At 50.1% G+C, this 137,274-nt stretch overlaps 10 protein-coding genes, 1 non-coding gene and 1 pseudogene across 24 annotated transcripts in view; 4 read left to right on the forward strand and 8 right to left on the reverse strand.

The window, feature by feature from the left end:
* The first annotated feature begins 15,683 nt into the window (after positions 1-15,683).
* Positions 15,684-18,900, forward strand: LOC119040768 (40S ribosomal protein S2-like; annotated as a pseudogene).
* Positions 18,901-23,489: 4,589 nt separating this feature from the next.
* On the reverse strand, positions 23,490-26,422 carry SELENOV (selenoprotein V). Its single transcript, XM_037133859.2, has 5 exons — positions 25,518-26,422; positions 24,051-24,075; positions 23,854-23,907; positions 23,668-23,742; positions 23,490-23,567 (listed from the first exon to the last, which is right to left on the reverse strand). The coding sequence occupies exons 1-5, from the start codon at positions 26,420-26,422 to the stop codon at positions 23,490-23,492; spliced, it is 1,137 nt and encodes a 378-aa protein (XP_036989754.2).
* Positions 26,423-31,922: 5,500 nt separating this feature from the next.
* On the reverse strand, positions 31,923-39,993 carry DLL3 (delta like canonical Notch ligand 3). The gene is made up of 9 exons (XM_037132812.2): positions 39,853-39,993; positions 39,431-39,712; positions 38,527-38,584; positions 37,004-37,246; positions 35,770-35,987; positions 34,626-34,848; positions 32,750-33,332; positions 32,412-32,496; positions 31,923-32,094 (listed from the first exon to the last, which is right to left on the reverse strand). The coding sequence occupies exons 1-9, from the start codon at positions 39,919-39,921 to the stop codon at positions 32,089-32,091; spliced, it is 1,767 nt and encodes a 588-aa protein (XP_036988707.2). The 5' UTR covers positions 39,922-39,993; the 3' UTR covers positions 31,923-32,088.
* Positions 39,994-44,569: 4,576 nt separating this feature from the next.
* Positions 44,570-51,583, reverse strand: TIMM50 (translocase of inner mitochondrial membrane 50). The gene is made up of 11 exons (XM_037133382.2): positions 51,446-51,583; positions 50,368-50,524; positions 49,796-49,827; positions 49,557-49,578; positions 48,070-48,128; positions 47,866-47,985; positions 47,337-47,441; positions 47,134-47,232; positions 46,080-46,236; positions 45,645-45,751; positions 44,570-44,782 (listed from the first exon to the last, which is right to left on the reverse strand). Exons 1-11 carry the CDS (start codon positions 51,581-51,583, stop codon positions 44,681-44,683), a joined length of 1,098 nt encoding a protein of 365 aa, XP_036989277.2. The 3' UTR covers positions 44,570-44,680.
* Positions 51,584-52,801: 1,218 nt separating this feature from the next.
* Positions 52,802-79,385, reverse strand: SUPT5H (SPT5 homolog, DSIF elongation factor subunit). Of its 3 annotated transcripts, none has more exons than XM_037133352.2 (30): positions 79,320-79,385; positions 78,979-79,056; positions 77,420-77,582; positions 73,026-73,091; positions 72,467-72,478; positions 71,893-71,962; positions 71,703-71,771; positions 71,530-71,595; positions 71,201-71,231; positions 70,801-70,869; positions 64,923-65,174; positions 63,520-63,609; positions 63,349-63,419; positions 61,663-61,768; positions 61,340-61,433; positions 61,113-61,249; positions 60,452-60,607; positions 60,199-60,345; positions 59,230-59,376; positions 59,018-59,143; positions 57,556-57,640; positions 56,903-57,022; positions 56,716-56,818; positions 56,502-56,629; positions 56,295-56,400; positions 55,701-55,859; positions 55,425-55,593; positions 55,106-55,309; positions 53,292-53,387; positions 52,802-53,218 (listed from the first exon to the last, which is right to left on the reverse strand). In XM_037133352.2, exons 2-30 carry the CDS (start codon positions 79,051-79,053, stop codon positions 53,075-53,077), a joined length of 3,261 nt encoding a protein of 1,086 aa, XP_036989247.1. In that variant the 5' UTR covers positions 79,054-79,056; positions 79,320-79,385; the 3' UTR covers positions 52,802-53,074. The 3 variants fall into 3 exon arrangements, with proteins under 3 accessions (XP_036989247.1, XP_036989256.1, XP_036989264.1); XM_037133361.2 differs by having other exon boundaries at positions 79,334-79,370; XM_037133369.2 differs by lacking the exon at positions 72,467-72,478.
* A 6,163-nt stretch (positions 79,386-85,548) lies between these two features.
* RPS16 (ribosomal protein S16) lies at positions 85,549-88,781 on the forward strand. The gene is made up of 5 exons (XM_037133341.2): positions 85,549-85,662; positions 85,801-85,902; positions 88,183-88,279; positions 88,400-88,447; positions 88,589-88,781. Exons 1-5 carry the CDS (start codon positions 85,615-85,617, stop codon positions 88,732-88,734), a joined length of 441 nt encoding a protein of 146 aa, XP_036989236.1. The 5' UTR covers positions 85,549-85,614; the 3' UTR covers positions 88,735-88,781.
* Positions 88,782-93,212: 4,431 nt separating this feature from the next.
* On the reverse strand, positions 93,213-103,559 carry PLEKHG2 (pleckstrin homology and RhoGEF domain containing G2). 9 transcript variants are annotated; one of them, XM_037133294.2, is made up of 19 exons: positions 102,670-103,559; positions 101,897-102,026; positions 100,546-100,814; positions 100,367-100,467; positions 99,518-99,584; positions 99,360-99,406; positions 99,009-99,159; positions 98,569-98,706; positions 98,176-98,376; positions 97,659-97,751; positions 97,490-97,576; positions 97,092-97,125; positions 96,900-97,001; positions 96,722-96,769; positions 96,604-96,642; positions 96,427-96,443; positions 96,085-96,261; positions 95,060-95,978; positions 93,213-94,980 (listed from the first exon to the last, which is right to left on the reverse strand). In XM_037133294.2, exons 2-19 carry the CDS (start codon positions 102,003-102,005, stop codon positions 93,425-93,427), a joined length of 4,155 nt encoding a protein of 1,384 aa, XP_036989189.2. In that variant the 5' UTR covers positions 102,006-102,026; positions 102,670-103,559; the 3' UTR covers positions 93,213-93,424. The 9 variants fall into 9 exon arrangements, with proteins under 9 accessions (XP_036989189.2, XP_036989186.2, XP_053523515.1 ...); XM_037133291.2 differs by having other exon boundaries at positions 100,546-100,817; XM_053667540.1 differs by lacking the exon at positions 102,670-103,559 and adding an exon at positions 100,936-101,026 and having other exon boundaries at positions 100,546-100,817; positions 101,257-101,989.
* Positions 103,560-103,806: 247 nt separating this feature from the next.
* TRNAI-UAU (transfer RNA isoleucine (anticodon UAU)) lies at positions 103,807-103,900 on the forward strand. The gene is made up of 2 exons: positions 103,807-103,844; positions 103,865-103,900. It is a non-coding gene; the product is annotated as a tRNA-Ile (tRNA).
* Positions 103,901-107,582: 3,682 nt separating this feature from the next.
* On the reverse strand, positions 107,583-110,090 carry ZFP36 (ZFP36 ring finger protein). Its single transcript, XM_037133220.2, has 2 exons — positions 109,983-110,090; positions 107,583-109,199 (listed from the first exon to the last, which is right to left on the reverse strand). Exons 1-2 carry the CDS (start codon positions 110,004-110,006, stop codon positions 108,258-108,260), a joined length of 966 nt encoding a protein of 321 aa, XP_036989115.1. The 5' UTR covers positions 110,007-110,090; the 3' UTR covers positions 107,583-108,257.
* Positions 110,091-116,603: 6,513 nt separating this feature from the next.
* Positions 116,604-120,230, reverse strand: MED29 (mediator complex subunit 29). Its single transcript, XM_037133233.2, has 4 exons — positions 119,977-120,230; positions 119,216-119,274; positions 118,850-118,934; positions 116,604-116,906 (listed from the first exon to the last, which is right to left on the reverse strand). Exons 1-4 carry the CDS (start codon positions 120,190-120,192, stop codon positions 116,664-116,666), a joined length of 603 nt encoding a protein of 200 aa, XP_036989128.1. The 5' UTR covers positions 120,193-120,230; the 3' UTR covers positions 116,604-116,663.
* Positions 120,231-120,495: 265 nt separating this feature from the next.
* PAF1 (PAF1 homolog, Paf1/RNA polymerase II complex component) lies at positions 120,496-128,233 on the forward strand. Of its 2 annotated transcripts, XM_037133213.2 has the most exons (15): positions 120,496-120,518; positions 120,693-120,783; positions 121,331-121,360; positions 124,539-124,631; positions 124,933-125,054; positions 125,148-125,214; positions 125,294-125,395; positions 125,475-125,580; positions 125,670-125,738; positions 125,824-125,927; positions 126,013-126,129; positions 126,230-126,358; positions 127,271-127,376; positions 127,489-127,579; positions 127,660-128,233. In XM_037133213.2, exons 2-15 carry the CDS (start codon positions 120,737-120,739, stop codon positions 128,094-128,096), a joined length of 1,620 nt encoding a protein of 539 aa, XP_036989108.2. In that variant the 5' UTR covers positions 120,496-120,518; positions 120,693-120,736; the 3' UTR covers positions 128,097-128,233. The 2 variants fall into 2 exon arrangements, with proteins under 2 accessions (XP_036989108.2, XP_053523521.1); XM_053667546.1 differs by lacking the exons at positions 120,496-120,518; positions 127,271-127,376.
* The window catches only part of SAMD4B (sterile alpha motif domain containing 4B), a 41,678-nt gene continuing 29,065 nt past the window's right edge, over positions 124,662-137,274 (reverse strand). For 2 of the 3 annotated variants that reach the window (XM_037133194.2, XM_037133204.2), the window contains 10 exons: positions 137,020-137,259; positions 136,614-136,723; positions 136,367-136,453; positions 135,255-135,600; positions 134,479-134,564; positions 133,711-133,829; positions 132,971-133,166; positions 132,659-132,782; positions 130,789-130,872; positions 128,378-130,578 (listed from right to left, as the gene is read on the reverse strand). In XM_037133194.2, coding sequence (XP_036989089.2) covers positions 130,550-130,578; positions 130,789-130,872; positions 132,659-132,782; positions 132,971-133,166; positions 133,711-133,829; positions 134,479-134,564; positions 135,255-135,600; positions 136,367-136,453; positions 136,614-136,723; positions 137,020-137,259 — 1,421 coding nt within the window. In that variant the 3' untranslated portion in view covers positions 128,378-130,549. Of the gene's footprint in view, positions 124,863-128,377; positions 130,579-130,788; positions 130,873-132,658; positions 132,783-132,970; positions 133,167-133,710; positions 133,830-134,478; positions 134,565-135,254; positions 135,601-136,366; positions 136,454-136,613; positions 136,724-137,019; positions 137,260-137,274 lie in introns of those variants that run through there. The other variant, XM_037133197.2, reaches the window with a different exon arrangement.

The following is a 137,274-nucleotide window of genomic DNA, read 5'->3' on the forward strand; positions in this document are numbered from 1 at the left end:
GACAAAATGAGGAGAAAAAGAAACATGACCTATACTGACTGGTGTGGCTCAGTGGACTGAGCACCAGCCTGCAAACTAAACTATCACCAATTCAATTCCCAGTCAGGTCACATGCCCGGGTTGCAGCCCAGGTCACCAGTAGGGAGCATGTGACAGGCAACCACGCACTGATGTTTCTCCCCCCTTGCTTTCTCCTTCCCTTCACCCTCTCTAAAAATAAGTAAAATTGTTTTTTAAGAACCGTTAAAAAAAGAAAAAAGAAACATAGTTCAAAAGAAAGAACAGATCAAAACTCCAAAAAGAGCTAAACAAAATGGAGATAAGCAGTCTATCAGATGCAGAGAAGAAAATAGCAGTTATAAGGATGTTCAGGGAACTTACTGAAGACTCAACAGGATAAAAAAGGTCCATTTGGGCCCTGACTGATGTGGCTCAGTGGATTGAGTGCCAGTCTTCAAATCAAAGGAGATGCTGGTTAGATTCTCATTCAGACCGCATGCCTGAGTTGCAGACCAGATCTCCAGTAGGAGGCACGCAAGAGGCAACCACACACTGATGTTTCTCTCCCACTCTCTCTCCCTCCCTTGCCCTCTCTCTAAAAATAAATATTTTTAAATATTTTATTTATTTGTTTTTAGCGAGAGGGGAAGGAAAGGAGAAAGAGTGGGAGAGAAACATCAATGTGTAGTTGCCTCTCATGTGTCCTCCACTGGGGACCTGTCCCACAACCCAGGCATGTGCCCTGACGGGGAATTGAACCAGCAACCCCTTGCTTCACAGGCCCATGCTCAATCCACTGAGCTACACCAGCCAGGGCTATTTTTGTTAAAGATCCATTTAGAGGAATTCCAGCCAAGATGGAGGCATAGGTAGATACACTTTGCCTCCTCATACAACCAAAAGAAAGAAAATAACAAATTAAAAAAAAAACAAAAACAGAACTGCCAGAAATTCAAACTGTATGCATGTCCAACAACCAAGAAGTTAAAGAAGAAACATTCATCTAGACTGGTAGGAGGGGTGGAGATGGGCAGTGGGGCCAGAAAGGACTCTCAGCAGAGGCTGGCTGGAGGACTAGGGTGGACAAGGCAGCGGCTGGCAGACCAGGTGCATGCAAATAAACAGGGAGGAACAATGGGGAGCAAGACAGATGCTGAGACAGACAACCTAGGGTTGCAACATGGGGAAATAAAACCTCAAAACCTCTGACTGTAAAAACGTGTGCAGATTGCTGCAGTGGGAGAAACTCCCAGCCTCACAGGAAAGTTAGTGGAGAGACCCACAGGTCATAGAGCATACAGAAAACTACCCACCTAGGAATCAGCACCAGAAGGGCCCAACTTGCTTGTGAGTAGCAGAGGGAGTAACTGAAACCTAGCAGAGGGCTGAGCAAGCGGCAGTATTCCCTTTCTGACCCCTCCCCCACATATAGTGCCACAACGCAGCAACCAGAGTTGGTCTGCCCAGATGAATACCTAAGGCTCTGCCCCTTACTATGTAACAAGCACTCTAAGACAAAAAAAATATGGCCCAAATGAAAGAACAGATCAAAGCTCAAGAAAAAAATACAACTAACCAATGAAGAGCTAGCCAACCTATCAGATGCAGTGTTCAAAACACTGGTAATTAGGATGCTCACAGAAATGGTGAGTATGGTCACAAAATAGAGGAAGAAGTGAAGGCTATGAAAAGTGAAATAAAGAAAAATAGACAGGGAACCAACAGTGAAGGGAAGGAAACCAGGACTCAACAGTTTGGACCAAAAGGAAGAAATAAACATTGAACCAGAACAGAATGAAGAAACAAGAATTCAAAAAAATTAGGAGAGGCTTAGGAACCTCCAGGACAATTTTAAAAGTTCCAACATCTGAATCACATGGGGTAACAGAAGGAGAAGAAGAAGAGAAAGAAATGGAAAACTTATTTGAAAACATAATGAAGAACTTCCCCAACCTGGCAAAAAAAATAGACTTCCAGGAAGCTCAGAGTCCCAAAGAAGTTGGACCCAAGGAAGCACACACCAAGGCACATCATAATTACATTCCCCAAGATTAAAGATAAGGAGAGAATCTCAAGAGCAGCAAAAGAAAAAGAGATAGTTCCCTACAAAGGAGTTCCCATCAGACTATCAGCTGATTTCTCGAAAGAAACATTACAGGCAAGAAGGGGCTGAAAAGAATCATTCAGAGCCATGAAAGGCAAGGACATGCATCCAAAATTATCCAGCAAAGCTATCATTTAGAATGGGAGGGCAGATAAAGTTCTTCCCAGATAAGGTCAAGTTAAAGGAGTTCATCATCAGCAAGCCCTTATTATATGAAATGTTAAAAGGACGTATCTAAGAAAAAGAAGATCAAAACTATGAACAGTAAAATGACAACAAACTCACAAATATGAACAACCGAACCTAAAAAAACAACAAAAACAAAAATGAACTAAGCAAGCAACTAGAACAGGAACAGATTCACAGAAATAGAAATCACATGGAGGGTTATCAGCAGGGAGTAGAAGGAGGGAGAATGAGGGGAAAAGGTACAGGGAATATGAAGCATAAATGGTAGGTACAAAATAGACAGGAGGAGGTTAAGAGTAGTATAGGAAATGAAGAAGCCAAAGCACTTATAGGTATGACCCACAGACATGAACTAAAGTGGGGGAATAACGGTGAGAGGGGTGATACAGGGCAGAGTGGAATAAAGGGGAGAAAAAATGGGACAACTGTAATAGCATAATCAATAAAATATATATTTTTAAAGAAAATTGAATTAGCCCTGGCTGTTGTGACTCAGTGATTGAGTGCTGACCTGCAAACCAAAGGGTCACTGGTTCAATTCCAAGCCCAGTGCACATGCCTGGGTTGAGGGCCAAGTCCCCAGTAAGGAGAATGTGAGAGGCAACCACACATTGATGTTTCTCTCCCTCACTCCTTCCCTTCTCTTTTCTAAAAATAAATAAATAAAATATTTTTAAAAAAGAAAATTGAAATCATATCAAGCATTTTCTTGAACCACAATGGGTTGAAACTAGAAGCCAATCTAAAGTAAAAAACTCAAAAACAGTCAAATTTATGGAGACTGAATAACATGTTATTTAATAATGAATGGGTTAATGATGTAATTAAGGAAAAATCAAAAAGTTTCTGAAAACGAATGAAAATGAACACACAACAGTCTGAAATCTATGGGACACAGCAAAGGCAGTCCTGAGAAGGAAATTCATAACAATACAGTCCTACCTAAAAAAAGATAGAAATATTTCAAATAAACAACCTAACTGTAAACCTACAAAAACTGGAGGAACAACAACAAACAAGGCCCAGAGCAAGTAGAAGGAAGGAAAGAATCAAGATCAGAGCAGAATTAAATGACATAGAAACTAAATTCAAAGGATCAATAAATCCAGAGTTCTTTGGAAATATAATCAAAATCAACAAGCCTTTAACCAAACTTGTCAAGAAAAAAAAGAGAGGATCCAAATAAATAATATCAGAAATGAAAGAGGAGAAAATACAACTGATACCATAGAAACACAAAGGATTGAAAGAAATTACTATGAACAACTATATGCCAAGAAATTTGAAATCCTGGTTGAAAAGTACAAATTTCTAGAAACATATAATCTTCCAGAACTAAATCAAGAAGAAGCAGAAAGCCTGAACAGACCAATAACAGCTAGTGAAATAGAAGCAGTAATCAAAAAACTCCTGGCACACAAAAGCCCTGGACCAGAAGGTTTCACTGGAGAATTTTAAAAAACATTTAAGAGCTAACCCCTATTCTTTTCAAACTATTACAAAAAATCCATGAGGAAAGACTCCCAAACTCTTTTTATGAGGCCAGTATCAACCTAAACCCGAAACCAGATAAAGACACAAGAAAAACAGAAAACTACAGGCCAATATCACTGATGAAAGTAGATGCTAAAATCCTCAACAAAATATTGGCAAACTGGGGCTTGCGCCAAGATGGAGGCATAGGTGGAAAGGACGGAGCACTTTCCGTCCTCACACAACCAAATCTAAAAACAACAAAGTTTTAACAACAATAAATGCAATCAAACCACACAGAAAATCGACAACACGGAGTCCAAAAACAACAAAATGCTCAGTTAAACCAGTGAGAGGGGCGAAGCCAGCAGCAGAGTGGGTAGAGCAAAAAAGATCCCCGACCCAGTCGGTGAGCAGGCAGCTGAGGGCGTGGATCCCAGGTGCGGGGTAGCTATGGGCATAACCCAGGGAAGAGGCACGGCTGACTGTCTGCTGTCGGTCATGCATTTGCTCGCAGATAAACCAGTGAAGAGGCAAGCGTTGAGACTGAGAGGCACAGGGCGGCAGGCTCGCACATTTATGCTCAGATAAACAGGCGGGGGCCAGCGGTGAGGCAGACTGGGCAAGCGGAGAGGACCGCCATTGCTCCCTCTCTGACCCCACCCCACATAAAGCATCACAAACCAGCAACCTGGGTGGCCCCACCGGGGTAAACAAATAAGCCTCCACTCCTCATACATAACAGGTACAAACAGATAAAAACATGGCTCAAGAACAACTCAGAGTCCCAGAGCCAATAAATCTAGGTGATGAAGAAATAGCCAAACTTTCAGATGCACAGTTCAAAACACTAGTGATCAGGATGCTCACAGAACTGGTTTATTTTAGTCACAAATTAGAGGAATAAATGAAGGTGTTATATCCACCGGACACAAGAATAATTTTCGAAGATCTTTCAGGGTTTTGATCTTATTTTATTGGCCAAGCTTAACCTGCTCAGGGGCGAACTCTCGGGGTGTCCAGAGACACGGTGCCCAAAAGGGCTGCAGATGAGAGTCACGCCGAGCTCTTACAGCTAAGTCCTTATATAGGGATGAGCAAGCAAGCATTGAACAGAAGCAGACATGGCAGTTAGCTATTTGCTGACAGAGACCATGCGTGGGAACAGGGTGGGGTTTCAAAATTCAAAATTAAACAGATTAGAATCTGCCTATCTTGCTCTAAGTAGAGCACTCACATACTGCAGGATGTCTGCTCAGCCGTTGTTTGCATGTTGTTCCTTGTTCCTGTTTTGCTGTGGTCAGGCTATGTTCTCAATTTCCCAGACCTCAGCAAAGGCTAAACTAATTGAAATGAAGGGAAATGCACAGGAAACCAATAGTGATGGAAAGGAAACTGGGACTCAAATCAAGGGAGCAGACCAAAAGGAAGGAAAAAAAATGACTAAACAAAAAAATATGAACAATCAAGAATTCAAAAAAAATGAGGAGAGGCTTAGGAACCTCCAGGACATCTTTAAATGCTCCAACATCTGAATTATAGGGGTACCAGAAGGGGAAGAGGAACAGTCATGAGTGGAAACCTTATTTGAACAAATAATAAAAGAGAATTCCCCATTCTGGCAAAGGAAATAGACTTCCAGGAAATCCAGGAAGCTCAGAGAGTCCCAAAGAAGTTGGACCCAAGAAGGAACACACCAAGGCACATCATAATTATATTAGCCAAGATTAAAATGAAGGAGAGAATCCTAGAAGCAGCAAGAGATAAGGGGACTGTCACCTACAAAGGAGTTCCCATTAGACTGTCAGAGGATTTCTCAAAAGAGACCTTACAGGCAAGAAGGGGCTAGAAAGAAGTATTCCAAGTCATGAAAACCAAAGACCTACAACCAAGATTGCTCTATCCAGCAAAGTTTTCATTTAGAATGGAAGGACAAATAAAGCGCTTCTCAGATAAGACCAAATTCAAGGAGTTCATCATCACTAAGCCCTTATTATATAAAATGTTAAAGGGACTTACCTAAGAAAAAGAAGATAAAAAAGATGAACAGTGAAAGGACAGCAAACTCACAGTTATCAACAACCACACCTAAAACAAAAGCAAATTAAGAGGACAGCTAGATCAGGAGTGAACCATAGAAATGAAGATCACGTGGAGGGTTAGCAACAGGGGAGTGGGAGGAGGAGAAGGGGGGAGAAGGTACAGAAAATAAGTAGCATAGACAGTAGATAGAAAATAGATGGGGGGCCAAGAATAGCATGGGAAATATAGAATCTAAAGGACTTGAGACACATGGTCATAAACTAAAGGGGGTAATGGTGGGGACGGGGGGTAGGGTGGAGGGGAACGAAGGGGGGAATAGAACAACTGTAACAGCATAATCAATAAAAAAATTTTAAAAAAAAGAACTTACAAAACTCAACACCAAAAGACAATTTTTAAATAGGTAGAGGACCTGAATAAACACTTCTCTAAAGAGGACATATAGATGGCCAATAGACATATGAAAAGATCTCAATGTCACTAATCATCAGAGAAATGCAAATTAAAATCAAATTGAGATATCACCTCACACCTGTCAGAATGGCCTATCATTAACAAGTCAACAAACAAGTGTTGCTGAAGATGTGGAGAAAGGGGGACCCTTCTGCACTGTTGGTGGGAATGTAGATTGGTGCAGCCACTGAGGGGAATGCAGTCTGGAAAGAAGTATAGAGACACATCAAAAATTGAAGGTAGATCTGCCTTTTAACCCAGCAATCTTGCTTCTGGGAATATATCCAAAGGAACTCAAAACACTAATTTAAAAGAACGTAAGCACCTCTATGTTCATTGCAGCATTATTTATAATGGCCAAGATATGGAAGAAGCTCAACTGTCCACCAATAGCTGAGTGAATAAAACAACTATGGGACATTGATATAGTGGAATACTACCAGCCGTATAAAAGAAGAAAATTTTACCATTTTTCTGCAGTATGAATGGATCTGGAGAACGTATGCCAAGTGAAATAATCCAGTTGAAGAAAGACAAATACCATATCATATGATTTCACTCATATGTGGAATCTAACGAACAGACTGAACCAGCAAGCAAAATAGAGACAGACTCCTAAGTAGGATGACAGCTGAGGGTGAGGGGAATGGTATGAGCAGAGGGACTGAGCAAAAAGGAAAAAGGATTCATGGACATGGACAACAGTGTGGTGATTGGGCAGGGAGGGAGGTATAAGGAGACTAAATGGTAGTGGAAAAAATACAATACAAAATTGCAATATTTAAAACTATATAAATAAATAAAATAAAAAGAAAACCCAGCTGATGTCAATGCAGTAGTGTCCAGGACTATGGCCGGTGAGCTGTGCTGAAGTCTGCTGCTGCTCCTGGAGGTACTCCTGTGACTGGCTGCTTCTCTCCTGGGACTTCCACTAACCACATCCAGGCAGCCTTCTGGGAGCCATTGCAACAGGGTGCAGCCAACAGGGGGGCCCCAAATAGGTATTTGTAATGGGGCCCAGAAGAGCTCGGAGATGATTGGCTCCACACCACAAGGCCTCACGAGCCTGGAATGCTGGCAGCTGCGGCCAATTGTGGGAGGAGCCGGAAATGGGGAAGCAGAGGAAGACAGGTGCTGGGATATAAACCCAGGCATAGCAGCCGTTTGGTGTCTTTCGGGGACCATGTGGCATGGGTGAAAGTCAGGACCACGCGGCTTCAGAAGTGCTCCCTTTTTGCCTCACGGATGGTGCCGAGAGCCTGAATCATGGACTTGTACTTCTTTCCTGAGATACAGTCCCCCAGACTGGGCAGAGGGAGAAGAAAGGACTGTGTGTTTGTGGGTATTCTAAAGAACTTTAGTCTGCATAACTTTTACATAAATAATAATTCCTTTCCTTTTTACCAATCTCTGGCCTTGGGAAATGTCTTTCCTCTGGCAGCAGCCAAGCAAACCTAGTACGAACCCCTGGAGAAAAAGGGGGGTCTTTTATATCACTCAGCTCCTCCCCCCTCACCATCTGTTCTGTAACACCATGGGTTCTGGTGATTGCTGATCCCAGGGCTGACCATCAGCCTCTCACAAAGGCGTCTTATGTTAGTCTGCCTACCAGTGCTCTGTGTAACACAGACTGTCCTCTGCACTATGTGGACACTGCCTTCCCTTGCAACTGCAAGGAGGCTCACGCAGTGTCAGCTCTGACGTGGTGCATGCTGGCCCAGGAAGCATGTGTGTGCACAGCACCATCTCCTGTGAACATCTGTGGGAGGTCCTGCCTGATCTCCACTTCTACAGAGATCCTAAAGAGATTGAAAAGAAAGAGCTGAGAAGGCTGTGACTGAAATGAATTTCAGGGTGAATGGACTGCTCTGGCTCCCAAGTTCAATACTGCTCAGCCCTGGGTCACTGACTGGTCTGAAGGCGCAGGTGCCCTCTGTGTCTATTCAGCAGTTCCCCACTGAAGACTGGGGCACTCAGCTGCCACTGAGGACAGGTATGCAGCCCCCACTGTGCAGGCCACTAAATGGGTAGGAACAACCACTGAGTGGTCTTAAACTAGCCTTCCACAAATTCTTAACAGAATGGAAATAAAGTTAACAGAAAATAAACAGTTTCTTTAAAAATTTTAGTAAAAAATTTTTTCGTAATGCATAAGTAAATAACCAGCATTATGCCTAGAGCTCTCCTTAGCCAAATATCTGGAAATTTTTCCATCTTCTAAGTGGCCACAGGCAACAGTTTATGGGTTACTTCACTACATTATAATGTGGGTCACCATTTTTCTGCTCCAATAACAATTTCCTCACTATTTTCCCCACATGCTTTAATCCTTTGTTAGGGCAGTACCCAACATCTGGTAGCAATTTCTGGAGCCCTTTTCTATTGCCACAATAATGTTGTCTAACAAATCATAGGAAGAACTGTGACATAAAGCCATAAGCATTTAGTTAGCTCGTGAGTCAGCGGAGGACTGACTGATCTGGGACCGCCTTGTCTGAGACTGCGTTCCTCAGCTCCACCCTCCAGCAAGCTCATGGCAGAAACCAGGGTCTGAGAGAGAACACAAACGGGAAATGCCCCTTGAGGCTGTGTGAAAACTGACACACCGTCATTCCCCCATGTCCTACCGATCAAAGCAAGTCATAAGCAGCTCAGATTCAAGGGGTGAGGAAAAAAAATCTACCTCTTGATGAGAGGAGCAGCAAACTCATATCACAAGGGGCGTAGACACAGAGAGGGTGGAGATGTAGAGGCTCTTTGCACCACAGCATTAAATAAATTGGGAGAGGTTAGAAAAATCTGGAAAATCCCCCCAGTCAGATTTTAAAGGAAGAAGCACCTATGTCTACCAATGACACAAATCAGCTAATCCAGTGCACCAAGGACATAGTCCAAGGATAATCGGGGGGATAGAGATGCAGAATGATATCATGACTTACCCAGGTGTCCTAAGCCAGGTGCTGACTCTGAGTCATGGTTTTATCCCACACCCATAATTCAGAGGTTAACATGGGTTATTTACCCTTCAAGGAAGTCTGTTCACAGTAAGAACAAATTTTCCACCAGTGCTATTTATTACAGTCTTTGCATTCTCTGGGAGGAGTAGATCCAACCCATTTCCTTATAAACTCTCATCTCCTCTTTTAAAATGTTAATTGCATGGCCATGTGTTTAATTCTCTTCTCTATTATTTTTTCCTGTAAAAGAAAAAAAGTCATCCCTGACTGGTGTGGCTCAGTGGATTCAGCACCAGCCTGTAAACCAAAGGGTTGCCAGTTTGAGTCCTGGTCAGGGCACATGCCTGGGTTGCAGGCCAGGTCCCCAGTAGTGGGCGCACAAGAGGCAATTACACATTGATGTTTCTCTCTCTCTCTCTCTTTCTCCTTTCATTCCCCTCTGTCTAAAATAAATAATAGATCTTCAACTACTGGCCAAGATGGAGGTGTAGGTAGATACACTTTGCCTCCTCATACAACTAAAAGAAAGACAACGACAAATTTAAAAACACAAAATAACGAAGATTGCCAGAAAATCAAACTGTATGGAAGTCTGACAACCAAAGAGTTAAAGCAGAAATGTTCATTTAGACTGGTAGGATGGGCAGAAATAGGCAGCCAGGGCAGAGAGGACACTCAGCAAGGTGGTGGCTGGAGGACCACCATGTCCTACCTATGTGTGCAGATAAACCAGGAGGAACAACACAAGACAGATCATGCAACCCAGAATTCCAACGTGGGGAAATAAAGCCTCAAAACCTTTGGCTCCAAAATCCTGTGGGTGTTACAGCAGCGGGAGAAACTCCTAGCCTTAGGAAAGTTCATTGGAGAGACCCACAGGGTCCTAGAACATACACAAAATCACCCACCCAGGAATCAGCACCAGCAGGGCCCAATTTGCTTGTGGGTGGCAGAGGAAATGACTGAAAGCTGGCAGAGAACTGAACAAGCAGCATTGTTCCCTCTTGGACCCCTCCCCTACAGATAGCACCTCAACACAGTGATGATGTGTATTGCCCCACCCTGGAGAATACCTAAGGCTCTGCCGCTTACTATGCAACAGGTGTGCCACAACTGAAAAAATATATAGGCAAAATTAAAGAACAGATCAAAGCTCCAAAAATAAAACTAAATGATGAAGAGATAGCCAACCTACCAGATGCACAGTTCAAACACTGGTAATCAGGATGCTCACAGAATTGGGTGAGTATGATCACAAAATAGAGAAAAAAGTGAAGGCTATGAAAAGTGAAATAAAGAAAAATAAACAGGGAACCAACAGTAGAGGAAAGGAAACTGGGATTCAATTCAATGATTTGGAGTAGAAGGAAGAAATAAACATTGAACCAGAACAGAATGAAGAAACAAGAATTTTAAAAAATTAGGAGAGGCTTAGGAACCTCCAGGACAACTTTAAACATTCCCATATCCAAATCATAGGGATCCCAGAAGGAGAAGAGAAAGAGCAAAAAATTGAAAACTTATTTGAGCAAACAATAAAGGAGAACTTCCCCAATCTGGCAAAGGAAATAGACTTCCAGGGAGTCCAGGAAGCTCAGAGTCCCAGAGAAGTTGGACCCAAGGAAGCACACTCCAAGGCACATCATAATTGCATTATCCAAGATTAAAGATAAGGAGAGAATCTCAAAAGCAGCAAGAGAAAAGGAGACAGATACATACAAAGGAGCTCCCATAAGACTATCAAAAGTATTTCTCAAAAGCCCTGGCTGTTGTGGCTCAGTGGTTGAGTGCTGGCCTGTGAATCAAAGGGTCACTGGTTTGATACTCAGTCTAGGGCATATGCTTGGGTTTTAGGCCTGGTACTCATTGTGGGGCATGAGAGAAGCAACTACATATTAATGTTTCTTTCCCTCCTCTTTCTCCCTTCTCCTCTCTAAAAAATAAATAAATAAAATTATTTTTAAAAATAAAAAATATTTCTCGAAAGAAATGCATCAACTGATTTCTTAAAAGAAACCTTACAGGCAAGAAGGGGCTGGAAAGAAGCATTCAATGACATGAAAAGCAAGGACCTACATCCAAGATTGCTCTATCCAGCAAGGCTTTCATTTAGAATGGAAGGGCAGATAAAGTGCTCCCCAGATAAGGTCAAATTTAAAAAGTTGATCATCACCAAGCCCTTATTAGATGAAATGTTAAAGGGACTTATCTAAGAAAAAGAAAATCAAAACTATGAGCAGTAAAATGACAACAAAAAATCACAACTATCAACAACTAAACCTAAAAAAATAAAAACAAAAACAAACTAAGCAGAAAACTAGAACAGGAACAGAATCATAGAAATGGAGATCACATGGAGGGTTGTCAGTGGGGAGTGGGAGGGGAAGAATTGGAGGAAAGGTACAGGGAATAAGAAACAAATGGTAGGTACAAAATAGACAGGGGGAGGTTAAGAATAGTATAGGAAATGAAGAAGCCAAAGAATTTATATGTACAACCCATGGACATGAACGAAGCGGGGATGGAATGCTGGTAGGGAGTGGGGTCCAGGGCAGAGGGGAATAAAGGGGAGAAAAAGGGTACAACTTTAATAGCATAATTAATAAAATATATTTAAAAATGGCTTTTTACAGTTGGTTTTTAATCAGAATTCCAAGAAGATCCACACATTGCATTTGATTGATGTCTCATAAGACTCTTTAAATCTACAAGAGTTCCCCCTTCCATCCATTTTTGTGCCATTTATTTTAAGAAACTAGGTCAATATCCTGTAGTTACATTAACGAAATGACTTAATTCCATTTTGCTACAATGTACAGTTAAATACTGTATTTTAAAACCACATTTTCTGTTTGGTCATGTCATCAACTTGAAATACAGTTAGCTTTAGTGGTTTCAATTTGTTTTGTATTTGTAAAGATTGCTCTGTTATCTTCTTAATTTTAGATTTGTTAATACAACTCCACCAGGCAGAGCCTCTCTCCAAATCCTTCAGAGACCCTTGATTTGGAAGGGACCTAAAGATGGGACTAAGGTCAAGGGGACAAAGGAAGTCAGGGGGACTCCCTAGAACCCACTTTGAGGTGGGATCTCCAGGGAGTCCTTCGTGGCAGACACTGTCACAATGCAGCCGAGTCAGCAAGCCTCAGGAAGAGACCCAGGCTTGTCTGGACAGGGTGCACTCTGGAGTCTTCCCTTCCCTGGTGCCCAGAAGCAAAAGGACCAAGGAAAAGGCTAACGGTTGTGTGAGATGGTGTGAGCACCTGGGTCAGGGAGTGTGACTGGGTGAGTTTCCTCCTGCATCTGAGTGACCATGTAGACTCTGCCCTGCTGTGTGACAGTCGGGTGAGGGGAGCCTGTGTTTCTTGGCGTCATTCTGTAAGGTTTGGTGTGATTGAGAAGCTGCATAGAAAAGTAATAATAGTAACTGGTGTCCTGGGTTCAAAAGCAGGTTCCTTCCCATTTTTCTAATAAAGCCCACTCACACTACAAACCCCTTCACTTTGTAGACTTGAGCGAAGATCAAAACTTGAGGGGTCACAGGGCTGGGGTCACCCCATGGAGGACACAGCCTTCCCACCTGGCCAGCTTTCACCTCCTCTGCACCTCAACCTTTTCTCCCCTTCTCCTCTTCCCCTTTCATCTCAGGAGCGTTCTTATCTCACAAAGCATTTTCAGGAACGTGAACAACTTAAGGGGCCATATCAGCACGGGCAGTGACTTCCTATATCAACTCCCCAGAGTTAACCCAGACTCACAGGTTAAGGACAGAGTCCTCCACAAGACTGTCCTCACTGCAGACACTAGCTCCAGGTTCAGGGGTCCCCAGGCCACTCTCACTTTTGACCAGGTGGCTACAAGTTCGAGAATTCCCACCACCACCTCGGGTTCAATAACCTGATTCTCAGAACTCAGGGAAGCACTATAGTTATGAATATAGTTTCATTATAAAAAAGAATACAAATCATGGGCCGCTGAGGGGAAAGACGTGTAGAGCATGGTCTGGGGGAGCCCCAAATGGGACACTTCTGTCATCTTCAGGGACGCATCACTGTCCTGCCTCAACCATCTCTAAAAATACGCAGTGTTGTCAACCAGGCAAGTCCGCCGAGCCCTGCAGGCAGACTGACATCCCAGGGCTCAGAGCCTCAACCCTCTAAAACCACCAGGCAAATTCCTTACAGGCTCAGCGATTGTGAAAAAGCACTTAGCACAATGCTTTTACTTCTTAAAATTTATTTATTTATTTAATTTGGAAGAGAGGGAGAGAAATATTGATGTGTGAGAGATCTATCGAGCAGTTGCCTCCCTCGCACTCCTTCAACTGGGGACTTGGTCGGCAACCCAGGTGTGTTCCCTGCTCAGGAATTGAACTGGTGCCCCTTCCATTTGCAGGCCAGCGCTCAATCCACCGAGCCATGCCAGAGAGGGCACAATTTACTTACTTTTATAGACATTTATTAACAGAGCATAATTTGCATTAATGCTTACATGCTTGTTACTTGACTATGTCTATTTAATAAAATGTCCTGGTAACAATGACAAATAAGTACATAAATGAATGAATGAATGAACTATCAGGTGTGCTCCAAGGTGCACACCACGCATGAGAGACACCCCTGTCCCTGGAAATTCCAAAGATTTACAAGTTACCTCCTGGGAACCAGAGACAAAGACTAGCCAAATTAGTTATAACACTGTGATGCTTCTTCCAAACTAATACTGGCCTTGCCCTGACCAGTTGGTTGCGCATCACCCGAAAAGCAAAAAGTTGCTGGTTTGATTCCTGGTCAGGGCACATGACTGGGTCACTCATTCAGTCCCCTCCTTAGGCAGTTGATTGATGTTTCTCTCTCACAGCAATGTCTCTCTCCCTCTCTTTCTCTTTTACCCTCTCTCTACAATTAAATACAATCTTTTTTTAGAAAAAAAAAAAGAATTCTGATAGCACCCTGGCCAGTGTGGCTCAGTTGGTTTGGATATTGTCCTGTAAACCAGAAGGTCACAGGTTCAATTCCTGGTGAGGGCACATGCCTAGGCTGTGGGTTCAGTCACCAGCTAAAGTGTGTACAGGAGGCAACCCATCGATGTTTCTCCCTCACATTGATGTTTCTCCCTCTCCCTCCTTCTAAAATCAATAAGGATGTCCTCAGGTGAGGATTAAAAACAAAGAATTCTGCCCTGGCTGGAGTGGCTCAGGAGATTCAGTGCCAGCCTGCAACCAAAGGGTCACCGGTTTGATCCCTGGTCAGGACACATGCCTGGGTTGCGGGCCAGGTTCCCAGTAGGGGGCATGCGAGAGACAACCAGTCACTGTGTCTTCTCACACATCAGTGTTTCTCTCCCTTTCTTTCTCCCTCCCTTTCCCTCTTTCTAAATATAAATACAGTCTTTTAAAAAAGAATCTGACAAAAATGAGTCTCCATCTGGTAACAGTCATATTTCAGTCATCTATTGCTGTGTGACAAACAACTCTCAAACCTAGTGACTTTCAGTGACAACCGTTTTATTATCATGCACTGTCCTGAAGGTGGGTGGGGCTCAGCTGAGCAGTTCTGCTCCACACAATGGTGGCTGGAAGCTCAGCTGGACTGGGACACCCACGGGGGCTCATTCACGTGTCTGCCACCTTGGGGGGCATGGTGGACTGGAAGGCGGAGCCTCTTCTTTGTGTCTTTCCAAGGCCTCTGCCTCTCCACCTGGTGTCTCCAACAGGGTAGCCAGATTTTCTTTATGATGATCTCAGGCTCCCAAAAGCACAAAGGTGAAAGCTTCCAGCTCTTTTTAAGGCTCAGGCGCAGCGTGAGCGCCTCTGCCTCATTGTGTTGGTTCCATAGGCTCAGCCTGATTCAAGGGAAGGGCGTGACCTATGGGAGAGAGTCTGAGAGCCGTGACCCATTGGCCGCCATTTGAAAACCGACCACCACAAAAGACATTACCATCATTGCCATTTCTTAAGAGTTTATGGTGAGCCAGGCACAGATCTTGGTAATTTACATGGGGTATCTGAACGAGTTCTCACAATGCCATGAGGGAAAGAATGTTGGTATATCCATTTGTAGATGGGAAAAACTAAACTGAGGCTTATTTGCTATATTAGTCAGGATTCTCCCAAGAAACACTAACAGGAGAGGCCTTTCTCTTTCCCTGAATACATGTACACTGTGCATCTACCTCAGAGAAGTGCCTTATCAAAAATTACCCAGCCCTGGCCAGATAGCTCTGTTGGCTGGAACATCAACCTGCACATGAAAGGTTTCAGGTTTGACCCTCAGTCAGGGCACAGACCTAGGCTGCAAGTTCAATCACCAGTCAGGGCATGTGCAGGAGGCAACCAATAGATGTCTCTCTCTTCTCTTTCTCTCTCTCTCTCTCTCTCTCACCCCTGTCCTCTCTTTCTGAAATCAATAAACATATTGTCAGGTAAAGATAAAAATGTATCCAAAGCCTGTATAGTTTCAATAATGGGAGTCTTCAACCTTGACCAAGGAGACAAGTGAGGCGAAGGAGGCAAGGAACCGCCCCGCCCTGCTGGCAGATGTGGGTTGGCCATTCAGCCGTTTCAGAGAACCTGCCCTGCTGAGCCCTCAGTTCAAGCGAGAATGTCCACAAGCACATCGGTCCAGCTCTCTCAGTAAAACAGGACACGTGACCAGTCATAACTATGAGCGTCCTGCACTCCCTGTGAGGATAAAATCTGCCCCAGCAAGTATTGTTTGACCAAGGATTCTCTTCAGATTCCCACAACCTCAGACACCAGTGCCAAGTCCCAGGAAAACGCCCTCCAGGAGGAATGTGCGGTCCCACTTGGTGGCCAGGTTGAGGCTCAGTTGCCCTGGTGATGATGGTGGCGTGGGCATCTCTGCATTCCCAGTCAACACAAACGTGCAGAATTTTTGTCTGCCCCAGTCAGTGAGGCTCACAGTGTTTTCTCCTCTGCCACAGCGTGTCAGGGAAACACACAAACCCTTGCGCCTGGCAGAGTTCTTGTTTTCAAAAAACTATTAAGGGCTTGACTCAGTCCCTCACTTGCTGGAATGACACGCTTTGTTCGCCCCACAAAACTGCATGCGCACCAGGGCTTGTGGCCGCCTCGCTCGTCCCCTCCCTCACCTGCCCCACAGAACTCAGCACTTTCTATATTCAATTTCAGTCACTTACGTATGTTGTTCATTGATTCCCCCATGAGATGTGAGTTCCACGAGGGTGGGGATTTCTGTCCAGTTATGTCCCCAACGCTTAACAGTGCGTGGCTCACAGAAGGTGCTGAGTACCCGTGGATGGCATGAGCGAGTGGATGGCCGAATGAACAGATGGGTCTGAAAGTGTCACGTGTCTCACTGGGCATGTTGCCATGGGGCCCGGTGTGAGGACGTGTGTCTCCGTGAGCCCACCGATTCGCATGTGCATTTGTGTCTCCACGTCTCTGAACTCCTTATTCGGGTGGGGTGAGGAGCTCTGAAGCTGCATCCCTGTTCTGTGTCCTCCTGTCTGTCCTGGCATCTGAATGAGGAGGAGAAAGGAGACCTGGCCCTCTCTGAGTCCACTCCCGCCTGCCCCCTCCCCAACCCGTCCCCAAAGACTGGAGATAAGCCCAACTGTGGGTCACATAGTGACCTTCCGGGGAATCTCAAAACTCCCTTTTTGTAGGATCCCCAGCCAATGGGCGGTGAGGGGGCGAAGCCTACGGGGGTGGTAGCCAAGCTAGGGGGGCTTCAGAGAAGTCATCTCAGCCCCCTTTAAGGGTCCCAGTTGTCCAGCCTGAATGAGCTGAGGTGGCGGAAAAAAAGACTGCAGTTAAATTTCAGGCAGGACTTCCTGACCCTCGAAATGTGAGATCAGAGAGGGGTTGTGCAGGTTTACAGAAGTTAGGGTTTCACCCGTGAGAAAGGACTCCACAAACGCCGGGGAGAAGATGCCTGACGCCCTTCCGAGGCGGGATTCCTCAGTTGCTGGAGTACAGTATCTCCATCACTAAGGCGCACAGAAGGGCACCTTAGATACATGAGTCCACACTGATTAATTTTATCACAACAGAACAAGGGATTTCTCTTCACCAAAGGTTAGCACAGGACAGAGTCAATAAATGACAGGAAACCTTATCTGCAAACTCTAAAGAGGAGAAAAGTTAACATCTAGACAGGACAAAGAATTTACGCAGATCAACCACAAAAAAGACAGAAACCCGCGTAGAATAAAGAGCACGAGACGTGAACAACCTGCAGACGAATCACACCAGGCCACTTTCTTTCCCAAGGAAACGCCAGACGGCGGATGATGCCAGTGCTGCAGGAGGACCCGGGCCCGGGAATAGGAGGCCGAGGTCACGGCTGGGTGGGGGCAGGGGCAGGTTTGGGGTCCAGGCTGGCAGTGGAGCTCGCAGAGGCAAGGCTGAGGACAAGAAGTGGGTTCCTGTCCCCAAGTTGGGCCGCCTGGTCAAGGACATGAAGATCGAGTTCCTGGAGGAGATCTGTCTCTTCTCCCTGCCCCTCGGGAATCTGAGTCACTGACTTTTTCTTGGGGGCATCCATCAAGGCCGAGCTTTTGAAAATTATGCTCATGCAGGGGCAGCCACATGCTGGCCAGAAGACCCAGTTCAAGGTGTCTGTCGCCACTGGGGACTACAGTAAACATGCAGGCCTGGGTGCTGAGTGCTCACAGGAAGTAGCTGCTACTGTCCCTGGGGCCATCATCACGGCCAAGCTCTCTGTTGTCGCTGTGTGGTGAGGCTGCTAGGGGAACAAGAGCAGCAAGCGCCCTTGGAAGGTGACCGACCAGGTGCTGTGTCTCCCTGCTGGTGCGCCTCTTCCCCACCCCCAGGGGCGCTGAGACCACCTCAGCCCCTGGGCCCAAGAAGCTGCTGCAGATGGCCGGTATGAACGGCTGCTACACCACGGTCAGGGGCTGCACTGCCTGCCTGGGCAACTCTGCCAAGGCCATGTTCGACGTCATCTCTAAGACCTACAGCTGTCTCACCGCTGGCCTCTGGAAAGAAACTATGTTCACCAAGTCTCCCTTATCAGGAATTCATGGACCGTCTGGTAAAGCCCCACGCCAGAGGCTCTGTGCGGAGGACCCAGGCTGCACCTGTGCTACCACATGACTTTATACAAGAAAAATCAAGTGAATTAAGCTTGTTAATAAAAAGAGAGAAAAAGAAACACACAAGACTATTAGACATATGATGAGTAGTCAAATAAATGCAAATGAAAACAAGACGCTGTCATTTACACCTAGTAGACTGGCAACGAGCAGAGCGCTGGCTAATGCCACGTGGGCTGCGGACACAGGGCAGCCATTCTGGAGGCCAGTATGTTCCCTCCTTGAGTAAAGGCAGCCTGTGACCCAGCAATTCTGCTCCTGGGTGTCATCCTAAAGAAGAGGAGGGGCATGAGGGTGTGCACTGCAGCATTATTTACAGCAGTGGCCAGAGCTAGAGACGGCCTGGGTGTCCACCCCTCTGGGGAGAGTAACCGAGGCGGACACATAGCAGGGAGCCTGTCAGGGGTGGTGGGCTACACCTGCACTGAGAAACACAGGGGGGTGTTCGCACACAGTGCTTGCAGTGAGGAGCTGTGAGTCACTGGAAAACACAGAAAGTCCGGAGTCCATACCTGTGGTAAGTAAATAAATGCACGCCTTCGTGAAGAGGGTGATGATGTGCTCTTGCCTGCAGGATGAGACACTGGCTGGCAGATGGAATGAACTCTGAAGCCGGAAAGCCAGGTTGTGCACATCCTGGTAAAGACTGGGTCAGCCGAGGATCACGGATGGACACTGACTCTGTGGGAATTCGGTAATGAGGAACAGGATATTTGCACGTTCTTAACGCATCTGCCCCACAGACGGCCTGTTGGCTGCAAAGAGAGGCAGTGGTAACTGCACAGAGGGGAAGTGGACACCGCGGTGACTGAGTGAGCCCAGTGAGGGGCAATGGACAGGTCACCTTCAGACACCTCCGGGGACGAGGACATGCCACCTCGGCAGCATTCCATCTGAGGACAGATCATCTCAACCTAATCATGAGGCAACACCAAACAAGCGCTGAATGAAAACGTTCTATTAAGGGGGAGGCGCTGCGTCGTTCATACGTGCCAACGTCATTAAGAAAAAGCAGGCTGTGGGAACGTCCCAGATTCAGGAAAGATGAAGAGATGAGACAATTAAAGGAAATGCCCGACCTTAGGCTGGCTTTTGTAAGTAAGAGAGACACTACAAAGGACATTATTGTGCCACTAAAAATCATTGGAATAGGGACAGAATCTGACATGAAAGTGTGGTGTAATGTTGCAATGATGAGGTGATAACTCTTGTGGTTATAGCAGAGAACATGCTTACTCTTTGGAGAGATACTCCAACGTATTTAGGGGTGAAGAGCCAGGATGTAACTTACCCTCAAAAGGTTCAGGAAAAAAAATTGTGTGTGTGTGTGTGTGTGTGTGTGTGTGTGTGTGTGTGTGAGGGGGGGGACAGTATGTGAAGTAAAACATTAATACGCAAATCTAGATAAAGATTATACGAGTGTTTTTATTCTTGCAACTTTTTTGTTAGTTTGAATCACTCTTAAGTAAAATTTTTTTAAGTTGTAAAACAGCTCTTAGAAAAGTAAATGAAACAAAAATCTTATTATAATGCCCTTGGTAAAAATTAAAAACACAAACCTTCAAGACACCAAAACACATTTGTTAAGGACCCACAGAACAGAAATGGCCGATGGGCAAGGTAAAAAAAGGGAACTCACAGATCAGCCCGCTGCAGAAGGCAGTCCTCCGTGGGCCAGTGAGGATGCCGTGGGCTGCGTGGGTTTAGGGGAGGGTTGCACTTCACTTTCCGCACCTGGGCTGCCCCAGTTTCCCAGTTTCCTCCCACACCCGATCCTGGAGCTTCCCCATGGCCACCTCTCAGGGTTGTGCTCAGTGTGGGGCTGGAGATCTGCCAACCAGACACCCCAGGCAGGCCTGGCTCTCTGGAGGTTCCTGTCCTCACCCTCCACTGTCCTCTCCCCCTACGTACAGTTTCCAGACACCAAGCCCCGCCCACAGAGTCGTCCCCCCCACTCCCCTGCAAACGGCAGAAATCTGTAGAAAACCCTGTCCAACGTCTATCTAGCGAATGCACTGAGCCAGCCCCTGTGCGGAGCGCTGGGATACAGGACTGTGGGGGGAGTGGTCCCCCCAGAGTGGCCCAGAGGCAGCACGGTCAGCAGCAGTCAGGGGCGCAGGTGCAGTGCCTGTCTCAGCCCAGAGAGAGAGAATGGGGACTGTCCGGGAGCGGAAGGGTCACTAACTGGGGTCGGGAAGCTTCCTGATAAAGAATTAAAGAACACAAGAGGTTTGCCCTGGCCAGTGTGGCTCACTTGGTTGCAGCGTCATCCCATAACCAAAAGATTGTGGGGTTTGGTCCCTGGTCCCGGCCCATCTGATCCGGGCTTACACGGGAAGCAACCATTGATGTTTCTCTTTCTTCCTTCTTCTCCCACTAAAAGCAATGGGGAAAAAAATGTCCTCGGTGAGGATTAAAAAAAAGAAAGAAAGAAAACAAGAGAATTGGGCTGTGAAGCGTGGGTGTGGGTAGGAGTTTATGAACCCCCAAAGCGCAGGGCACGGTTGTCTGCAGGGACAGCGAAGGAAAGGGGCTCCAGGTGGCCTGGGTGTTCCTGCAGCCACCCGGCCCGGTGTTCACCCTGCCTCCCCTCCCCCACGGCGCAGCCCTAGGAGATGCTGGGAGCACCCACGTGACCGGCAACTTTCACAGACCTCACGACCGAGTGCAGGGACGCAGACGCAGTAAGACCAGGACCAAGGAGCCAGAATCTGTATGTATTTTCTCCTTCACTCCACCCGACATGGCCCCAGCCCCAGCCACCATCAAAAAAGGACCTGACCCTGACGGCAACATTTCAGCCCTTCTTGTCATCCTGCTGAGGCTCCTGAGGTGGGAAGAGAAGAGAGAAAAAATATTAATAACAATAATGATTAAAAACTCCATAAAATAATAGCGTTGCCCTGGCCAGTGTGGCTCAGTTGGTTGGAGGGTTGTCCTGTAACCAAATGGTTGCAGGTTCCATTCCCTGTGGGGGCACATACCTAGGTTGTGGGTTCCATCCCCAGGCCAGGCTCTTATGGGAGGCAACTGATTGGTGCTTCTTTCCCACATCGATGTTTCTCTCTCTTCCCCTCTTCCTTTCTCTTTCTCTAAAAGCAATGGGGAAAAAATGTCCTCAGGTGAGGAGAAAAAATAATATTAGCGCCTATTTCAGGCTTACTCTGTGTCAGGCACCATTCTACATTTTCGGTGGGTTACAGCGCCCACTTGTGTGTCCTTGCCATTTTCCAGACACACCTACCACAGGGCCTTTGCATGTGCTGCTCCCTCTGCCTGGAATACTCTGTGCCCACCTGCTTTGATTCCTTCTTTCAAGTGTGTAAGTATCACCTCCCCTATGAAGTCTCCCTGACCACTCAATTTAGAGTTGAAAAACCTCCCAGCACTCCCCACCCCCTTCCCTGCCGTGTCTTCCTCTCACCACTCATCTCCTTCTAAAACGCTTTCATTTGCCTGTGTCTTGTTCATGGTCTGCACCCCCCCCCCCCACACACACACACACAATGTCAGCTCCATGAGGCAGCGGTTTGTATCTCTTTTGTTCACTGCTGTATCATCCCCAGAGCTCAGGACAGCCTCCAGCACATTGTCTGTACTTAGTAAATAAAATGAAACCCATTGAGGTAAAAGCTATCATAAATAGTTTTTACTTTACAGAGGAAGAAACCCAGGTACAGAGGGGTTAAGGTGTTTGCCCCCAGTCACACAGCCAGTAAATGACAGCACTACCCCCAGATCTGTAACATGGGCATTATTGTTCTTGCCCACCCAACATTCCACCCCCATTATCCCTTCCCAGAAGGTTCAGTGGGACCAACTCCACCCCTAGCTCCCACAATGGGCATATGATGCAAGACTGGCCAATGACGGCACTACATTCCCTCAGACCTCAGTGATTGGTTCAGGGATGGACATGTGACCTAAACCAGGCCAATGGGAACCTCTGCAGGAGATGAAATAACATGAGGTCTGGAATATATTTTGAAATACTACCTACAAAAAAAAAAAATAGGGGAGAAAATAGGTAAAATGAGACAAGAGAAAGACAGTGATAGTTGACCTGGGCAATGGGTTCATGGACTTTATTATGCTACTGTACTCTCAACTAGTGTGTATATCTAAGTGTTTCCACCAAAAAATGTTTTTAAAATTATAGTCCTCATTTATATAAAATTCTAGAAAAAGCAAACTAATCTATGGTGACAGAAAGCAGATCAGTCATGCCCTGGGGTAGGAGAGAGGCTGGGAGAAATTACAGAAGTTCTGAGGAAACTTTGGGAGGTGATGGATACGTTCTTCATCATCTTCATTTTGGTGATCATTTCACAGGTGTATTCATATGTCAAAATTCATGTACTGCCTCTTATATATCACACCTCAATAAAACTGAAAACAAATGTAAACATAGATATACCACAGTTGAAGTATTAAATAAGCAACAGCTTAAAAATAAAATAAAAACTTTAAAATCAGTAGCAGCTTGCAAATATGTACAAATTAAGTGGCTTCAAAATTTAGTCCCCAGGCAAATCACCCTGCTGCGCATGTGCTTTGACGCTGTCAAACAATGACGTCAGCAAGAGCGCATCTGCCACGCTGGCTCCACCCCGTGCCTGTGCTGGCCAATCCTGTGGCTACAGAGCACTTGAAATGTGTGTGGTATGACTGTTAATCTGAGATTTTAATGTATTTCATTTTCATTAACTTAATTAACTTAACTTTAAATGGAAAAGCCACGTAGTGTTATTGGATAGCTCAGCTTTACAACTAAAAGTTTAAAAAATAAATCTAGAATTTAGGGGTGGGGGGCGAGGATGAGAAGTGGGAAGGGGAAAAGACAAACATATAAATAAATAAATAAATAAATAAGTCTAAAGCTATTATGAAAGTAAGTTTATAGCTGACATACCCTGAAACTTACTCTGAGCTCTGCACTATTTAGTGGTTTGTAGGAGGCACCTCACAGAATCATCTCAACACCCCCATTTTACAGATGAAAAATCCGAGGCTCAAAAATGGTGTGGATGGCTCGTCCTGATGTTAGCACCGAGGACTGGCTGAGCTAGGATTAGGGCTGGGCATCTTTGTCCAGCCCCCTGTCCGCCTCCTCCCCTACAGCCCAGCCCCGGCCCCTCCCTCCTCACCTCCAGCTCACCCGTTGCCTGCTACATCTTCCTGATCCCTTCACTGATAATGTTCACAATTTTCTTCAGCTTGGCCTCATCCACAAAGCCATCACCTTTCTGGACGCGGAGGGGAAAGAGCACAGACATGTGTGGCTCCCACAATCCAGGACCCCAGCACCACCCTCCTGCCCTATCTGGGACCCTCGTTCAGAATCACCTTCTTTGAATGAACCAATTTTCCATCCACAAACACTTCAAACTCCCCGGTAGCCTGTGAAGATATGTCCTCCTCCTGGGAAGGGAATGTTGGGGGTGAGAGAAAGCTAAGAGCTCCCCTCCAAGCTCCTCGGGGGGCTCTCGGACCCCTGACTACCCCCACTCCCCCGGCCACCATCGCACTCACAAAGAGCAGACAATTTGGGAACTGCTGCTCCAGACTCTTTTTCAGTAGAATGTACTGGGGGGGGAGATGAAATCATGTGATCACAGGGTCACAGGGTCACAGGGTCACAGGGTCACAGGTCTTACAGGGAGTAGAAACAGAAACTCCCAGATTTCATGCCCCACGCTCTTCCCACCTCCAAAGCCAAAACTACTCACCCGGAGGTTATAGCTTCAGAGGCCACTGTAGGCCAAGGACAAAAGAAGGGAGGCAGAAAGAGACAGAAGACACAGCATTAGTATTTCCCCAAGCCCAGAGGGACCCTGTGAGCACCTGAGTGAGGTCACATCCTTGCCCTGCTCGGAAGCCTCCCACAGTGCATCTTTCTCCTGGCAGAAAACCACAGCCAGCACTCCCCATGATCCACAAGCCCCCACAGGGTCTCCTCCCACTCTGCCCCTGGCCGACTCCACTCCCGCCACAGGGGCCCCCAGCCTCGCTCTCAGCGCTCAGGCGTGCCTTGCTCAGAGCCCTCACGCTGGCTCTTCCTTCCGCAAAATGCCATTTCTCTGGTATCTGCATGGCTCCTTCTCTCCCCTCCTTCAGGTCTCTGCTCATATGTTGCTTTCTCAGTGATGGCTTCCTGACCACCCAGTTAAAACTGCGATCCCTCCCAAGATGCCCTTGGTTCATAGCACTGATCACCTTCTAAGATGCTAGATGATTTACTATGTATCATACATATTCCACACCAAAATGTCAGTACCACAAGGACAATAATCTCTGTCTTATTCACTGTTGCGTCCCTACTAGGTCTGGCACATGGGAGGTGCTTAATAAATAGCTGTTGAATGAATGAAATAATGAATCCATGGAGTCGGAGAAAGAGATAGAATGGAGGAGATGGGCAGAGAGATGAGCAAATGAGCAGACAGGTAGGAAGAGACACACACAACGTGGGAAAAGGAGAGGAGATGAACTAGAGGCACAGACAGCCCCGGGCAGAGACGGGAGAGAGAAAAAGTGGGAGACGTAGGGGAAGAAAACCTTGTAGAGCAGGACAGAGGCGTGGGGACTGAGGGAGTGTCCCTCCTTCAGGGACATTTAGTCCTGCATCTCAGGGAGGTCAAGGAAGGCCATTTCTGACACTATCGTCCTTGACACAAAGAGACATTCTGAATCTGAGCCAGCCTTCACCTAGCAGATGCCTTCTCGTCACTGTGAAGGCCCATCTCAAGTGCCACCTCCTAAGAAAGACTGTCCTTAACCACCCGATGTGAAGTTCCCTGCCCCATGTCATCCTTCAGGGCACTCTGTCTTTGGGTCTGCCTTGTCTTGCTTCCCCTCAGGAGGAAAGCTGGTGGCTTTGCTCAGCACTTCACCCCCAGCTCAGGCCTGGCCCATGGAAGGCAGGCCACTCTGTAGTGAAGGGAGGAAGAGAGGGAGGTAGGAATTTGAGTCAACGAATGAAGCTTGGAGCTAGGACTCACTTCTGGCAGCAGAGCGGGAATTTGAACCCAGAGCTCTTTAGCCCCCAAGAAGCGATAGAGGGAGCCAAGTTTCCCACCTGGCAATTGGGACTTCCTCCCTCACCCTACCTTCAAATCCCCAAAGCCACAGCACCTACCCTTCCTGCCCTTTCCCCATGGGGAGGAAGGCACGTGTGAGTGGGGACGGCCCCTCACCAGTAGATCACTCTAATTAGGATCTTGTTGTCCACTTGAAAGTACTGGCTGGTGGAGGCAAATGTGTTGGCAGAAATAGGTAAGGAAGTGGCCAAGGGGATGGCCCCCAGGACGGGCGTGGAGATAGGTCCAGCCGTGGAATCTGTCAACTTCGTGGCCACTGGGTCTGCCCCCGGGGTGGACCCGAGACTGGGCCCCAGTAAATCAGTGGCCAATGGAGTGAGCTCAGGAAGGGGCTCTTGTGTGGTTCCGGATCCACTGGCAGCCGCCGGGACGTACCTCAGCCCCGGCGTAGGAGCCTTACCAGGCCACAAAGCGGGCTCTGGAGCGGGCTCTGGAGCGGGTTCTGGGGGTGGGCCCAGAGGTGGGGCGGAGCTCCGGAGGGACTCCAGGTCGGAGCCCGCGGGCGGGACCAGGACTGGGACCAGGATCTCAGACGAGATAGGCGTTAAGGCCGGAACCGCAGACGGGGTTCTGCCCCGGGGCACGGCCTGGAGTGGAATCAGGGTCCCGACCGGGGTCGGGGTTGGGGGCCGGACTGGGGTCGGAGTCAGGGGCCGGACCGGGGTCGAGGGCCTGGCCGGAGACAGGAACTGGACCGGGATCGAGGGCCTGGCCGGAGTCAGGGACTGGACCGGGTTCGAGGGCCTGGCTGGAGACAGGAACTGGACCGGGATCGATGGCCTGGCCGGAGACAGGGACTGGACCGGGGTCAAGGCCGGGGCTGGAGTCATGGACCGGACCCGGATCGAGGGCCTGGCCGGTGTCAGGGACCGGACCCGGATCGAGGGCCTGGCCGGTGTCGGAGCCTGGACCCGGACCGAGGGCCGGGCCGGTGTCGGAGCCCGGACCAAGGCGGAGGTCCGGGCCGGAAGGGGGGCTGAGGCCCTCGCCTGGTTGTTCATGGGGGCCTGCGGTGCCCGGGGAAACCGGGCAGGGACCTCAGCCTCCCTCCCTCCAGGGCAGAGCGCCTGGCCCGCACCAGGGTTCTAAAACGGGACGCGGCCACAAGGGGGCACTGTTACACCGAGTTCCACTCACCCGCGGGTTCTGTTGCCCCGGGGCGGGGATGTGGCAGGACGTCTACATTTTACCAAACGATTCCCATCACCTTAACCCCCACCACGACGGTAAGGAACGCACAGATTACGCCAGAGTTCCCTCATTGTCGTTACCGTTCAAGTGTTCATTGCGTGCCTGTCGTGTGCACGGTCCCGTGCTGGGTGATTCTGCAGACAGAGCAGCGATCAGGAAAGCCCTGGCCCGGGGATCAGGCTCCCTGTCCAGCGGGGGAGACATACCCTCACTAAGCAATGACCTACTGCGGTCAGGACTGAGGCGGCGGAGGCGCCGGCAGAGAGGGGTCAGAGATGTGGTGAGGGAAGCACCTGGACCCGTGGGATCCCAGGGGAGGCGCCAGAACCAGTTTGGGGCGGAGAGGGCCCCTAGAGGAGGGGACGACTGAGAAACCTGGAGAAAAGTAATAACAACAAGAGGTTTTACATTTCTGTAATGCTAAGTGCTGCACACACGCCCACGTGACAGAACCAGGATTCAAGTGGACGCAGGCCTCCAGAGTCCTGGGGCAGAGGAAGAACTCTTTTCACCCTGTGAGCGCCTTCAGGGAGGGATTTTTATCTTGTTCTCCGAGGAATCCCCAGCTCCTAGAATAAGGCCTAGCACACAGTAGGTGCCCAATAAATATTTCACTTTTTATTTTAACCTAGTTTAACTTAACACTTAGAAGAAGTGGGAAATGCCCTCCTGGCTGGTGTGGTTCAGTTGATTGGAGCATCCTCCCTTAGACCAAAAGGTTTTGATTCTCCGTCATGGTACACACCCAGGTTATGGGTTCAGTCCCCTCTCAGGGCAAGTACAACCCCTCATCCCCCTACTGATGTTTCTCTCTCTAGAAGGAATTAAAATATATGCCTGGGTGAAGATGAAAAAAAATTTTAAGAAGTGGGAAAAATAGCCCTGGCTGGTGTGGCTGGGTGGATTGAGTGCTGCCTGGGAACCAAGGGGTCAACGGTTCCATTCCCAGTCCAGGGCACGTGCCTGGGTTGCAGGCTGGGTCCCTGGTAGGGGGGCATGTGAGAGGCAACCACACATTGATGTTTCTCTCTTTCTCCCTCTCTTCCCCTCTCTAAAACAAATAAAGAAATAAAATCTTTTAAAAATATAGAAAGAAATGGGGAAAATAGCACAGAAAATTCCTATGTAACTTTCACATATAAATAAGTAATAATATCTTCTGTACCCCAGGATGTAAAGCCAGGATGATGAGATCTGTCCCATATTACAAAGCACAGCAGGCCTTATTCAGATTCAAGGCAGGTTTCAAACAGAAGAGTCCTGACCCACCACTGTGCTTCCCAGTCCTTGAGCCCTTCCTGTGTTAAATCTTGGACCAAGAAAGACACCCAATTTTTTGTGTGATGCTAAGCAAGTCTCTACCCCACCCCTCTCTGGACTTCAGAGAGGCATGGAGACATGGAATGGGTGGTGCCTCACCCACGTGCGGTAGATAAAAATTGGGGTGGATGCCTCGGGAGTGAGGGGTCCCAGCCCCGGACCAGACCATCCAGCCCAGGGAGATAAATTCCCATAACTTCTGGCTGTAAAAACCACTGGGAGTTGGGGCACCAGAAGAAACTGCAGCATACTCAGGAAACTCTTCTTAAATGGCCTGCAATGGACTTAGGACGTACACAGACTCACTCCCTCTGGGATTCAGCAGCAGGGCAATAGCTGTAAGGGCATCAGTGGCATAGAGGGAGAAAGTAAAGTGACTGGCAACAGAGTGAGTGCCAGGAGACACCTTCCACCTGAACAAAACTCCAGAGGCCAGGCAGTGGCACTGTCTCCTCCTGAGCTCTCCCCCCACACAGAGCCACCCCACCCTGGTGATTACCTAAGGCTCCACCCCATACAACTTACAGGTGTGCTTTTCTACAAGAGGCCATACTACTAAGGGAGTCAAAACAGCTCTATCTAATACACAGAAACAAACACAGGGAGGCTGCCAAATTGAGGACACAAAGAAATATGGCCCAAGGGAAAGACCAGAACTTTAGAAAAAGAACTAAAGAAATGGAGATGAGCAACCTATCAGATGCAGAGTTCAAAGCACTTGTTATCAGGATGCTCAAGGAACTCAGTGGGTACTTCAACAGCATAAAAAAGACCCAGGCAGAAATGAAGGTTACATTAAATGAAATAAAGAAAAATCTACAGGGAACCAATAGTGGAGTGAAGGAAGCTAAGAATCAAATCAATGATTTGAAACATAAGGAAGAAAAAAATTATTCAGTCAGAACAGCAAGAAGAAAGAAGAATTAAAAAAAAAAAAGGATAGGCTAAGGAGCCTCTGTAACATCTTCAAACATACCCACATCAGAATCTTAGGCGTGCCAGAAGAAGAGAAAGCAAGAAATTGAATACTATTTGAAAAAATAATGAAAGAAAACTTTCCTGACTTGGCCAAGGAAATAGACATACAAGTCCAGGAAGCACAGGGAGTCCCAAACAAGATAACCCCAAGGAGGACCACACCAAGAAACATCATAATTAAAATGCCAAAGGTTAAACATAAAGAGAGAATCTTAAAAGCAACAATAGAAAAGCAGATAGTTACTACAAAGGAGTTCCCATAAGACTGTCAGCTGATTATTAAAAAAAAAAACTTTGCAGGTGAGAAGGGACCAGCAAGAAGTATTCAAAGTGATGCAAAGATCTACAACCTAGATTACTCTATCTAGCAAAGCTATCATTCAGAAATGAATGATAAAGCACTCCCCAGAAAGAGTAAAACTAAAGAAGTTCATCATCACAAAGCCATTTTTATATGAAATGTTAAAGGGAATTATACAAGAAAAAGATAAAAACTATGAGCATTAAAATGGCAATACATTCACAACTATCACCAATTCAATCTAAAAAATAAAACAATTTAAGCAAACAAGCAAAACAGGAACAATTATACATATAGATATCTTGGAAGATTATCAGTTGGGAGGGGGTAGAGGAAAATGGGAGAAAAGGTGCAGTGATTAAGTATAAATTGGTAGGCACAAAACAGATAGGGGGGTGTTAAGAACAGTATATGAAATGGAGAAGCCAAATAACATATGCACGACACATGGACATGAACTAAGGGGTGGGGTACTGCTGAAGGGAATGCAGATACAGGTGGAGAAGGGCAAAAGGCAAAAATTGGGACAACTATAATAGTATAACCAATGAAATATTTTTAAAATACAACTTATATGACAACATATGGTGATACTATCATGCAACTATACCTGCAACCACCACATGTGAAGACAGTAGCTTCTCATAATCGCTCTGCATACCCCCTCCCAAACAATTTCCAGTGTTCCCCTACCATATCGATATTATGTTGGAGGCCTGGCCAGGAATCCCAGTGGTTAGAGCATTATCCCGATACGCCAAGGTTGTGGGTTTGTTCCCTGGTCGGGGCACATCGAAGAAGGAAACAATGAAATGCATAAGCGAGTGGAACAACAAATCAATGCTCATCTCTTTCCTTCTCCTTTCCTTTCTCTAAAACAAGTAAGTAAATAAGACATTATACTGATTTTTATGGTAATCATGTCATTGCTTCTTTTATATCTCTTCTGTTTCTTTTCATTTATAGGTTTACCCTTCATTCCTTTAACTCCCTTGATAATTATTTGCTTTTTTCTTTTGCTTTTTTTATAAAACAACTTTACTGAGGTATAATTTACAGATCATAAAATTCACCTGTTTTAAGTGTACAGCTCAAAGATTTTTAGTAAATTGGCCGAGTTGTGCACCACCGCCAGGATCACTTTTAGGACATTCCCTTCATCCCAGTCAGATCCCTCCCGCCCACTCTCGGTTAATCTCCAGTCCCTCCCCAGACCCACGCAACCACTAATCTCCTTTCTGTCCCTACAGATTTACTTCTTCTGCACATTTAGTATAAATGGAATCATAAGTGACCAGCTTCTTTCATTTGAGCAGGTTTTTATGGTTTATCCAGGTGGTGGCACCAAACTTCATTCCTTTTTACAGCTAAATGATATCCCACTGTAGGGAGACACTGTATTCTGTTTCACCTCTCACCAACTGATGGACACTTGGGTTGTGTTCACGTTTTGGCTATGCTAAATAATGCCTCTGTGAACATTTGCATGCAAGTTTTTTTATACATATGTTTTTCTCTTGGGTAGATACCTAAAAGTTGATGTGTTGGGTCATATACTATCTGTGTTTAACTTTAAAACATTTTTTATTTACTTATTTATTTTTAGAGAATGAGGAAGGGAGGAAGAAAGAGAGGGAGAGAAACATCAGTGTGTGGTTGCCTCCCACATGCTCCCCACTGGGGACCTGGCCTGCAACCCAGGCATGTGCCCTGACTGGGAATTGAACTGGTAACTCTTTGGTTCATAGGCTGGCACTCAATCCACTGAGCCATACCATCCAGGGTTCTATGTTTTTGTTTTTGTTTTTAACTGCCAAACTGTTTTCCGAGGAGCTTCCCCGTTTTACATTCTGCCAGCAGGGCATGACAGTCCCCATTTGTCCACATCCTTGCCAACACTTGTTTTTGTCTGTCATTGTGAGCACAGACATTCTTGTAGGTGGGAAGTGAAAGGCTAATTATTTCTCGTAGAAGCCAACCACGTATCCCACAGAATCCCCAGTCTGGGTTGTGCTCATCCCAAATGTGTTACATAACATTTCCTGTAAATTGCTAGTCCGTCGAACTATATCAAATTGCCAACATCCGACGTTTTTGACCTGAGCAGATGTTAGCGCACCTCCCTTTGGGACAACAGAAGGAATCGGCCTCCGATTGTACTTGCTACCAGTGAGGAAGAAAAAGTCGTTACCTGGTGATGTCATGGGGGACCTTCCTGAGGCTTTCCAAAACAATAATATGTACGCATGGGAAAATTTTTCAAATACAACAAAGGTGTGCACAGAGGAAAGACAGTCTCCCCAGGAATTCTTGTACAGCAGGGTGGGAGTGTGGCCTGAGGGAGCAATCTGTCAGTACTTGGTGAAATTGGGAGCTATGTCCTAAAATCAAGCAATTTCTCTCCTGAGTATATATCTGTGACAGACTCTGTTCTATTCAAAATATTCAGTCTCTCTCTCACAGGGGATTTACTTACTGGCCCACGGACACAAGACAGCCATGTGGCTTGCTTCCACCGATAAAATGTGAGCAGAAGTGTTAAGAGCCCCAGCACATGGTTCACTATTCCCTTTCCCATGCTGCCTGGAAGTGTGCCAGACAGAGGCTGCTCTTAGCCTCAGCCCCAGAGTGAAAACCACGGGAGCAGCCCCAACACCAGATACAAAGCACACAGCTGATAAGCCAAAACTATTCAAAATACGAGTCTTTACAGATGTCTCTGGACATGGTGAGAAAAAGATATGACATAATCATTATGTACTTCCAACGGTAAAATTCTCCCAGCCACCCCTTCCGGCTTGAACTCCCAAGTGCCTGAGGCAAAGATTGGATGGGCACCATCAAGGAAACACAAACTATCCAGGCTCTGTCTCCAGATCAGGCCTGGAAAGGAAATGAGGAAGAGGCACTAGAAAGGGCTGCCCCCCCCCGCCCCTCCCCCGTGGGGGCAGACCAATGGCGGTCCGCTCCCCGCTCGGACTGGGCCACTGGTCTTCCAAAGAGAAGGTAGCAAGCAGCTCAAAAGGGCAGCAAGGGGGCTAGTGACAGAATTAAATTGAGTCAGAACTGAAAAGTAGGCTACGGACCTTCCGAAGCCCCTGTCCTCCAGACTTTACAGATACAGTAAAGGAAGGGCACAGGGGAAGCAGGGGCCGCCTCCGCCCAGCGCGCGCGCGATGTTGGGGGGGGGGGGTAGCTACCTCCCGAGTATAGACTGAAGGAGCTGATATCACGTAAATCTCAGGAGAGTCTCCATCTTCGGGGTGGTTCCAATCTACAGACGGGCTGCGAGAAAAAAAAGAAGTGTAGGACCAAGGCTCTTTTAAATTTTCAGATCTTGTTTTTCTCACCAACCACAGAGGGGAACCCAAAGCCAACTCGGGGAACTGTGGAACGCCCCCACCAGAAAGGGGCTGGGTCAGGGATAACAGGAGGGGACGATCAGGGAAGCCCGTCAAGGAGCCGGGCCTACCGCACAATGGAGATTGACAGCAAGCCCCCAGAGGAGCGAGGCCTGCCTCTGCGCCCGGCCCCTCACCTCGGGCCATCCCCGGAACCCTCCTGCGACCTCCTGTTGTTGAGGGCATCCGGGAGAGCATGGACGAATGGCTCCGGAGTCCCCGGTAGCAGGCGAGACCCAGTATGTCGGCCAGGGCCACCGCATCGCACGTGAACCAGCAAAAGCGCAGTGCCGGCTAAGCCTGCAGCCACCAGCAACCCCAAAGCTGGTGGCAAAAGGAAGCGCTGTGGGTCACTCTGCCGCAGGCCGGGTGGCGCCGCAGGCAATGCACCTGCGCTGTCGTCGGAGTGAACCGAAAACTCGCAGCGTGCGCCCATGTAGCCGGGAGCGCAGGCGCACACAAGGCCAGAGAAGTGGGCGTAGCAGCGGCCACCGTGGGCGCAGGGCCGAGCGGCACAAGGATCGGCGCGTTCGCTGCAGTCACGGCCGCCGAAGCCCAGCGCACAGGAGCAGCGGCGCGAGCCAGCGCCCTCCAGGCACGTGCCACCGTTGGCACAGGCACGGCCTGCACAGTCGTCCAAGTCGTGCTCGCAGCGAGGCCCCGCGAAGCCGGCGCGGCAGCTGCAGCGCAGGGCGTGGCCTAGGTCCAGGCAGAGCCCACCTGTGGGGTAGCGGCGTCAGGGGCGGGCCATCCCCGCAACCCGCCCAGGCTAGTTCCTCGGCTCTGCAAACCCCTTTTCTCCAGTTCCCATCCCTCTGCCTCCATCTAACTCGAGGGCCAGCCTCTGGGAGTGTGCCTAGAGCTTCTTGCCCGCTGGCGAAGTCTTGGATTAACTCAGCCTCACCTGGTTGGCTGTTTTCCTCTAGACTTCAACCGTACTTAAATAATTAATGATTTCAGAACGGTGGGTCTGAACTACCAGGCCTTTGCCCATGACTTCTCCCTCGTCCCTTCCTTCTTTTCAATCTTCAGGTCTCTGCTCAGATGTCCCCTCCTCCAGGAAGCCCCCTGGGAGTCCTCCGCCACTCTCCCCTCACAACCCTGACTACCCCGGACTCTAGCTGAGGAAGACTGTCTTCTTCTATGGGCTGGTAGCCCCAATGAAGGCTGGAACCAGAGCTGTCCTGGTCACTGTTGTGTCCCTAGTACCACTCAGTGCAGAATGCATATTCAGTGAGTGTTTTGGTGAGAATTCGAAGAATGCACCAAGCCCTTTACATCATATTTAAACTTTTAACACCCAGTTCAAATCAGGTCTCTTCACCACTCAGACACCTCCTATGGCTCTGTCTTGGGGTAAAACCAAAACTCTCCCTACAGACCACGAAGTCCCAAAAGAGCTGCCCTGGCCACCTCCCTGACCTCATCTCTCACCATTCTCCCCTCCTCCCCTCACTCACTGCTCCAACCACGTGGGCTTCCCTGTGATCCTCAACACGCCGCCACTCACGTTCCTACCTCGGGCCGTAACGTGCCCAGAGGTCCGCCCATTGCTCCCTCCCTCGCTACCATCAGCAAGGTCTTCCCTAACCGTTCTAGCTAAAATGCCCACCCGCCCCTCCACCCACTTCTGGCTTTATTTGTCTTAGATTTTATCACCATCTAACCTCCCACATCATTTACTTACTTATCTTGTTTGTTCTCTATCTGCCCTATCAGTTCTATTAGGGCAGGGGTTTGGGTTTCATTCCCTGCTGTATCCTCAGGGCCTAGAATAAAGTCTGGTGCACAACAGATGCTCCATGAACATTTATGAGTTAGGAGTATCACCTCGCCCATCTGACAAAAGAATAAACTGGGGCTGGGAGGAGGAGCACTTCCCCAGGCCACGGGGCTAATGGAGCCAAAGCCAGGACTTCCACCCAGGACTGTCTGAACCAAGCCCTGCTCTTACCCACGGACCATGCAGGGCTCCCCACCCCCAACCCCGACCCTCTGGTCTCCCCGCCTCACCGTTCCGGCATGGCCGCAGGCTGCACCGGTCCACCCTCTTCTCACAGTTGGAGCCTTGGAACCCGGGCGGGCAGTGGCAGATGTAAGCAGAGTTGGGGTCTACACCTCCCACACACAAGCCGCCATTGAAACAAGGTCCATCCGCACATGTCACCCCGCTCACCTCACACAGCAACCCGTAAAACCCACGGGGACAGGCACATTCGAAGGACCCGAGTGTCTCCTGGGCAAGGGCAAGAGGACTTCAGACTGAGTCTTCCTCGGAGCAAGAATCCCTCCCCCTTCCTTGGTCTTGACTATGGGAGCTGCTCCTTGTCACATCCCACCTCCCGGCATGTGGCGCCTCACCTGGAAAGTCCTTCCAAGACAAACCCTCCCTCCACCCCACCCCCCCGTTTCTGGGTCTGCCTGTCCAACTTCACAGGGAGGAGGGTCTGGGTACCCACATTCCCACCTCTACTGCCTTGCCTACCAACCGCTGCCTGCTTAGTCTGCCCTCCCCAGTTCTGACTGCATAGCCAGTCCTACTCTGAACTCCCAGCTCTGAGCTCCCCTCTCTGTGGAGCCCTCCCTAGATCCCCCCTTTGCAGGCCCTACCCCTAACTCGAACCCTGAGTGCGTCTCCCTGTCCCATGCTGGCAGTGTCCAGGCCACCTACTCTGGGCTCTGCATTATCCCAGTGGGCACCAGGCTCACTCCAACAGCCACACCTTTGCTTAGCCCAGGACACTCTCCTGGTCCATCCTTGTCAGGCGCCTCCCCTCAGCCAGATTGGACTTCAGAAGCCCCAGCACCAGGCGCATCTCCAGGAAGCCCTCTCTGATGGGCCCCAGTCCCAAATCCCCATGCCACCTACCTTGAGTCCAGAGTTGCTCCCTGTCCCACAGGAAGGACAGTTTGTGGCCCCACAGCACTCAACAGTCCCACACCACACCTTTAGGTGCCACCCACTGGGCCTGCTCTCCCCAACCCCACTCCTAGAACCTCATCCTCGATGCAGGTTGGACACCTCCTGGAAGCCCGACCCGGACAGCTATCCCCAGCCACCCGCAGACTGTTATCTCCTGGAGCCCCAGTCAGGGGGTGGTGGGAGCTCCCAGGGTAAAACACTGATCAGGATGAGGTGGGAGGGCGGGATACTAACACTACAGCTGCCCCCGTTGGCACACGGATTCCCATCACAGGGCCCAGGACCAGGTACGAGGCACCCAGCAGCAGCAGAGGATGGGCTGCGGGAACTCAGGCAGGTGCTGGTGGAGACTGGGACTGTGCAGAGGGGCCCCGTCCAGCCCTCCAGGCATCGACATTCATCAGGCTGCTCACAGAAGCCGTGCTCTGGGCTGCAACCAGCTCGACAGGCCGCTGTGGTGGACAAAGAGGCAGAGGGAAGAGGAATGCTGATGAGGGCCGAGTCGGGAGGACAGAAATCAGAGGCGTTTCCGAGCACTTTCTGTGCACCGACTCGTTTCTTCCATACGACAGACAACCCTCTGGGCTGGATGGTATGGCAACCCCCAGTTAACAGAGAGCGAAACTGAGGCCCAGAGAGGTGGGATGACTCGCCTAGCCAGAAAGTGAAGTAGTGAGGAGCTGAACCCAGGCCACTGGCTCCAGACCAAGAATGGAGTGGGGACTCACAGGTCTGAGCTTAGACAAGGGAGAATGAGGGAAGGGTGTCTGGAAATTGGGGAGGGGTCCCTGGCTTTTCAGGGGAGATAGGAGAACCTCGGATTAGGGCAGGCCTGGGAGATTCTGGATAAGCCTGGGAGTCCTAGGAGCTTTGCAGGGCTCAGAAACTTGGGGAGCAGTCTGAGGGTAGCCGGATGGAGGTCGGGGATCCCAAGCTTTAGAAAGCAATGAGGTCTGGTTTGCATTTGCAGGTAGGGTGAAGGATCTTTTTTTCGGGGGAGGAGGATCCAAAGGATTTCCATAGCACCTGGGTGGGTGTAGAGAAGGCTCCAGAATTAGAAGAGCTTTGGGGGGTCCTAGCATCTGGAAAGGGGAGGAAGGGGCGCATCAGCATGGGGAATGGGCGTGGGGTTTCTAGTTGGGGCAGCAAGAGTGCTGGGGAGAGGGAAGGGTGCTGGAGTGCCCAGGTAAGGCTGGAGAAAAGTCTAGCCTCAGTGTACCCGTAGTGGGTAGCTGGACCCTGGGAGGGAGCTAAGGCTTGTGAATGAAACTAGAGCAGAGCCTGGGGGTACATAGGCAGCAGTCAACGGCATGCCCTAGTTTCCTGGAGTGGGGTGTCTGTGGTACCTGGAGAAGGTTCTCGAGTCCCCAGTTCCCTGAAAAGGGTAACCGGGTTCCAAAATGGGCTCAGAGACGGTGAGTGGAGCTAAAGAAGGGCTGGGAATGGGTTGGGGCTACTCAGGACTCACGCTCTGCCTCGCATTCATCCTCGACGGGTGTGCAGGGGCGCAGTCCTGGGCCGCACTGCGAGGAGGCGCCTCGGGAGCCGCAGAGGCGTGCACAGGTGGCCCCAACCCCGGGCGGCTCGCAGCGCGCTCGGTAAGAGAAGCGCAGCTCCCAGGCGCCTGCGCGCTGCACGTCCCGAGCCCACGGGCCCCCGGCCGCCAGGCGGCGCCGGCCGGCCACACGCGCCAACAGGCTCCAGGCGGCTCCTGCAGGGAGAAGAGACAGACACTGGGTTGAGCCCGGCAGGATCCCAGCCACATTCAGTCTCCCGACGGAGCCGAGCATACCCACTCGCACTCTTCCCCGTTTGCGAAGCCAAAACATCCCTTCTCAGCTCAGACAATGGCACTTACCCCTTAGCCGGGCGGTCAACTCCCCTATTGCATCCTGGGACCTTCGATGTTGCAATTATCACAGTTCTTCCTTAGAAGCCGAAATACCCCAATGTTTTGCCCCACAATGTTTGTATATTAGTGAGGAGACTTCTAACACCCTGTGACATTTAATATCTTTTATATGGTCAAGAGACAGTAACCGGTCCTTTTGAAGTGATGTCATAATACCCCCAAATTGTGCCTGGGGATCTTTCTAAATCAAAATGGTGACAGAGACCCCAATGACTAAATCATAAATTACCTTTGCTGCTTGAGATCTTGGGTGACCAGGAGAGGAGCAGTTCCCCCTACCAAGGCTGTCCCACCCCAACACTGGGCCACAGCTTTTCTCTACCAAAATGATGACACAACCCCCACTGTGGGCCTGACGTGACACCAAAGTCCCCTCAAATTAAGGATAAGATTACCCCATATCTGCCCTGGCTAATGTGGCTCAGGGGATTGAGTGCTGGCCTGTGAAGCAAAAGGTCACCAGTTTGATTCCCAGTCTGGGCACATGCCTGGGTTGCAGGCCTGATCCCCGGAAGGGGCCTTTGAGAGGCAACCACACATTGATGTTTCTCTCCCTCCCTTCCCCTCTCTCTAAAAATAAGTAAAATAAATTTTAAAAAGATTATCCCATATCTCTCCCTGAAACCTTTGCTCAATATTTTGATAAAACTGCAACATCCCAGGCTCCCTGGGACCTCTCCGTGGACACAGTGATAGAGCTCCATGTAAGAACCAGAAGTAACTCATATTATACCCTCGGTTGTCAAAACCAAATGGTGACAGAGCAGGACTGTTGCTGTGAGATGCTCTATCATGTCCTGGCAGCTTCAACTGTAAGACAGTAAGAGCTTCCTCCGCTTTACCTGGTATTGGAACTACAGACTCCTACATCCAGTGCCAGGACACTTAGATATCAACATGCCAAGAGCCCCGAAGCTGTCGAGACCCAGCACCGCTCTCCAGGAGCTGGGATGACATCACGGGTCTAGAAACCCACCCTACCAACAGCCCCATGTCACTCTCCTGGACCCCACATCAGACCCCAACTCCCGGCTCCCACAGTCAGTCTACACAGTCGTCCTGAGACTAAAGACACTCACCTCCCATCTGCTCTCCTAGCTGCTCTCTCCAGGTTTCGATGACGAGAGAGAAGGTGCCCTGGAAGGGCGAGAGAAAAGAATGAAAAACCGTGGTCAGGGTGAGTACTCGCTGAGGGCCAGAGTTTAGGGGTGACCATTCCAAGCACCAGGCAGGCAAGGGACAATTTCCAGATGGGCTGGCCCAGGGAAGGAATGGCAAGTTTGGCTTTCTTTATTGAGTGCTTTGTAAGTGGGAAGGACTATACTCAAGATAACCTGGCTGAATTCCTCCAAAGAGACCCTTGTGAAGTACCATGATGACCCCCATTTTACAGATGAGGAAACTGAAGCTAGAAAAGGACCTCACCTGCCCCAAAGAACAAGGATCTAGAATTCAAATACAGGTCTGTTCACTTCTGGGCTTTTGGGGTTATGGGATATCAGATAGGATTTTTGAGGTGAGTCATGAATACAGGCTCCAATTGGAAGATCTGAGAAGGGATAAGGTGAGAGGAGATTGCGGGTCCCCAAGACAAGGATGTAGGAGGGTCCCTAGGCACAAGGAGACTTGGAGATAAAGATAAGGATCCCAGTAGTTAGAGATCCCCAAGGAATAGAGGTAAGGTTCTGTGAATTTATGAATTTTCAGAGGGTGAGTTGGGAGGTTCCGGGAATTTGGGGTCCCAAGCATGCAGGGCTGAGGTAACATTTTGGATAATTAGTGGGCAAGTGGAGTCAGAAATTTTGGGGTCCACAGTAAGTAGGGTTTGTGGGTCTCAGAAAGAGGGATTCCAGGTGGTAGTTACTGGTCTAGGAATTTCAAATTAGGGGGACAAGGTTGGGAACTTGGAAGTTGGAGGGCAGAAAGGGGTCAAGGTTTGGGTAAGGACTCCATCACGGGAGTGCCCCCGGCGCTGGGTCTCACCGGCCAGGCTTCCCGGAAGGGTACGCGCATGAGGCCGTCGGGCAGTGGCAGGTCAAGCGCTGGAGCCCGGGACTGCTCTGTGTAGACTGGTCCACGCGCACTCAGCGCCGCGCCCAGGGCGCACGGAGATTCCGCAGCCTCCTCAGAGACCCCTGGTTTCAAGCAGACCCTGAAGAAGAGGCGACAGGGGGGCCTGGTGCTGCAGGGAGACCTGGGGCCCCCCGGGTCTGGTCCCGGCCCGAAAGAGTGGATCTGAAGCTCAAAAACACCGGCCAGCCGTGCCTGGAGCGGAAGGAGCAAAGGGTGAGGCGACCGCGCATACCCAGGAGTTCCACCCTCCCCCCGGGGGGGGGGCGGGGGGGGCTTCCCAAGACCTCCAGCTCACACCCCCTCCCATCCATTCCTTTCTACTCTGCTCTGACCTGGGGAAGGAAAAAGAGCGCCAGGACCGCCGTCCGGGACAGCAGTTGGGGCATCCCAGGGCAGACCATGGCCTTCCTTTGGGAGATCTGAGGAGCTGCAGCTGCTTACTCCCAAGCCTTATATCTGAGAGGGCGGCTCCGCCCCTTCAAGCAGCCGCGGGACTTGGGGGAACCCTAGAGGAGGAGGTTGAAGAAACCGTGATTGAGTCGTGGGTACAGGCAATATAGTGAGCATGTATGATCTTGTGTGTGGTTGTGCGCACGACTGTATGTGGCTAAGGATGGGGTGGGGTGGGGGGTTGTATATAATCTGTGTGCGTGGCGGGAACAAGAGCTATTGGAGGGTGTTCATGGCTTTGATAGTGTCTAGGTGAGATTACGTGACTCCACGTATGTCTCAAATTTTACATGGTTATGCCTGTTTGTGAGGCTGTAATTCTAAGACTGTATATCACATGCCAACCCGCACCTGCCTGAGAGAATGGAGGTGTACGTGACTTCATGTTTATGTGACTGAGATTGGCCGTGGCTGCTTCTCTGCTCATGTATAAAATATATGGGAGACGCTGGACCTGTGACTTCGTGGTCTGTACAGGTGGCTCTTAGGTTGACCTGTGGAGGGGGTGAGGGAAGGTCTGTGCAACGTTGTGAAAGACCGAGTGCGGCAGGTCCATGGGCGTAGCCACGTGTGAATACAATGAAGATTCGGGTTCTTTGTGGCCCTGAGAATGTTTCCCTACCCCAAGACAAAGCCGTACTCCCAGACCCGAGTCACGGATGCACCAGTCGTCAAGGCAAGGAGCTCCGGTCTCCGCGGGGGTCTCCCAGCTGTATGTAAATGCCGCCATCTGTCGGGCGGCGGCGCCCCTCCCCCTTACAGCTGCAGCTGGGCAACCCATTTGGCCTCCAGAAGGTGTGAGGGGCAAATGGGCAGGAAATTCCATCTTCACATATCAAGGGCCCGCTCCCTCACTCCAGGGTGAATGGAGGGGGTGGAAGGGAACTCCAGGGGCCCGCCAGAAATCCCTCAGTATCTCAGGACCAGGGAAGGAAAGCCAGTTAGGAGCAAATGTCCAGCCCACTCACTGTGACAGGTGCTGAACAAAACTCTTGAGTTATAGTCAACTTTTTACCACCACCCCCAGCATAAAAACTTTAATACTTAGAACCTAATAGTCATAGAAAAAAAAAAAACAGGTTCAACTTGTATATATATTTTGCTTTTAGTGAAGTATGACACAGTGAACAATAAACCATAGCCCAGCAGAGCCAGGCATACAGTAAGTGCTTAGTAGTTTTTAATGAAAGAATTCAACCCAAAGCGTTTTCTGAAGTTGGTAGTCATGGAGTTTTGAGCAGAAGACCATGGTCAAATTTTGCAGAACACCCCAGGTTCCTTTGCACAGATTTTCCCTCTACTCGTTCCCGCTGTTCAGACTTCACCTCCTGTGGGAGGCCTTGCCCGCCACTCCCAGGCCAGGCATCTCCCAGGTTCCCAGTCCCCCGTGAGTCCTCCAACCCAACCCTGACCACTGACCTATGGTGTCTAAGCACACATCCGACCATGTCACTTCCCTGCAGCCTCCCATGGCTCCCCAGTGCCTTTGAAATACATTTCGATTCTAAGGTTGACATTGAGGCCCTTCTTCCACATCACCCTTACTCAAACAGGTCTGTGGCCCCGAAAGTGTAGTGCCAGACCTCATGGGCCAGTTACTGGGAGGCAAATTAGGCCCTGTACTGGGGTAAGTAGAAGGAGCTTCCCACCATGAGCCATGCAAATACAATTTGGACAGCCATTAGAACCAGCAGTGGAAAAGGCAAATCCCCACTCTGGATAGTAACTTGGGAGGTTAACATTCCAGGTCTTGAATTTTAAGGATCATAAAAATAGCCAGCTTTTATCAAGGGCCTATGTCAGGCGCCACAGCATCTCACATCTGTGTGTGAAGTACTTTAAAGGATTTCTAAGCTGCTTTTTGGCTAATCAGGAGTTTTCCTCATGTGTCCACAGGCAGTGCTTAAGTGAGCAAAGACCTAAAGGAGGGGAGTAAGCCACGTGGACCCTGGGGGAAAATATTTATGGCAGAGTATCCAATGCAAAGGTTTTGGAGATGGCCGTGCCTGGCACACCGACATCCCCATGGCTTTCCTCATTTCCTTTTGGCCTCAGCTGAAATACACCATCCAAAGTCTTTTCCCGACTGTTCCATCCCACCTAAAACAGTACCTCAAATGCCCAAACCACTCCGTATCCTTCTATACTTTTCTTTAAGAACTTATTATCCAAAGAAATATGTGGCCATTGTCTAGCTCCTCTATGAGACTATCAGCTCCATCAGGGCAGTTTTTAATCCAACCTGTGCGCTGACGCACCCTAGTGCCAGGACCACAGGTGTCCAACAGAGGCCCGGGGCCCCTTGTTTTGTCCAGCCCGGCACCTTGTTTCTATCCAGCGGCAGTGCCCAGCTTTTGCTTAACTGTTAAGGAGCAGTTACATTTATACAGACATAAAATTACATTCGGCCCTTTGAAGGCAACCGTGAGGCTGATGTGGCTCCTAGTGAAAATGAGTTTGACACTCCCGACCTAAATCAAGGCCTGGCAATTGGAGCTTAGAAAATAATGAATGAATGTGGAAGGCATTATTAACCTCTTATGAGGAAAATGAGAAGCTGGAGGCCTCCTCCAGGGTCACAGGGCTTGCGAATGGTATGTGACATGGGAATGCAGACCCCGTTGGGGTGGGCCTTCACGCCGGCCTGATCCTGCCTTATGGGTGATGCCACGATGCAGCCCTAGAGCATTTCAGGAAAATACCGGAGGCCGTACAACTTCACCAGTGTCTCAGAAGCCACCTGTGCACAACTCAAACCCCCTCCTGCCCTCTGGCCCCGAGTAGGTGTGGCCTGACAGCACCACCCTTGAGCCAGCACCAGGGCTGGAGAGGCCTGGGGAGCCCACTGGGCACTGATGCATGGGCCACCGAGAGTGCCAGAGCCTGAACCCCCAGTGGCCACTCCTGACCACTGGAGGACAGGGGCCAAGGGGCAAACACACTTCCTCCTTTCATGCCTTGTGCAGACAGGTCTGAGTTCCATTCCAACAGGCTCCTCGGGTTCTGTGGGACAGTGTGTCACCCATGAGGTAGCCAGCACACACTTGTGGTGGCTCTACCTCCAGACACACACATTCTTCCCAGGGTCACACGGCCTAAACACATATAAGCCTTCTGTTAAGACAGCCTCCAATTCTTACACATGATGTGAAAAAAAGCAAAACAAAAAAAGTCACAGTCCCCTCCCTCGATTCCACGGAAGTGCTCAAGCCAGGGAAACCTGAGGAGGTGACACGGCTTCCCCGTGTTACAGGCAGTACAACTCGGAAGGGCTGCCCAACTGTACGTGTTACTTTAATCCGTGGACGAGCAGCATGACCTGCTAACAAGCTCCGCGCGAGTCCACACAGCCAATCTACTAAGACAGGTGCTACCATCACCTCCGTTTCAGAGGTGAGGAAACTAAGGTGGCAAGGTATTGCCCAAAGTTCACACAGCTACCGGGTGAGTGCCTTCCTGGAGTGCCTCACTCAGCCCTCAAGCCTGTACTGCTGGGCAATAATACCAGCACGTGCCTCTCCAGCGTGGGGCATCTACTGTTATTATTGTTTTATAAATGTGGAAACTGAGGAGGCACTGAGAAGTGCAGTAATTGCCTAACATCACAGAATCAGAAAGTGGTAGAGCTTGGATTTGAACTCAGACAGTCTGCAACCCATACTCTTTAATTAGTGTTATCCAATGCAAGACTCAGAAGCCACATGTGGCTATTTAAATTAAAATAGAACAAATTTTTAAATTCCGTTTTTCAGTTACCCTAGCCACATTTCAAGTACTTAATAACCCTCTGCGGCCACTGCACAGTGCAGACTTAGAACAGTACCAACATTGGCAGAAAGTTCCATTGACAGTGCTGCTATAATCTGCCTATTTTAACTAGAAGCCAACATTTAAAAAATTGGAACACTTAATATAAAAATCCCAACTTCTGATTTCCATTAAAAACCAGAAGATTGCCCCAGTTAGTGTGGCTCAGTGGACTGAGTGTCTGGCCTATGAACCAACCAGTCGCTGGTTCGATTCCCAGTGGGGGCACGTGCCTGGGTTGTGGGACAGGTCCCCAGTAGGGGGTGCATGACAGGCAACCACACATTGATGGTTCTCTCCCTCTTCCTCCCTCCCTTCCCCTCTAAAAATAAATAAATAAAGTCTCCCAAAAGAAGAAATGTAAAAAAAATCATAAGATAACACAACTCTTTACCCACCTTTCCATGGGGCCACAGTTGGCAGAGCTGAGCAGCAGCTGCCCTCTGGGGCCAGCTGGTCTCTGTCACCAGAGCCCACCGAGCCCCTGCTTCGCATATTTACACAGCAACCTGGCAGCTACCTGCTTTTAAACCCCCAGGGCAGTCCTTTCTTCTCTTTTCCACAGATGGCCACAGATGGGGAATCTGAGGCCAGAAAAGGGAGATCAAGTTTTTGCAGATCACGCAGTACATCGGGAAAATGGCCAGAGCAGGGACCCGGGTTTTCAGATTCCCAGGCCTGGGTTAAAAACCAGCCCTGATCCACCAAATCACCCACTCCGTGCTTGGCAGCTGATCAGCCACTCGAACCTCACCCTGATGCCCCCATCTGGAGACCCTCCGGACACAGGAGTATGGCATCTGTGATGGACTTTATTGGACATGTGGCTGCCCAAGCTGTGGTCTGGGAGCACTGCAGCCTGGGGTCCGGGACCCAGGCACCAAGTTTGAGGAGGCGCAGAGGTCAAGGCTGTTTGGAGCGAGGCCACAAGCGGCTGGTGAGAGAGCTGAAGAAGAGGTTCTGCTTGCTGGATTTGGAGAGCTCGGCTAGGCGCTGCTGCTCTTCCTGGTATTGGGGCATAGATGAGGGAGGGTCAGCCGGGATGGGCAGAACCTCTTCCCAGACTCCCAGGTCCCCAGCACTCAGCCCAGGGGCCACCTTCTTTAAAGCTCTGCCTAGCCCAGACCCCCTTTCCCAAGCTCCCCAAACCCAGCCCAGACACTAGCTGGAGCAAGCTCTGAGTCACAGGGGCCCGGACTCAAATCCCAGGACCCCCACGATCCCCTTCCCCAGGTCCCACAGGGCCCCTCTCCTCAATCCTGGGAACCTATTTGCCCCAATGTGAACGCTGGTGAGACTCTATGCCCTTTACCACATTGCACTGTTCTGCTCCCCGGGCCTCCAGTGCCTAGCCCTAGGCCCTGTGACCTGTCTTGGATGCAGGGGGATCTCAGGCCCCAATCTCCAGGGACTCCTCCTTTGGGCACCAGGAACTCTGGCCCTACTCCCAGGAACCCCACTCAGGATCTAGTCAACCTCAGCCTAGATCTTTCCCAGACTCAAACCACACTGTCTGCCCCACTTCCACGTCACCAGGATCACGTTAGATCATGGAACTTTGCCCAGACTTTTGGGCCAGTGTCCATGGATCCCACTTCCTAGACTTGAACCAATCCACGGTCCACAGTAAACCAGGGCTCCCACACCAGCTCAAGACCACCAAAGACAGCCTCTCCCCCAGACCTATGTCAAAGGCTTGGTGTTTCCTGCCTCCTTTTCTCAGAGCAGGCGCAGAATCAATTTGTCTGTCATTACAAGAGCCCTACGGGACAGGTGGTGTGGGAAAGAAGGTATTGGCTCAAGGCTACACAGTCCAAAGGGAAACTGCTATAACGCCCCCCACCTGGGGTGGGATCCAAATACCCACCTGCTCTAGCCGGCTCTGCCGCTGTTTGAAAGCCTCCAGTGGGTCATCCTCGAGGGCGTAGTGCTCCAGCACGGTCCGGACATCCTCCACACCGTTCAGTGCGATGGCTGTGGGGAAAGCAGGTGGGGGTCAGCCAGGCAGGCCAGAGGCAGGCAGGGCCCATGAGGGTACAGGTTAGAGGTCAGATATGGGGGGGGGGGCATGCAGTTGGTGCTACCTGGAATGCTTCTCAACACTTTAAAGGGCTCCTCTAAACATTCCCGAGAACTACTCCAAACATTCTAAGAAGCTTCTAAAGACTATAAAATGTTCATAGACCTCCCACATCTCAAGTACTCAGTTTTACATGAAAAACAAGCCAGAATCAAATGGCTATCATTTCCCTTGAGTGTCAAAGGTCCTGGGGTCAGAGGCCAGGTCAGGGGTCAGCCTCACTCTTGAGAAAGGCAGAGAGATCCAACAAGACCCGGTCATCGGAGTTGCCATCCCAGGGCCGCAGGGCAACACCATTGTAGGGCTGTAGGCGAAAGGCTTCCTTCTTGCAGTCCACAACTACCACACGGGCCGGGTCCCGATTCAGACAGGAAATATCCTAGAAGGGGTGACAGATCAGATCAAGGCCTATGCTCCTCCCCTTCCCACCAGGAACCACAGAGAAACAGACAGACACAAACGCACACTCACACACATACACACAGCACTGCCGTCTGTGATCATCACAACTGAGCCTCCCAAAGACCAGGCTGGAATGATGACATCAAATCCCCCATGGAGCAGGTCACATCGATCCCCGGACCCAAGGCCTGGCGCAAAGATTTAGAGTCTCCCTGGGGAGGGAGTGAGGCACTTGTGTGTTCAACCACTGCCCCAAACGACTGCAAGTTCAAGGTCTGTGAACCTCTCAAGGAGATAAAGAGATGCAGACAAATCTATGGCCAGAGTCACTCCAAGACAGGTACCTAGAAGCAGACTCTTCAAAATCCTCAATCACAGTCCATGTCCTTCTGAACCTTGCACGACTATGTAAACCCACCAACACACAGTGAAAAAAACAGCACACACCCGAACACATGGGAACTTGAACGCAGACCCACAAAGAGACCCATTCACAGACCCATAAATTCCTGGACCCATGCAGATGCTGCTGCTAACAGGTCAAACCAACCCCAACATGGTCTCAGATAAAACACTCTCAGTACACAGGCCAGACTACAGATAAACAAAAATGGTTTCTAAACTTCATGCCCTACCCTGCCCCCTCTTTGGGGAGAACCCAATTTCCCCCCACTCCCATTGCCAGATTCTGGGGAACAGAGAAGGGCCTAGAAGCCCAGCCCAACTTGGGGGCAGGCTGGTGTCCTGACAGAATCAGACCTGGGAAGAACCAGAAGCAGGGATGACACTGAGGTCAGAGCTGGGTCCTCCTTCCCTCAGGAAGTGCCAGCCCTCCACGAATCCCAGAGATCTACCCACGGCCCCCACATGGCACCTTAACATGGTGCCCATCCATATATCGCGTGGCGTCCCGGAAGAGGCGGTAGGAGATGAAGCCGTGGGGGTCCACACTGTCGATGAGTGGAAATGCAGTCTGGGGTACGATGGAAGGAGAACAAGGTCAGGCCGGGCCCTAGCCCTGCAGTTCTCTCATACCTCCCCCATGTCAGCCATCCCTCCCCTACACCAGGGCCTCACCATGCCAGTCTCTGACGTAAAGATGACAATTTCATACAAAGGGGCAAGCTGCTGGAATAAGGTCTCGATGCCCGGACGCTTCTTAAACCTCCAGCCAGTGGCCAGCTGGGGAGGCAGTAAGAACAGTGAAACACTGAGACCCAGAGGGCCCCAAATCCCCCAAGAGAACAAAGACCCAGCCTGAGGGGCTCCCAGAACCAGAATGTTCTCCCTCTCTTTATGGCTCTTGGGGGTTCAAAGTATATGGCTGTGACTGGGAGTCTGAAGGGTCTGGGTCCCAGAACAACAGCTGGCTCTTCCGTAGCACTTACTATGTGCCGAGGCACACATGTGACAACCTACGGGGTGGGGGTATCACAGCTGAAGAAAACGAGGCAATGATAGTAACACCGCTGCCCCACGACCACAGAGCGGAGCATGGGCTAAACCCCAGCCTCGCTGCAGAGTCTATGCTCCTAGCCACATCACCATGTTCTGGCCACCCAGGTCGATCCAGTGTCCCCAACCCGCTGTCTTCCCCAGGACACACCGACCACTCAGGGTGCAAGAGGACACCAGTGAGCTCCAAGACCAGCGTGTAGGGCGGCTGGTAGTATGGCTCCCGAAGAGGGTCTGGGAGAAGGCAGGGGCTGGTGGGCTCGATGATCATCTGTGGTACAGGAGCAGAACGGGGGCATCAGACAAAGGGGTTGAGGATGGAGGGACAGGGACTGGGCCCAGGGCTCCTACTCACCTGTCTATAATCTTTGAAATATTTGTATGTCCGGCGCAACTGCTGTACCAGAATTGGATCTAGGAGAACACCAGGGCACAAAAGTATTCCAAGATAAACCACTGTTCTACCTCTGGAAAAACCAGGGCTTTATTTATCTATTAGATACAAACAGTATATATATCCACCTGGTTCGAACCAGCACATTTTTAAGTCCAAAGGTAGAAGGTAATGACATAATCCTCAGACAGGAACAAATACCTTTACTCACCTGTTCAGCTTTAACTTAAACACTTCTATCCGCATACTACCCCAGATATAAAATAAAATGTTTATGCATCTGCCCGCTTAAAACCCACTTATAACTCTGCTGACACGATCACTATATTTAGTCCATTTGGAACTACTAGGCTTCCCGATCTAACTGCTTTACGCCACTATGCTGAACCTAGTTAAAAATACTAACAATATACCCACATCTGTGTACTTTAAACCAGTGGCTCTCAATTAGGAGCAATTTTGTCTCCTCCTCTTCCCAGGAAATTTGGCAATGTCTGGAGACATTTCTGATTGCCAGGATACTGGCATCTAGTGGGGTCGAGGCCCAGGATGCTGCTAAACACCCTATAATGCACAGGACACTCCCTTCCAACAAAGAAGTATCTGGTCCAAAGTATTAAGAGGGCCAAGACTGAAAAACCCTGGTTTAAGTGAATTTACTAAATCCAGTTTAAAGCAGGAAACTTATAACTGCCTATTTCAATGCAGTATTTTTTAGTCTTAGAAACCAAAACACTGAAACCAGTTAAGCAAGTGAACACATTTTAAACCAGTTTCTTTACCTAATCAGTTTATATCAGTATACTGATTTGTTTAAACCAGTATGATTCAGTTTCTGCCCAGTTAAAATTTACCCACCTGCCCAGTTTAAAACAATCAATGAATCAACATGCCAGTTTACAAATATCCCCAGCACAAACAGGTAGCTTTCTGGGCCCATCAATTGTTATTTTTCTCCTGGGAAGGGCCAGGTGTAACACAACTGACAACTACTTTCTACTCTACAATTGTCAGAAATTCCCCACCAAAAGCTGGTTAACTAAAGGAGGGGGGGCAGCATTGTTTTGGAAATGAGCTGGATGGGGTAAGGGTTGGGGGGAGCGGCAGCCATAAAGAGGAGGGGGTTAGGGACTGCATATGCTCAGATCTAAGACACAGGAAGCCATGTGTCTGGCACAGTTAGTGCCTTATCCCCAAACACTTCCATCCCAGACTCCCCTCCCCCATCTGTCCCTGACCATCTGCTTTTGGGCTGAGGGGCCAGGAAAGGGGACTGGGGCTTTGTAGTGCCCCTCTGCCTAAAGCCATCCAGCTGCTGACTCCCCTACCCCCCCAGTAGAAGAGGGAGGGGCTAGGGCCACCAGATGGCCAGGGCAACATCCCTACAAATAGCAAAGCAAAGCAGGGGGCGGGTCTGGGGACCCTAGAATTCGTGCTTGTTTACTCACCATTGTCGAATTCATCAGGAATCTATGAGGTAGAGAGAAAAATGGAGGGTTTGGGATGGCAGAGGCAAAACACCATCACACCCACACACAGTATTCTCTGGGGCCCTGGAAGGAGCAGGCAAAGATGCCTGAGAGGGTGAGACTCACCCCAGACCAGAAATGAGTCTCAACAGACCAAAGGGGAGGGTACCCACAGGATGGGACCCCTGGCAAGGCCTCTGTGTCTCTTTCCCTCTCACCTTGGCACCACTTTCATCCACAGAGTTGTTTCCTGCAAGAAAGACAGGGATGAATGAGAAGAATTGAGACCCAGTGTTGTGGGAGGAAGAAAGCAGGGGACCTGAACTCCTGGATGTAAGGGAAGAGCATTAAACCATGTTCTCCTAAGATTTAGAGAGGAGGGAGTTGGTAGCCAGGATCCCTGAGTCCATGAGAAAACAGGGGATGGGGCTGAATCTCCTGGGTCTCTGAGGGAAATAGAGACTAGGGGAAGAATGAAGTTTTAGGTGCAGAGGAAAGAAGAAGCTTAGGAGACTGGTCCAGGCCTATCCTTCCCCTCTTCCCCTCTTCCAAGTGATTCTCTATAGCCTAATGCAGGAGCCAACTAGAAACAGTGAAACCTTGCACACAGAGAGTAGAAGGGAGAATGATACTTCTCCCTTTCCAAGGCAGATGTTCTACATGGCTGCTGTACTGCGGGAGGAGCCAGGGAGTGATACGGGTAAAGCCTTTAGGGTAAACATGGAAACGTTCTTCGCTAAAACAAAAACAAAACAAAACCGCGTAGGACAGACAGGGATATGTCCCTCACCGAAGATATAGACGACACTCACGGTTCCTCCGGCCCCAAGCAGCCCAGCAAGCCAAAGTGCAACTTTTTTGGCGTAGCTGGGACCCTCCTTGCCCCGCTGCTGCTGTGACCCCTGTGCCTGGGCCTTAGTGCTGGGTTGGCTCCCAATCTCCTTGGCCTACAGTTGAGAAAGGGTAGGTTAGCCAAAACAGGAGAGAAGGTCAGGATAGCCTGGGCATCCTGGTCAGATTAAAATCAAGGTCGCACAAGGAAGCAGTCACCCACATGGCCTCTAGGGTTGTGTCACTGGTGGGGCAGCCAACCAGGAGATTGATTGGGTCTCTCAGAAAGGTCAAGAAATACTGTCCGGCTCCAGGATCCCAAGGATTCAAAAGATGATAGACCAGGTGCCCAGGATCCTGGAGGCAAAGGCCTGGAGAACCTGGAGCCCAGAAAAGCAGGGCAGGGAGATGAAATCAGGGAGCCTGGCGGTACATTGGGATGCTGAGAATAAGGCAATGGAGGCCACACAAGGGGATAGAACGGGGAGTTAATGTATTCAGATGTTTGGGACTCAAGATACAGCGGGGAAGGGATTGGGAGTGGAGCAGAGGGGCAATCATTTGTCTAGGGCTTAGGAAAGTAGGGCACGGAAGTGATGGATCTGGAGGTCAGAAAGGCTAGTTCTCAGTCAGCATGCGGCAGGTCAAATCAAGGGCCCGAACATCTACTTCACCACCACCACGGGGAAAAAAAAATACCCTCAAGGCCAGGCTGGGACCCCAGCGTCCCGAGTCTCTTTCCTTCAAGTTATTATCTGAGCGGTCACTGAGACGAGGAGCAGGTGACCCCTTTCCCCCGGCACCCACGTGGTGTCCAAAACGGTTGGGAGTCCAGAGGACGTACTTGAGCCCCCAACATCTAGCCCTGGGGAGCAAGTGTCGGCCACCACGGGAGGCTGGGAAGGGCCCCCGAAATGCGGACGGCGTTCCATTCAGCACCCTGAAGTGCTACATGCCAGAACCCTGAGGCGGCGAAGGTCTCCCAGGAACTCCAGGAAGGGACCTCCACAGCCGGAGCCCACCACTGTCCGGCTTACCTGGTCCGAAGCCCGGGGGGGCGGTGTCACCAGCCTCGCGCACAACCCCCGCGCGCCTAGCCGGAGCCCGCTCCACAAGCGCAGGGCCAGCGCCGCTGAGGCCGCCATCTTGTGCTGACGCCACATGGCCCCGCCCATTCACCTCCTTCACGTTAGTCCCGTTCCAGGGCTTCGACAAATGGAGATGCAGGGGCGGGGCAGGTGGATGGCGGCCGGAAGGAGTCAAAGGACTTCGGACGGACAGCTGCGGGCGTGCTCCTCCGAGGCGATCCTCTCGCGGGCCCCCGCGCGCCTACAGAGCGGGAGTCTGCCTGCGCCACGCCCCACTCGGCCCTGGCGCACGCTACCTCCACGGACACCAGACCGGCCTGACACCCATTGCTCGGAGGTAAAGCTGAGGCCATAAGGAAGGAATCCTAGGGCTGGCAGCCCTCACAATCTCGCTTCCTCAACGCGGAGCCGGGAAGCCCACGTATCCGCTTTCCTGTTCTCAGAGCCCTTTCTTGTCCTTGCGCCCATGAGCGTCTCCTTAAGGGTGTGAGACGCCAGTCATTTCATGGCGACGGCCAAAGGAACAGGGCTGTGTCGGGCCAGGTCGGGAGTGTTCACAATCAATGAATTAGAGGCCACAGGTAGCCACGATGGAGCTCCTTCAAATTATTTTGAGGGGAAAAAAGGCTGACAGTGTTTACGTAAACTTTAAAAACATGTATCGTTTAGGGATACATACTATGGTACAAAGCATTAAAGCACCAAGTTGGTCAAAAGACAAGTGGAATTAAGGGTTGTGGACACCTCTGGAAGGGAATGGACTGGGAGTACCTCTAAAGTGGGCCCTATCTTGTACATTTGCTTCCTAAACCGGGTGGTGGGGACACGGGTCCTTACATTTTTTTTTTAAACATCAGAAATATATCTTTTGTTACATTTGTAAAAAGACGTGACTATGAGGAAGGTGAAGGAAGGTCAAGGTACTAAGTGCCATTCTCTACACTGTCCCCATCCTGTGAGACAAGCTACGGCAATGCTGGGGGTCAAGAGAAAGGACCATCAAATGCTCTACACTGCACCACAGGAGGGACTTGGGTTTCCTGGGGGACACTGACTGATTTTCACCCAACTCAAGCATGAGTTAAAATGTAAGTTCATCCATCACATGGCAGGCTCTGTTCCAACAAATTCTTTCCATGTCTTCTCACACATTCCTCTCAAGGGCCCTCTGGTGGAGGCAGTATCATTTTCTACACGGGGAAACTGAGGCTTAAGTAGGACCTAGTCCACAAGACCACACACAAGGAAGTGGGGTCTACAAAGTACCCCACTTACAAACCAGACCACACACACACAAAGGACTTTTTGATAGCTTTTTATTGAAAGACAAAAACATAAAAGCAAGCTGGTCAAGGGGAAATACAAGAATGTAGGGACCCTCCCCCAGACTCTACTCATTCCCATGAACATCAGGGAGAATGATAGGAACCCAGAAAGGAAAACAAAGGAAATCCTGAACAACCAGGATAGGGCCTACTCCACACCCAGATCCTCTGTCATGGCCAAGGGCCAGGGAAGGAAGGAGGGACACCCTCTTATCTGCCAGATATCTACTGAGGTCCACCTGCCTGGCCTGCCTCAGGCCTCCAGGAGCTTCCCCAGGAAGCGGAGGTTGAGGATCTTGAGCTGTTCATCAAGGTCCATGCGTACGATGCCATCCTCACCATCGATGCTTAGCAGTACACCTGTGGCTTCCCGATCCTCACCCAGAATCACCTTTACCTGGAGAGGGGGACGTGGAGTCAGGGTCCATGTCAATAGTCCAGCATTCCCACAACTCCTTGCCCCTCCTTACCTTGTTGTTCTTGGTGGGGGTGATGGGCTCCAGGTGCTCACTAGAGATGCTGACAACTTTCTCACTGTCCTTCAGGTACACGGAGCACATGCCTCCCTGAGGGTGGGGATAGCCTGGTCAGCCTGGCCTGCTCCCAACATAGGACTGATAGTCATACTTAAGACACAAGCTCGGGGCTCATTCTAAGAAGTCACTTTCCCAAGGTGACATAAAGCAGGAAAGGCCAAGACTGGGCCAGGTTCCAAGGCTGGATGGAGTCTATGGTGTATGGAGGCGGGGTGACCAGATCAGCAAGGGAAGCACCAGAATGAAGCTCAGGCCAGCCAAGAAGACGCTTCTCAGGCACTTAAATCTTCAGAACCCAAACTGGCTTCAGCTTCTTCCCTGCCCTTGTTCCTCCCGTCTCCAGTCAGCACTCTGCACCTTGTCTTGGTCAGCTCTTTCACTGACAATGTCCAGATGAGGCCTGTCCATACAGCCGCCTGAGAATCTCTCCCACCCCCCCACCCCCGTTTATTCCTCAGGCCCTGTAGTGCAGCCTGAGCTTCCCCCAGGCTTCCAGCCCCGAGTGTCACCACCTCAACCCATCCCTGATAAAGCAACATGATGAATTAATTCCAAACCATATATCTGATCCCTGCTTAGTTTTTTCCATGACCTCCCAGTGTCCTCAGGACACAGTCCACGTTCCCCAGCTGGCATGTGTGCTGGCCCCAGCCACTTCTCTGGCTTCATCACAGTCCACCTTGGTTCTTTATGTTCCAACCACAATGAACATATTTCAGCTCCCCCAGATGTGCCAGGCTTTCCCTCACCTCTAGGCCTCTGTGAGTCCCCTCTATCTGGAACACACTTAACCCCTACCCCAGCCACTTCTCTGGGCTTACTCCTATTATTCAGGTCTCAGTGCAGGTATCTCCAGAAGTCTTCCCTGATCCCCTGAAAAGTTGGTAAGATGCCTTCTCTGGGTTTACATATGTCCTCTTGCCCTCTGGGGCTTCCTGTATCCCAGGTCTGGCCACTCAGGCTGCCAGTGTCAGGGACATGTCTGGGGATACGTCCCACCGGAAAAGTGAGATCCTGAGGGCAGGGCCTGGAGCTCTCTTGGTCTCTGATGCTTAATTAATTCAACTAATATTTACTGGAGGGCCAATGAGATGCCAGTTTCTTGTCTAGGAACTGGGACTACTTAGGAATAAAACACAGGATTAGTAATCAAAGAATCACCAGGGCAAACTAAGCCTTTAGACAGAAGTGGATAACATGAAAAAGAATTACATGGACCTGTAAGAAACACACCTGAAATAAATAGCCTAGGTGCTTCCCTGAGGATGAACAGAAGTTAACTAGACAAAGAATGGAAGGAAGAGATTTCTAGACAGAGGAAAGTGATGAGCAAAGGTCCTCAGGCTAGAGGGAACTTGGTAACTGAAAATGGAGAGGCAGGTAGCGCTGCTGCAGGCAGAGCCTAGGGGCTGTGGGTACCCAGGAGAAGCCTGGCACAATGGAGCAATCAGTCTGTGTTACTGAATTGATCTCAGAGGAGTATGTCATGAAGTTACCATACTCATGGATGCCAATCACTGTCCCAGGCAGCTGTGACCCCAATCATGAGCACAACAGGCAGAAAGAAATCCCAGCCTTGTGGAACTTGCATGCCAAACCTTTCCCCATCTTTTTATATACAGCTATAAACGAGTACTGAAAGACGTGGTTAGACAATTTAAAAAAAAGAAAGACAAACAATAACCACAGAGATTGGGAACCCCAAAGGAGAGGGTGCCTGCCCATCCACCAGCCTGGGCCCCACTTACCGTGACACTGCGGATGACACCTGTCTGCCCCACCACCTGCGTATCCAGGTAGGTGTCCCGCACCTTCACCTGGATGTCAGTGGTTACCCAGTCACTAGAGTTCTGCTCAATGCCTGAGCCTGGTGTGTGCGGGTTGTAGCCACCAGGGGAGGGGGCTCCAGGTGTCATCGGACTGTAGCCAACAGGGCTTGGGCTTGGACTAGCCTGTAAAGGAATTAGGAGCAGCGTTGTTGGGAACAGATCACCTGGCATGGCTGTCATTAAAGGCCTGAGGCCCACCCTACCCCACCACCTCAAGGGTATGCCAGCTGACCAGCACCTGATAGGCCATGGGGGAAGGCGTGGGGTGGTAGCTGGCTGGAGAGTGGGTGTTCTGGTAGCCAGCTGGACTTGGTGCCACCTGGTGGTAGCTCTGGGGGCTGGGACTGGGCTGGTAGGAGCCTTGTGGAGAGGGAGCAGCATAGGGGGAAAACTGGTCCGTGTTGTACCTGCAGAGACAAGGCAAGAAGGGAGCATTTGTTGAGACTGGCGAAGAGGTGGTGGCAGAGAGGGGAATTTGGGCAGGGGTTATTAGGGCTAGCCCCATTGTACTCACATGGCTGGTGTTCCTGGCGTCTGCGGGTTATACTGTGGGTTAACCTGTGGGGATGAGGGGTCTGGATAGCCAGGTGTTTGGGGATTGGGAGTACCCCCATAGGCCTGTGGTGATGGGGTGGGCTCATCGTCAAAGGCGTACTCATATTCTTCCTCAGCCCTGTTGGGGAAGAAGTTTGTTGAGAATGGTGATCACAGCAATGTAGCAAATTCTTCCAGGACACCACTGTACCCAGTCAAACTGAGGCAGCTTCACCCTCACAGCAGCCTCATCCAAAGGCCTCCATTTCACAGATGAGGAGACTGGGAGTCAGAGATTAGGATGCCAGCCCACAGTCACACGCCTTGTCACATGACCAAGGTCACACACTCTGTCTCCAAAGCCAGGTTTTAACCACAGTGTGCTACTGTGGTTAGGCCAGAGAGACTATTTTACCACCAGCCATGCCTACTCCTCAGACCAGCCTGGAGCTGGGAGCAGAGAATTCGGGGTGGGTCATACAGACCCCTCTACTCCCCAGACACCCAGCATAACCACTCAGCATGTCCCCAGGAGCTCAGGAAAACTTGGCCCCCCCAAACTCCTGGTCCTCACCGTGATGGCGTGTTAGGGTTGTTGGGGTCCCAGGCCCCACTCTGGGCTGGAGTACGGCTGCCATCATGCAGGGGTGTCTGTGAGCCATAATGCGGGGTGCGGCTGCCTGTGACAGGAGAGATGCTGTATGCATCGGTTCTGTCCTGTCTCCAGTCACGGCCCCCCACCCCAATCACCCCTCCTCCCTGTCTCCCGGGGAGTGCTCACCATCTTGGAGAGGTGTCTGAGAGCCATACATGGGTGTGCGGGAGCCAGAACCATACATGGGCGTCTGAGAGCCATACATGGGCGTCCGCCCATAAGTTGAGGTCATGCCACCCGGGCGCCGTGAGCCCCTGTGCACACAGAGAACTAGAGAGGTGAGTAGGGCCTTCTCACCACCTGGTAACCCCCTCCGTGCCCTGCCATGGCCCAGCCTTACACTGTGGTGAGACGCTGACGGTCTACAGAGATGGTCTGGCAGGTGGAATGCAGCTCCACTCGGGCCGTGGACTCCGTGGCATCCTTCACCACACCGATGTAGCCTGGTAGGGAGCAGGAGGTCACGCCGAGTGGGGCTCTCCCTCACCATTCCCCTTCCCAGGCCTCCATATGCTATTGAAGATCACCTTTGTAGGGCCCCTGGGAGATGCGCACAGTCTGGCCAATGAGCTCATTGTCTCTCCGCCCCCGGCCCCTGCTCATGCCACCGCTGCTGCCACCTGGGCTACCAAAGCCACCACGCTGACCTGAGGAGGGAAGAGAACATCACCAGTCCCTAGAGCTGTGACTTCTTGTATTCTTTTTTTTTTTAAGATTTTATTTTTAGAGAGAGGAGAAGAAAGGGAAGAAAAGAGAAAAGAAACACTGATGTTCGAGAAAAACATTAATCAAATGCCTCTCACACTCCTTCAAGCCCCCAACCCGGAATCTGGCCCACAACCCAGGCATGTGCCCTGACCAGGAACTGAACCAGTAACTTTTCACTTTGTGGGATGACACCCAACCAAATGAGCCACGCAGCCAGGGCTCCTTGCCCATAGTCACAAAACTCTCTTCACCTGCTTGACTCTCCCCCTCCCCTGTTAGGTTAAGAGCCTCTTCTAGGCTTTCCCATTACGGCTCTTACTACCCTGGGCTGTCATGGTAGAGTGAGATCTGGTCTCCAGTGGGCTGTGGCCCCATCAGGGCTGAGCCAGCCCAGAGCAGGTGCTCAGTGACTGTGGGCTGAACAACCTTCCTCCCCCATCCCACACACAGCCCCAGCCCGACTCCCCCTCACCTCCAGCACTGGGGTGCATGGGGCTGCTGATCCGGGGGCTCATAGGGGCAAAGCCGCCCACAGTGAAGTTGGTCACATCTCGGGGCTAGAAGAGGGACAAGAAGTGAACTGGCAGGCAGGGTCTGGGTGACTGACTCACAGACTCTTGTGCCAAACTGCCTGCCTGCATTTGGGAACAGATCCTGTTTGAAGCTTCTGGCAGCCATCATTCTCTTTTTCCGGGGACAAGGCCTCAATTTCCTTTTGGTGAAACTGCCACAACCCCATGCCATTGTGGGCCTGTTTAACAAGAGGCTCTAGGCAAGGAGTGGGACTAAAATGTGGTAGTTAGGAATGTAAATCCCCTAGTGCAGGAGTGTCAAACTCATTCTTGCTGGGGGCCGTATCAGCCTCATGGTTGCCTTCAAAGGGCCAAATGTAATTTTAGAACTGTATAAAGGTAACTACCCCTTAACATTTTTAGCGAGAGTTCAGCACTGCCACTGGGTAGAAACAAGGTGCCGGGCTGTATAAAACAAGGTAGAGGGCCAGATGCGGCCTGCGGGCCTTGTGTTTGCCACCTGTGCCCTAGTGACACAAAAGCTGCATACCATGATCTCATCACCCCACTTGCGAGGTCCTAAAGAAACCACCTCCTGGTCCCAACTACCCAGATCTCAGGCCTGATTTACTTTCTGATACCTGGTTCTACACAACCTTCCTACAAGTACTATCCCAAGGTCTTTGCACTTGCTGTTCCTGAGATATTCATGGCTCTCCACCCCTTCACTCAGGATCTGCTCCAATGTCACCACCTCAACGAAGCCTTTAACTTCTGTTTAGAGCAGCAGCCCCCATCATTCTCTCCTATCTCTACCCTTTATAGATCACAGTAGTTTAAAAAATGGGAGGGGTGTGTGGGCGGTAGAGGGTGAAGCTAGGAAAACTTTCAGTATAAATGCTAATTATACATATTTCTCTTCAATGCCAGCAAGATTCTTTGGGGTTTTCTCACAAATACAAAGAAAATAATGTAGAATGAAAGTGAAATATACCATATTAACAATGTATTTAAAAATAAATAAATAAAATACAGCAGCACCCCATCCCCACCATTCTCTACCTCCCTTTCCGGTTTTATTTTCCTTGTGTTTCTCATCGTCCCACACTGCATGGAGTACCATGTATGTACTTGTCTATCTGTTGACCTCCAAAGCAGCAGCTCTAGGAGGGCGGGCAGCTTTGCCTCCTGTTCACTACTGTATCTCCAGTGTCTGGCACCTAACAGGTAGGTGCTCAATAAAACCACATGAAAAAATAAATGATTTGGTAAACAGCTCAGAAACCCAATATGCCTTTTTTTACACTTTGCCAAGGACCTGACACTGACATCTGCCCATTTTTTGTCACTCCTGGGGTCAGGGAAGGCCAGAAAGCTGAGCCAGGTACCCATTAACACAGAGTGCCACCCTGCCCACCTCACCTTTGAGCCTCCGGCCAGCACCAGGTGACGTGTCTTGCAGACAAACATGCCCCCATTCTCCACCAGTTTCTTACAATGCAGAAAGGCAAAGCTACGGAAAAGATGGCGAATCTCGCCCTCCCGACCCTGGAGGAACAAAAACGGTCACTCTCGTGGCGACGTGCCACCCCTATTCTTTTGGACACAGCTGATAGGCAGGAGCTCATACTTACTGAGTGGGGGCCATCAATGACCTTGACGATGTCTTTCACATGGATGTTGTTCTGTTCCGAGTCCAGGGCCACGGCAAAGCGATTGTCCTTCTTCCGGGTCACAGCCTGGTGCCTAACAGTCACCACCTTCCCGTACATATTTAGCACCTATGGAGGGAGAGGGGAGATACTGAAGGGTTAAGAGTGGAAAGGATGACATGGAGTAGGGTTTCCCTAAAGTGAGATGGTCCTTCCTTTCGAGAGCCTGCAGGGAGCTCTTGGGCAGGTGAGGTCAGAGTGCCAACCCCAAGGCACTGGGTCAACCAAAAATGTTCCCCATCATTTGGGAGAAGACTCCACTCCGCTGATTAAACATTAGGGATTGGAGAGATGGGCAGAGGAGGAGATACTAACTAAGCTAATGTCTACCTATCACTCTGTACCAAGCAGGCCCCATGCTAAATTCTTCATTTAAGATTTCAAAACTTCCCTCTGAGATGGATGCTGTCATGATTCCCATCTTACACAGGAGGTGTCTCAGGCCCCGAAAAAGCAAGTCAGCAGCCCAGGGTAACACTGCACCAAAGTAATAGAGCTGAGATGTGAATCCAAAGTCCAGGTTCTAAGCACTATGTATGCTGTGTAGCTACCACATCCATGGGGAGGAGGTGAAGGGAAGAGGGTACCTGTGGCACCCCACCCTTCAGCAAGCACTGAATGTCAGGGTGCATATCTGACCTCAGAGATTCATTTACAACTACTCAAGTAAAGCTGCCATTACCTCTACTTTACAGGGTAAAGAACTGAAGCAGAGAAGGTAACTGACTTGCTACTTGCTTAATCTCACATAGCCAGTTGTGGGTGACAGAGGCAGGTCTGCAACCCAGAGCAATCTGGGCTCTTGGCCACCACGCTCTGCCGCCTCCCAGGATGAGGAGCTTGAGAAAGAGTGAAGCCCCTAAGCCCTGCCACTGAATGCAGCACACGCACCTGGAAGGTCTCCCGCTCCAGTCGCACAATGACACCCACGGTCTGGGGGTCCAGCTGCACCAGCTCTCCCCATTCATGCTGGCCCCCAACATCCACACCTGATGCCGTCTCCGAGCAGAGCTGCAGGTCCCGGGGGAGCACTTTCAGCTGCCAGGAAAGGGGGAAGGGTGAAACAGGACCCAAGTGGCTGGCCTGCCTTGCCTGAGCATTCTCCTTTGGGTATATATGCTCACCTTTTACTCTTCTGACCTACCTCATGCATGGTGAGGTCGGAGAAGAGGATGACAAAGTTTTCCTCTACTCGCACAATTAGGCCTGTGTCACCCTCAAATCGCCCAGCAATCACCTTCACGTGATCCCCCATCTTGAAGTACTTCCTAAGTTCCTGAGCTGGGAATTCCAGCATGTCCTAGAGATCAGGTGTGGGGATAACAAGCAGATGAGAAGAAGCTACCACAAATCACCTGCCCCATCCATCTTCAGAATCCACTTCAGTTCTCAGAAAAAGCCCTGGCCAAGACCTACTCCAGGCTCACACCACTGAACCAAAGACCACCTTAGGCCACCAGTACAATCCTCAGACTGCCCCAAAGACAGCTGACCTCAAACAGAACATCAGCCTAGACAACTCTTCACCCCACACAGAGCCAGTCTGTCCCGTAGACATGACACCAGACTAGACAGACACCACCTCAGACCCACTGGAGACAGTCTCACCTTAGACACACCACACTAGCCTAGACAAGCCCTCAGACTCACAGACACACACACACAGACACACACACACACACACCACCACCACCACCACCACCACCACCCCAGCAAACTAAACCCAGTAGCCACTTTGGATTACTCATGGTTACAATATCACCCCCTTAACCCAGTACATATGGGGAGGACAGTAGGGGACCCACCTTTAGGTCCTCGTGCTTGGGCATGATGGTGATTTTGTTGCCATCCACACTGAGAATCTTGCCCTGCAGGTTGATGAGCTCACCCTCACAAACCTCCACATTGTCCCCAGGTTGGAAGTTATGTTCCCGTTCCTTCCCTGTAGGGGCAGACATGGGGCTGATTGGGGGGCTGCCTGCCATGGGCCATCTGCTCCTCCTTGGCCTAAGTTACAGCTAAGAGCAAGTACCTGTGCTCTCAGTCACCACCTCCAGGTCAATGCCCTCTGGCTGGTCCTCAAACTTCTCCAGCTCAGAGAGTGTGGGCTTCACGCCCTCTGTGATCTAAGCCCCAAGAGACAAGGGGAAGAAGAAGTAGACAAAGGTCAGTGTCACAGCCCAGCTGAGTAGGCTAAAGAGACAGGGAGTATTACTGCCCTAGGGACACTAGTGACTTGAGGATTACCCAGTACAGACCCAGATAACCCACTGCTCTGGGCTCGGGGTACAAGAGGGAAAACCTGGCCTCCCCATTCCCCACTGCCATCAGCATGAACCCCTCCGAGACCCTCACCACAGCAGACATGGCAAAGCTCTTAAACAGAAAGCCCTTCCGGCTGTAGCGGTTCCCTTCGAAGATGAGGAAGTCACCATCAGAGGCAACATCGCCCCCCAGGGACCTGGGGTTTTGTGAGGGAGAGAAAATTGGAAGGGTATGTTAAGAAGAGGATCTGCTTTTTAATTAAAAATAATTTTTTGGAAAAAAAAAAAGAGAGAGAATCTGCTGCACCTCCCTCCTCGCTGGCAAGGGGGGCAGAAGACCTCAGGTGACTGATCCATCCCATCCTAACACACACCCTCTTGGCAGAGGGACCTCTCACAGAGCCCAAAGGAGGGGTCCACCGACCCCACCTCTCTGCACGCCCATGCCCTTTCCCTGCTTTATTTTCAACACAGTACACGTCGCCCTCCGATGGACTACTGTTTGATTCACCTCCCTAACCAGGATGGCAGTCCAGAGGGGCAGGGACTTATCTTTTCTCACGCTTTCCCCTGTAAGTGTCTGCACAGTCAATAACAACTGGACCATCATAGACAGTCAATACGAACTGGACAAAGTATCAGAGTTAACATTCACAGAGCACTCAGCCCCTGCCTGGCTTACACACGTACCACCTGAATGACTCTTCCCCAAAGCCTGTGACATCAGTAATATGAGGAAATGACGCTCGAAGAGGGCATACCACATAGCCCAACTACGAGTCTGAGAGTCAGATTCAAACACAGGCAGAGGGACTCCCAAGCCTGTGCCTCAACTCTTCTGGCCCTGCATGTGGGGTGGGGTGGGACCACTTAGTTGCTGCCCCATGCTTTTACAATGGGGAGGAAAAGCCTCCCCTATTTCCCAAAAGGAAAATGCAAGGAAGAGCTGCTCATTCAAATGTTTTCTCATTCACATGGTGAATCTGGGAAACAGACTGGCATACTCTGCTGGGCATGTTTGAGTACTGTTGCCTCAGCTCGCTTGGGGGTAGGGAGGGGTCACTCTGGTTTGTTCTCTGCCTCACAGTAAAGGGAAGTCCAGTCGGGTGGAGACCAGTGGTGTAAATGGGCCCAATTTGGGCATAGCAGGTGTCAGTCGAAAGGCACATTCTGCAATCTAGACAATGCAAAATTGTCTGGCTGACTCCCAGCTGGTACCAGAGTAAGACCAGAGGGAAAGTGTCACTGACAAATCTTGTTCCTCTACCTCCTCTTCTCCTGCCCCTCTTGCCCCTGTTGGAAGTCCTGGTATGCCTGGAATACTGGAATCCCTGAGCTGCTCTGCTTTCTATCCAGCTGGGGAAATTAAGGGAGACATCCTGAGGAAAAGGAGCTCTATACCCCCATCTTGGTTGCCCAGGCATCAGGAGATCAGGGAGAGACTTTATAAAGCCTGACACATTGATAAATCCCTTTTCAATATATGATACCATTAATCACACTTACTACATGAAATGTGATACTCTGGGCACACATGCAGATTAATTTATTCAATTCTCTCTACCATCTGAGGAAGCAGGGCTGTCATTATCAATCTTTGTAAGCAGAGGAAACTGAGGCATGATAATGTTAAGTAACGTAGTTGAGGCTATACTGACAGCTAAACACTCACAAACTAAACCTGCACAGGGTTTCATTTCTGTGAGGGAAACTGTAAAGGCACGATCTGCACCCTAGCTCTGGGGACTCAACCCAGCCAGTCCCCAAGGACACTCACCTGATCTTCTCAGCATCAAACAGCCTCTGTGGGGGTCGCTTAAACTTCTTCCTTTTGGCAAACCAGTCTTTCTGTGGAGGAAAAGGGGCATGGGTGGGAAGGATGAGAGAGGAGGGCTTGGCCACCAGCTGGGATAAAGCATTCCCTCTCCCACACACAGCCCCATGGTACCAAGCTCATGCGGGCCTTGATGCGGTCATAGTCAATGCGTGGAATCATCTTCAGAGAGATGGTGTTTTGGCTGGGCTCCACATAATCTACCTGAAAAGGACAGGTGAGTGGTCAGGAAAGGGCCTGTCCCTCCATCCCTAACCCCAGACATAGGAAAGGCAAAATGATACCAGAAAGGGTAAGGGAGAGAGGGTGATGGGTAAGAAATCTGACTGCTAAACTAACACCTCCCAAATTCCCTCCGAATTGGACTCTGAAATGGACTATTCATGGCCTGCTTGACACCTCCACTTGGCTACCTAAAAGGTCCCTCAAACTAGCACAACCACAACTAACCTCCTGATTTCCTCCAAACCTGCTCTCAATCTCTTCCCACTCCATTCTTCCTTCTCCTCAGGCACACCTAGGAGTCATTTTTTTTATTGCTTTTTTTTTTTGGACAGAGAGGCGAGAGAGAAACATCACGTGTTGTTCTGCTTACTTATGTATTCATTGGATGCTTCTTCTATGTACCCTGACCGAAGATCGAACCCACAACCTTGGCCTATTGAAACAATTGTCTAACCAACTGAGCTACCGAGCCAGGACAACCTGGAAGTCATTCTTTACTCCTTTCTCTTTTACCTCCATATCTAATCTGTCAGCAAATCCTGTCAGCTGTGCTTTCAAAAACTCGGATCTTTTTCCTCTCCTCTGATGCTCCAACCGTAGTCCCATCCCACCATCAACGGCCACCTTTACCAAAGCATCACTGGTCTGTCTCCTTGCTGGTCTCCCTGCTCCTGTGGTCCCATAAAGTCTATTTAAGGGTTTCTCAGCCAGGTAATTTTTTGTTGTGGGGGGCTGTCCCATGCATTGTAGAATGTTAGCAGCATTCCTGCCATCTATCCACTAGAAAGAATCAACTCTCCAGCTGAAAAAACCAAAAATGTTTCCATGCATTGCTAAATATTCCCTGAGAGCAACATCCCCCGTTTCAGAACCAGTCACCACAGTAATCCTATTAAAACCAAAATCATACTTCTCATCTTACTCCAGTAAAAACTGAAGCCCAATGAGGGGCCTCCCTGAGCTCATGTCCTGCCTCAGCTAGAGACAGTTCTGTCTCACATGCTGTTCCTTTTGTCACAATACGCTTCCCCAGTAACTCCACATGGCTCACTCCCTCTCCGCCTTCAGATCTTTACTCACATGTTGCTTTCATCAAACACAGAAGATGGTCATCCACTTCCTGTGTGCTCACAACAAAACCCAGGCTCTGATTTTCCTAATCTGAGTGGGGTACTGCTCTCTCTATCACAAAGGGGGCTGGGGAGGTCAAAAGGAAAGGAGAGGAGAGAGGAGCAGAAATGTGAATATGAGTCCTGACCCCCTCAGCCACCCCACCCGACCCCACCAGTCACCTGTGCGATGTCATCCTTGTAGATGCCCCGCTTGAGGCGGACCCATGATTTTGGTTTCAGGTTGGCCACCTCCTTCACCACTTTGAGCACATCTGTCATCTCCTTGATGGGCACCATCTGCTGGTTCCAGTACCCAAGCCGCAAGTTGCCCACGCCCTCAATGGCTTGCTTCACATGGGTTTGCTTGTAGGCCTCCACATAGATGTAGCCCTTCACATGCTCTGGTGCCACTACTGACTTAATCTGTAGGGGCTGGAGGGCCAAGCCCATGAAAGGAGACAGTGAGACACAACTGCTAATAACAGCAACAATGCCACCTCAGCAGTATCTCTTCCAGGAATTCATCCCACAGAAACGTGTCGGCTCAGTGACACAGACACAAGGATGTTCACTGCAGAGTTATATATTATAGCAAACAAACAAGACTAGAAATCGTAAATGCCCCCCCCAAAAGGATTTGTTAAAATATGGCTTAACTATATCATGAAATGTAACAGATAAAGGAGCAATGAGATGAATCTATACAGTGACACAGAAAGAAAGCCAACATATATTATGTATAAAAAGCAACTAGAACCAAAGAAAGCTGGAGGAGCTATACCAATATCAGGCAGAGCAGATTTAAGACAAAAATTGCTACCAGAGATAAAAAAGGATATTTTATAATAATAAAAGGGTCAACCTATCAAAAAGACATAAGATTATAAATATATGCGAACCTAACAACAGATCCTCAAAATACATTTAGAAGGAACAACTTATAAAGGACACATGGACAAAACAAAGGTGGGGTGGAAGCAGAGGAGGGAGGTGGGGATGGCTGGGCTGGGACGGGAGTGGCGAGGGTAAATGCAGACAACTGTACTTGAACAACAATAATAAAAGCTTAAAAAATACAAGAAGAATTAATAGAAATGAAGGGGGAAATTGACAGTTCACTAATAATAATCAGAGGTTACAATATCCCATGTTTGACAATGGACTGAACAACTAGATGGAAGATCAAGGAGGAAAGAGAACACTTTAGCAACACTATAAACACTGTGTAGCCCTAACAGACATCCGTATACAACACTCTTTCAAACCACAGCAGGATGACATTCCTCTCACAGGCACACTGAACACTCCCTAGGAAAAACCGAAGGTTAGGCCATAAAACAAGCCTCAATAAATGTAAAAGGGCTGAAATCATATAAAATGTATTCTCCAAACCCACGAAATTAAATTAGAAATCAGTAACAGAGGTAGTTTAGGAAATTCACCAACATGTGAAACTAACTTTTTGGGGTTTTATTTTCTTTACCAGTCACCTTTTATTCAGTACTAATTGGGGTATGAAAGATTCAGGTTGCTGGGAAAACGTCATGATCAGGCATCTGGAGTGTGCCCTCCATCTGGGCCCTCCTCACTGGTATTTGTGGTGCCCCTCAAGTGACCAATGGATTGAAGAAGAAATTGCAAGAGGAATTAGAAAATATTTTTGAGACAAATGAAAACAAAAACATGTATACTAAGATAAAACTTATTATAATGTGCCCTGGCTGGTGTGCCTCAGTGGATTGAGTGCTGGCCTGAGAACCAAAGGGTTGTCAGTTCAATTCCCAGTCAGAGCACACGCCTGGGTTGCGGGTCAGGTCCCCAGTAGGGGGTGCATGAGAGGCAACCACACATTAATGTTTCTCTCTTCCCCTATCTAAAAATAAATAAAATCTTTTAAAAAACATTATAACGTGAAGATAGTAATGCGCAGAAGTTTACAGCTGTAAATGCCAACTTAAAAATGAAAAAAAAAATCTCAAATCCATAACCTAACCTTCCACCTCTAAGAAACTGGAAAAAAGGAAACTAAACCCAAAGCAAGCAGAAGGAAAGAAATAATAAAGATCAGCATGGAAACAAATGAAATACAAAAGAGAAAAACAGTAAGAGAGTGCATTACAACCAAACATTAGTTCTTTAGAAAAAATTAACAGATTTGACAAACCTTTACCAGAATGACCAAGAGAAAAAAGAGAAAACTCAAATTACTAAAATCAGGAATGAAAAAAAAAGGATATTACTACCATTCTCACGGAATGACAAGGCAATACCAAGTATAACTACCTGCCAACAAATGAGATAACCTAAACAAAATGAATATTCTCATAGAAAGATAAACTACTACAACTAACTCAAAAAGAAAGAGAATCTGAAAAGACATGCAAGAAGTAAAGACAGCCTGGCTGGTGTAGCTCAGTGGATTGAGTGCGGGCCTGGGAACCAAAGGATCGCGGTTCCATTCCCAGTCAGGGCACATGCCTGGGTTGTAGGCCAGTTCCCAGCAGGGAACACACAAGAGGCAGCCATACATTGATATTTCTCTCCCTCTCTCCTTCCCTTCCCCTCTAAAGATAAATAAATAAACTCTTAAAAGAAAGTAAAGATAATGAATTAGTAATAAAAAAAAACTTCCACACAAACACAAAAAGCCCAGAACTAGTTGGCTTCACTGGTGACTCTACCAAATATTTAAATAATTAACAACAATCCTTCACAAAACTCTTTTCAGAAAACAGAGAAACATTTCCCAATTCATCCTATGAATCCACTATTACCCTGGTATCAAAACCAAAGACATTATAAGAAAACTACAGATCATTATCCCTTCTGAATATAAATGCAAAAATCTTTAATAGAACAGTAGAGCACCAAATTCTATAATACTTAAAAAGGACCATACGCCATGACCATCAATTTATGAAATGTGAAGACTTCCAGCCAGAATGGAGGCGTAGGCAGAAACACTTTGCCTCCTCAGACAACCAAAAGAAGGACAACAACAAATTTAAAAACAAAAAACAACCAGTACTGACAGAAAATAAAACTGTATGAAAGCCTGACAACTAAAGAACATTCATCCAGACCGGTAGGAGGGATGGAGACATGCAGCTGGGCGGAAAGGACTCTTAGCAAGGTGGCGGCTGGAGCACCAGGTAAGGGAGCTGCTGGTGGAGCCGGTGGTCCCACACTTGTGTGCTGATAAACCTGGAGGAACAACTAGGGAGCCAGACAGACCCCACAACCCAGGGTTCCAGCGCAGGGAAATAAAAGCCTCAAAACCTCCAACTGAAAAAACCTGTGGGGGTTGAGGCAGTGAGAGAAACTCCCAGCCTCACAAAGAGTTCATTGGAGAAACCCACAGGGTCCTAAAAAGTATACAAACCCACCTGCCCAGGAACCAACACCAGAAGGGTCCAATATGCTTGTGTAGCAGAGGAAAGCCAGCAGAGGGCTGAACAAGCAGTACTGTTCCCTCTTGGACCCCTCCCTTACATACAGCCCCACAATGCAATAACCAGGGTTGCCCCGCCCTAGCGAATACCTAAGGCTCCGCCCCTTACAACGTAACAGGTGCCAGAGACAAAAAAAAAGGGACCCAAATGAAAGAACAAATCAAAGCTCCAGAAAAAATACAACTAAAGCACAAAAAGATAGCCAACCTATCAGATGCACAGTTCAAAACACTGGTAATCAGGATGATCACAGAATTAGGTACCTAGAATATGGTCACAAAACAGAGAGAAAAGTAAAGGGTCTGATATGTGAAATAAAGAAAAATGTGCAGGGAATCAACAGCGAAAGAAGGAAACCAGGACTCAAGTCAACAATTTAGAACAGAAGAAGAAATAAACATTCAACCAGGACAGAATGAAGAAACAAGAATTCAAAAATAGGAGAGGGTTAGGAACCTTCGGGACAACTTTAAATGTAACAACATCCGAATCATAGGGGTGCCAAAAGGAGAAGAGGAAGAGCAACAAACTGGGAACTTATTTGAAATCATAATGAAGGAGAACTTCCCCAATCTAGCCAAGGAAATAGACTTCCAGGAAGTCCAGGAAGTTCAGAGAGTCCAAAAAAAGTTGGACCCAAGGAAGCACACACCAAAGCACATCATCATTACATTAACCAAGATTAAAAATAAGGAGAGAATCTCAAAAGCAGCAAGAGAAAAGGAGACAGTTACCTACAAAGGAGTTCCCATCAGACTATCAGCTGATTTCTCAAAAGAGACCTTACAGGCAAGAAGGGGCTGGAAAAGATACATTCAAAGTCATGAAAGGCACCTGGCTAGTGTAGCTCAGTGGATTAAGCACGGGCCTGCTAACTAGAGTATCGCGGTTCGATTCCCAGTCAGGGCACATGCCTGGGTTGCCGGCCAGGTCCCAGCAGGGGACCCATGAGAGGCAACCATACATTGATATTTCTCTCTCTCTCTTCTTTCCTTCCCCTCTGAAGATAAATAAATAAAATCTTAAAAAAAAAAAGTCATGAAAGGCAAGGACCTCCATCCAAAATGACTCTATGTAGCAAAGCTATGATTTAGAATGGAAAGGCAGATAAAGTGCTTCACAGATAAAGTCAAGTTAAAGGAGTTCATCATCACCAAGCCCTTGTTTTATGAAATGTTAAAGGGATTTAGCTAAGAAAAAGAAGATCAAAACTATGAACAGTAAAATGACAACAAACTCACAACTATCAGCAACCAAACCTAAATAAAACAAATAAAAACACACTAAGCAAACAACTAGAACAGGAACAGAATCACAGAAATGGAGATCACATGGAGGGTTATGGGGGGAGAGGGGCGGGAGGAAAATGGGGGAAAAGATACAGGGAATAAGTGGCATAATTAGTAGGCAGAAACTAGACAGGGGGAGGTTAAGAACAGTACAGAAAATTTAGAAGCCAAACAACTTGTATGTATAACCCATGGACATGAACTAAGGGTGGGGGAATGTGGGTAAAAGGGGATGTGCAGGGCAGAGGGGAAAAAAGGGTACAATTGTAATAGATAATCAATAAAGTATATTTAAAAAACAAAAATAACAATCAGTCATAACTCAAACAGGTCACTAGAATTTAGCCCAGGGCACAATGTAGAAGTCTGTGCACACTTAAAATCATAATCTGCAAACCCTACAACTGTCCACTTGGCCCTACTGACGTAGGCCTACTGCTTCGGCAGGTTAAAAGCAATGCACTCAGCTGAACACAAATCATATAAAATGAGAAAATTACCATGCAATATGCAGTTAATAGTAGCCCCATGTTTCACAAATTTTGAGGACACCTTTCATAAGATTTATCCTGGTTTCAAAACTGGGAATTACATCTATTGAACATAAGCTGCTGGACATATCCCGAGCTATTTAAATCTAATGATGCTGAAGAGCAAGCAAGGAAGGGCCCCAGAGAGGGAAAGTGGTTTCAAGGTCACACAGTTAGCAAGTGGCAGGGACACTTCAAACCCTGGCAATCTGAACCTGTGATCTTAGTGCAGCATTTGCTGCCCTGCAGGCAGGTGGCATTACTTTGTGTTTTGTGTGCCGAGTGAGCCCTGAGGGGGCAGGAACCAGCTCTGGCATGGTCACTACTGCATTCTCAGCATCTCCCAGCTCAGGGACCAGCCCAGAGGAGGGGCTCAGCACACATCTGACTGTGTGAAAGAGAAGGAAGGACTTCTCCTACAGACAGGCCTGTTCCCTGACCCCCCAGCCAAACTGTCCTATTGTAGGACTTCCTTCAAAACAGTAAAAGGGTGAAAGCTACTGAACAGGGTTGGTAAATAGGCACAGGTGACTCTCATGTAGAAAAGCCTCAGGAAGCTGGATGGTTGACTTCCAGAGGGCTACAGACACTTGGGAACCCAGTCAGACACAGAGAAAGACCAAAGACAACACCTCTGACAGGCACAGAAGAAAGCCTCAGTCCAGGAAGTGGTTGTTTTCTAGCTGAAACAGCTCTCTTAATAGGCAGTGGCACCCCTGAACCTACCCGCTCCCTCCCTCTGGACTCTGGCCAGTCTCTCATCCCCAAGCTGCCTGCCTAGACTTACCGTGTCTGTGAACTGGTAGGCAATGAACTTGCGCATCAAAGAAATGGCTGTGGCCCGTTCCTCCCCAATCTGGAAAACAGGCAGACTTAAGAGATATGAAATTGAGGACAGGACACATGAAAGGAGGCAGGAGAGAGTAAGAAAGACAGACTCATCAGGCAAGAAAAAGTAGAAGAGGAACATGAAAAGGAGAGATACATTGAGAGGGATGACCAACGAGAAAAATGAAGGTGGGACACAGTGAGGGGGAGGAAAGATAGAAGGATGGAGAGGCAGAAAAAGGATGACTAAGAGGCTGACAGGCCAAGACAACCCAGAAGAAACACAGGACAGTTCTCCCAGAGGAGGCCACCTCCCTCTCCTGCCTGCCTCCCCCAGGCCATGAGGCCAGAACACACACCTTACATTTGACAGTCCACAGATTTGGATCCCTAGACAGGACAGAAAAGAAAGCCCTTTTGTGAAACTGTCTTCTCATCATGAAACATTCAAATAATCACACCCATCTTTCTTCCTCTTGTTCCATATCCTCTCCCTTCCCCATCCTTCCACATAAAAGCAGAAGGAAGGAAAGAAAAAAGTGCCATCTTGCCCCTCCCTCCCCTCCCTTCTCATCCACCACTCTGCTTGGGTGACTCTGTGTCCTGATTTATTTCATGGAATGATCCGTATGGGCACATAACCCTGGTACAGTACAAAAGTCTCAGCACTGCTGTCCCACCCCCTTACTTGACTCCCGGGAGCAGCTGTTGCTGGGTGATGTCATCGGAGAGCTCATCAGATCCTCCATACACCCTGGAAAGAGAAGGGCAGTTGATTAGGAGAGGTGAAGCTCTGTCAGATCCCTGACCCTTCCTGCAAATGGTTCCCCACCCACCCACCCACCCATCCCATGCCCTTACGTCTCTCCCACAGATGACTTGGCGTATTTCTTCATGTAATACTCGCCTAGTTCTTCTTCTCGCTGGTCCCTGGAGTGTGAGGGGCGGAGGAAGTAAACATGAATTGAAGGTTGAAGAGAGGAGGTGGGCTGACCTGCCCCCAAACCTTCCCATGGGAACCAGTCTCACCACTCTTCCCCACCCTGCCTACCTCCAGAGGTTCTGCAGGCGGCGAGCCCCAGAACGGTCTTCATCCAGGACAACATTATCGATATTGGAGGCTGTAGGGAAAATAGGCAGATGGAGTGAGTAAGGGGATGTAAAGAGCAGGGGTCTGGAGAAAGTGGTAGGGCTAAGAGTACCAGAGGTGGGCCCTGGGGAGGAGATACCTCACTGAGGAAACCCATATCCCTCACCCTCTCTGTCTTGCTTAGGTTTCTGCTTCTTATGGAAAGACTTGGGGATGGGGCCCAACCCCTGGGAACATCCAGCTGTTCCCCATGTCACAGCCACTGTCTAAGCACACGTTGAATTCCATCCCATCCCACACCCCTGCATCCCTGCCCCCCACAAGGTTCACACACACACATACATACACACGCACTTTCCCAGGTCAACCACTGCTGGAGGCCTGGCCCCAGAACCCTCTGACTCTGGACCCTAACATGAATTAGAGACCCCAGGGCCAGATAGGGATCGGGACGAGGGAGGGTGCCAAGGGCAGGAAGGAGGAGATGTCAGGATATGGGAGGAGGATTGGGGAATCACACTTTTCAGATTCTTACCTTCAATCTCTTCTACTTGTAGGAAGAGGAGGTGGTGGTGGTGGTGGTGGTGGTGGTGGGCGAGGGCAGACAAAGTATGAGCCAAATTATAGCAGCAAAATCAACCAATGGGTTAGGGGAGGGGAAGGGGAAGGGAAGGACACAGTAAGGTTGAAAATCAAAAGTAAAGGCCAGGCACCAGGTGTTTGGGGGAGAAGCCGAAATGTATGAGGTGCACAAAACGGAAAATAACAGGGAAGGGAGCACTGGCCCAGGAAGTGGGGGGTATCTTGGGACAGAGCCCACCCACCCTACAACCCCAGAAGGGATTTATTGGGGCCCTGGGATCCCAGAGTCCTCTCCCCATAATACCTACCACCCCACAGCCCCTGCCCCCCCAACTCATGGGCCTCAAAGGAAAAGGGTACAGCATTGATCTCTCTGGCAAGGACAGAAAGAAGCAAGGTGAGGAGGGTGGGGGTTGGGGTGGTACAGGGCATGGGGGTGCAGGATGGGCTCTCAAGACCCTCTCTCTGGGTCACATCCCCCAGTGGTCTTCCAGAGGCAGGCCCACACATACCTTTCTCTAGGATGTCCTCTGCTCCATCCTCCCACTGGTCCTCATCCTCATACTCATCATCCACATCTGAAACAAGAAGGCCAAGTGGTCAGGGGCAGCAGGGGCAAAGGGTCCTCACCATAACAGCTTCTAGGAAACCTCCTCTGGGGGCTGGGAACAAACCCCTGCTTTACAGATTAGAAGACTGAGGCTTGGACAGGTGAGGTTCTTACCCAGGGCCACGAAGCTGCTCCAAGCAGCAGGTCAGGTTTCCTGTGCAGATCCACCTGGCTCTAAATCACCCCTCCCTGCAATGCCACCCACAGATCCATCTTAGAAAACACCTCAAGCAAGCAGAAAAGTTCCCTCTCAACTATCAAGTAAAGACAGGTATATAGACTTTTCTTTTTCAAACAGGGTTCAAGGTTGGTTGATTTTTTTAATTAATTTTTTAAAAGATTTTATTCATTTATCTTTAGAGGGGAAGGGAAGGAGAGAGGGAGAGAAATATCAATGTAGGGTTGCCTCTTCTGCGTTCCCTGCTGGGAACTGGCCTGCAACCCAGGCATGTGCCCTGACTGGGAATGGAACTTCGATCCCTAAATTCATAGGCCCGCACTCAATCCACTGAGCTACACCAGCCAGGGTGGTAAGTTTCATTATTATTCTCTTACAATAATAATGGCTAACACTTCCTGAAATCTTACTATGTATCTATGGCCTCACCACCCAGTATGCACCCAATCTCATCTGAAATCGTATTATGTGCCCTGCCTTGTCCTGAGTACTTGCCACAGATTACCACTGAATCTTCCTGGCAACTCTATGAGAGATATCATTGTTCCAACTTTTACAGCAAGGGCTCTGAAACCCAGAGAGGTTATCTAACTCGTCCAAAGACTCTCAGCTGGTACTTAAGTGGCACTGGGGCCTCCGGGGTCCATGCACTTAACCTCTTCACTATGTTACAAATACCCTTAAAAAAAAAAAGATTTTTAAAAAACATTTTTAGGGAGAGAAGGGAAGGAGAAAGAGAGGGAAAGAAACATCAATGTGTGGTTGCCTCTTGTCAGTCCCCTACTGGGGACTTTATCCACAACCCAGGCATATGCCCTGACTGGGACTTGAACCAGAGACCCTTTGGTTTACAGGCTGGTACTCAATCCACTAAGCCACACCAGTCAGGACACAAATACCGTTTTGTATGCATCAAATATACACTAACAACTCTGCCCTGACTGGTGTTGCTCAGTTGGGTGCCATCCCACAGAGCAAAATACTACCAGTTCAATTTCCAGTCAGGGAACATGCCTGGGTTATGGGTTCGGTCCCCAGATGGGGGTGCACAAGAGGCAAAAGATCAATATTTCTCTTGTATCAATGTTTTTCTCCCTCTCTTTCTCCCTTCCTTCCCTTCTCTAAAATTAGTAAGTAAAATCTTTAAAATATACATATACACATGCTAAAAACTTAAATAATAGTGATACTAGCACATGAGGAAAAACTCCAAAGTGTACAGGTAACATTAAGTGTACAAGCAAGTCTCTGCCCTATTTCTAACCCCACCATCCTAGTTCTTTTCCAGAGGCACCTCTGTGGCTTCTTGTCCAGAGGTAATCTGTGCATATATAAAAGAAATGGATATAAACCTTCCACCACTATTCACTCTAAATCCCTGTACAATTTAAATTTTTTTTAATTGTGCAGGGGCTTACTGATTTCAGACAGAGGAAGCAGGAAGGAGAAAGAAATAGAAAGAGAGAAACACTGATTTGTTGTTCCACTTATGCATTCATCACCGTATGTGCTCTGACTGGGATCAAACCCATAACCTTGGCAAATCTGGATGATGCTCTAACCAACTGAGCTACCTGGTCAGGGCACAATTTTTAACACACTGTTCTCTACCATCCTCTTTTTCTAAGCTGTAACACTAGCTTGGAGCTCTTTGTATCAACACATGCCTCATAAGCTATCTGACTTCTGTCCCATAGTTCATTTTACCAGGCACTATCATCAATGAACATTTAGATCACCAACACTTGCAACTGCAAAGAGGATTGCATCAAGTATCTTTGTCCTCATGTCTTTATGTACCTGTGTGAGTCTAACTGTAGGGCAAATTCCTAAAGAGGAATTGCTGAATCAAAGGGTCCCTGCATGTTAAGTGCTAATGGGTACTGCCACATCCATAGCCTTTAAACAGGCAGTGCCTAATAACACCCCTGTCACAAACACATGGGTGTCCCTAGTGGACAGTATCTTGGTCAGATGGCATACGAGTATTATCCATCTCTTCTCTTGATCTGGGCCCATCCACAATCTAAGCAAGGACTCCCTGCCCCTCAGCCTTTGAGAAAGGGCCGAATCTCTGTGAGAACCGGGAACACCCAGAGCACCTCCTAGCCCCTCTGTTCTGTTCTTCCCTGGGTAAGGAGTCCCTAGAAAATGGAGGACGACATTTCAAGTCACTCCCCTTTACAGGGGTGTGGGGGAAACAAGCGCTCTCACATACGACTGGTGGGAGCATCAACTAGTGTAATCTTTTCAGGGGTCAGTATTTGGCCACGGATATCAAAAGCTCTAAAAACATATGCCTTTTTGCAAAGCAGCTTGACTTGAAAGGATTTACCAGATAGAAAATCTGTGAGGCACACATTGGAAAAAAAAAACCTTCATGCCTGGCTGGTATGGCTCAGTGGATTGAGCGAGGGCTGCGAACCAAAGGATCGCTGGTTCAGTTTCCAGTCGGGGCACATGCCTGGGTTGCGGGCCAGGTCCCCAATGGGGGATGCATGAGAGGCAAACACACAATGATGTTCTCTCCTTCTCTTTCTCCTTCCCTTCTCCTCTCTCTAAAAAATAAAGTCTTAAAAAAACCCCGAAACTTCGTTTTCATTAATCTCCCATTGAAATTTAGCATTTCCATTAATTATGGATATTGACAACAATCCACAGTATGTTAGCAGTGAAAGCTGATTATTTTCTTAGCACATTACAGCTGCAGATATCTTTGCTATGTCAAAATGAGTTTCTTACCAGCTGTCCCTCTACTAAATCTCATTTAAATGTGTTAATAAAGGAGCATATCTATCACAATGTTCTTTTAATATTTTGATACTGCATTTTAATATAACTGTTCTCTTTGGAATCTATGAATTTCATCTCACATTTCAGAACACGACCCTGAGAGGGGTTCACAGACTTTATCAGATTTATCAGATATGCAAAAGGGGCCACAGAAATGGTTAAGAACCCCAGTCTACAAAATATCTTGCATATGTGTATCTAAATATATATGAAGGTGTTCACAGCAGTGCTGTTTAAAACAGTGAAAAATATGAACAACTGCAATGTCCAACAAGAGACTGATTAAATAAAATGTAATAGAATACTATGCAGCCACTGGAAAAAAATAGCTATTTTGATGGTGATGATGATAGCAGCTAACATATATGTTGCGGACTTAGGTGCCACAAGTTTTTCAGATAACTTTCACATGAATTAACTAATTTAACCTAAACTATGTTATGTCCACCTCCACAAGCATTGAGTAAAAAATGAAGTTTATAGAACAGTAGGTATAAGCCAGGTATGAGCCTCAGTAGGTATGAGCCTATATAATGTAAATTAATAGCCACTCTGCCGTCTAAGGGCCTACTCTATGCTGGGCATTACAGTTTGGGTTGCCATTACAGTTTTGTGTTTTACATGCATGGTCCCCCAAATCCTCAAATTACCCTAGCTAAAGTAGGAAGAACTGTTTGCCCCCCTTGTAAAAAGAGGAGAACCAGACCGGGAGGGACCCAAATATATCAGCCTCCACTACTTTGTCCTATTGTCTACTTCTAGGTCATCTGAGCTTTCCACGACAAGCACAAGTTTGTTTTTTATTTTTTTAAAAGAGTTTATTTACTTATCTTTAGAGGGGAAGGAGAAAGGGAAAGAAATATCAATGTATGGTTGCCTCTCGTGCATCCCCTGCTGGGAACTGGCCTACAACCCAGACACGTGCCCTGACTGGGAATCGAACTGTGGTTGCTTGGTTCCCAGGTCTGCGCTCAATCCACTGAGCTGCACCAGCCAGGGCACTAGTCTGGTTTTTAAAGGATGATAATGGTATTATGAGTATGTGTATCTAAAAGTACCTATACAGAAATATTTTGGGGTAAAATTATATATTTGGGATTTGATTCAACATCACCCATTGGTGGGTGGGAGTGAGAAGGAATAAGCAAAATGAGTTGGTATAAGCTGTTAACTGTTGACACAAGGCAATGGAACATGAGTGCTCCACATACTACCCTACTATTATGTGTTTGACATTTACCATAATTCTTTTAAGTACATTCAAGAAAAGGAACTAAAGGTGAAAATCCAGCCTCTGCTCAGCACTCGCTGGCCCTATGACATACCAGCCTCATCCAGAATGAAGCCACCGTGGCGGGGTTTCTTGGGAGGCCGGTCATCATCTTCCTCCTCTTCTTCCTCATCATATTCTTCCTCTTCTTCTTCCTCTTCTTCTTCCTCAGGCTCTTCCTCCTTCTCACTGCCTGCTGCACTCCGCCGCTCCTCTACCTGCAGGGTCAGGTAGGGATGGGTCGCCAGAGTCCTACACCCCAAAGTCCAGACACTAATCTCTCTACCCCCAAACTAACTGCAACTCACTCTGCTCTGTGTGTGCACTCTTTCAGCCCTGGCCAGGTCTCTCTGGTAGCCATCCTATAACAGTGAGAGCACCACTATCTACCCAACCAACATCTGGGAGCTGATGTGGACTACTCCTTCCACTAGACCTTCTTGCTAGCCTCCGCCTGGCCTTTAAATTTGATAGCGACATGAGGAATGGTCCTTGGCCCTGGTCTCTCTGCACTCTACAACTCCCTGGACCATCGCACCCACTCCCTTGGCTGTGAAAGGGAGGTCATTAACCACCTCTTGCTGCTAATTCTGTGGACACTCTCTGGTTGGTCCTTACCTACATGACATCTCACGTCATTCCCTCCCTATGAAAATGTTCTTCCCTTGGCATCTATCACATTGTGCTCTCCAGGCTTTTCTCCAACCTCTTCAACTGCTCCTCCACAGGTTTCTCTTACTCAGCTCACACCTCAAACACTGGCTTCGATCACCATGGCTCAACCAAGGGGCCACTTTGCTTCTTCCTCCATTCACTCTCTCCCTGGCCATTTTATTGGGTTAGCCAAAAAGCCCGTTTAGTTTTTTTTCCATAAAACAAAAGAGAGTTTTCGTTTTCACCAACAATTTTATTGATCTCCCCCTAAGCTATCTCCCCCTATTGGCTTCTAGTGGGTAGAGGTCAGGGGTGCTTGCTAAACATCTTCCAATGCATTAAACTGCCCCACAGCAAAGAATTCTTTGGCCAAAATGTCAATAGTACCAAAATACTTCACAAATCCCTTTAACACGTTCTATCAGTCACAGCACCTTCTCCATACACTTCGAAAATCTTTGTTGACATTCAGTTGCGGTTTTACCTTTCTTGAAATAATAAAGCATAAGATGCCAAAAATGTTGCATACTTTCTTCCATCTTCAATATTAATATGGCTACACAAAAATCCACCAATTTTGATTTTTTTTAATGCACGCTGATATGACAGCTGTCACAATACATACAATCCAACAAAATTGTTCGAATGAAGTTAAACACAACTAAACCCTACTTAGAGCCACTATATGGGAAAAAAGTGACTTTTTGGCCAACCGAGTATTTTGGCTTACTATATTCCAGGTCTTTACATCACCTCTTATCGCACTGTCCCTGGAGCATCCCTGGCCTTCAGCAGCACCGGTCTCTCTGCTTGACTTGCCTAATTCTCTCTCCCAATAGCCTGGAAACTCCCATAGACCAGAGCTCATTCTGATTCCTTCCGAGCTCCCACCGGGGTCTTTCTGCCCTGGTCCTGCCCCCGGAAGCAACGCCTCCCCCCCCCGGCATCCCAGCCACAGACCTCGGCCTCCTCGCCGTCACTGCTGCGCTCGCTGTCCTCCTCCTCAGAGAAGTTGCTGTCCTCGCTGTCAGACATCTTCTGCTCTTGCAGGAAAAAAACGGCGGTCTCACCCCACGCCCCAATTCCGAACCCCACCCCGAGCCTCAGTTTCCCCGTCGGTACTCGGAAAGAAAAGCCTCTCAGCGCACTTCCGGCAGTCTCATTCTGGCAACCGTGAACTCGAAAGAAGACCCCCTAACCCCAACTACTACACCTCTAGAGTCCTCAAATCTGGTCTCTACACCACCCTAGCTCCCGGCGACCCCCAGGCCTGCCTCATCGGCATCCAACCCACTCCTCACCGCTCCAGTCCCACCTCCGCCCTCAGAGCCAGCTGCGATTCACACGACGCCTGACCGAGACTGACGTAACCTCTCGCGAGAACGTGCCGTTGGCGTTACCTAACGCGAGATTTCAGGGGCTTCTTCCGTAAGACGCGCTGTTAGAACGCCATCTTGAGAGTGGCGTGGCTGTGTTAATGTGAAGCCTGGAGCCGACATTTTGAAAGAGTCAAATGGTGGGGAAAGTTATGCTCTCTAGGACCTGGTCTTTTCTAGCCGAAATAAGTGCTTGAATTTAGTCCAGACCACTAACGCAGCATGCCATGCTACGAGGATGCAGGGGATTAGCAAAGAAGTCATACTTTATTTTATAGACACTCAAAAATATTCCCTAGGAAATTTTGCAGACAAGGAAACTGACATCAGAAGGATAAACTAATTGAAAAGTGGCAGACCCAAGAATCCTCCCCAAGTTTCGGTGACTCTAAAGCCCTTGTCCCCAAATTGATTAAATGTGAATATTTGTATTAATAAAATAATTATTCGTCAGAGATGGCAAAGACAGCCAGGCCTGTGGGAGAGGTATGAACAATTAACGTGATGGGGGAAAGAATTCTGAAGCTTAGAACACATTGCTAATTCTCCCATAAGCATTGAGACCCCCAGATTCAATTTACAGAAATTTAATATACATCTAGTTAGTTACAGGGGAATGTACTGGTATTGGGCTGCCTGCCAGCAGGGTCCCAAGGCAGCTACCAGAGAGAGCATACACCGGTGCACCTTTGCATAAGCACAAGCTCCAATCCAACAATCCCCCCAATTGTACCCAAGACAGATTGGGGAGGGCCTGGTACCCTACAGAAATGTTCCTCTTCCTATAAGCTTGATCCCTCTACACAGCAGCTGTTTACAATAGGATTCTACATATAAACAGCCTCTTGACACTTCTGCGGAAAGACATTTACTCCAGGAAAGAGAGGGAACAGTCATTTTCTCCCCATGGAAAGTTCTTCCCTGGTGTATCAGTGGTTTTCAACTCTCAATCCTGGCAGCACATCAGAATACTTAAGAAGGTTAAGAGAGAGAGATGCATGATAGCCCCAAACTAGAAACAACCAATGCCATCCCGAGGAGTAGCACATCCATGAAATGTAATAGTAACAAGCTACTGATACACACTTGAATGAGTTTCAAAAGCATTATGCTGAGTGAAAGAAGCCAGCACTAGGATATGTACAATATGATTCCGTTCATATGAAACTCTAGGGAAGCAAAATTAATCTATACAGACAGAAAACAGATTAGTTTGTGTCTAGGACTGAAGGTGGAGATCAACTGCAAAGGGGCATGAAAATTGCTTTGGGGCAATGGAAATGTAGCTTTGTGTTTTAAACATTTGTCAGAATGCAATGAAATGTGCACTTAAAATGGGCACCTTTTACTGTATGTAAATTACACCTCAGTGAAGTTGATTAAAAAATATAGATGTTCGAGATCCCTCAGAGACCAATGATCAAATTCTCTGGGCTGGGGCCTGGCCATCTGTATTACTTGAAAGTTCTCCAGGCGGCAATTATTTGCAGCCAGGGATGTGAACCACAAGATTCTCCTGGTCCTCAAGGGGTGGGGATCAGTTTAATAGACACCTAGACAATATTCTGTCCCTTCCTGGGAAAGAGAGAGAGCAGGGAGTTTCTGAAAGAGGGAGAATAAAAGTAGTTGGGGCCAATTATCCAACCCCTTGTCCCAGTAGGTCAAAATCTTCAGACTTCAGATCTCACCATATTTTCCTTCTTCCCTTTTCCTCCCCTTGGCTTCTGAGGCTCCAGGGGCATCTCTGGCTCAGAAGGAGAAAGCTCAGGGTTTGGGAGTGGGGGCTGAGATCAAGTGTCCTCTCTCTGTCTTCACCCACTCTCTCCAGGAGTACCAGGGAGTCTGCATCCTACAAGGCTCATGCTGAGGGTAGGTGCTGAGCACAAGCCTTCTGTAATAACTCCAAGAGTTTGGCCAGGAAGAGAGAGACAGGTCTCTGGGAATGTTCTTCACAGGGTGGACAATGGCCCTGGGCTGCTACCCACAGCCGGGACCCCAGGGCATCCAGCAGGCGCTGTAGCCGAAATATAGCAGTCCCCACAGATGGGCCCTCCTCAAACCCAATCACAGACAGCTCCAGCCGGAAGCAGCCTAGAGTCTCAGCAGGACACACCTGTGGGGACAGAGTGACTTGGTGTCTCTGGGCAAGGGCCTGATCCCAAATCCCCACTCCCAGGTTTTCTGACTTGGGGCATGGGACAAGTCTCTTCACCTCTTTGGGCACCCAATTCCTCATCTGTAAAACAGAGCTCTGAATAATCCCTATCTTGAGGGCTGACACTAGCCTACCACTGTACCTGTGTAAGTTAGAAAGAGACACTTATGAGCCCTGGCTGGTGTAGCTCAGTGGATTGAGCTCGAGCCTGCGAACCAGACTATCGCAGTTCGGTTTCCAGTCAGGGCACATGCCTGGGTTGCAGGCCCATTCCCTGCAGGCCAGTTCCCAGCAAGGGACACACAAGAGGCAACCATACATTGATGTTTCTCTCCCTCTATCCTTCCCTTCCCCTCTAAATAAATAAAATCTTTAAAAAAAAGTTTAAAAAAAAGAAAGAGACACTTATTCCTTAAAACAATTCTAAATGCTATTTTGTTAAAAAAATAAAATGCTTTACTGCTCTATGCTGGAAATTGACAAACATGTCCAGGATGTGAACACTGTCCCTGTGTATGTGGGACCTTTGTATAGTACACAACCTTCACATCCATACTCGCTGGCCCTGTGTACCTCACGGAACCAGTGTGAAGAGTAAATAAGCTAATACGCTTACAGCATTTAGATAGTATCTGGCACAGAGTAAGTGCTATTTATGTGTGACTATAATCACCACCATTTGTTGTTATTATGTGCCAGTCACTGCTCTAGGTTTCAGAGAGAGCGGTGAACAAAATATATTGGTCAAGGTTGGGGGCTGGGTTGGGGACCGGACATCTACACACCAGCCCTACTGCCTCCTGCCCCTAACATTCAAGGCATCCAAGCCTAGTGGATTCTCCCCAAACTTCCAACTTCACTAGGGAGCTAATAAAATACTTACTGAGAGATCATCTGGGGTGTAGAGAGTGCCATCATTTTTGTTTTCCTACAGTTTGGGGGTAGGAAAGAGAATCAGATGTTGGAGGGGGAGAGCCTGACCTTCCTCAAACACACCCCCACCTCACCCCTTCCCTGCCCCTGTCTGCTGGTTCTCCTCTCCTGCTCCTCACCAGCATCTTCATGATGGCGACCAGGAAGTAGAAAGGCTCCCGAGGACAGAGGGGTGGTCCTGGGCCCCCCGAAGGCCTTATCAGCAGGAGGATGATCCAGACAGGCCACATGGGCACCCTGCCCACCCCCAGGCTTTCTCTGATCTCAGTGGCCCAGGGTCCTGGAAGGAAAAGGTACACAGAGAGGGAGCAAATCAAAAGACTGCATCTCCGGTCTGAGATGCAAAATATTGCCTTCTTTGAGACGTTTTATCAAGTGAGATTTATACTCTTTTTCCCTAATTTTCAAATAGAGACACTATTTGCACTTTTTCCTGCATAACATAAACCTATATACTTACATATTAAAGAAAGAAAAAGAAGGCCCTGGCTGGCGTAGCTCAGTAGATTGAGCGCGGGCCTGCGAACCAGAGTATCGCGGTTCGATTCCCAGTCAGGGCACATGCCTGGGTTGCAGGCCAGTTCCCAGCAGGGGACTCAAGAGAGGCAACCACACATTGATGTTTCTCTCCCACTCTTTCTCCTTCCCTTCCCCTCTCTCTAAAAATAAATAAATAAAATATTTTTTAAAAAAAAGAAAGAAAGAAAAAGAGATTGCCCTGGTTGATGTGGCTCAGTGGATTGAGCACCCGTCTGAGAACCAAAGGGTCACCAGTTCCATTCCCAGCCAGGGCCTATGCCTGGGTTGCAGGCCAGATTCCCCAGTAGGGGGCACTCAAGAGGCAACTACACATTGATGTTTCTCTCTCCCTCCCCCTCTCTAAAAATAAATAAATAACATCTCTTAAAAAATATTTTTAAGAGATTTTGAGAGGGGAAGGGAGGGAGAAAGAGAGGGAAGCATCAATGGTTGCCTCTTGAGTGCCCCCTACTAGGTACTTGGCCTGCAACCCAGACATGTGCCCTGACTGGGAATTGAACTGGTGACCCTTTGGTTCTCAGGCTGGCATTCAATCCACTGAGCCACACCAGCCAGGGCAATAAAAATCTTAAAAAAAAAAAAAAAAAGACTGCAGGGTGTGCCCCATTTCCTTCCTGTCCAGCTCCACTCAATCCACAGATACATAGGGAATGTTCTCCAAGAGGCAGGGGAAGACAGTGACCCTAGAGTAGGGAGGGCCTAAGTTAGGAAGCTTACTGACACAATTTTCCCACCTCCCCCCAAGAAAGCTAGAAGACTCGGCAACGGTGTGAGGATCACCCTGGAGACACTGGACACTGGAAGCCTTCCACACCCACCCACCAATAGGCCCATAAGGTAGTAGAATGTGGTGTGAGAGTGTGCGTGTTCTGTGGCCTGTCTTCTCATTAGAAAACACTGTGCTAGGTCTTGTCAGTGTCTGCAGGTGCATATTTGGGGGGTCTTTGCTCTCCTTTCTGCTTTAACTTGTTTCAAGTATCTTGGAATCACCATTCCTGCCTATACCTGTCTGTCTCCTTTTCTGAGCGTTGGCCTGTCTGCCTCTGAATTTCCATTGCTTGTGTTTTCTGGGTCTGTCTCTGACTGACATGGTGTCTCTCCTTTTTCCTCTTTTCCATTTGCCCCTTCTGTCTTTGTCCCCCATGTGTGCCCGTCTGTCTGTCTGTCTCTCTCGTGCTGTTATCTTGTCTAGAGTCCCTCCAGGTCAGGCTGTGGGTGCTCCCTTCTTCCATCCCCCTTCCCCTCTCTCACCCTTTTGGAGATGGACTGTGGCTGGAGGATCCTCCCTCTGTCTCAGACTCGCTTACCAACCTATGACCCTGACTCAGGCCTCCAGGGACAGGGTGAGTCACCACAACCCTTTGAACATTGGACCCCAGACCAGTGCTCCCAGAAAAACTGAGGCAACTGTGAGCACCCTGCAGCCCTGAGAGAGAAGCCTCTTGACTGGGAGGGGAATATTCTGAGTAGGGGGTAGGATGGAACAAGGTAGGTATCTGTGGAGAGGAGTCTAGAGAAGTGATTTGGGGGAGAGAACGAAGAGATGATTTAGGGGATCCAGTAGGGATTCTAGGGCAGAGGACAATTTCAGAGGGAGGGTCTCTATGGAGCAGAAGATTCTAGAAAAGACAAATTCCAGGGAAGGTAGTTGCTGGAGAAAGGCTCTGAAGGGAAAAAAATTCTTAGGAATGGTAGATTTTGAGAGAGAGGGCTCTGAAACGGAGGAAGATTTTGTGAAGGGGGATTCTACAAGAGTGGTTTTGGGAAAGGTGTATTGAAGAAGAGCGAGAGTCGGAAGGTAGGGTCCTGAGAAGAGGAAGACTCTCCGCGGAATGACTGGGGAGAAGGCCCTTCAGTGGAGGGAGATTCAGGGAAAGAAGTCTGCCCAGGAGGCAGATCTGGGAGTGGACTTCTGCCAGGACTCTAGGAAGAGGAGACTTTAAAAGCAAGCAACTTTTGTTGAAAGGTAGATTGGGCGGGAGGGAACTCTTAAGAGGAAAAGAACTCTGGGAGAGGAAGCACGACGGGAGCATCCCAGGGAATAAAAGGACTAGGAATCCTAAATCCGGGAACCTGCTTAACTTCTTGCTTAACTTCCCTTCTTTCCGGAGGGAAGATTCTGGTGGAGGAGGCTTTTGGGGCGGAGACAAGCTAGAGGGGAGGAAGACTGTGGATAGTGAGGGGTTAAGAAGGGACTCTTTAGAAGGGGTTAAGAAAAAATAAGTGATTAAGAATCAATTTTAGTGGGGTGTAGGGAAGGGGTCGGAGGGAAATTATTAAAGAGCCGAATGCAAATGAGAAGCAGTTGTTTGCGCTTACTCCTCACCCTTCTTTGTCTGCCCCTTTCCACTCCCAGGCCCCGCCTCTTGCCCTCCCCAGGTCCCGCCCACCGCTCTTGGGATCCGCCTTCCTGCCGCCAATCCGAAGGCCCGCCCCCTGGCTACAACACGAGCCGTAAAGCTCCTTCTGGTCGCGACGCGACGCTCAATGCGCCTGCGCAGACCCTGAAAATCGCCGGGGTGGTGTAGGCTTTTCCTTTTCCGGTCTGGTCGCCGAGGAGAGAGGATCCCTCGTTCACGTGCGGCTACAGCGATGCCATCCAAAGGTCCTCTGCAGTCCGTGCAGGTCTTCGGACGCAAGGTGAGCCGAGAGCCGAATGGGAGGGGTCGGGGGAGGCCTGGGGTTGGGAGAGGTGGATGGGCAGCGGTCGGGAGTCTACATGGGAGCCGGAACCTTGAGCTCACGAGGCCTGGTTCTCTTTCCCCTTGCTTTCCGCAGAAGACGGCCACAGCGGTGGCGCACTGCAAACGGGGCAATGGTCTCATCAAGGTGAACGGGCGGCCCCTGGAGATGATCGAGCCCCGCACGCTCCAATACAAGGTGCTGGGAGTCAATACGGGAGTTTGGGTTGAGTGGAGGACTTTGGGACAGGGATGTTGTGGTAAACAGATTACTGGAGTACGTTGATATCGGAAACGGAAGGATCTGGTATTAATAATGGGATGTTTAGAGGCTGAGTTGGGGCCAAAAAAATGGAGTATTTGGCGATGGTGGTTTTAGGGGTACAGAAGATGTGGTAAAAGCTTAAGGTAAGAGTGAGAACGTGGATGTTAAGAAAGGCAGGGTAGGGGGAAGTAGAAGGAGATAAAGGGTATACATAGTGATGGGAGGAGACTTGATTTCGGGTAGTAAACACAATTCGATATACAGATGACGTATTACAGGATTAATTGTACACCTAGTGTAATGTTATTTACCAGTGTCACTCCGGTAAATTCAATTTAAAAATGCAGCCCCTGGCTGGTGTAGCTCAGTGGATTGAGCGCGGGCCTGCAAACCAAAGGATTGCGGTTAGATTCCCAGTCAGGGCACATGCCTGGGTTGCAGGCCAGTTCCCAGCAGGGGGTGCATGAGAAGCAACCACACATGGTATTTTTCTTCTCTCCTTCCCTGCCTCTCTAAAGATAAGTAAATAAAATCTTAAAAAAAAAAAAACAAACCACGGGTGTTGAAGATGAAGAAGGTGCTTTTGAAAACTGGGACGTTGGGAGTCCACTCATTTGGGGGCTAGTTGACAAGAGCTTTACCAGAGTTTTAGCAGCCTGCTTTCTTGGGGGATGTGTGTCACGTTTACAACTGACTGTCATCTTCCACTCCTCTGGACATTGTAGGAACTCACTAAGTTTTAAAAGAATGGGAAGGGAATTTGGGTTTTCGTGTGTGGCTGTGAGGGGCTCCTGTCCTCCCTGTTTGAGCCTAAGTTTCTTTGGCTCAGAATGGAAAGAGATTGGAGTCTGGTTTCTGTTTTTGTTAGACTGTGTTACTTGAGGCAGATAACTTCTCATCCTTGGGTAAAATGGGGATAATTTCTACCTCGAAGGGCTGTTGTGAGGATAATTAGAGTCTCTCGCAAAGTCTGTTACTTTTCTTTTAAAGATTTTATTTATTTATCTTTAGAGGGGAAGGGAAGGAGAGAGGGAGAGAAGTATCAGTCTATGGTTGCCTTTCATGGGTCCCCCCGTTGGGAACAGGCCTGCAACCCAGGCATGTGCCCTGACTGGGAATCAAACCACAATCCTCTGGTTCGCAGGCCGAGCTCAATCAATCCACTGAGCTACACCAGCCAGGGCCTGTTTTGTTTTGTTTTGTTTTGTTTTGTTTTGTTTTGTTTTGTTTTGAAGGAAGTAAATAAATGTCATTTAAAAAAATTGATTTTAGAGAAAGGGGAAGGGGTGGGGAGAGAGAAAAACATCAGTTTGTTGTTCCACTTATTAATGTGTTCATTGGTTGATTGTCATTTGTGCCCGCACCAGGGATGGAGCCCACAACCTTGGTGTATCAGGACGATTAACCAACTGAGCTACCCAGCCAGAGCAAATCTATTTTAAATTTCAGGGTTAATTAGAATTTAATAAGGTAGGGTCTGAGATCCTTAGCAGGCATTGAGTATTGTAGCTTGTTCTTATCGTCGGTGTGTTTGAAGGTGTTGTTTGCACACTCTTAGAGGGCTGGAGACACATCGGTGACCCAGATGGCCCCAGGCCCTGCCGCCTGGGGAGACAGAATGGATCCAATGCCAGGCATTGCTCCAGAGTAGTTGGGGCTGAGGTGGGGGTGTCCAGGCAAAGCTGCTGCCATCTGAGTCCAGGGGAGACTTTGAAGGCAGGGGGGACTTGGGAGCTGAGGCCTAAAGTAGGTAAAACAAGTGTCTGGGCACATGCAGAAGGCCTGTAGCTGACAAGGTGAGAGCATGGCTTGGGTTACAGTTTGGTGGTAATTTCTCTTGAAATTTGTGAGGCTTAAAGGTAGGACGGGGAGCTCAGGTGGGAAATCCAGGAAAGGCACCTGGCATAGCCCAAAAGTGTCTTTCACTGTTAGAGGCAGCTTTGGGACTGAAAAATTTCTTTATTATTGAGCTGAAGAACCAGTCTGAGATGGGAATCAGGCACAGGGTGCCTTGAGCAGTAACATCTGTCTTCAAATCTTCCTTGCCTCTGGCTATGTAAGAGGGCCTTGCAGTAACAGCACAGCCCTCTTTCACTAGTACTTTGAGGTCAGTGGTGGCAGAAGCTACTTGGAGAGAGGTAAGAAGAATACTGGGGACGGTGACTCAGCTGCCCAGGCCATGATCCAAACCCTGTTGCGCCCCCCGTTCCTTAGCTACTGGAACCTGTTCTGCTTCTGGGGAAGGAGCGATTTGCCGGCGTGGACATCCGAGTCCGCGTGAAGGGTGGTGGTCATGTGGCCCAGATTTATGGTGAGTCCCAGGAACTAGACACTGAGTGGGAGGTAGCTCTGGGAGCAAGGCCCTTCCCTTGGACTGTCACAAAACTGATACACTGTTTTTTGTTTTTTTTTTGTTTTTGTATGTTTACAGCAATCCGCCAGTCCATCTCCAAAGCCCTGGTGGCTTATTATCAGAAATGTGAGTGGGAATGGGTCCTTCCCAACAGGTGGGTGGGTGGTGGAGGGCAAATCAAGGACCAGGTCTGGCATTCATTTAGCTTCAGAGAGTAGGTGTATGCTTCTATAGCTGTCTGAGTCTTTCCCCATTTCGCATCTCCAGATGTGGATGAGGCTTCGAAGAAAGAGATCAAAGACATCCTAATCCAGTATGACCGGACCCTGCTGGTAGCGGATCCTCGTCGCTGCGAATCCAAAAAGTTCGGAGGTCCTGGTGCCCGTGCTCGCTACCAGAAATCCTACCGATAAGCCCATCAGAGTTTTTGCCTTTATAATAAAGTGATCGTGGGTTTTAAGGTTTCATGGATTGTGTTATCTTTTGTGGTGGGTTTTCGGCGAAAAGAATGATAGGAAATGTGTCCAGCCTGTTGCTAGTCTGGATTTTAAGCCAGAAGCCGCCACTCTGGGTTTGGTGTGGGTGGGAAGGCAGGTCGGAGCCAACCTGGTCTCTCCCTGCACCTGTGGTGGAGTTTGTTTGGCCTGCGGGCACAGCCAGGATGGGGGTGGTTCTGGGCCACTGGTTGAGTAGGGTGTCCTTATGACTTCGTTTTTATCTTTTTCTGTTTCTTTGCTGTTGTTTAAATTGCATTACTGGGGAAAGCAGGGGAGTGTGCTATCTGTAATTTTTAATACAAAGAAAGGGAAAACTGTGGGTGGAGTCTGAAGTCAGCAACTGTGGGCCGTGAAGCCCACAGGGTCGGGGAATGGGGTGGATTCCCCTTGCCTGGCTTCCTCCAGGATATCAACACTGTTCTGGGGAGAGGTCCCCAAGGCACCCTTAAAGCAAGTCCCAGCTATGTTCAATGTAACCATCCTCGTGGGGCTCAGAACATGGCTCTGAGGACTTAGATGGTGTGCCTGCTGTGTAATAAAAGCCAACATGTGGTGGGTTCTCAGTTGCTACCACTGGGCTACAGCATGTGACATTTCCACCATTGAGGAAATTTCTCTGGGATGTGCACGTACAAGTACAGCTAGTGCTTCCAGGACCACCGTGATAGCAAGATCCAGGGATGTTCAAGTCCCTTAGCCCTCCACGTCCAGTGCAGAGTTCCATGTTGGGGGGTTCAAAACCTGCAGATACAAGGGGCCAACGTTGTGTTACTTGTGAAATTAGTTGCCTTTAGTTTTTCTTTCCATTTTTGTTGGGAGCTAGTGAGCTCTGTCGCTCTGGGATAGGCACCTCTGCTTCCACGTGAGTCTCGTCTTCGCAGCCAACCTGGGTATCCCGGATGTCTGCCGAGTGGAGTCCCACTATATTCCCCCTGCTGGGAGTACTTGCAACATTTTACCGCCTTAGAACGTTGATTGAGCGGTGAAGTTAAACAAATTTTTATAGCAGAAGAAACAGATTTACTGCCCAGTTGCCCTGTTGTATCTCTGCCCTACCCAGCAGCTCCATGTGGCTACCGAGCTGGGTTGCACAGGTGAGAACGTTTTCCTTCCAAGTTGTCATGCACTGCTTCGTTAGTGAGAAACGTGTGGGTAGGCAATTTTGTTTTGTTGCATGAACATTGTCCAGTGCACTTAATAGTTTTTTCAGTTGGAGACAAAACACAACGGGTGGGGAGGTGTTATGGGAGATGACCAGAAAGCACGGTAACCAAAGGTGAGGTTAACTCTGAAGTCCCATCATCCTGCTCTTCGTGGTACAGTGAGGGGGACCCTTACAAATGGAGAGCTCCCTTATGTAAATGTCCTTCGCAGAGACTAACTTGGTTTTCAGAGCTTTCCCTATACCTGCTGTTTCTTTTTTTTTAAAAATATTTTATTTATTTTTCGAGAGAGGGGAAGGGAAGGAGAAAGAGTGGGAGAGAAATATCAATGTATGGTTGCCTCTCATGCATCCCCTGCTGGGAACTGGCCTGCAACCCAGGCATGTGCCCTGACTGGGAATCGAACCGCGATACTCTGGTTCGCAGGCCCGTGCTCAATCCACTGAGCTACGCCAGCCAGGGCCCCTATACCTGCTGTTTCTTAAAAATTTCACCAGCCTGAAATAAACGTTACGCCAAATAGGCATATTTTGAAGTGACAAATTCTGTTCCCCCAGTCTCCAGGCTACACACCTAGCGGACATATTACTATACCAAATACTGTAGGCAATTGTAACGATGGTATTTGAGAACTGCATTGCACTGTATTACAAAGGCTACATCAAGCAATAGGAATCTCAGTTCTTTTATAATCTTAGGGGACTACCAATTTATGTGCAGTACGCCATTCACGGAAACCTTATATGGCATGTGACTGTCAAGTCCTTGGTGATGTTGAGTGGGTTAAATGAGCAGTTAGGTGCTAGGCGAAGCGTCGTTGGACGTATTTTCACAGTATCTCTTTGAGGTTGGTGTCAGGCAGGTGTCTTGTTAGCAAATGAGAAAATGAGGCTAGTAGCAAAATAAAATGCCACTCACCAAGTTTTGCATGGGAACTGGCGTTTGGGTGACTGGCATTGACCTAACCCTCCCAAGGAGGGCAGCAGCCAACCCACCCACCCCTCCCTCTTTGAGCCTGATTTTGCTGCGGCTTTAAAGAGTGGGCTTACAACAGACAGGCTGCGGACAAACAAGAAAGGTTTTTCCTGAGGAGGCTTTGGGACTGGGCTATGGTTCTGCAGGCTGGCCTGATAGAATTCAGGGGTAGACACCAGGAGGGGCTAAGGTGGACCTGGTGGTACCCATGCTTTTCCCACAGGACCCAGAAACAGTCCCCAATTCCCCACCCTTACTGAGGCTCCTGGCTTCTTCCCAGAGGCACAGCTGGGACGCATCTGGAGGAGCTAGGGCACTTGCCTCTCCTTCCCCGCTCCAGGCCTTGGAGTAGACAGCCCCTTTCTCCCTCCCTGACGCCTCCTCAAATACCGGGAATTCCGGCGCCGCTGGGAGCCCAAGTCAGGCTGGGAACTTTCCTTCAGCTGGGAATGTACAGCTGGGGGTGGCTGGGAATGTGCAGCTGGGGCGGAGGAGGGGAGGGCCAGCATCTATCCTGACCTTGTGGAGGCTGCAGAGGAGCAGGCCCAGCCCGGCTATAGGGCATGACAACCGTTCAAACTGAGTAAAAGCCAGCAGCTAACATTTATTGAGCCAGGCCTTGTCCTGGCTGCCTTATCACCTAAGGCCCTTGGAGTGCCAGCCTGTGCCTCAAGCGGGCAGGGCAGTGTTCCTTGTGGCTCCCAGTGACAAAGACAGTGCCTGGCATGGGATCGGCATTCAGTAATGCCAATGGATGGCCTGAGCTATGGGGACAGAGTCCCAGCTCTGCCCCTTCCTGTGTGACTGGGCAAGTCCCTTACCTAATCTTTACCTCAGTTTCCTCATCTCTAAAGTGAGGATTAAAATCCTCACTTGCCATTTAGGGCTATTGTAAGGACTCAAAATGAATGAGTTCATACAAAGTGACTAATGCCCATGCTATGCCATTATTACCAATAAAACTCAGCTTTTTGCTGCTGTTAATTGTTTGCTGAAACTTCAGATTCCTAAGGTTCCTGCCTTGGAGGTTCTGATTCCATAAACTGAACTAGATCCTGGGGCATCTGTGACTCAAACAGTGCACCAGCTCGTCAGAGGCTCAGACACACTTGGGAATTGGAGATCCCCTCACTGACTCTTCACTGTGATCTTGTAAGACCAGTATGTCTGTCCTCACTGTACAGGAGAAAACCAGGCACAGAAGGTGGTCACACACTAAGGAAGTTGGGACTGGAGCTCAGCCATGACACTGCTGCCTCAGACACACAGGGAAGGTCCAGTAAGATAATGTGCTGAAGCACAAGGGGCTAAGTGTTCAATGAAAGAAGGTATTACCAAAGAGACCAAGTTATGCGTCTCACGGGGTGTGCCATGGCTGGGAGGGCACAGGATCCTGATATAAAAGCCTGTCTCTATGACCCAAATTTGTGTGTGTGTGTGTGTGTGTGTGTGTGTGGGCGCCATGAAGCACTTTGTAAAGGTCTCAAACTAGAGAAGGGGGGAAGGGATCCGAGGGTGTGGGTGAGCACAGGAACTGGGCTATTCATGAGGGTGGGGAGAAGTCAGACAGATGGGGACAGACTTTTCTCAGAATCTCAAAACTCAATCCACTCTGGTGTTAGCCTGGAGCTGTCTGAATTTCTGTAGTTACCAAGACCAAGCAGACTCCAGTTAAGGGTGGAGGTGGTCGAGACGGTCGCCTTGATGGCTTAGGTGATGGTTGTGTAAGATGTACGGCTGACAGAGATGGAGATACGGAGGGACACATGGCTGACGTAAGGGCTGGGTGGAGATGGACAGGTGGGATGAGAGATGGGTCAAGGGACTGACAAAGAGATGAATGCTAGATGGGGCCGTAGCATGATGAGAGGAGGAGATGAATGAACTGAGGCACATGGGTGACATGGACAGGAAGACGGATGAAGCAGATGGACACAGCAGCATGGGTGCACGAGACAGCCGAGTGCCTGAGTTAAATGGATGGTGCTGGAACACATGAACTGGGTGAACTGCTAAAGGAATGAATTTCTCCTTGGAACAAAGCCTCTTAACTTGGCTTTTCCAGGTGGGCAGCAAGTGGTTCATAAACCCTCTGAAATCATACAGCAGTTTGTCATGGGTCCTGTTTCCGGGACATCTCAAGAGTGAGATTCTCCAAATTTTCAGAACCCAGCTGTGCTGTGACAGACCTTCCCACCCCAGTCATTGTTATCTTGTTACCCTCCCCCCATCTCCAGAATTGGAAAAGAGACATAATTTCATAATATTAACAAAATATTAATGACCCCCTCTCCCATCCCTGTTAATCAGGGTAAGTAATAAGGCCCATTTGGCAAAGCAGACCCCAGGAGGAGGAAGCTGCGGCAGTTTCAGGCTTGTGTTCAGTGTTTGAAGCCAACTTCAGTGAAGTTCTGAGTCTGCAGCATGTGGTTGAAGTCCTTGCTTTTCAAGAAGCCCGATATCCCAGCTCACATGTGGAAAGGGGCATCAGGAGCCCCCTGGACTCTGCGAAGGCCCACAGATTCCTGGGTGGAGGACAGCAGAGCAGGGTGGTTCAACCTGACCTGGGCCTTGGCTGGCCGCAGCCGCCCGCCACCCCCGACTTGGATGTTCACTGTGGTGGCATAGCTGAGCTTCCTGGCCGGGGGCGGTGGGGGTTGGGGCTGGGGCGGTGGTGAAGGTGCCCGTGACGTGGGGGCAGAAGACCAAGGACCCCGGGAGGTTGGGGGGGCCTCTCCCCCAGGCCCTTGACGCCGAGCTAGGCTCTGGCTGATGTACGAGGCTGCCAGGTATCTTGACAGAGCCGCTGCACTGGGGCCCAGGAGCTGACGGGTTGGGGGTGGGGGACTGTGAGGTGGAGTCAAGTCTGAACACTCTGACCTGGCAACGTGAGAGGCTAAGTGGCCTCCTGGTTTGAACAAAATCACAGTGGTTTGTGTAGGGGTGGGTGACAGGCCTTGAGTGTCCCAAGAGCCTCCTTGCTCAGGCAGAGGTGTGGCAGCTGGAACACTGATGTCCGGGAGGCCCTTCTGCTCCAACTGAGGTGCAGGTTTTGGGGCCTGGAGGTCTGTGAGGCTTTGCTCCTGAAGCAAAGGGACAGCAGTGGAACCCTGAGGGTCTGGCAGGCCCCCCTGCTTGGGCAAAGGCAGGGATGCTTGTATCCTTGTGTCCATGATGCCTTGGGGCTGGGGCCAACCTGTGGCAGCCTGAGCCCGAACGTCTGGGAGGTCCGGGGGCAAAGACAACGAAGCACCGGCTGGGACCCGACAGTCTAGGTGGCCCCCACATGTAGGCAAAGGTGAGGTATCCGGAAGCTGAATGTCTGAGAGGTCATGTTCCAAGGGCATTGCGTTGTTGGCTGGGATCCGAGGGTCCAGACTGCTTCCACTCGGAAGCAAAGGGTCGATGGCTTGGCTGCCGGCAGTGGCTGGGGACTGAACATCCCTGGAACCTCCTTGCTTTGTTAACGGGGTGTTGTCTGGGCTCTGGTAGTCTAGGTGGCCTTCTTGCTTGGGCACAGGACTGGTGGCTAAAACTGGGACATGAGAACAAGTTCCCTGCTTTGGCAAGGCTGGGGTGGTTGGAACTTGGATGTCTACCTGGCATCCCTGCTGAGGGAAAGCAGTGGTAGCTGGAAGCTGTATATCCTTGTGGCCTCTACGCTCAGGCAAAGGGCTGGTAACCGGAACTTGCATTTCCAGGTGGCCTTCTTGATCGGGTGGAGCTCCAACAGCCGGAACCTGAACATGTGGCAGGTCTTCCTGCTCGGGCAAAGGTGTGGTGGCTGGAACCCAGAGGCCTTGCTCAGGCAAAGTGGTAGCAGCTGGAATCTGGATGCCCTGATGGTCTTGCTCAGGCCAATTGGAGACATCTAGACCCTGGCCACCCAGGCTGCCTGCCTGTTTAGATAGGGGTGCAGCAGCTTGAACATGGGCAGCAGGGCCCAGAGGGACAGACTCCTGGGCCATGGTCAGCGGGAAGGCCAGCTCACATACCAGCACATGTCCAAAGGCAGGCAGGGGCCCTGTATGCAAAGAAAGGAATGAATCAGGACTGGAATCTCAGTGTGAGCCACCTCTGCTGACCACGTATCTGGACCTTACCTGGCTCAGCCTGCTCCTGGGGCAGGCAAGGGAACAGCTGGGGTTGGGCCAGAGCCCGCGGCCGGCGGCGGGGGGCATTAGCTGATGCCCGGGTCTCAGCCCGCTGCATCTGCTGGATCCGCTCACTGTAAAGCCGGGCCAGCTCTCGCACGCGGGACGCGGCCCGCTCCGCAATGGGGACGCCAGCCTTCCCACTCCTGCTGCTTCTACCCAGATCAGAGTCTTCCAGAATCAGAAGCGGCTCTGGGAAACCAGGCCGGGCCAACTGCCCCTGCTCCAGAGCCTGCCAGGCACTCCGGATTTCTGAGCAAGAGCGGAATTCCAGCTCATCTTGGAATCCCTCATCTCGGGTGCCATCCTGGGGCCGGAAATCAGGAAACGATACCCCTTTTTCCTCCTCCTCCTCCTCCTCCTGCCCTGCTTGGCTGCCTGAGGAAGGCCCTCCCAGTTCTCCAGAACTGCCTCCAGAGATCAGTTCTCTCCTGGTGGCTAGAGCCTCGCCCGGTTCCCGCAGAGAGCCCTGCAGCCAGGCGTCACAGGGGAGGGAGGCAGCAATCTCAGGAACACTGGGTATGGCTGGGAGGCAAGGCATTTCAAAAACACTAGAAATGTCAGAGAGACTGGGAAGGCGGGGAAGTGGGGGAATTTCAGAAAGGCTGGACATTTCAGGGAGGTTGGGCACAGCAGGGTTTTTGGTAAGGCCAGGAATGTCGGGAACTTCAGCTGCACTGGGACTTCCGAGTCCCTCTAGGATGTGGAGTGGGGAAGGGCCCCGTTCATCCATCTCCAGCTCTTCCTCCTCCTCCTCTGAAGAGTCCTGATTGGGCAGGGCTGGGAATGCAAAGCTTTCGCCATCACCTGGCACCTGGGAGTCTCCTGGGAACTTGGGAATGTCGTTGGGGGGTGGCTGTAGTGAGCACTGGGGAAGAGACCAAGGATCACAGTGGGTTGGCCACCCTGGTCCCTGGTCTGTGCCTGCCCATGAGCAGAGCCCTAAGGACACGGGGACGGGATGCCCAGCTCACCCCCGCATCCTGGAGGCCTCTTTGGTTCAGCAGTTCCAGGATTTCTTCAGTGATTGACGTCCCAGAGGGATCCAGCGCGGGAGGTCCAGTGTCCTCCAAGTCCTCAGTGGGTCCAGAAGCTGGGCCCCGTCCCTGAGGTTCTAAGGGAGGGTAGAGCTCCCCCTCACTGCCAGCATGCTACGAGGAAGCAAAGGATGGAGGGCAAGCACCGAGGGCCCCCAGCCCCTTATCCCTCAGATGGAGGAACCCGCCCCCAGCCCCTTTCTTATTCAGACCCAGGAGTTTAGAACTCAAGTTTCCCCGAGTCTGGGTCCCGAGACCCCGTCCCAAGAGACTGCTTACCTTGAGTCCAGGCTTAGCTAAGAATGGAGAGATGAGAAAAAGAGTGAGATACAGGAATAACTGCTACTCCTTGTGGCTGATGGGCTGCCCGATCACCCCCCGCCCATGAAAACTGGACCTCCCCGGGAAGAAACACACAGGCAGGGCTGGACCTGGCTGGGCTGGGCGACCACTTACTGTGCTGTGGCAACACGACGTATGGGTCCTTCACTGGCTCTGGGGAGAGGACACACTGACGTTAGGGGCCCAGCTCCCACCCCAATCCCTAGTTGACCTTTCAGTGGGGGGAACTCACCGGACTGTCTGCGGCCACGGCGCGTAGTGGAGGGGGCTGGAGACGGGGCTGTGGAAGAGGCAGAGGAGAAACTTAGGAGCCCAGCCCCAGGCTTCTGGGAGAGGGGGGCGCTGAGGGTACAATTCCTGAGTCCTGGGGGAGACGCGGGGAGTGCGACTCCGGGTTCCATCCCCTTTACCTGTGTTCCTTCGTCCAGGGGTAAAACTTCTAGCATCTCGAGGTCGGGGAGACCCAAGTAGGAGTGTCACGGGCTCTGGGACAGGCTTACTTTTAGGAGCACCTGTGGGGAGAGATTTGGGGCTAATAGTCTACGTTCTCTTGAAAGTAATTCCTCTACTTCCATACCTTCTCACCCAAGGCCCAAACTCACAGTACAGGCTGCTTTCAAGGAGAACTTGTTTTGCCTGAAAGACACAAAGATGAGGGTTATGGGCCGGTCTCTGGGCACCCCAGTCCTAGTCCCAGTGATGGGTGCTGCTACGCGACAGGCATATTACATGACCGATGATAGTTAATCCTCATCACAGCCCCGTGAGGTCGATGCTATTACCCCTGCTGGTTAGTAAACTGAGCTCAGAGAGGTTGCTCAAAGTCACAAAGCAGAGACATGGTGGAGCTGGGATTCACACCCAGGCAGCCTACTCTACAATGTAACTGTCATGTTCTAAGAGGGTTCCCTGAACTCAGGGTCTTCTGGAACTGCTGGGGGGGCGGGAGGGCGAGTGTCTCCGGCACTGTGCTGGCCGCCATCCGTGACGGCAGCTGTACCTTGGCCGGGATGGAGGCAGGGTGGTTCTCAAAGAAGAGGCTCTGGAGACAGTGGATCCACAGCTTCTTCTCTTCTTGGTTCTTGGCCTGCGGGGTAGGTGGGGGCAGAGTCAGATGTAAGGTGTAGGGGCTAGAGGGAACCCTGCCCGCTCCACCCCCCTCTGCTCACCTGGAGCAGGTACCTGTGCTTGGGAATGGTCAGGTCAGCCACCTTGAACCCTAGAGGGTCACGAGGACTCTCGCTCACACTCAGGTTGCAGCACTGGAAGGGGGAGCAGAAGGGGCGGCAGGCTCAGAGTCCTTGGACCCAGCAATGCGCCCCTTGTATGTGGGTCCCTGTATGGTTGTATGGGGGTCCTCTTTCCCCCACTGACCCCTCACCAGGCTGGGCTCTGCTCTCCCTCACCAACCCTCCCTACCCTCACCTGGACTAAGATGTGCTTCTCCCCTTGAAGACACCTGCCTGGTGGGCAAATCCAGGTCCCTCCCCTGTGCATCCTGCTGGCCTCACCCCTCCTTATTGCACTTTGCCCCACCCTCAGCCTCAAGAGTATGTGGCTCTTTTAATTCAAGCTGTCCTTCCTTGGAGGCCCTGCCCCTGGCCACCCCTTTAGGGGTGCAGGTACAGGTACACAGAATATCGCTTGTAGGTAACATTCCAGCCCCATTCCCATCCCTGAACTCACAAAGATGTGACCCTTGTAGGTGTATTCCGGCCCCCGGCGCTTGGCCACAAGCAGCATCCGTGAGAAGAGAAAGAGCAGCCGCTCACCCCCTCGAAGGCGGGGACCGCCCCCTCCACCACCGCGGAATGAGCCTTCCAGCACCAGCTCCCCAAAAGCACTGAGCTCCGGGCCGGTCCAGCCACCTAGCCGCCGCTGCACTTCCTGCCGGCATCCCGCCAGGTGCACAGGACACAGAAACACACCGAAGGGCAGCAGATACATGCCAACACGAGGGGGTTAACAACCAGGCCGTGCTGTCTAATCACACCCTCTGGGGTTACCTTTGAAGTACTGACCACCCCCCTCCCATGGCCCACACGCCCACTCCTCCCATCCAGCCCACCCTGGAGGCACCTGGAGGCGTGCAGCATGCTCCTGCTTGCGCTTCATGTCGTTGATGTACCAGGCAACCGCTGTCATGGACACAATGGCCTCCTCCACCATCTCACGGCCCCCCGTGTCAGGGCCCTCCGCCCAATGCTTGCCTAGCTCCTGCCAGGCAGCAACCGGGCACCCAAGGAGGAAAAGAGAAACAGAGAAAGAGTGATAATGATAGGAGACAGAGAGAAATAGAAAGGTAGAGGCAGAGATGGGAGACCCAGGGACGAAGAGAGACAAACAGGAAGAAAACCTGGAATCAGCTGATGCCAGCAAGACCCACCCCAAACACTGACCCAGTGTGTAGGGACCACATGCCTCCCCAGGCCTTGCCCAGCTTGTCCTGGTTCACCACCAGGTGGTCCATGGGCAGAACCTGGCCCCTCACCAAGCAACCCCCAAGGGCCATAGCGAACCTGTAGCAACAGATGGTACTTGAGGATGCGCTGAACAGGTTTCAACAGGAAGCTCTGCAGGGGCAGCGAGTGGTGGAGCTGGGCCTGGCGCTCCTGCAGCCAAAGGGCTGCTGGTGGAGACAGCGAGAGCTCCCGGAGCAGGGCCAGGGAGCTGGGGGCACAGCAGCACAGGTCAGAGGGGCTGGCAATTCTGGTGGGCAGGGCTAGGAGGGGTTGGAGGCTGGCAGGGGTTAGGGAAGGATTAGGGAGTTCAGTTACTGTCACCGTCTAGCAGAGGTTGGAGCCGGATGAGTTGGACAGAGGGAGGTTGGGTGGTATATCAGCTCATGGGCACGACCTGGGACCCCATACCTCGGGTAGTTCATGCAGTACAATGTGTAGATGTCAAAATCCTCACTCTGCAGGTGACAGGGGAGTCAGGGAGACCTCAGACTCTCCATGACCTGTTTGCACAGGCCGGCTCCCCACTCACCCAGGGGCCAGCCCAGAGCACTGGCCCCCGGACTCACCCTCTGCACGAAGCACTCCGCAATGCCCCCTGCACTGCTGCTGCCTTCCAGCTCCTCCAGGAGCTCGCTGTAGGGAGAGGAAAGGGTGAGGGACTGCCCTGCCCCACAGTGCCCACAGGGGAGGCCTAGGGGAGGCTGGGTAGGGGCTGGGTGGCGGCCAGGCTCTCTCTAGGGGATGCCGTGTCCTGAATTAGAGTTCTCTGATGCCTACACGGAACACAACACGCTCCGACTTCCTTGGGCTACCCTGGTCACATTCCTCAGCCTGAAATCTTGTCATAGCTGGCCTGAGCCTGGGTGTCTCATGCCGTGACCCAGGGATAGCAGTGTCATAACCTTCAGAGATGTGATGATCTTAAGCTCTTGTTGCAATCTTGAGATCTTGTCCTGACTCTCAGACCTCCTGCAATAATCTCACGATCTTGCCAGGACTCTCGAGTGTCCTGATTCTTGGGAGTCCAGCGTCCTCCTCACTGGGGACCAACCATCCTGGTTTGTCTAGGACTGAGGGGTCCCCAGAACACACGAGCTCACACCGTCATGATCTTCAGGCCCCACCTGAGCCTCGGATTCATCGTGCTCCCACGTCTGACAGTGTTGAGCTCCATCCCGATGCCTGGCTCTGTCTCCTTATTTGGACTTGGACCTTACCCGGATCCTCGGGCTCTGCCCCTCCACTCCTCCACCACCCTGGATCCTTCCTCCCCACTGTGATCCCTGCCTAATGTCTCGACACCCCATGGATGAGCCTAAACCAGGCCCTGCGGGGCTCCAAGCTTTGGGTTCGAACCTAGCCCTCCTCCCATGGTCCACCAACCCGCACCCCGGCCCAGCCCACCCACTGCTGACCTGCTGAACTCGTAGATGTCCTCGATGTTTGCAAACAGCGTGCCCACCTGCTCTGTACTCAGCCCCAGGACCCCGCCATCCAGCAGGGGGCCCAGGTAGTCCTGTGAGAAAGACTGGGGTCACTGGGGCAGAGGAACCGGCCTGGGTCCCCACTGTGCTCAGGTGCCCTCTGGCCTCACCTCTACGATGCTGCGGAGGTCTCGGACATAGGCCCGCTCTGTCTCCACAATCTCACGGGCCACACGCTCCAGCCTTGAGGGTTTCACAGACCCGGGGGTCCCCACAGGCGACAGATGCAGGCGGATGGGGGGTCCTGGAAGGGGCTCTGGCCTGGAGGCTGTACAGGCAGGGGTGGGCCCCGGGGCCAGGTCCCCCTCAGAGCCCACTGTGCTCAGGGATGTGGAGCTCCCAGAACCTCGTGGGGAGGCCATGGCAGGGGTTGCGGAAACTGCTGGGGATGTGGAACAGGAGGTCAGGGGGTCTCCCCAGCTGGGTAAAGTGAGTGCTCTCAGCCCCCATACTCACCCACACTTAGTATCTCTCCCACGGCTCCCTCCTCCTCTTCCTACCGTGCTGCCTTGGGCCAGTCCTGTCCTCTCCCATCAGGGTCCTTTCTGGGCTTCTGACCTCCGCCTCTCTAGTCCATATCCATACATCGGCCTAGGATATCTTTATTAATTTGCCTGTCTGACTCGGTCACTCCCACGACTATAACCCCCTCATACCCTCAGGATGAAGTGCAAACTCCTCAAGTCGAAAGACTCTGTGCAAGGCAGTCTTTAGAGACCTTTCCGGGACGTGCTCTTCCCGCAGCCAGGCCACTTTCTACACTCCAGTCTCCAGTCACACTTAGCTTCTTTCAGTTACTTAAAGAAGCAGCCTCTTCTTACCTCTTGGCCTTCGCACACACTGGTCTCATTGTGTGGAGTGCTCTTCCCTGCCTTTCCCAATTCATACTTCTTACTCTCCTCAGTCTATTTATATATATTTCTTAATTTCTTTTTAAAAATTTCCATCTGAGGAGAAAATTTTTTTATCGCTTTTTAGAGAGAGAGAGGAGGGGAACGAGAGAGAAACATCCATTGGTCGCCCCCTGTCAGCACCTGGACCTGGGGTGGTACCCACCCAGTCCAGGGATTGAACCCACCGCCCTTCAGTTACAGACCACACTCCAACAAACCGAGCCACACGGATCAGAGCTCTGTTTTCAGTTTAGATGGTCCCGTCTCCAGGAAGCCTCCCCTGACCTCCCCGACTAGGCTCCCACGGCCCCTTGAAGCTTTCTCAATCCCAGCTCTGACCACTCTGCCCTGGGATATATATCCCTGTGAACTCTCAATGTCTAGGGATGGGCCCAACTCCACCCCCCCCCCACCAGGCCTGCAGCTCTGTGCAGGCAGGCCTGGGACTGTCTCGGTCACCCTGTGTTGCCAGCATAACCTGGCACCGGGCCAGCCACAGAGGGCTGCACTGTGTCTTGAATAAAGGCATGAATGTCCAGCAGGCTCTGCCCCTCCCTTGCGTGCTCACCTGTCTGAGTCTCACACACAGTTGCACAGTCACACACTTCACCTCTGCGGCAGGGGCCAAGGCGAGGGCTGGGTTTGGACAGGCTCAGTCCCCGGGCTCCCTCTGGCATGGCTGAGTGGCTCAACCGCTTCTGCAGAAAGACCCCCTTATTGGATATCAGGACCCCGTAGGCCTCCCTGCCGCCCACACTCATAGATTGGGGGCTGAGAACTAGGGGTGTGGTCTAAACCCAGGGAAGGGCCTCTCATGGGGTAGACAGAAGCAAAGCGATAGAAGGATGGGGCAAAAAGAGATAACACAGAAAAAAATGGAAAGATTGAGACAAAGAACAGTGAAGATAGCAAGAGTCGCTGAAACTAGCAGTCCGGTCACTCTGGGGCCGGAGGCTCAGGGATCCTGGGAAGGGTTGGGCTCCGGCTGGACTCCGGCTGGAGACGAAGGCTTGGGGCAGGGCTGGGAAAAGCCGTGGGCGGGAGGCGGCGGGGTCCCAGGGGAGGGCGGAGGAGGCTGGGGGACCGGATGCCGGGGTCCCGCAGACGGCTCCCTCCCCCACCGAGAGCTGTGAGGTGGGGCGCTGGCCTTGAGCCCTCGATCTCCCTGCAGCCAGTCCCCCTGCGACCGGCTTTCAGACCCCAGCGCCTTCCTATCTCCGCCAGCCCCAAACTCCCGCCAGCGCCTCCGCTCGCCCCCCGCCGGCACGCCCCCTCATTGTTTAGCAGCAGCGGCGCTGCCCCCTCCCCCAGCCGGTCCAGGCCTCTCGCCTCCCTCCTCACCTCTCCGGGAGTCCCCAGCCCCGAACCGAGGCAACCCAGCTACTATTCGACCCTCAGCATGGTCCCCAGGGAGGCGCAGAGCCGGCTCCTGGGTCCCTGGGTCTCTCTGAAAGTCAGCGGCAGGAGGGCTCCAGGACCCAGAATCCGAGGTCTCTTGGAAAATGGGGTGCAGCGGTCCGAATTTCCTGGTTCCTACATGCAGGTTGCTGGAAGCCTGACTCTTGAGTCTCCGATGGGGATGCTGGGGACCCAAATCCTGTGACTTCCAGATATGGCCGTAGGCAGCCCGGACTCCTGAGTTTTCCTAACTCTAAGAGTAGGAATTAAACTACCTCCAGGCGGGAGTGCACGGGAGTCCCAAAATCCTGGGTCCCTTTGAAGTAGTGGGCGCTTCTGCCCCAAACAGACTTGCTGGGGTGCTAGACGCCCATAATACAAGCTTCTCCTGGGAATTCCTGGATGGTATCTCTGGTAGGGGATCCTAAATTCTTCAAACCGGGGTGCAAAGAGCTCGCCCTCCACGGTCGCTCGGGGCTGATGTCCCGGACTTCTGGGAAGGCGCTGGGAAGTTGGAATCTGGGGTCCTTTGACCTGTAGGCGAAAGCCTGTGCTTCTGGGTCTCTCAGGATGCAGTGCAGACTCTCGGAAAGCCGGAGTCCGTGACTCTGGACCCCTGAAGCTGCAGGATGGGTGGCACCCGGCTAAAGCGGCTGGGGTGCCAGCGCCGCTTCTGCGGCGGGAGTGTCTGATCCCAGCTGTGAGACTGGGGGCGGTTGACTGGGGCTTACCCTCCCCCTAGGCGCCTGGGCTCACATCCTGTTCCCGCCCGCGGGGGGGAGGGGCCGCCTTCCGGCCGGCCAGCCAGGAAAGAGTTAAAACCACCTCTTTGGATTCTGAATATTCATGAGAAGGCCAGTCCCAGGCAGGTTACACTCCCACATTCCAAATGCCTCGCGGACATTTCCCTTTTTCAGCAAAGGCCTTCCAGGCGTGAGAATTCGGAACTGGTTACCCCTTTCTCCTATTGGCCAATCAAAATATTTCGATTTGCATATACAATATAAAACGGAGCTGTCCGGGGGAGGTCACGTGGTCAAAAGCAACTGAAGGACCCCACGACGAGAGGGTGCGGCCGGAGCTCCAGTGGCGCAATCGGTTAGCGCGCGGTACTTATAAGACAGTGCACAGCGGAGCAATGCCGAGGTTGTGAGTTCGATCCTCACCTGGAGCAGTTTCAGTTTTCTCTCATCAGCCTCTATAAACTTAAGACATTTTACAAATCAACCAAAAATACGCCTTACTTAAAGGAATGGACATTTCGATTTTCGGACTGGAAAGACCCCCGGGACTCTAGCGATCATCGGTTAAGAAGTGTTATGCATCGCGGGGGGAAGTGTCGTTTTTATCTTGGCCGCCAGAGGGTGGTATTGCCTCTTAGATGCCTGCACACTTCATTGAACTTGCAAATCTCAGTTTGAGTTGTGCAGAGACAGACATATTTGTCTTTCTACCATATGATTTCACTCATATGTGGAATCTAACAAACAAACTCAGCTAACAAGAAAAACAGAGACAGACTCAGAGATGGAGAACAGATGACAGCTAGTGGGGGGTGTAAGGGGTGGAGAGATTGAGCAAAACAGTAAGGACTCATGGATGTGGGCAACAGCGTGGTGATTCCTGGGGTGAGGTGTATCAGCGGGCTAAATGGTAATGGAAAAATATAATGAAGATTATAGTTTTTAAAAAAGGGCTTGTGCAGATGTGTCAGGCTGTGGGTCCTCTGCAAACAGTGTTTATGGCATTGCCTCCTTCTCTGTCTTGGATTTTTTTTTCCAGTTTCACTGAGGTATAATTGCCACATAATGCTGTATGGCATAGGTTCAAGGTGTACAACATGATTTATGTATAAAATGTGAAATGATTGTCACAATAAGTTTAGTTAACACACATCATCTCAAGTAGTCACTAATTTCTTGTGTGTTTTGGAATTTTAACTCTTTCCCTCCCCATTTCCAAATCAGTTTGTGTTTCTCAACAAATACTGAACATCCACTCTATGACCAACTGCTACTTAGGGTTTAGTGATACTATTGCAGTGCACAAGACCAAGTCTCTGTCCCTAAGGACTTGACATTCTAGTGGGGGAGGCAGATTTCTATACACATAGGAACCAACTATATTTCATATGTTAGGTGGTGATAAATGTCATGGAAAAAGTACGGCAAGGTAAGAAGGATGGTGGAATGGGAGGTGGGGTGTGGGCTGAACTAAGAGTAGTCAGGGACCTCTCACTGAGGAGACATTTGAACAGAGAACTGAAAGAGGGGAGTGAGTGACTGGGGCGCCTGGGGGGCGGGATTCCACGCAGAGTGCCACAGCCAGCACAAAGGCCCTGCAGCTGAATGAAGCATGTCAGATACACTTACTGTGGAGCAGCTAGGAAGACAGTGTGGCTACAGCAAGATTGAGCAAAGAGAGAGTCAGTCCGTGTAAACTGGTAAGAATTTAGGACTTTGGCTTTTGTGTGATCTGACTCAGGTGTCATGACAGGTTCCCTTTGGTTGTCTAGTGGGGCAGTGGAGAGAGACTGAGGGCAGAGGTTCAGGTTCAGAGGTGATGGAGATAAAACCAGGGTAAAGGCCAGAGGACGAAGTGAATCAAAGAGGATTGCTGTTGGACTGGGGTGTGGATTTGAGAGACAAGTCAAGGGGACTCCCAGGTATTTGGCATTTGTAGCTGGTGGTAGGTGCCATTTTTTTAAATGATTTTTTTTTTTTGAGAAGGGACAGAATGCATTTTTGGGTAAGAGAAGGACCAGAGATGTCTGTTTCTTGTTCTTTCAGTATCTGTAAATGTCTCTGCAAGGTTTGCTCTTCCTCTTGGCCTCCCCAGTGTCTTTAGGCTTCTTGGTTTCTATCTTTCCCAGCCCTCTTTTCCTCCGTTTGGGGACCACAGCCCTTTCCCACATTAGGGGGAGTTTCCAGGAAAAGATCAAAAGGCCTGCCGCTGGGCACGGGGGAGGGCGAAGCAGGGGTGAGAGGGCCGGGAGGGGAGGTGGGAAAGGAGAAGAGGAAGGAGCAGGAGGGGAGGAGGAGAGGGAGAATGCTAACTCTGGGTAACGGGTTGGAGGAGGGCAGAGGGAGCAGAGGGGTGGGAAGGGAAGGTGCAGTTGAGGGGAGAACGAAGAATGAGGGCAGGAGGGAGGGAAAGGATGGAGAGGGTAGGGGCGGGAGAAAGGGGGAGGATAAGGGGAACTGGAAGGAAAGAAAAGAGGGGGTAAAGAGGTGGAACTGAGAGGGAGGGGAGGGGTGAGGATGTGGAGAGAACCGAGGGGAGTCGCGGGGAGGGGGGGAGAGGAAAAAGAGTGGGTCAAGAAGGAAGAGGGGTCGACGGGGAAGAGGCCGGGGTGGAGGGGGGCGGGGGGCGGGGCGCGGGCACTGACGCGAGGCTGTTTCCGGGCTCCCCGCCCCAGGGTGGGTCTGGCCGCCTCTTGCCTTCTTTGGTCTGAGGACACAGAGCTGTCCGGGCCCCGCCCCCACGAGCTTGTGACCCACACACCCGGGCCTCCCGCTTCCTCGGCGGAAAGGCCGATATCCCGCAAGCCTGAACTTCTCAACTCCTGGCGGGCCGAAGGGGGTACTTCCACAGTCCTGGGTCCCGGAAAGGCAGAAGCTACAACTCCGCCCTTCACCCAACGCGCGGAGACATCAGGACCTAGAATTCTCAGTGGCCGGGAGACTAGCTCTGAGATTCCAAAGTGTTACGTCCACCTAAGAAATGTCCAAACCTGTAAAAAAAAATTTTTTTTGTTTAGTTGAGGCAAACTAACGACAATTTCCAGGAAGCAAAATCTCAACCGACTGAGAAAAATGCTCCTGAGAATGACAGATTTGCACCCTAACTTTCTACGGTGCAAAGGAGGAGGCGTAAAAGGGTATGTAAAGCCCATTGGGAGGCAAGAGAAAGCAAAGCCCGGAAATGTCTTGAGAGTGGACCAAAAGTGAAATGAAGAAACAAATACTTCTTTTACATTGGTGGGTACAGGATAGTTAATGAATATTTACAGCACATAGAGATGTTATGTAGTCCAATAACGTACGAATAATGAGGGGTTTTGTGGTCTACTGTTTTGGTGGGAGATTGTGCCCTGAGGGTGTCTGGAAGAGAGGGATTACTCTGCCATTATTGTAGCTGCAAAAAGACAATGGGCAGGCTCAGTTAAGGCAAAGATTGACCTTAGTTAAGAGACATATCCACCATGACTCACTTTTAGGTAGAAAACTGTAAGACCATATCTTATGTGGTTACTTTAGGTTTCTGAGTTTATAAGGCTTGCCATGCAGGCCTCCCCTGAGTTTGTCAGGTGTAGTATGTGCCCCCCCCTTTCATCAACAGCTGCGATCCCGAGACTTTCTAAAGCTGCCTCTCCCATATTGCGAGTGTCTGAGTCCCCCAGTTCCTCAGGTCCTGGAAGACTTGGTGGTGGGCCCCCAGGACATCAGGGTTTCCGGGCTGACTCGCCCCCGCCCGCCCAGGGCCAGCGCCCCAGCACATTCCGTCCTCCCTGCACCGCCCCACCCTCCCCACTCAGCCCACGGGGACGGAAACAACTCGATCTCGCCCGCGCCCCGCCAAGGGCTGGGTCAAAGAGCCGGACAAGACACGAACGCCTGGCCCAGCGCCTCCGACTGCTTCTCTTGGTTCCTACCGAGTGACCTCACCTGGACCCACCCCCTCAGGTAAACGGCGGGGCCAGGTGACGTCACTTCCTGCCAGGTAAGCGCCTTCGCGCAGCTCTGCTGTGAAAGCTTTGGAGGAGCTACGGATCAAGTCTACCCGCTTCAAAACAAGGCAACACCACCCACCCCACAAGTCACTGCCTCTAGACCGCAGAAAAGCCAGGATTCGAGTTTACACACAGATGCCTTTTATTTAAAAATTCCAAAAAACAAAAAATAAAATTTAATATATATTAATATATTATAGCATATTACTCCATCGTTTCCAATATTAAAAAAGTAGGAAGAATACAAGGGAAGCAGACGACCCAATATATATAAATACTATAAAATCTATTAGAATAAATAAAGTCGTCATAAATAGAGCCCAATGGCTGGGGGTGGGGGTTTGGCAATGACTTTGGCTACTTTCTTTTCAAAGGTAATTTGAGCACCAGGGTTGACCCTCAGAAGGAGGTTCCAGTCACCAGAACCTCAGGGGTCTAGGAAAAATGAGGATGGGATAGGAGGGGATTAATTATTCACAGCATTGGGAAAGGGAGAAGTGGGGTGGAGAGGGCTTATGGCTTACTGCCACCCTCAAATTTGCTACATCTTTAAAAAGAAAAAACACTCCAGAATACACTCCTTCCTCCATCACCATGAACACCGAGCTTGCACACTGGGGACCTGCCCCAGCATGGGGTCAGGGGAGTGGGTTAATGCATTTTGCAAGGCAGTGGGGCTACTTAAGAGCGAGCCCCCCAGTTCCCCAAGCCCCCAGGCTCCTGTGGAGCCCACAGCACTAGAGAAATGGCCCCCTTGAGATCCAGCTGATCTGTACTGGGCAGGCACACTTGTCACTTGTCACTCAGACACTGAGATGCGATTGAAGATGGGGAGTCGCCGAGGGGCTGTAGGTGGCTGGGGTGGCCCAAACACCCCAGCCTCAAAGACGGGCGAGTCAGAGCCTCCCAGGCTACTGCCACTGCTAGCATATTCATCGGGATCAGATCCCAGGGAGTGTGCAGAGGGGCTCCGAGCCAGGCCACCCACAGGTCCCCAGACGCTGCTGGGGGTGGCCCTTCGGCAGGAGGGGCAACAGGCTGGTGTGGGGTCCCTTCGGGCCACAGGGGTCCCAGGGGCAGCAGAAAAGGCAGAGGGTGAAAGTGGAAGGTCCCCAGGTGGTGGTGGGGAGCTGGAGGGTGAGAAGGAGCAGGAGGACAGAGAAGGGCCTGCCAGGCCTGCTGGTGGTGGCGAGGATCGGCGGCCCGAGGGCAGGCCCGAGAAACTGATGCTCTGGCGCAGCACATGGGGGTGGCCAGGGGCAGCCAGGTCTTCACTGGGGTTGTGGATGAAGTGGCAACGTGAACCATAGGGACAGCGGCCCTGGAGGTAGAACTTGTGGCAGAGTTCCGTCTTGTACTTGGGGTGGCGACTGGCCTGGCGCAGCTCGCCTGGGCCATGAGCAAACTGGCATTTAGCGCCATAGCGACAGCGCCCGCTCTCTGAGAAGGTCCGGCACAACTCAGTCTTGTATCGGGATGAGGTGGTGGGGGTCGAAGTTGGTGAAGGTGACAGCTCAGTACCTGGGCGGGGAGCCAGAGGTGCGAAACCTGGGGGTGGAGGCACCCAGCCACAGCTTCGACCCTCCACCAGGCTGGTAGACCGGCCGGGCAGGCGGGCAGCAACCCCAGCTGGGCTGGAGTCGGATGAGCTGAAGCTCCAGAGTCCTGAGGAGGCCCAGCCGGGACTGGACTCAGTATCTCCATGGTCAGATGGGAGATCAGGGCTCAGCGACAGGAGGCTCTGTGGGTACGGGGATTGGTTAAGACACGGAAAATGCTGGGTGACACCCTTCCCACCTGCAGGGCACCTAAGAGCTTGCCAATCCGGTTTGTGGCTTCTGTTCTGAGCCCCACCCGCCCGCAGAAACCCATGGGTTCGGGATCCCAGGGATCCGGAACTGGGAGTTCTGAGTTTTTTCGGCAACGATGGAACCCAGGAATCCTGCCTGGCTCCCTGTCTCAGGGCACACGACCTTCCACCAATTTTTGAGCCTCTGGGCTTCTCAGGATCTGACCCTGAGCATCGTGTTCTCCAGTTTCACAACGGGCGGGCCGGCAAAGTTAACGAAGAAGTCCAATATCTTGGGCTTTTGAGTTCTAGAGTCTTCCTTTGGGTCTGGGAGTGAAGACAGAAGTTGCCTTCCCCTCACCCCAAAGACTCAAGCCCCAGAAACGCCTCCGCGCAAAACCGCACCCTCAGCAACTACTGGGGGGAAGCCAGGTGTGGGGCCATTTCCGCCTCCAGACAGCCCTAGTCTGAAAAAACTCTTCCAGCTTTCCATCTTTAAGGGCCACCCTACTCATGTTTGGGCTGAGACCCGAAAGTCGCGGGCTCCATTTTTCACTTCAGGAGAGAGTCACACTGGTCTGAGAAAGGAGACCGGACCCCGGGCTGGAGCGCACCGCGCGGAGGGGCTCCAGTCTGAGTAGGGAGCCATGGAGTGTGCGGCCCCAGAGGGGCCCAGGCTGAGAAGGGAGTCGGTGGGACACGGGGACCCCAGGGTGCCGGACAGTGGGAACTCACCTCGTAGATGGCAGTGAGATCCATGGCGGCGCGGACGGCCGACTTGAGGAGAACCAGAGCAAAAGTGGGAACGCAGGAGACTCGCTGCGTCTGCCTGGAGGAGCCGGCGGTTTTATAGACCAATGGGGCCTGGCCCGGGAGGGGAGGGGCGGGCCGGGGGGCGGGGCCAGGGGCGCTTCCCGGACGCGCGCCCGCAGAGCAGCCCGCCAGGCCTGGGACCGGCCCTCTTCCTCTCGGCCCCCAGCCGGGAAGCGCCAGAACTGTGCCCACTGGTGGCCGCGACCCGGCGGGGGGTGCGTGGGGTGGGAGTATCGGCCGAATTTTAAAGGCTGGAGACTGAGGCGCCGGGAAGGGAACTGGGACGGAGGTGGGGGCAGGGCTCCAGAGAGAACTGACGAGGGCAGAGGCCGAGGCGGTGGGCGTGCGCGTGAGAGACCTGCAAGCGAGGAGAGAGGCGCGGAAAGAGCGAGAGACCGAGAAACGGGGAGACGCAGAGAAACAAAGACACAAATCAGGGAGGGTAGACACACTCAGGTAGAGGCATATGAAGAGAGGGAAAGATAGGTAAAGAGAGGTGAGGAGACAGAAAAACGTGAAGAGAATCCCAAGAGACAAAATTCAGAGCGAGAAGCTAGAGGGAAGGTCACAAATAAACAAACAAAAAAGGGAGAAACAAACCCCCCCAAGACAGAAGTCCGCAAGAGCTAAACGGAGGAGACCAACAGGTCTGGCAGAGAATTCCCTTGTGAGACCTGCCCGCCTGCCTTGGTCTCCATCTCGAACAACTCAGATCCAGAGACCTTGACCATCCCTACCCACACTCGCAAGGGTGGGATCCTTGATATTTGGTAAGACTGGAAAGGTGCCTACTTTGCCAATTTCAGAGCTACTGTAGCCTCTCACCCTCCCATAGATAGTGGCATTTCTGATGGCTTCCTCTGGACTAGGCACCGTATGAAAGTGCTTTACATACGTTAACTCGAGGGGTTATTGTACTCATTTTACACAAGAGGAAACCCAGAGACCAACTTACTCTCCTAGTTCTGTTTAATAAATGGCAGCAGCCTAACGCCAAGGATGTTAAATCATGCTAAAAGTTTGCCGTCTGAGAAAACTCAAGATTGAAAAGGGTGAGATATTTTATTATGGTGGGTTGCCTTGATTAAGAATTGTTTTGAAATGGAAATGGGTTACCCCCAACTGACGGTCAGATGGGTCTCATAAACGGGAATTTTAAACTTGCTAGGTTCACTCCCCACATTCGCAAGTCGGTGGTCAGGGGGTTGCCCTGCGTGAGACTTTTAAGATCTGGGAAGAAAACTAGTTTTTTTTTTTTTTTTTGCTTTTTTTTTTAAGGGAACCTTGGTAGGCTGGCTGATCTGAGTGAAAATACAGGGGCAGAAATCGTTTCCACGGAGTGCAATTATAATGGTGCAAAGTTCATTTTTGCAAGCTGTAACTACGGGCTTGTATTGAGGTGAGGAGATTGGGCCAGGCGCGCGGACCTGCCTCCTCGGACAGAGCTCAGGGGAATCCCTGGTGCCGCGCCTTCTGGGGCCTAGGGGCCTTCCCGGCGGGTCTCGTGAGCTGAGCGGCTGCGGGCGGCTTTGGCACGGTTGCAGCCTCCCGCTCGCCCGTGACTCACTCGTAAGGGGCGGGGGAAGGGGGCTTCCTGGAAGCCGTGACGAGGAGGCTCAGCCCGGACGCCCAGGTTCCTCTCCTGTAACCAGGGCTTCTGTCGCCTGTAAACAGAGGCTCGAGGACAACGGGAAAAGAGTGAAAGGGGAGGTGTCTGGAACCCGCCTCCGGGTAGGCTCCAAATTCCCGGGCCGCTAATAGGACAAAGGCGGCAGGAAAGCGGGGGGCACCCTCGGATCCCCAGAGCTCAGCTTGGCTTCGGCCTCAATCCTGGAGGAGGAGGGATTCCAGTTTCGATTCCCTGGAGATAGGGAGCATTTCCCATCCCTGAGTCAGGCCGACCCCCGCCTCTCTCCCAAGTGCTGAGTCACCGGCCTGAGAGCCAGGATGCTTGGGAAAGAGAGACTTTTGAAGACATTGGAGGGGGTGTGGGCAGGACAGCCCACCCATCGAAGCACAGGCCGGTGGGCCCAGAAGCCAGGGTCTCTGCCCCTCCTTGCTCAGATCTAGGGTCCGAGTCTCCAGGCCACCTCCACACTCACGCATGATGGCGTGACCCCAACTCCTTCCTTCATCAGACCTAAGTGTCTGAGACCCCAACCCCTCTTCCCTCCAATTTAGCAGCCAGCTCCCATCCCCCCTCCAACCTCGTCCTGCCCTCAGGCGTCCCAGCCCTGGAGGAAGTTAAGGGCTGGGTTCCTCCCCACGTAGCCAGCGGGAAAATCCGTGGCACCAGCAGCAGCCGGGAATCCCCTCTGGAATGACGGTGGAGAAGGGGATGGCCGGGGTACCCCCCGGGGCATGGGGGGGTGGGGCAGGTCCTGGGCCCTGGGCGGGCGGGAGGAGGGGGAAGGGGGCGGAAACCAGAGAGGCTAAAAATACAGTGAGCACTTCCGGCCTAGGGGGGAGGGGAACGGAGAGCAGAGTTTCCAGAAAAACAAGTCGGGACGGGAAACGCGGGGGTGTGAGAGCCAGAGCGAGTGCGAGGGCGAGCTGGGCCGTGTACTCACGGCACGTGTGCCAGGGCCGGGTGTGGGCCTGGCGGGATTACTGAGCGTGAGCGGGTGGGGAGGGCGCTGTGCAACTGCAGGGGCCACTGGTATGTGTGACACTGTGTGAAGCGTGGGCGCTGCAGTTGTAAAGGTGTGTGCCCTAGTGTGACTGGGTGAGACCTGCGGGCCACTTTCCTATGTGAGACTTGTGTCTTCCAATCCCACTTGACGTGCCTGTGAATAAATGTGTGAAGCCGCTGGGGCCTGTGTGACTGATTATATTGTTTATTTTAACCACCTTGGGGTATGGGTGTATATACTCAACCCTGTCTTTGAGGCGGCGTTCTTGAGAATATGTGACTTACATACCCACATACATGCCTGTGTGTGGCTCTGAACCACTGTGGGGTCTGGAGTGACTATGGGTCACTCCTCGAGGGAACCTAGTGAAGGTATGACTGACATTTTGTGAGATGAAGATCTCTGCACACACACTTCAAAGTTGAGTGTGTAAGTGTGAGATGTAGGCAGCTGTGGCTGTGTGCAAAGTCCCTGCTGCTTAGTGTGTGTAGTGAATAGTGTTATGTGTCCTTATTTGGGGGGTGTCTCTGAGAACAGGCAAGATCATTGTCTGGATGCAGTTCCTCTGTGGCCAGTCACAAGGTAGTGAAACTGGTGAACTTTGGTTCCTGACGTCTAGAACGCATAAGATGAGGAGGGCGGCTGGCGCACATCCCACTTTATGTCGCTGTTCCTTGTGGCCTCTGTGGGCAGGCTGACACACACGAGCACACACACTGGCACCTGGGAAACCTTATCTCTCCACAGCCCAGGCTGCTTTTGATAATGTTGAGCCGAGGGCAGGTCTGAGTCAGCCTATGATAAAGTCTGAGATGGGGTGGGAGATAGCAGGTTAGGTGGGAGAGGGTTGTTTATGTATTCACATGTTGAATTGTTCCTTTGGTCTGTTTGTGGGCTTATGTTGAGACCCTGGGGACACCATGACTGTAGGATGGTGGGTTATGGTATCCTCTGCTGGGTGTGGTAAGTCCTCCTGTACCATTTTACTGTGTGGTTGCGCATTTCATGTACTTTGCCTGAAGTGTGTGGTTGTGTACCAGGCTGTATAATCTCTCCCTCTGGGTCGAAAATCTAATGAAGATCTAAACCAAGGTCCTCCATAACCTGCGTTGACTTTATCCCAGCCCATTCACTGTGGTCCAGGCCTCACACTGTCCTATAAACACACCATCACATTCCTGCCTCAGGGTCTTTGCACTTGCCATCTCTTCTCTCTAGAATGCTCTTTCCCCCAGTGTCCACATGACTTATTCTACTTCAAGTCTTCTCAGTGAGGCTGTCATATCTTCCAGCAAGGATTTAAAAATTACAAACAAACCTTGCTATCTACTTAACAAATAAAGACATGTAACATCTATTTACAGACCATAATAATGATACCCATGAACCACTACCCAACCTAAGCTCTCAAACTTTGTTTCTTGCATTTGTGTTACAATTATTCCTGAATATTTTTTCTATTAAAATTTTTATCTTTAGATAAAGGGAAAGGGAGGGACAGAAACATCCATGTGAGATACATCAATCAGTTGCCTCCTGTGCACCCCCAACTGGGCACAACAAACCCAGACGTGTGCTTTGACAGGGAATCAAACTGGTGTCCTTTAGGTTCTCTGGCTGCCACTCAATCCAGTGAACCACACCAGCCAGGGTTCATCTTTTTTTTTTTTTTAATTTTTGATTTTAGAGAGGGAGAAACACCAATGTGAGAAACATTTATTGGCAACCAAGGTATGTACCCTGGCTGGGAATCAAACCTGCAAACTTTTGGTGTCTAGGACAAAGCTCCAGTCCAGCCACCCGGCTGGTGCTCTCTCCACTTTTGATCCTACTTTTCTGGTCTATTTTTCTTCTTGGAACTTATGTCTGATATGTTGACCCTTGAACTGTGCGGATCCACTTACACATGGATTTTTAAAAAATACTCTTACGAATTTTTATTCCTTATAAGTTTATTGTGTCTACGGTACCTCACGAGGCCAGCTGTACCTCAGTCTTGAGTGTGTGTGCCTATGGTGTAACGCATCTCCACTAGTACATGTCATGTACCCCACAGCTGGGAGCCAGCGGGAAAAGTGCATTATTCCATAGAGGCTGTCCATAGAAAACTGCATCATGTTAGGTGGGAATACAGCTTTGTTCTTGTATTTAATATAGAGATGTACATGGGTGCCAAATTAACAGGGGCTAGATTACAATAGTCAGTTTTACGGGTCAACTTGGTGAGGTTACAGTCCCCAGTTACTCAAACACTAATCTAGATGATGCTGTTGAAGGTATTTTGTAGATGTGATTGAAGTCCTAATCAGTTCATTTTAAGTAAAGGAATCCACAGCCCCCAGGCTGCATGTGGCCCTGGATGGCTATAAATGGGACCCACCACAAAATTGTAAATTTACTTAAAACATGATGAGATTTATTTGTGATTATGTGTTGCAAGGTATTTAATGTGTGGCCAAAGACAATGGTTCTTTCACGGTGGCCCTGAGATGCCAAAAGTTTGAACCCCCGTGCCCTAGATGATGATCTGGAGAATCAGGTAGGGAAGCTGATTCAGTCAAGTAAATGGGCAGACATGTGGTTTCCCTGAGGAAGAAATTCTACCTGTGAACAGCAGCTTCAGCTAGTGACCCAGAGGCCAGCTGCCTTTCCTGCGGGCCTGTCCTACTTGCCTGGTACACACACACTCTCACACAGCTGGCCATTTCCCAGGACCCCAGCGTGGGGACCTGGGCTTTGGGTAGATCATGGGTCTCTAGGGTCCTGGGGTTTTCTCGCAGCGGTGGGGTCCACAACAGGAGGCCTCTGGGTGGTGACATGGGAATCGGGACACAGAAGGTGTTGGGTGGGGCAGTCCCCAGGACCAGGATGAGTCACTTGGGCCTTTCACACCCACCAGCTGGGCCTGGGCAGGTAGCTCCACCCTGCACTTGCCCAGGCCTGAAGGCCACGGCTGGGCTCCCCAAAGCTTGCTCTCAGAGAAGTGGGGAGCCTAGTGAGCACACCCAAAGCCCCCTCCCCAAGATGTGCTTCCTGGAGCTGGGGCCCAGGCGCCTGGGTTCTTCCCCAGGACTGATGATTCACCCCTTCTGGGGCCTTTTCACTTCTCCTTTGGGGCTAAAAATATAGGGACCCAGGCATCCAGCTGGGCCAGGCTTCACCACTGATTGCACAATACCCCTAGTTTAAGTACTGCTGACGCAGGCACTGTGTATGGGTGGGGGCCTCAATTGCTCCCCAACTGGGCATGCTGAGATCAGGGCTTAGACCCCTTTACTTCCCCTTTCCTGGGCCAAGGATACTGGGGGATGGGCTGACATGGGAGGTGCCCGGGATCTCTGGGCTTGGCTATAGCCCCTGGAAATGAAGCTCCCTCCCCCCTAGCCGTAGGGTATCCCAGGGGTTCTGGCTCCCAGAATCTAGTCTCCTTCATAGACACAGAGTCCCAGTGAGGAGTTGGGGGCAGAAGACAGTGAAGGAGACTGAAAGAGAAAGAGTCAGAGACAGGGAGACATAGGACCACAGAGGCAGAGACATACGGACAAAGAGACTGAATGAGAATGTCAACAGACACACAGCAGACACACAAGGGAACAGCTAGAAAAGGGGCAGAGGCCATGCCCGTACTCAGACAGAATCAGGTAAGGATGGAGGGAGAGGGGCCCAGTTCGGGCTTCATACCCAGTGCGGGTAGTAGAAGTGCCCCAGAAAGAGGTCCTCCACAGGCGCAGTCCAAAGTTCACCCTCCCTAGGGAGGAGAGCAGGCGGCCGGCAGAGCTGCTCCCTCTACCCACTTCCCGTTGTGCTCCCTACTGGCCTCTGCTGCCCCCTGCTGGCTGCCACCCAAGAGCTTAGGCCGGAAGAAAAGTCAGAGACAAAGTTGCTTTGAGGCTACTTTTCATTCCCTCCCAGTCCCTCTCTCCCACAGTCTGCCCCCCTCCTAGCCCGCTCCCCTCCCAGCCCTGCCACCTCACAGGGCGCCCCCAGGGCCTGTAGGTGGTGCAGGAGTCTTCCCCGTGACCTTGTTGGCACAGTCCAGCAGAGCGGTGTGAATGTCCTTGGCACAGGCAATCTGGGCTTTGATGAGCGCCAGGTACTGAGGGTAGGGTTGACTGTCGGGCTGTACTGCATCTGGTTTGGTGGCTGTGGGTACCAGCAGGGGAGAGTGCTTGGCACTGTCGCAACTCTGTGACAGGCACTCATGTGCCAGGCGCTGTGGACAGGCAGGCAAGGTACAGCATCAGCCTCACTCAGGGTATTACCAACCCTGCCCCAACGGCCAGCCTCGGGTAACCTGCCTGGCCTCTGAACTCCGTCTATGTACTTAATCTACCCAGGTCTTAAATACAGCAATTCCCATGGCCCATCTCCTCCTCTTATTCTCATGCCCTCTTGTGGCTGTCTCATCCCCTCATACCACTCAGTGCCCACCTCTGCACTGATGACACAACATGCGAGTCTCCAGACTTCCCTGGAATCCAGAGCTTTCACACTCTCCCCCCAAACCAGTCCCCATCCTAGGTCCCTGTCTAAGGGATGGCCCTGTCTAGAGCCCTGGGCCTCATCCTGGAGGCTCCTCCTACAGCAACCCGTCAGTTCCAAGGTCTCTCCCATCTGCGTTCTCCCACTTCTTCAGGGCCCTGCCTTGGTGGAATCTTGCCCATTGAATCCTGTCATGGCTGTCTCCTTGAACTCCCAGCCTCTGTTCCTGAACAGTCCTTTAACTCACCCTTCATTTGGAAGCCAAAGGGATATTTTTAAAAAAGCAATGGGTCCATGTTCTTCCCTGCTTGAAACCATGGATGGCTCCCCAGCCCCCTCAGGGCTTATTGAAAATTCAGCAACCCTGCAGCAACAACCCCTGCCTTCCTTCCTTCAGACCATACTTTGCTTTCTTTTCTCCTAAATGCTAAAGGGTCCCCATGAGACTTGCAACCAAGGGAGAAGTGGGCTTTAAAGAGTCTCCTTTTGGTCCTGGCTAGTGTGGCTCACTGAATTGAGCACCGGCCTGTGAACAGAAGTGTCCTGTTCAATTCCAGTCAGGGTACATGCCTGGGTTGTCGGCCAGGTCCTCAGTAGGGGGCGAGTGAGAGGTAATCACACATTGATGTTTCTCTCCCTCTCTTTCTACTCACTTCCCCTGTCTACAAATAAATAAATAGAAGCTTAAAAACAAAAACAAAAACAAAGAGAGAGTCTCCTTTTGCCTCTGTCTTTCCTTCCTGAGTCTAAACTGCCCAGTCTAGGCTTCCTCTTGCAGCTGTGATCTTGCCTCTTCTATCCTAAGCCCTTCTTTTGTTTTTGTTCTAATAAATCTTGCCACTAACACTTAAAAAAAAAATTCAACAAGTCCTAATGGCAAGTCCACCTCAGCCAGACTGTATTTCATGACATCTCTGAAGGGAACTTAAAGCAGCTGTTCCTTTGGGTTGGAATACCTTTCCGCCACTACCAGGCTGCTCAAACTCCAACTTTTCTTTCAAAACCTGGTTCAAAATAACGATGACAACGACAATATGATGAAAACAATGGTAACAATTGATACTACAGGACGTGGTTGCTATGTACTTTGTACCATATTAAGTACTCTACATGCATGAACTTGCTGAGTCTTTCCTGAAAATCCATTTTCCAAGGGAGGAACCCAAGGCTTAAAGGTAGAGGTTGCTGGTCCATTTGATTTCAGATGCTGTATTCTTAACCACTTGCTCTCTTCCCCCTCTTCGGTTTTGTTACTGCCTCAGCTCCAAAACGCTCTCTACCAATAGTGTTCCCTGGGCCAATCTCTCCCTAGAACCATGCTAGGTAAGGTCAGATGCCTTCTCTGGGCTTCCACAGCTCCTTGAGCTTCCCTTGTTTTAATGCTGACTTTTCTACCTGTCCCCACCCCCATCTGAGCCCTCACCTCTGAGGCCTGGGCTTCTCCCACCATAGCTCTTAGCACTTAGAGCCATCGCTGTTGGGGAATGTATATCATCCCACTGAACTGGAAGCTCCATGAGGGCAAAGATCAGGACATCACTGTGTCCCTAACATCAGCTGAAGCACAGGTCTGGCCTGCAGGAGGTGCTCATGTGTGTTGACTGACCGAAGATTCCTGAAGACCCAGGGAATGAATCAGGGTTGTGGTCACCCAGTGTTTAGGAGGCCTCTTACCAGGCAGAGCTCCAGCTGGTCACAGAGGGCGTAGAACTCCTCCAGACACTTGTCAAAGCGCTGTATGGGTCCGTCACTGCTTTTTCTACAGACCAGGAGAAGGAGATTGAGGAATGGATTTCCAATTTCTGGTACATCAGCGTCCACCCAGCCAAGTATTTACCAGAAAACCAGGTAAAGGCCCTGGAGCCCTGAGACAGGGACTAGGTAGGGGATTGGTAGTTGTAGAAGAGGCAGAAAGAACGAGGCCGGGAGATAGGGAACCTGGACTGAAAATAGGAAGGTAGGTGGGTGGGACTTGGGGGATGAGTTTCAAAGAATAGGGTGGACACAGGAGGACACCCTGGGACACAGGACTACACTCACTGTCCGTTGTCAATGTTAGTGTTCTGAACCAAGTTCTGGGCTGCAACCTTCATCAAGGTCTAGTTAAAAAAAAAAAAAAAAAAGATGCGGGAGGTGGAGAAACAGAAGGGGACACTTTTGGTAATCTACATTCTTCCTTAAGATCCAATAAACTTCAGGCCTCATCTTCACATGACACCTCTCCTCCTGTAAATCCCGAGTAACCCCTTCCTTTATGGCCGGGGTGCCAAACTCATTTTAAACGGGGGCCACATCAATCTCGTGGTTGCCTTCAAAGGGCTGAAATAATTTTAGGACTGTATAAATGTCACTGCTCCTTAACTGTTAAGGAGTTGAAATTACATTCGGCCCTTTGAAGACAACCGGGAGGCTGATGTGGCCCCGGGTGAAAATGAGTTTGACACTCCTGCTCTACAGCAATAACCACTCGTATTTTTCCAGCGGCCCACTCTCACCTAGGGTTCTTGCCAATGACTTCCGGACATACCTTAGAAGCCTCTCCCACCCACCAAATCACTAGCAGAATCTCCATACGAGCCGTTCTTGCCTCAGGCTTTAACAAGAGACCGGTTTCTCTTTTAAACTCCCTCCCAGTCGAGTTCCGGCCAATACCAGCCTATTCCCACGAAGACCAAGTCTAACTCTTTTTCCCTGCGTAAGACTTCTTTTGCTCGCTCCCTGCCTAAGCATCCCCTCCGCCTGCCCCCTTCTGAGTCGGAGAACCAGACCCCGCTACTTTCCAGAAGGTCCTGGCGAATCACCTGAAGACTCTCCTTCAGCTGTGGGATTAGCATCTTATAGCGCTGCACAGGGTCGAAGTCCTGTTGCTGCTGCTGCAAAAGCCCACTCTGGGCAGACCCCACAAGTTGTGTCGGTGGTTGCGGTTGCTGCTGGGTACCCGGGCCACCAGCCGAACCGGGTCCCGACACACCAGCAGCGGAGGAAGCCGCAGAAACTTGCTGCTGGGACGCAGCCATCTTCCTCACATACCCCGCCGGAAGTGCGTTAACAAGTGCGTCTCTCCAGGTTTCTTTCCAGCTTCAGGCCTCTTTGGCTAGGTAGGGACACTCAAACAATTCAGCCAATGGGAGGAAAGAAGGCCCCCCGACTCTCCAACACGACTTTCGACTGCGACGTCCGAACTGAAACCTCTTTACCAATCACAAAAGACCTTTCCATCGCTCCGCCCCTTCCAATCACCCTCTGGCCAATCCGAGTGTGAGTTTAACTCGGGACTCCATTTCCCAGAAGGCCTCGCGGCCCGAAGGGACTAGTTCGTGGTTCGTAGTACTGCCGGCAGTTGGTGGGTTAGCAGCTGGGGATAGCGGCTACGGGTTTACTTTAGTCTTCACTGAAATTCCTTTTATCAGCCCACCTCTTTCCGACGCTAACCCCACAGGGACAGGGGCGCCAACCCGAGCACTGCCTCGGAGTGGTGTCCGTTGAAGTCAGCACGCCCCACCTTGTATCCCCGCAGCTCAGTCGGGGCCCAGTCCAGACCTCGGTCGTCGCCTCGTCGCCATGGCGCCCACCATCCAGACCCAGGCCCAGCGGGAAGATGGTCACAGGTAGACTCCCCCACTTTGCTCTATCGTTTATCCAAGTTTCGGGCAAGGCGGAGTGTCGGGATCGAGTATCTATCTAGAAAGTCACTAGCCCTCCAGGTCTTTCTCCCCGTGACGTTACGGAGCGCTCACCTTTGATGGAGAGGGGTTATTTCAGGGATGGGGTGTTTCCCCTTTTTCTCTCCATGGAATTCGGAAATTAAGCTCTTGGAGATTTTATTCAGAAGGGATTGAGCCCTATGTCTCCAGTCAAGGGTCTGGACATCCCTTTTTCCAAAAACAATTAAGTACGTTATTTTTATTAAACACCTGAAGACTCTCCCTTGAAAAGGGATTGAGTACTTGGCTTCATTCATTTAAGCAGTGAGGGACAGTTTTCTCTCAAATGAATCGAATAATTGGTTTCCTCTATTAAAGTACTCGAAGCACCCATGCCAAAAGAAATTACCCTTTAAAAACTTGGAGAAGGCGCCTTTACTCTCCTGTCAATCCCGTCTTCTCCATCTGTCTGCTAATGCCTCTCTCTCTCTCTCTCTCTCACACCTACCAGGCCCAATTCCCACCGGACTCTGCCTGAGAGGTGAGTCCATTATGTTTCCCCCCCCGCAATTTTCTTATAAAAGGGGTGGGCCGATGGGGGCTGGAAGCAGAGGTGGGCAGCAGGAGCCGGTTCCCCCTGCCTGTCCCCATGTATCAGTGGTTTTTATTTTTCCCCCCAAAACTCCCACCTTCCTTCAGCAAATATTAGCTTGTTCTCTATCTGTGGGTCTTCTTCTGTTTTGTTTCATTTATTATTTTTTTAGATTCTACATGTAAGTGGAATCATGTATGTTTCTGTCTGACATACTTCATTAAGCATATCTTCTAGGTCCACCTGCGTTGTCCCAAATGGCAAAAATCTATTTTTTTTTATTGCTGAATAATATCCCATTATATATAAACACCAGCTTTTCCTTATCTACTTATCTGTTGATGGACATCTAGGTTGCTAATGTATCTTGGCTATTACTAGTAATGCTGCAAATGAACATGGGGTGCATGTGCTGTTTCCAATTAGGGTTTTGGTTTTCTTCCAATACCTAGAAGTGGAATTATATAGCAGACCTATTTTTAATTTTTTGAGGAATCTATGTATTGTTTCCTATAGTGGCTGCACTAATTTACAATCCCACCAATAGTGTGTGGAGAGTTCCCTTTTCTCTGCCTCCTCACCAGAGCTTATTTTATTCTGGCAGGTGAAAGGCGATATCTTGTCACCAGCACTTATTTGTTCATCCTGGCAGGTGTATGGTGATATCTCGTTGTGGCTTTAACTTGCATTTACCTGGTGATTTGGAGCATCTTTTCATGTCTGTTGGCCACCTGTTTGTTCTTTTTGGAGAAACATCTGTTCAGGTCCTCTGCCTATTTTTAAATTGGATTTTTTTGTGTCCTTTATATATTTGGGATATTAATTACTTATCAGATGTATCATTTGCTAATATCTTCTCCCACTTAGTAGGTTATCTCTTCATTTTGTTGATGGTTTCCTTAGGTGTGCAAATTGTTTTTAGTTTGATGTAGTCTCATTTATTTTTTTCTTTTGTTGTTTTGGTCTAGGGAGAAGTATTCAAAAAGATATTGCTAAGAATGATGTCAAAGACTTTACTGCCTATGTTTTTTTCTAGGTGTTTTATGGTTTCAGGATTAAATTTTTAATCCATTTTGAGTTTATTTTTGTGTATAGTATAAGAAAGTGGTCCAATTGCACTTTTCATGTATCTGTCCAGTTTTCCCAACAACTTATTAAAGAGATTATCTTTACCTTATTGTATATCCTTGGTTCTTTTGACCATGTAAGTATTTCTGGGCTCTTTATTTTCTACCATTAATCTATATTTTTATGCCAGCACCATATTATTTTGATTATTGTAACTTTATAGCATAGTATATCAGGGAGCATGAGACCTCCCACTTTGTTCTTTTGCAAAATTTATTTGGCTATTTGGGGTATTGTGTGGTTCTATATAAATTTTAGGATTAGTTGTAGTTCTGAGAGGAATGCCATTGTTGGCTTAATAGGGATTGCATTGCTTCTGTAAGTTGCTTGAGGTAAAGGACATTTTAATAATATTAATCCTTTCAGTCCATGTGCAAGGTGTATCTTCCATTTATTCACATCTTCTTCAATGTTCTATAGTTTTCTGAGTTCAGGTCCCTCACTTCTTTGGTTAAATTTACTCCTCCATATTTTATATTTTTTGATGCAATCAAAATGTTGTATTTGTAAATATTGTATGGAAAGGCAACGGATTTTTCTATTTATTCTGTGTCCTGCAACCTTACTGAATTCATTTAAATTTTTTGAGGTGGATTCTTTAGGGTTTTTTACATATAGTATTATGTCATCTGCAAATAACGAGTTTTACTTTTTCCTTTCTGATTTGGATGCCTTTTGTTTCTTATTCCTGTCTGATTGCTGTGGCTAGGACTTCCAATACTATGGTAATAGGCATCCTTGTCCTGTTCCTTAGAACAAAAGGAAAAGCTTTCAGTTTTTCACCATTGAGTATATTGGCTGTGGGTTTGTCATACATAAACATTATGTTGAGATTTTTTTCTATATGTACTTCGTTGAGAGTTTTTATCATAAAATGATGCTGAATTTTAGCAAATGCTTTTTCTGCTTCTACTGAGGTGATCATATGCCCCCAATTTGGGGACCTGGCCTGCAACCCAGGTATGTGCCCTGACTGGAATTGAACTGGCAACCTTTCAGTCTGCAGGCCAATGCTCAATCCGCTGAGCCACACCAGCCAGGGCTGTCCTTGTCTTTTTAATTTTTTTTTTTAAGGGCACTTACTATAAATGTATGGTTACCTTTTGTGAGTCCCCTGCTGGGAACTGGCCTGCAACCCAGGCATGTGCCCTGACTGGGAATCAAACTGCGATCCTTTGGTTCGCAGGCCTGTGCTCAATCCACTGAGCTACACCACCCAGGTTTTTTTTTTTTTTTAGTTTTTAATGAAGTCCATTTAATCTCATAAGTATCGCTACTCCCGTTTTCGTTTCTAGTTACATGGGGTGTCTTGTTAACTAATTTCCAAGTACAAGCAAAAGTTTATTTACAAAGTCACAGAAGTTGAAGTGAGGTGTGGAAGAAGTGAGCCCAGCTAGGCTTTGTGGACTCAGGAAGCAAGAGGCAAAAAAAAAAAAGGGGTGGTGGTGGTGGTCTTTGAAGCTTAGAAGAAAAGCTATGTGCCCTGAGGGGAAGAAAGGAGGGGGGGAGAAATTCAGGTGGGGAGAGGCACAGGTATACTCAAGGGCTAGAAAAAGGGGGGATGTTTTTCATCCTCTCACTTTCAGTCTGTATGTCTTTCAATTATAAGTATGTACTTACTGCCATTTTGTTCATTGTTCTTTTTTTTTTTTCATAGTTCTGTTCCTTTCTTCTCTTGAGGTTTGGTTTTCTTTAGTTTTGTTGGGGTTCCCTTTTTTATTATTTGTATATCTTTTGTTAGTTTTTGGTTTGTGGTTAACATGAAGTTTATGGGTATCATTAGCAGTCTATTTTCAAGCTGATTAGCATTTCAGTTCAAATATATTTTATAAGAACTACATTTTTACTACCCCCTCTACATTTTATGTTACTGATGTTTTATGTTTTAGGTCTTTCTGTGTTGTGTGTCTCCTCCCTACTTACTGTAGCTTGAGAGTTAAGTCTGATACTTTCTTTTGGCCTTCATAGTAGCTTTTTAAATGAGCTGTTGTGTTCCCAGATCTGGAGTGGTCTGCAGAGTCAAGTACTGCAATAGCCTCCCTGACATCCCCTTCGACCCCAAGTTCATTACCTACCCCTTCGACCAGAACAGGTGAGACTAAGATTGTGAATGGGAAACAACTGAGGGCAGGGACCTCTTCTTTTGTTTATTGCTCTCTCCTCAGGGCCTAGAACAGTACTGAATACATACTGTAGTGGTAGATGCCTGATATACTTGATGAGCAAGCAGTGTCCAAGCCTTTTCCCAATGGGAGAGCCAGCCTTCAGACTCCAACATCAGGGACATTCCACTCTTGAATTCCTCCCTATAGAAGTTTAGTGTCTGTGAAGCAGGGATTTGAGTGTTAAAACTGAAATCAGGAAATCATAATGGGCATGTTTTTCCTACCCAGGTTTGTCCAGTACAAAGCAACTTCCTTGGAAAAACAGCACAAACATGATCTCCTGACTGAGCCAGACCTGGGGGTCACCATTGACCTCATCAACCCTGACACCTACCGAATTGACCCCAATGGTATGTAGGAAAGCAGGGAGGACCTGCTTTAAGATAGCAAAGGTCAGGCCTGGGTCTCCATCGTGGTCTTATTGCTTCCTTGCTCTCTTCTAGTACTCTTAGACCCAGCTGATGAGAAGCTTCTGGAAGAGGAGATTCAGGCCCCCACTAGCTCCAAGAGGTGAGAGAGTGCTGAGAGGGGACTGGCTCTAACAGAAGGAGGGTGGTGGTGTCCTGAAGGGCTTGATCCTCTACCCTAGGTCTCAGCAGCATGCGAAGGTGGTGCCGTGGATGCGGAAGACAGAGTATATCTCCACAGAGTTCAACCGTTACGGCATCTCTAATGAGAAACCTGAGGTCAAGTAAGTTGTGGGTATGGAAGGAAGGTGGAAATTTCAGGTGGGTCCAGTGTCCCCTAAAGTCTTCTCTCTTCACCTGTAGGATTGGGGTTTCTGTGAAACAACAGTTTACTGAGGAGGAAATTTATAAAGACAGGGATAGCCAGATTACAGCCATTGAGAAGACTTTTGAGGATGCCCAAAAATCGGTAATTGAGGGACTAAGATGGGGAGAGGCATAAAAAGGAGTTGGCTCCAGAGCTCTTTATCCTGTTCATCCTGTTCTTGTTTCTACCAGATTTCCCAGCATTATAGCAAGCCCCGAGTGACACCAGTGGAGGTCATGCCTGTCTTCCCAGACTTTAAGGTCAGATCTGGGACAAGAGACAGAGGGGGATAGCCTGCCATCTCTGCTCATCTCACTTTTAATTCTGATGCTCTCCATCCCCCAGATGTGGATTAATCCGTGCGCTCAGGTAATCTTTGACTCAGACCCAGCCCCCAAGGACACCAGTGGTGCAGCTGCGTTGGAGATGATGTCTCAGGCCATGATCAGGTAAGTGGCCCTGCTTTCAATCTTGGCATGTTCCTCATTGCCCTTTGTCCTCATTTATCACTGCTCCTTCTCTTCTCCCAACCAGAGGCATGATGGATGAGGAAGGGAACCAGTTTGTGGCCTACTTCCTGCCTGTGGAAGAGACATTGAAGAAACGAAAGCGGGACCAGGAAGAGGAGATGGACTATGCACCAGATGATGTGTGCGTGGGTTGGGATTAGGTTTTGGAGATTAAGAAGCGTGTCTCCCTTTTTCCCTCATTAGGGAATAAATGGGGCTGACCCTGTTCCCCTCATCCTCAGGTATGACTACAAGATTGCTCGGGAATACAACTGGAACGTGAAGAACAAGGCTAGCAAGGGTTATGAGGAAAACTACTTCTTCATTTTCCGAGAGGGTGATGGAGTTTACTACAATGAGCTGGAGACCAGGTACTCAGTGGGCATTCTTACCTCGGATTAGTCTGGGTCTGTGCTTCAGGATCAAGACCCTGGGATATACCACCTTGGAGGTCATTTGTACCTAAGGATTTGTCACATGCATTTGTAAGCAAGAGCAGCAGAAGCCTGCTCATGCATGTGGGCTATACCTGTTTCTAACAAAAGAACACACACAGAAGATCTTAATGTAATGCTGGAGAAATTTAGACCTTTTGTGTAGACAACCAAAGCTTCCTGATATTAAGAGACTTCATGAGAAAGTAAACATAACCAAAGTCTAGGACTACACATAAAGTTAGCATGTTTTAAATGAAATGCTGGGTACCCGAGTGCAAAAATGTGATCCTAAAAACTCTTCCCTGGTGGTTAAAATTTTACTGTTGGCTGGGACCTTTGGGTGTAAAGGTTGGGTGGAGGTGGGGGAGTGTGACCTCAAATTTCTTTTTAAAACTGAAATTACAAATTCTGATCCTGGAAGCCAGGCAGGAAATATGAAAGGCAGCACAGTGAGCTGGTGGAACATGGGTGACCTAGAGCTGTTGGCACCTCCTAGGGACACAACAACCCAGCCCAGCAAAGGACTCCAACGTAAAAAGGCCCACTGGGGCCGTAGATTCATATTTTCCCTAAGCCAGAAATCTAGGTTCTTTGTTTTTAAGTGTTGGTAACTACTTCATGTTAAAATCTATACACACAGGCAACCAAAATGCCATCTTGAGAGCTATTATCCTTCTCCTCCCCTGCCTCAAACCAGTTATTCTCCCTTATTCAGTCTGTACTTATTCTGGTCTGTTCTGGGCTAAGCATTAGTGAGTAACTTAAGAACCAAGTCAAACCAGGTCCCCACTGGGGGGTCTTTAACTACATCTTCCATATCCCTCCCCCCCAACTTGCCCACTGCAGGGTCCGCCTGAGTAAGCGCAGGGCCAAGGCTGGGGTTCAGTCGGGTACCAATGCCTTGCTTGTGGTTAAGCACCGGGACATGAATGAGAAGGAATTAGAAGCCCAGGTAATAAGCACCACTGGCTCAGGGCACCCATGGGGAGTGTGGTGGTGGGTGAAGAGGGAAACAGAAGCCTGATATAATACTGGCTCTTCTTCTAAACCCTGCTGCTTGCCAGGAGGCACGGAAGGCCCAGCTGGAGAATCACGAACCCGAGGAGGAAGAGGAGGAGGAAATGGAGACAGAAGAGAAAGAAGCTGGGGGCTCAGGTAAAAGCAGCATAGATGAAACCCTGGGAGCCCTGGGAGGGTAGGAAACTGGGTCTCACATTCTTTTGTTTCCCTTACAGATGAGGAGCGAGAGAAGGGGAGCAGCAGTGAGAAAGAAGGCAGTGAGGATGAGCGCTCAGGCAGTGAGAGTGAACGGGAAGACGGTGACAGGGACGAGGCGAGTGACAAGAGTGGTAGCGGCGAGGATGAGAGCAGTGAGGATGAGGCCCGAGCCGCCCGGGACAAAGAGGAAATCTTTGGCAGTGATGCGGATTCAGAGGATGCTGATTCTGATGATGAGGACAGAGGACGAGTCCATGGCAGTGACAATGAATCAGAAAGTGGCAGCGATGGGGGTGGTCAGAGGAGCCATAGTCCAAGCCCCAGCCCCAGTCATAGCCCCAGCCCAAGCCGCAGCGCCAGTCCCTTCCCCAGTGGCAGTGAACGATCAGCCCAGGAAGATGGCAGTGAAGCTGCAGCTTCTGATTCTAGTGACGCAGACAGTGACAGTGACTGAGTCCTTTCAGGGCTGGCACGGACATATTATGTGCAGGAAGGCACTTTTCTGTGGTCTATTTGCAAGCCTTTCACTTCACTTCCCTCTCCTGTTGTAAACCTTTGCTGTTAATAAAGCCACTTCTCTATTTCCTGTCACAGGCCTTATGGTCTCACTCTGGCTACATCTCCCCACTCCCACCCCGACCTCAGGTACTCAGTGGCCTCAGCTTGAGGCATAGAAGCAAAGGCCACAGAGGCAGGACCATATTAGGCTTTCAATGAAATGTAGCACAACAAAGGTCAGAATACTTTTTTGTTGTTGCTTTTTTTTTCCAAAATAAGCCCAGACCATTAAACAAGTGAAACTCAAACAAATAAATCTCCAACAGCGAGAAAAACTGTACAGTTACTCAAAGCTGATTCTGCCAGTGGGGCTGGGGAGAAAAGGGAGGGTGAAATCATGGCAGAGGGGCTAGGGAGGGGCTAGAACTGGATAGGTTTAGGGTCCTGCCCATCAGAGTGGGGCCGCCTGCGTCCTGCACACTCTGGTCAGGTAGGGGGAGGGGGCAGCTCTTGCCTCCCATTGTATGGGTATGTATGTGTGGATATCCCTCACTACCTCCTAGTACCAGGCAGAGCCAGCTCACTCTGATGGATAGTGAACCAGACAGGACTGGCTGGGAAGAGGTGAGGGTCCTTTAAGAGGGACACCCTGCTGATTCCAAACGAGGTGGCCCCTGTCCATCCCACTTCCCTGGGCTAGTGGGAGGGGAACTGGAGAAGCCCTGGGAGTTTGAGGGGAATGAGCAAAGGCACAGAAACAAGGAGGGGCCGGGGTGGGGGACTTGCATAGGTTGATGAGTGTGCAAGAGGTACATAAATAAACCTGACACCCCACCCAGCCCGGCACTGGGAGAGGAGGTGGGGACCTGAAGCAGATCCCCAGGGCTATACCACCCCCTGGCTTTCTCCCCTTCCCTGGGCTGAGAGCTGAGGGAGGTCCAGACCAGGAGGGCAGGGGCAAAAAGATTAGGGGGATGGGGTGAGAGTGCAGGGAGGGCAGTGGTTTTAAATTTTTTTTTTTTGGTTTTTTGTTTTTTCCCAACATTTTGTATCTTTAATAACATACACAATGGTTACCAGCCATATTCATAACAAAAGTTATTCATAAAATGTATCTAAAAATAACATTTTTTCCCTTTTCGGTGTGAAAAGCTTGATAATGTCCCAGTGTGGGGGTGTTGAGGGGGTAGAAGGGGTTGGAATAGGGGACCCTGGCTCCCACAACCTGAATCCCCAAATCCCCTTCCCTCCACCTGGGCCCCAGTACAACCCCATAGTAGGAACAGGGACCAGAGGATCTGTATGACTCAGGGCTGGATGAATCTCTGGGATATGCTATAGTGTTCCACTTGATGAGGACATGAAAGGGAGTGGGGGGAGGTTGAAAGAAAAGGAGGTGGGGAAAGAAACCAAAAACCAAACAATCCCCTTCCCTTATTCCTTATCCCCGAATCTTTCAGCAACCAGACCCGGGAGTGGAGAAGAGTATATGTTGGTGGGGGAAGGGGATGTTAAGGCAACAGACTTCCTGACCTCACTTGGCTGTCCTAGCCCCCAACTTCAACCTCTGCATCTGGGGAGCCAGGGCTGGGATTGGGCGGGGGAGTGGGGAAGGGCTAGGGAGTCTGGAGGAGGGGGCTCTGCCCTCTCCCCTCATAAAATTCAGGTTCCCCCTGCCACTTTCTTGGCTCAGAGAGAGGCCTGGGGATTCTAAATATGAGAGGGAATGATCAGAGAAAAACCGTTAAGAACTATATAAATATGTATCTTAAATAGGTCTAAGAAATTAATTGTAGAGAACCTCTGATAAACAGGGCAAAAGGAGGTGAGTGAGAAGACGGTGGCTCCTGTCCTGGGAGAATGATGGGAAGGGGGAAGGAGAAGAAGGTGGCGAGGACAGTGGTTCCTCTCCTCACCAGCCTTCTCCTTAATTAGCGCCTCTCAAAATAACATTCAGGAGAGCAGGTTATCTACCCCACTTCTCTCCCCAAATGCCAGATGGTTCTGAGCAGGCCCCACAAGATAGTGGGTGAGTCCCTGGGGGAAGCTGCTCCCTCAGGAGGGGCAGGTTGTGAGTGGTCTGGAGGAGGCAGAGGTGGGATGGGGCCAGGTGGGAGATGAGGGACGGAAGGAGGGGCAGGCAGGCTGGCCAGTTCCTGCCCTCTCTACTCTGGCTGCCCCCTACTCCCATCCTCATCCTGGCCTCAGCAGAGATCCCTCGATGGGCCTGGGAGTGAGCAAGGCATGTGCCAATGTTAAACAAAAATTAAAAGGATAAGAGAGTAGAAAAATATTAGAATGTATAGCTGAGCCAGCCCACCCTCTCTCGCTGTCGAAGAGAAGCCCGTTGGGGGTTGGCCCCCGCCCGCCGCCCGGGGAGCCTATGAGTGCGCTGGGCTGTGGGTCCTGTCAGATGGTGGAGGTTTTGTCTGTCCCATCTGTGGTAAGAAAGGGAGGAAGGGAGGAAGATCAGGAGCTGGTGGAGGCTTGAGAAAAGGTGCTCAGGTAGCCTGTCATCCCATTCAGGCCCTCCCTGAAGTCCAGCCTCCCCTAGGGACCCCTCAGGATGACTCTTAAGTTGCTCAGTTCAGAGGTGGAGACGCTGCCGGGCAGGTGGGAGCTGGGTCAGGGAAAGAGGAAATGCTCACCACCCAAGGCGTGTTCTGTCATGCTCAGACACAGAGACTCCAGAGTGGGATTGATCTCCAGATCAGGCCCAGGGACCGGACAGTCTGTGGGATACAGCAGAATGGAGGTGTTAAGGACTGGACTGGGGTGGAAAGTAGAGCCAGGAAGACAATGGAAGGGATGGGCTGGCATTGAAAAAAGAATGGGAGATACAAGAGGGAAAAGGAGGGAGAGATGGAGAGACAGAGAAACAGAGCAGAACAGAAATGTTCTGAGACAGGAACACACTAGGAGAGGTGTGGTGATGGACAGAGACGGCCTGGGTGTGTCACAAAGCAGGCACAGGCTGCAAGGGCAGAGGCTCGTCCAACAGAGAAAGCTGGACTTGGCAGACAGAGGAAGTGATGTGAAGCCGAGGGAGCTTCCTGGAGACCACACAGGCTGTGACTATTTCGGACGTACACTGCACACTCTCTTGGGCTCAGAGTCTGGGCATCTACTGGGTGGGTGCTGGGCAGCCCTGTGCTCCGACTGATGACCTGCTCTGCAGAAGTTTAATTAGAACTCTTCCCTCTTGGACTTGCTCCTCTGGGCAGGATTTGATCCAGGCAGGCCACACAGATGGGGCAAATCAGGACAGCAGCCACGGGGCTTGTCCTCAAACTACCTCTCCGGAGGGCTTTCTGTTCTGGAGTCTCAGAGACAGCCCCTTTCCTGGGCTCCTCATTGCTGCTGGGAGGAAGCCTGAGCTTTTTACCTGGTTAGGAAGACCCTGCTCTCAATTCCAGCTTCACCTTTCATCACATCCCCTCTGAACCCTGAGCTCAGGCTGTGTCAGACTACCTAAGTGCCTTCCCTTTTGACCTTGAGCAAGTCACCTCTTTGTGTCTTAGATCAGTAACTGATCAGATAGGAATGACATCTGTGCATTAGGAAGGTTTGATCTGACAGTGCAGTAAAGATGTCTGACAAACAGCCTGGCAAACAGCATACCAGCACAAACAATTGTTCTTATTTTTTGTTCTGTAGTTCATCCACCCAGTCTTTTAACATCATTTACTGATGTCAATCTTTGTGCCAGGACGAACACAATGAACAGGGTCTCCTGTCTTCAATAGCTGGCAGCCCATATTATCTCATATACCAAGAATCCCTACTGATTGGCAGTTTGTGACATGAAGAGTTGAGACCACCTGCATGTCTAAGATCTCTCCAGAGGCAGTCATCCCAGACTAGCCTTACTTGCCTCTGCAGCCTTGTTGCCCAGCAATGGACCTGGCACAGGGTGGAGGCGTCATCCTCGCTCATTGAGCAGGGAGGGCTAATGCTTCTCTGCTCTCCCTTCTGTCTACTTCCCCCTCATTCTGATCTATCCCTGGGCTTGTCTGTGAACACAGACAACAACCCTTCTACTTCAAACAGCCTTTCATGTAAAATCTGATCTAAGAGCTCATGGTTCCGGCCTGGTCACCTGGCTTCTAAAAGAAATTCTGGTGGATTGATAGACAGGACTTCCCTCCATAGAAATCTCCCTGCTTTGACTCTCTCATCCCCCTCAACCCCCTCCAAACTGAGTATTTAATAACCCTTTACAAAGATGGTGACAGAGACCACCAACATGGATACCAAAATTAAGACAGGGAGGGAAAGATGTGGACATGTGGATATGGAAGCAAGGGGTTAGAGAAGGGAGAGAAACGAAGGCAGGATCTGAGAGAGAACACTGAGATGGGGGTGGGGAAGAGTACAAGAAGACCCATGATGAGGGGAGATGGATGCCGAGTGGTGCAAAGGATGGGGAGGGGTGCTTGAGCATATGAGACACAAAAGAGACGCTAAAGGCCAGCTAAGTGTTGTGGAGGCAGAGTCCCAAGTGCTGGGGCGCTTTACCTGGAGGAAACATGAGAATGGCCTGGGGCGACGAGTGGACTGGGAGCGAGTGAGTACGCTGCACAGAGCTGCGGCTCTGGCTGGGCATGCTGTTGCTGCCTCCAGGGTTGGCAAACCAAAGGTTCTGCAAAGGGCATGGGGAGAAAGAAAGTGGGTGAGTGGGGAAGAGGCCCAGGCCCAGGAGGGGTGGAGCAGGCAAAGGAGCACCCTCACCTCTAAGCCAGACCCAGATGTAAAGATATGGACACACACACCCCAGGTACCATCATCCCAACCCCAGAAGCACTAGGTCCTTTATTTTCAGTCGCTCACCTGTCGGCCCTGTCCAAGGCTGGGGCTGGTAAGGGCGTGCCTGGGGGAGATGCCTCCAATACCCGAGGGGCTCAGAAGGCCCATTCTGCTGGGCGGGAGGGCCCGGGGAGGCATTGGGAACTGCCGCTGGGTCCGCCTGGCCACCCCCATCCCCACAGAGCCAGCTATGGGGAGTGAGTTGGAGCCAAACGCCCAGCTGTGAAAGAGCAGAAAGAGTGTCAGTTTAGGTGGATGGGGCTCATCTGTCCACCATTCCTCACCTCTCCCCACAATCCCAATGGGTAGGACAGAACACAGATCTCCCTGAGCCAAGATTCCCTGTCCAAGTTCCTAAATCTTACATTCTGTCACTTCTTGCCCAAGGGTACCCCCAGGATAGAGATGGGGAATGTTCCTTAGCAAAGCAGGTCTCCTAACTTCAATACTCAGCTGTGGTATTTCTGTTATTTGTTTATGGTGAGAAGGGATTCTGTGCCTTCTGCATATAGATAGAGAACAAGGGACAGGCAAGGGGCCTGCTATCAGGACATGAGCTGGTTTTGCCAGCTTATTATCCTACTCTAGTGGTAAAAATATCTTGATTTTTTCTGAAAAAGTCCTCACTGGGTGACAAGTGTAAGTCACCCAGTGACTGAATGAGTCCCATGGATTCCCAGCCCTGAATGCAATCACCCCTCTAAGCACCAGCTGTCAACCAGAAGGGCTTAGGGAGGGAAGGCCTGCCTGGGCTGCCTGCCTACCCTTTCTGCTGCCGGTAGTTCTGCATCTCTAGTGCAGCTTTGCGAGGGAAGGTCCGGAGGAGCTTCAGCACTTGCTGTTTCCAGGACAGCAGACGTTTCTTCTGCGTCTCCGTGAAAGCCTAGAACCAGGGAAGTGAAGCGGGGTGTGTGTGGGGGGGTGGGTGTGTGCTTCTTTCAAATCTGCCTTCTGTTCATTTGCTCAAATATTTATCGACTGCCTGCTCTGTGCTAGGCAATGCGGGGGAATTGGAGGTGACACGTGCACATGTTTAGTTGGGGAGAAGATAATACAATTATGATGAGCACTGCGAGGGAGAAGCACAGAAGGCACCAGAAACCTGATCTAAATATGAGGGGCTGGTTAAGGCATCCTTGAGGTACAAACGTCTGAACTGGGAGCTGAGGGGCCAACAGATTGAGATGAGGACTGGAGAGGTGGGCAGGAGCCAGCCAGGTCATATAAAGAATGCTGGTTCTGCCTGGCTAGTGTGGCTCAGTGGATTGAGTGCCAGCCTGTGAATCAAAGGGTCACTGGTTCAATTTCCAGTTTAGGGTACATGCCTGGGTCAAGGGCCAGGTTCCCAGTACAGGGGTGCGTGAAAGGCAACCACACATTGATGGTTCTCTCCCTCTCTTTCCCCCTCCCTTCCCCTCTCTAAAAAAGAAATAAATAAAATCTTTTTTAATATGTTAAAAAAATAAAGAATGTTGGTTCTGAGAGGGATGGGGTCACCTTTACCTTCCTGGGAGCTCTAGGGAAAGTCTCACCTCATGAGTTAGGCACTTTTCGATGAGCTGGAGGTAACTGGTGATGTTCTCCTCGTCTGGTCGGGACACCAGCAGCTGGGTGCACACTGGAAGACACGGGAAAGGGCAGGTTAGCCTCCAATATGCCCTCTGCTACAGGAGGGACAGGAACTCAGGCTGGTTGAGTACTAGCTATGTGCCAAGCGTGATACCTGGCTTATCATGAAGATATATAAAGTGCCTAGCATAGAGACTGGCATAAGGCAGACAGAAAGTCAGTGGTACCTTTTCTCCTTCTAACTCTTACAAGAATCTCATCAATGGGCATTTGCAGCATGAGGAACCTGAAGCTCAGAGAAGTTGAGTCACTTATGTAGGCCACACAGACAAAAGGATCTAGACCTGGGTGTAAAGTCTGCTCTATCATGCTGCCTTAGAAAAGTGCTTTCAGAGCTTTACCAAACCCATCCCATGGCCTTCAGTCAACTCGGAGAGAATCAAAGAATTCTTTACCTGTTCACTCTGTACTGTATGCAGTTTCTAGTGTCACACTATCCTGTCTTTTTCTCTCGCTGGAGATGCTTTGAGGGTAAGGGTTTGTCTTCCATCACCAGCCTGGACACACCTGAGGGCAGGGGCCTTGCCATGTCACTCTTAAGTCACTCTCTGTGGTGCTCTCGTCCCCAGGCTGATTTAAAAAGCTCTGCTTCCGCTGTTTAACTTGAATTTGATCCTTAAGGCCTAGGTTCACTTGGATCTCTGCCCCAGAACTCCATGCTGGGCCCTGGTGGTCTCACCTTTGCCCATCACCCGTGTAAACTGGCTGGGGATGTCTCCGTCGGCGACGGGAGCCGGGGCTGGCTCACTGCCATCAGTGGGAACTGGAGCTGGTGGAGGGGGGTAGCTCTCTGCAGCTGGAGGGTCCTTGGCCTCAGTGCCCTTGTCCATGCTAGGATTAGCCAGGGGAGGCTCAGCACCAGGCAGCAGTGGCTCCCCGCGACCCCCGTCCTTGGAAGTAGGGGTTGCGGAGGTGGTGGTAGTGGTCACAGTGGCCTGGAGGACACTGTAGGCCTTGATGGGGGTGATGATGATCTGCTGCAGCTCCTGCAGAGCGTTTCTCAGGTTTCCTCCTTCCAGCACGTCCTGCGTGAGGAGGACATGGTTGGGGTCACATGGTGACCCCACATTTTTGTAGAATGATTACACAAATGGGGTCAGACACAAATGATTACACAAATGATTACACCAATCTTGGAGAGTGCTTGGTGGGGCCCTGGGTTCCAGCTCATAGAGAAGGCAGGTAAAGGCACCACAAGCCCATAGGCATGCATTTGTACACACACATTCCCTCTTCCCCCTTCAAGGTGGAGTCCCACGGAGCTCAAAAGAAGGTGGCCTAATCCTGGGGCCTTAGGGTCCCACCAAAGATGGAACCAGATTTGGATGCAGAGATCTGGACTATGACATGAAGTGGGTAAAAAACAGAAGACAAGAGACAGAGTAAGGTGTAAAGGAATGCAAATCAAGGCAGATATTTAAGGAAAGTGCGTAGATGAGAAACAAACCAAATGGAGACATTACGCACCCAGGGAGACACTTGGTCTACCAGAAAGACTGGTCAGAAATGAAAGGGGAGAGGAGAGGTTAAATTGACAGACAGAGAGACTCTGGGGACACACACCAGGACAGACAGGGAGGGGAGCCTCTTAGCCACAGGCAAGTGAGGCTTCTGATCCAACTTGTACTTGAGTCTGGCTCCCTAAGGCTGTGGTCACTGAAGGTCGGACCTGAGGGCTGGGGAGGTCCTGAGGGGAGGCTACATAGGTAGCAAGGATGACCCAGAACCTTCAGTGTACTGGTACTGCTGGGCACCCAGCTGACCTTGGAGATGGGGATACCAGATCCTCACCTTCTCCAGGGACTTGAGGACGCTCTGCCTCTCACGCAGCTTCTGGATGCTCAGAGCTATCTTGTGGCGGGCACCTTTGGTGACATTCTGTGGTAGGACAGAAGGGGATAGAGAGCTGGAAATGGGAGGCTGAGGTATTTAGGGGTGCCCCGACAAGGCCTAGAGATATGGAGGAGGCTCAGGCCACAAGAGTACTATCAAAATGGTACTGCCCCCAACTTTGCCCTGATGATTTCCTGAGCTTTACCTGAGACTCCAGGTGCTGCTCAGTCAGTGTCATCATCTCCTCGTAGCTCATCTGTGAGAAAAGGGCTGCGTACTTGTGCAAGCGGAGGCTCTTGAGCCATGAGGGCACATCTGTAGAAAAGGAGGGAGGGCAGGGCATAAGGTCAGGAGTCGTTCCATCAGTTACCTGTTTCCTGGCTTTCTTATCAGACTGGGGTGTCTGAGGGCAGGGACTTCTCCCCCATCATACCAGGGTCTGTGGGGGTCTCTCAGATCAGTGTGAACCCCAAGGGCAGGCTTCTCCCCTTCTCTGGAAGGGAGAAGTTGGGGGTTGGAGGGCTGGGATAGGTAGAGTAGTAGCTACAAGCTCCCTTCTGTCCTCTGAGCTCTACAGAAGAGTCCTAGTGCTGCCCTCCCAACCATTGTACCTTTCATGCCACTGCCATCCTCTTGGAAAGTGTTCCGGCTGGAGCCCTGCTCCTCCGTCTGTTCACTACCAGAGGAGGCCACGCTGCTCTGGGGTGAGAGGGGTGCGTGGTCGGGCGTAGTGAAAGCAGCCCGGGCCCCCAGCTCTTCTGGACTTGGCCACTCACCAGGGGCCTGGGGACTTGTGGGAATGAGAGACATAGAGCGCTTCAGCGGGCTGGGGTGAATTTGGCAGGGGAGACCTGGCCAAAGGGGGA

Source organism: Artibeus jamaicensis, unplaced genomic scaffold (assembly GCF_021234435.1).
Source record: "Artibeus jamaicensis isolate MK-2021 breed Jamaican fruit bat unplaced genomic scaffold, CSHL_Jam_final contig_47, whole genome shotgun sequence".
Classification (NCBI taxonomy): Eukaryota; Metazoa; Chordata; class Mammalia; order Chiroptera; family Phyllostomidae; genus Artibeus; species Artibeus jamaicensis.

Bases quoted from the DNA above. Each gene is read 5' to 3' on its own strand.
- PLEKHG2 (XM_037133291.2), bottom strand. From the start codon at position 102,005: ATGCCAGAGGGAGCCCGGGGACTGAGCCTGTCCAAACCCAGCCCTCGC. The intron at 97,002-97,091 runs GTGAGTTTGGGC...CTCTCCCCACAG, and splicing joins CCTTGAAAGCAGCCTGTACT to GTGCTCCTAAAAGTAAGCCT. The intron at 94,981-95,059 runs GTAAGGTCCAGA...CTTTGCATACAG, and splicing joins CCAGGAGCAGGCTGAGCCAG to GGCCCCTGCCTGCCTTTGGA.
- ZFP36 (XM_037133220.2), bottom strand. From the start codon at position 110,006: ATGGATCTCACTGCCATCTACGAG. The intron at 109,200-109,982 runs GTGAGTTCCCAC...CCGTACCCACAG, and splicing joins ATCTCACTGCCATCTACGAG to AGCCTCCTGTCGCTGAGCCC.
- TIMM50 (XM_037133382.2), bottom strand. From the start codon at position 51,583: ATGGGCGGGGCCATGTGGCGTCAGCACAAGATGGCGGCCTCAGCGGCG. The intron at 47,233-47,336 runs GTGAGGCCCTGG...ATCGTACCCCAG, and splicing joins TTACGTCAGAGACTGGCATG to ACTGCATTTCCACTCATCGA. The intron at 46,237-47,133 runs GTGCCATGTGGG...CACCCCTTCTAG, and splicing joins TGGATGGGCACCATGTTAAG to GATATTTCCTGTCTGAATCG.
- DLL3 (XM_037132812.2), bottom strand. From the start codon at position 39,921: ATGGTCTGCCCTGGGATGCCCCAACTGCTGTCCCGGACGGCGGTCCTG. The intron at 39,713-39,852 runs GTCAGAGCAGAG...CTTCCGCTCCAG, and splicing joins CGCTCTTTTTCCTTCCCCAG to GCACGGCTGGCCGGTGTTTT. The intron at 32,497-32,749 runs GTGAGGGGCCGG...TTTTTCTCGCAG, and splicing joins GGTTCCGGGGATGGCCCGAG to CCCGTCTGTAGATTGGAACC.
- MED29 (XM_037133233.2), bottom strand. From the start codon at position 120,192: ATGGCTGCGTCCCAGCAGCAAGTTTCTGCGGCTTCCTCCGCTGCTGGT. The intron at 118,935-119,215 runs GTGAGTGTAGTC...CCTGGTCTGTAG, and splicing joins ACTAACATTGACAACGGACA to AAAAAGCAGTGACGGACCCA. The intron at 116,907-118,849 runs GTAAGAGGCCTC...GCCTGTCCACAG, and splicing joins ACCAGCTGGAGCTCTGCCTG to CGCCTGGCACATGAGTGCCT.
- PAF1 (XM_037133213.2), top strand. From the start codon at position 120,737: ATGGCGCCCACCATCCAGACCCAGGCCCAGCGGGAAGATGGTCACAG. The intron at 125,581-125,669 runs GTAATTGAGGGA...TGTTTCTACCAG, and splicing joins TTGAGGATGCCCAAAAATCG to ATTTCCCAGCATTATAGCAA. The intron at 126,359-127,270 runs GTACTCAGTGGG...TGCCCACTGCAG, and splicing joins TACAATGAGCTGGAGACCAG to GGTCCGCCTGAGTAAGCGCA.
- SUPT5H (XM_037133352.2), bottom strand. From the start codon at position 79,053: ATGTCTGACAGCGAGGACAGCAACTTCTCTGAGGAGGAGGACAGCGAG. The intron at 56,401-56,501 runs GTGAGCACTCCC...CTCCTGTCACAG, and splicing joins TCAGACACCTCTCCAAGATG to GCAGCCGCACCCCGCATTAT. The intron at 53,219-53,291 runs GTAAGGAGGGGC...CCCCCTCTCCAG, and splicing joins CCCCCACCAAGAACAACAAG to GTAAAGGTGATTCTGGGTGA.
- RPS16 (XM_037133341.2), top strand. From the start codon at position 85,615: ATGCCATCCAAAGGTCCTCTGCAGTCCGTGCAGGTCTTCGGACGCAAG. The intron at 85,663-85,800 runs GTGAGCCGAGAG...TGCTTTCCGCAG, and splicing joins TGCAGGTCTTCGGACGCAAG to AAGACGGCCACAGCGGTGGC. The intron at 85,903-88,182 runs GTGCTGGGAGTC...CCCGTTCCTTAG, and splicing joins CCCGCACGCTCCAATACAAG to CTACTGGAACCTGTTCTGCT.